Raw genomic sequence first — 144,179 nt, 5'->3', positions numbered from 1 at the left:
CCGGTTCATAAAGCTCTTAACTACTGTACTCTAAAGTACACTAACACCCATAAACTACCTATGTACCCCTAAACCGAGGTCCCCCCACATCGCCGCCACTCGATTAAATTTTTTTAACCCCTAATCTGCCGACCGCCACCTACGTTATACTTATGTACCCCTAATCTACTTCCCGTAACACTGCCGACCCCTATATTATATTTATTAACCCCTAACCTGCCCCCCATAACGTCGCAGCCAGCTACCTACAATAATTAACCCCTAATCTGCCGACCGCAAAGAGTCGCCACCTACATTATAGCTATGTACCCCTAATCTGCTGCCCCTAACACCGCCGACCCCTATATTATATTTATTAACCCCTAATCTGCCCCCCACAACGTCGCCGCTACCTACCTACACTTATTAACCCCTAATCTGCCGACCGCAAAGCGCCGCCACCTACGTTATCCTTATGTACCCCTAATCTGCTGCCCCTAACACCGCCGACCCCTATATTATATTTATTAACCCCTAACCTGCCCCCCACAACGTCGCAGCCAGCTACCTACAATAATTAACCCCTAATCTGCCCACCGGAGCTCACCACTATTCTAATACATTTTTTAACCCTTAAAGCTAATTCTAACCCTAACCCTAACACCCCCTAAGTTAAATATAATTTTATTCTAACGAAATAAATTAACTCTTATTAAATAACTTATTCCTATTTAAAGCTAAATACTTACCTGTAAAATAAATCCTAATATAGCTACAATATAAATTATAATTATATTATAGCTATTTTAGGATTTATATTTATTTTACAGGTAACTTTGTATTTATTTTAAACAGGTACAATAGCTATTAAATAGTTAAGAACTATTTAATAGTTACCTAGTTAAAATAAGTAAAAAAATTACCTGTAAAATAAATCCTAACCTAAGTTACAATTAAACCTAACACTATACCATCATTAAATTAATTAAATAAAATACCTACAATTACCTACAATTAAACCTAACACTACACTATCAATACATTAATTAAATACAATACGTACAAATAACTACAATGAAATAAACTAACTAAAGTACAAAAAATAAAAAAGAACTAAGTTACAAAAAATAAAAAAATATTTACAAACATTAGAAATATATTACAACAATTTTAAACTAATTACACCTACTCTAAGCCCCCTAATAAAATAACAAAGCCCCCCAAAATAAAAAAAATGCCCTACCCTATTCTAAATTACTAAAGTTCAAAGCTCTTTTACCTTACCAGCCCTGAACAGGGCCCTTTGCGGGGCATGCCCCAAGAAGTTCAGCTCTTTTGCCTGTAAAAAGAAACATACAATACCCTCCCCCCAACATTACAACCCACCACCCACATACCCCTAATCTAACCCAAACCCCCCTTAAATAAACCTAACACTAAGCCCCTGAAGATCTCCCTACCTTGAGTCGTCTTCACCCAGCCGAGCCAAATTCTTCATCCAAGCGGAGCAAGAAGAGGTCCTCCATCCGGTAGAAGTCTTCATCCAAGCGGGAAAGAAGAGGTCTTCCATCCGATTGAAGTCTTCATCCAAGCGGGATCTTCTATCGTCATCCTTCCGGAGCGGAGCGGCAGCATCCTGAAGACCTCCGACGCGGAACATCCATCCTGGCCGACGACTGAACGACGAATGATGGTTCCTTTAAATGACGTCATCCAAGATGGCATCCCTCGAATTCCGATTGGCTGATAGGATTCTATCAGCCAATCGGAATTAAGGTAGGAATATTCTGATTGGCTGATGGAATCAGCCAATCAGAATCAAGTTCAATCCGATTGGCTGATCCAATCAGCCAATCGGATTGAACTTGATTCTGATTGGCTGATTCCATCAGCCTTAAAAGGTCCTTTTGTAGGGCATTGCCCTAAGTTAAACTGCTCTTTTAATTAAAAAATACAAATTAACCCTGATTAACCCCTTCACTGCAGGGAATAATAAAAGTGTGCTGAGCAGCTGCAATTATCAGCCTTCTAATTACTTAAAAGCAATGGCAAAGCTATAAATGTCTGTTATATCTGAACAAAGAGGATCCCAGAAAAGCTTTTACAATCACTTTTGCCATGATTGCACAAGCATTATGTAAATAATTTCAGTGAGAAACCTAAAGTTTGTGAAAAAGTGAATTTTTTTTAAATTTGATCTTATTTAGCGGTGAAATTGGGGCTAGATCAATGGGAAAATGGGACTAGATCAATACTTTGGGTTTTCTACTAAGAAAAACATATATAGTTTTGATAGGTAAATAAAAAAAAAAAAACCAAGGCTCTATTTCAGTTTAAATGGAGTGATGGCAAAAATGCTAAAAATGCTTTGGTCTTTTAGGTAAGTTTTAGTCTGAAATGCCCGGTCCTTAAGGTGTTAAATATTGGGTAAATATACAATTTCATGTTTTTTAATATATATATATATATATATATATATATATATATACATATTTAGACATGTATAGTTATGTATCTCTATGTAAAAGCCCTTTGCTTGCCTTTTTTTCCCTAACACCTAAAAAAACTCATATCTTTGAGCATTTATAACTTTTGTGTGCAATATTGTTTTGAATATTTTTTTATAAGATAGTATTATGAGTGTAAGTATTCTCTTTTAATGTTTTTTAATGTGTTTTGTACAACTTTTTATTTTCAAGAAAATACAGTTAACCGCTGCTCTGAAGTCACTGTAATCATTCTAGCATAAATCACAATTGTGCTCAATCACGTTTACTTTCAACTCGTAATACAAGCACACTTTAACCTGTGCGCAAACAATTGCAAAAAAAAAACCCTGATATCGCTTGCGCCCAGACGTTTGCACTCCACACGTAATCTGGCCCTTTATTAGCTAAAGAATAGTCAGATAGATCTGGGGTAAAAATAAAAGGTTGCCTTGTATTTTTACTTGTTTGTCCATCCTGTCTTGCCTATTACATTGTCTGCTTTATGTTACCTTCTTTTTTGTGTGCTTTGATTTGTTAGAGTTTGTTCTGGTGGTTTGCTCAATGCCAAATGTTGCTGACCTTATGATACTTGTACTTTGGCAGGAATATATTTTTTATTATTTGCTTGGAGGCAGCAAGCTAATTAATCAGCTAGTTATTTAGTAAGTAGAAGTGTTTGCTACTTCCCTTTTTTCTACTAGTTTCTTAGCCCTTAATGGCAGCAGACGGTATTGGGCCATGCCCATTCATGATTGGACAAGCTTCCCTACAAGTGTTAGAAATGAGTGGCAGAAAAAGTCAAGACCCTCAAGGGAATATGAATAATGAATAATGAGATCAGCAGTGCTCTGCAGATGAGACAATAGAGGTCCATGACCCAGTGAACAATTTCCAAGGGTCTGTGCAATATATGGCTTGTTTAAACTTTTATAAATTTTAATTAATTTTTTATGCTACAATTCAATTGGAGTTGGAATGGCCTTAATACCACAGTGTGAATTTAAGCTGTGATGAACCTATTTGAAGCAGCTGGATGTTCAGTGAGCTGAGTCTCTCTGAATACTCAGACTGCTTCTATCAGCACAAAAGATTATTCCTCCACATATGAGTACCTTTGCATTCTGTAGACTGTTTCCAGTAACGCCTTCTGTCTGTTCTTATTGTTAATAACAATTTCTTTACAAGCTAAAGGAAAACACAACATTTTATGTCACATACAGATCAGTACTAAGAGATAAACAAATAGTTTGAGCATTAATTATATAAATCTATGCAAAGATCTTTTCAAAATAAAATTGGGCAATCTAAACCAATATGATGGAGCAGTTACCATGTATGACCCATGGATTTACAGGGAGTGCAGAATTATTAGGCAAATGAGTATTTTGACCACATCATCCTCTTTATGCATGTTGTCTTACTCCAAGCTGTATAGGCTCGAAAGCCTACTACCAATTAAGCATATTAGGTGATGTGCATCTCTGTAATGAGAAGGGGTGTGGTCTAATGACATCAACACCCTATATCAGGTGTGCATAATTATTAGGCAACTTCCTTTCCTTTGGCAAAATGGGTCAAAAGAAGGACTTGACAGGCTCAGAAAAGTCAAAAATAGTGAGATATCTTGCAGAGGGATGCAGCACTCTTAAAATTGCAAAGCTTCTGAAGCGTGATCATCGAACAATCAAGCGTTTCATTCAAAATAGTCAACAGGGTTGCAAGAAGCGTGTGGAAAAACCAAGGCGCAAAATAACTGCCCATGAACTGAGAAAAGTCAAGCGTGCAGCTGCCAAGATGCCACTTGCCATCAGTTTGGCCATATTTCAGATCTGCAACATCACTGGAATGCCCAAAAGCACAAGGTGTGCAATACTCAGAGACATGGCCAAGGTAAGAAAGGCTGAAAGACGACCACCACTGAACAAGACACACAAGCTGAAACGTCAAGACTGGGCCAAGAAATATCTCAAGACTGATTCTTCTAAGGTTTTATGGACTGATGAAATGAGAGTCTTGATGGACCAGATGGATGGGCCCGTGGCTGGATTGGTAAAGGGCAGAGAGCTCCAGTCCGACTAAGACGCCAGCAAGGTGGAGGGGGAGTACTGGTTTGGGCTGGTATCATCAAAGATGAGCTTGTGGGGCCTTTTCGGGTTGAGGATGGAGTCAAGCTCATCTCCCAGTCCTACTGCCAGTTTCTGGAAGACACCTTCTTCAAGCAGTGGTACAGGAAGAAGTCTGCATCCTTCAAGAAAAACATGATTTTCATGCAGGACAATGCTCCATCACACGCGTCCAAGTACTCCACAGCGTGGCTGGCAAGAAAGGGTATAAAAGAAGAAAATCTAATGACATGGCCTCCTTGTTCACCTGATCTGAACCCCATTGAGAACCTGTGGTCCATCATCAAATGTGAGATTTACAAGGAGGGAAAATAGTACACCTCTCTGAACAGTGTCTGGGAGGCTGTGGTTGCTGCTGCACGCAATGTTGATGGTGAACAGATCAAAACACTGACAGAATCCATGGATGGCAGGCTTTTGAGTGTCCTTGCAAAGAAAGGTGGCTATATTGGTCACTGATTTGTTTTTGTTTTGTTTTTGAATGCCAGAAATGTATATTTGTGAATGTTGAGATGTTATATTGGTTTCACTGGTAAAAATAAATAATTGAAATGGGTATATATTTGTTTTTTGTTAAGTTGCCTAATAATTATGCACAGTAATAGTCACCTGCACACACAGATATCCCCCTAAAATAGCTATAACTAAAAACAAACTAAAAACTACTTCCAAAACTATTCAGCTTTGATATTAATGAGTTTTTTGGGTTCATTGAGAACATGGTTGTTGTTCAATAATAAAATTAAACCTCAAAAATACAACTTGCCTAATAATTCTGCACTCCCTGTAGTTGAGCCTCATTGATTAGCAGCTTATAATGGGTGATTCTGGGCATTATTGTTATAATGTTTATAACAAAAATTATAATTATTAACTATTAAAAAAAAATTAAAAAAAATGATTAACTATTGCACCTAAAAGAAAATATTTTTAGTGGGTATAATTTTTACAACTAGGCAAATGTTGTAATGTTACGCTAAAAAATTAAAACAAATATTCCTCATTTTATTTGTTTTGCTTTTCAAAATGTCTACAGAACAAATGGTTATATTTTAATATTGAGTCCCGCAGACTAAAATTAAAGTGTATGAAATTCAACATTCAAATGGTGATATTTGAATATTTATTTGTCCCTTCTGAAATTAATAATAAAAATAACTTTTTTTTTTTTTTACAAATTAGACATTCTTATTATTATTTAAAATTAATAATGAATGTCTTTTACATATATTTTTTTTATTAATGACCCCCCAAAATATTGTGAATTTAGATCAATATTTTTTTTTTCTGTAAAAACATATGCAGATAATCCTTTACACATCTACATTGGATGTCCATGAATATTTTTATACATTGGTTGATAAAATCAATTTATGAGTGATTGTCTGATGCCTCATTTTTGTTCTCCTATATCTAGACATTGTTGCGGCATGAAAAAATAAACCATTATACGTTAGATATAATTACATTTTATAGATGTTAATAATTCATTAGTAACTTATAATTCAGTAAATGCTACAAATGCTATTCATATTACTTGCATACTAATAAATATATCAGGGGTTATCAACTGTGGCCCTCCAGAGGTTTTCGGAACTATATTTCCCATGATGCTCAGCCAGCTGAAATGCGGGCTGAGCATCATGCTAAATGTATTTCCAAAACCTCTGTCGGGCCACAATTGATGACCCCTGAAATATATTATATCTATAACTATTACCTATTGATATGTTTTAAAATATTGTATTTAACATTTAACAACATAATAAAATTATGTCCTACTTACTGTATTTCTTGATGAGTCTTTACTCACTTTCATATGTTTGTATTTAGTGGTTTTGATCTGAATACACAACGTTCTACTTTTTACTGTTGCACAAACAATTTCAATATTTTGAAACAATTATGATCACCTGGAAGTATTTTTTTATTGTTGATTGGATCTAATAATTTAGATGCAAATGCCAGAATTAAATGTAGATAAAGAAAATTCTTAACTTCATATGCAATCATACCTTCTTTCAATAACTCAGCAGGAAATATATATATCGGAATTTACATCTCAGTTAAGTTACAAAGAGGCATAAAAAGAACCATTTGCCTAATTATTGATTATGTTGAATGCAACAAAATGAGAGAAAAATGTATGCTAACCCATGATTTAGAAATTAGGAAACATTTACATCTGTGTTTGTTTTTTTTTAGCAGCTTAATTACTTGCAGCAAAATTACAAGTTTTGCAGTATGGCTATACCACTGAAAAATTGGCATTATGCACGGAATATGCAGGTCTCCCATATTACAAGTCGAGGCAGAACAACTACACCGCTAGCGTTTTAGCCTTTACGCAACTCTCTAAATGACTTTTGAGTGCAGGATTTTCATTGCGCCTGTATTACAGGTTGTGTGGTCCGGCTATATAGCTAGTGTTATAGTCTATACCGCCGCCATCCATTTTGCTATCTGAGACCAGTAGTTATGGATTTTGCAAAACAAAAATGTTTCACAAAACTAATAATTATGTGTTACAAAGTACACTAACACCAACAAACTAACTATTAACCACCTAAATTGCCACCCCACATCACAAATACAATATTAAACATATTAAACCCTAAACCGCTGACCCCCCACATAGCCAACACTAAATAAACCTATTAACCCCTAAACCGCTGACCCCCACATAGCCAACACTAATTAAACCTATTAACCCTTAAAGCGCCGCCCCCTACATCACTATCACTAAAATGAACCTATTAACCCCTAAACCGCCATTCCTCACAACACAATAAACCTAATTACACTATTAACCCCTAAACCACAATCCTCCACAATGCAATAAACCTAATTAAATATTATTCCCTAAACCACCACCCCCCCACAATGCAAATAACTAATTTAATCACTAAGCCCCCTAACCTAGCACCCCCTAAATTACATAAAATAAAAAATACTAATTTCAAATAAAAATAAAAATTCCTAACATTAAACAAACCTAAGATTAAATTAAAATAAATAAATCTAAAATTACAAAAAATAAAATGTCTGAAAATTACAGAAAAAAAATAAATCAAATTATCAAAAATAAAAAAAATTAAACCTAATCTGATACCCCTATAAAAATAAAAAGCCCCCCAAAATAAAAACACCCCCTAATCTAACACCAAGCTACCAAAAAGAGTTAACAAAAATGGGTTAGACTGTAAGGCGGTGGGGAAAACTGCTCACCCGGAAAAAACTTATATCCCAAAAGTTTTCATAGAAAAGATGTGAAAGTATTGGGTGGCGCAAAAATGCTTTTTCCCGTGTTGAACTAATTTGTGATATAAATGTGTGCAATATATTATAATGGGTAGTTTATTGCCCTTGAATATTTTATTCCTTTTCTTCCATAAAATACCACAGTATTATCAGTATTGATGTAAGTATTTTATTGTGGATAAACTTAGTATACACTGTAAAAAAATGACACTGTTGTCAGTACAATTTGGCCGATAAAAATGTATATATATAAAAACATATAAAAACATGTAGTAATAATAATAATAAACCTTGTGAAAAAATGCACAGATATAAAATCACTGTAACAATATCACAATTTAACTTGCTGTGTATTCCGGTAAATTGTTACATATGTATTGAGTAATTACCCTTGTTCATATCTTAGTAAAATTCTACGCACACCTTTATGCGGTTTTGTAATGAGCCAGAATGTTAACCGTGGTTGCGGAGCGGTTAGGCCAGGTATGTTATGTTCTCTAAGTAAAAGTTACCTTTGTTGGTTTCATTCGTATTCTTGCGGTTAAATATATGCCGGTATCCTTGGTGTTACCTGTCGGTCAGTGACCGGACTGTATTTCTCCGTTTCAACCTAGAGTTCCGTCTGTTGCTGAGTCTTGATGCCTATGGTTTTTATGCGGTTAAGTATACGCCACTAGAAAAAACTCTTCTTGCCTTTCTCTTGCTTAGGGACTTATATCCTGGATGAGAAGACAGTGTGATGTTTAGTGCCTTTTGATGTCCTCCTTTTCTCCTTTCGGTCAGTGACCGATTTTATCTTCGCTGGATGCAGATGTACTGTGGGGGTTTATGCCGCTTTGTGTTTTACGCTTTCCTTCCTTCAAGAGCAATAAACTACCAATTATAATATATTGCACACATTTATATCACTAATTAGTTCAACACGGGAAATAGCATTTTTGCACCACCCAATACTTTCACATCTTTACTAAGCTACCAAAAGCCCTTAAAAGGGCCTTTTATAGGACATTGCCCTAAGTTAAACTGCTCTTTTAACTCAAAAATACCAATTAACCCCTAACACTAAACCCCCCAATCCACCAAACCCCCTAAAATAAAAAAAACTAACACTTAAAAAATCAAAAGGGACATTTGTAGGGGCATTGCCCTTAAAAGGGCAATCAGCTCTTTTGCAGTCCATTAAAATAAAAAAAATCCATAATCCCAAAAAAATAAAAGAAAGCCTAAATCTAACCCGAAATAGATACTCACTATTCCTGAACTCGAGCTGTGATTGTCTTCTTCCAGGCGGTGACATCTTCATCCAGCTTGGGGACCTCTTCTATCTTCATCCAGGGCAATGGCAGAGCGGAGCAGAGGTGGCCACGGAGCCATCCAGTGCGGAGAATCCTTATCATGCGATCGATGCTGCACATTAAAGCTTGAATGCAAGGTACCCGTTTTATATTTGGGGTACCTTGCATTCCTATTAGCTGAAAAATTCAAATCAGACAATAGGATGAGTGCGATTGAAATCCTATTGGCTGATTTGAACAATAGGATTTAGGGGCAATGGGTAGCTTAGTTTTTTTTTTGTGTTAATTTATTTTATTTTGGGGGTTTGGTGGGTTGTGGGGTTTACTGACTGTTAGGGGTTAATTTGTATTTTTGAGGTTAAAGAGCTGTTTAACTTAGGGCAATGCTTTACAAAAGGCCCTTTTAAGGGCTATTGGTATCTTAGTGTTAGATTACAAGGTGTTTTTATTTTTGGGGGGCTCTTTTATTTTTATAGGGGTATTAGATTGGGTTTAATTTTTTTATTTTTGATAATTTGGTTTATTTTTGCTGTAAATTTGGTTTATTTTTTGCTGTAATTTTAGACTTTTTTATTTTTTGTAATTTTAGATTTATTTATTTTAATTTTAACTTAGTATTTTATTATTTTATTGTTAATGTTTTGGGGTGTTAGGTTAGGGGGCTTAATGATTAAATTAGTTATTTGTGTTGTGGGGGGATGGCGGTTTAGGGGTTAATAGTTTAATTAGGTTTATTGCATTGTGGGGGTAGTGGTTTAGGGGTTAATAGGTTTATTTTATAAGTAGCGGTGTGGGGGGAAGGTGGTTTAGGGGTTAATAGGTTTATTATAGTAGTAGCGATGTGGGGGATGGCGGTTTAGGGGTTAATAGTTTAATTAGGATTATTGCATTGTGGGGGTGGCGGTTTAGGGGTTAATAGGTTTATTTTATAAGTAGCAGTGTGGGGGACCGGTGGTTTAGGGGTTAATAGGTTTATTATAGTAGTAGCGATGTGGGAGGATGGTGATTTAGGGGTTAATAGTTTAATTAGGATTATTGCATTGTGGGGGATGGTGGTTTAGGGTTAATAGGTTTATTATAGTAGTAGTAATGTGGGGGGGTCGGCGGTTTAGGTGTTAATAGGTTTATTTAGGTGTTAGCGATGCGGGGACGGCGGTTTGGGGGTTAATAACTTTATTTAGTGTCAGCAATGTAGGGAAGCAGCAGATTAGAGGTATTTAGACTAGGGGTTTATGTTAGGGTGTTATAACTTTATTTTCCCCATAGACATCAATGGGACTTTCTCTCCATTGATGTCTATAGGGGAAAACATGCACAAGCATGTCAAATCAGGCCTTGGGTTTTGTGCGGTTTAAGAGCTTATCGCATCATATAGCACAACAAGAGAAGGTTTTTCAGTAACTTGTAATGGCAGCACTATGGATACCGCTCATTTTTTTGCGTTATTTATGCACTCGGTTTAGGGCACAACTTGTAATCTTGATCATGGTATCTTTTAGTTGGAAAGCATATTTAAGGAAAGATTTATAAAAAAATAATTGAAGCTTGTAGTACTGCTATATACCAGCCAGCTGAAGGGACTTCCACAAAAACGAAATACTAAAATATGGGGTCGCAATCTTAATTTTAGAGGGTAGCAGATTCAGGAAAAATGTGAAGAAGCATTTTTTTTACAAAAAGAGTGGTAGATTCATGGAATAAACATCCAATAGAGGTGTTAAACAGCAGGGACTGTAAAATTATTTAAAAAAATGCCTGGGAAATGCATAAGGCTATCTCTAAGAAAACAGTAGCGTTTAATATGGGTAGACTTGATGGACCTTTTGGTTCTTATCTACCATCAAATTCTTATGTAATGCTTTGCAATATTATAAGATTTTCTGTTATTTATAAATGTTGCTTAAGCTATCCAAAGTACAAATTAAATGCATGATGTAGCATACATTGATTTAAACGGACAGTCTACACCAGAATTATTATTGTTTATTTATATGGCACACATGAGCTAACGCCCTCTAGTGAAAAAAAATAGCATGCATTCAGCTAAGAGGCGGCCTTCAAGGGCTAAGAAATGAGCATATGAGCCTACCTAGGTTTAGCTTTCAACTAAGAATAGCAAGAGAACAAAGCAAAATTGGAAAGTTGTTTTAAATGACATGCCCTATCTGAATCATGAACGTTTATTTTTTACTAGACTAAAATATTGAAACAAACATAGTATTAGTTAACTTTAGCTAAATTTTGACATAAGTTTTAGACGGATGGTTAGTAAAATCAGCCAGGTGGCATGTCTATTAAGAGCTAGATTACGAGTGGAACAGAAACGTTTGCCTGCAAGCGATAAGGGGTATATTGTGAGGGTTTGCACTCATCAGGCTTACCGCTTGCATTACGAGTTGAAAAAAAAAATTAAGCTAGAATGATTACCACGACTTCAGAGCTCTAGTTAACTGATTCTCAAAACATAAAAGTTTCACAAAACACATAAAAAATACATTACAAAGTAAACTTACACTAATAATAGCACTATGTAAAAAATATGATTTCTGAAGATATGTCTATATATGTGTACATACAGTATGTATTTATATATTTATATGGGTTTACATATATTGGATTGGAGACCTTTACAGTTAAGTAGATGAAAACATGAAAAATCATATTTATGCAATATTTATATTTAATAAAGGTTTTAACTATGCATTGACTGTAAATATTTCACATTGCAATGTTCTGCACATAGCAGAATATGTTCTATTTATGTCTAATTTGATCTGTATATATTTCTACCTATATATATAATTATATATATATATATATATATATATATATATATATATATATATAGGTATTGATATATATTGTACTAAAATACCATCAGATATATGTAGAAATATGTATTTATGAATACGTAGAACATATTCTGTTGTGTGCAGAACATTGGAAAGTGAAATATTTATATTTTCATATCGGGTTAGCGCAAATGAGAAAATGTGATCATGTTTGTACGAAAGTGTTTTTTTTAGGTTTTTTTCCACTTTTTTTCTCCATTGACTTCTAAGTGGGAATACGTGAATGCACACACAATATTCTAACTTTTCATTTTTTAGCTTGTCGGGTTAGCACGCAAGCAAAAATAGTTTACTTTCAACTCATAATACGAGCGCAACCCGACAAGCTCAAATTCTTTACTTCTAACGCAATTAAGGCTCAAGCAGAAGCGTTAATTTGCAATTAAGGCTCAAGCGGAAGCATTAAATAGGGCCTAAGGAAAACACAGTATATACAAATAAAATGTATATTAATTTAGCTTATAATAACATTGAAAATTACACACACATTTTGGCAAGTTATAATGCTCAGCGTGTCATTTTGCTCTCTGCCCTCTTCAATTAATAATGTTGATCAAGCATAACAAGTTATTGGTTAAAATATTTAATTAAAGTCCCTTAAAGGGGCATAAAACCCAATTTTTTTCCTTCATGATTCAGATAGAACATACAATTCTAAAAAAAATTCCAATTCACATCTGTTATCAAATTTTCTTGTTATCATTTGTTGAAAAGTAGGAAGGTCTGTTCAGGAGTGTGCACATGTCTGCAGCACTATAGGGCAACAGTTTTACAACAATGTTATACATTAACAAGATTGTTAGATTGCAGCACTATTTCCTGTCATGTAGTTTTCCAGACTTGCTTGTTACCTATCTAGATATCTCTTCAACAAAGAATAACATGAGAACAATGGAAATTTGATAATAAAAGTAGATTGGAAACTTGTTTTAAATTGTATTCACTTTCTGAATCATGAAAGAAATACATTTGCACTCAGTACATATATAGAGCACCATATACTTTGAATGGATAAGTGGTAGCTGAAAATATTGCCCTTGATTGTCATTATGTACCAATGTGATCCTAAACAAATAATTGTAGTGTCATTCCCTATAGCAATTACTCATCTGCACTGAATACTATAGCATGCATCAATGTACCACTTGCACACAACAATCTATAGCACAATAAACTGAGTGGCAATAGTGTTAAAGCTCCATGCTTTTTGCATTTTTGATCTTCCTTTGTAATCTAGGACTTAAAGTGAATGTACATTTTCCAACAATTGAAGGTCCCTAATACCTCCATAACACATGCTGACTTAAACCACAATATTTTTTTAATAAAATTTAAATTTTTAATAATATATTTTTAACTACAAACTTTGCTCCGTTTTGATGATCAACTCCTCCCATCTGGCGCTTCCTTGATTTGCAGACTGTGACGTATAGAGCAGTCCCACCCGCTCTATTACGTACCTCTGAAGCGTGTCCCCGCAAAGTCCTTAATTTGCGCATGCGTGCAAAACCTTGTGTCTTAATCTGCGCATGCGTTCCCGAATCCAAATGAAGCACTATGCTTCGGAATCGCTATATTACTTGCAAATGCATGCGTAGAAGCAGCAACACAAGCGCGTCCCCGTGAAGTCCTTAATTTGCGCATGCGTGCAAAACCTTGTGTCAATCTGCGCATGCGTTCCCAAATCCAAACGAAGCACTATGCTTCATAATAGCTGTATTACTTGCAAACGCATGCGCAGAAGCAGAGCATGACGTAGCACAAAAGGGGTTGAATGCCACGGGGTGGGGGAGCCGATTTGACAACACAATTGTCAATCAATTAGAAAATGAGGGACATAATGTGGCTCTGAAAATTAGGTAAACAAAGTACATATTTGGATTTTGAATTAAAATACAAAAAAATTATGAATTAAAGTCCACCTTATTTATTGCCCTTGATAATATGAGGATAAGTGATACTGTTGACTTTACATTCACTTTAAAGGGATATGAAAAGCGAAAAAAATATTTTATGGTTCAGATTTTGGGGCCTATTTATCAAATGTCTGTCCGACATGATACGATCAGCGGATCATGTCCGACAGACATCGCTGAATGTGGACAGCATTATGCTCTCCGCGTTCAGCATTACAATAGCAGTTCTCGGGAACTGCTGGTGCAATGCCACCCCCTGCAGATTCGTAGCCAATCGGCCACTATCAGGTGGTGTCAATCAACCCAATCATATTCGATCGGGTTGATTTCTGGCGATCGATGTCCGCCTCCTCAGAGCAGGCGGACAGGTTATGGAGCAGCGGTCTTTAGACCGCTGCTTCATAACTTGTGTTTCTGGTGAGCTTGGAGGCTCATATGGAGCTTGATAAATTATGCCATTTTAAACAACTTTCTAATTAACTGTACTTCTTTTATCTAATTGTCTTTGTTCCCTTGGTATCTTTTGTTAAAATGCAAGGACTTAAACTCTGTAGTGCATACATATCTGGAGCACAATATTGTGGCAGTTTTGCAAGAATTGTATCCATTTGCAACAACACTAGGTGGCAGCGCTATTTACTACCATGTAGTGCTCCAGACATCTGCCTAGGCATCTCTTCAACAAAGATTACAATGGGAATGAAACAAATTTGGGAATAGACGTAAATTGGAAACTTTTTCTTAAAATTGTATGTTCTGCATTAATGACAAAAGAAAATTGTTGGTTTCATATCCCTTTAAATAATAGGAGATGAACAAGCCCATAAAGACTGCAGGAACTATATGAAGTATAAGATAACAAGTTTAATAGTAATGGTTTATGCTTAAACAATATGTAACAGTCAGGGAAAATGGCAAGTTAATTAGTTAACAGTGACAGTCAGGGAAAATGACAAGTTAATTAGTTAACAGTGACAGTCAGGGAAAATGACAAGTTAATTAGTTAACAGTGAGGGAAAGGTAGGGACGAATCACCTAAAGTGCTTGTAACCTTAAAAGGTAAACGGTATAAAAAAGCTGGAAATCCCCTCCCACAAATACAGCCCTAAATACTTTACATTTGTTTTCATGAAAAACGTCAAGTAAGCAACCACAGGAATGACAAGTTGGCTGAGTTGTGCCAGGACCAACATGACAATAAATATGATAGAAGGTGAAAAAGAACAACAAAGAAAATACATAGAGCAAGATTCTAACATTCTGCATTCACATACAGGCTGGGGTAATGCAACAAAAACAACAGATCCTCAATGACGCAGCTGCTAATCATCATCATGGACATTACATGGGGCTGCAGAGGTAACCGCATTGCTGAGGGTGATAGCCAGAGAAACTGAAGGGTAAGGGCTAAACCAACACAACAAGAGCTTAGAGTTTAGACTAATTAGCAGTTGTAATGGGCCTATTACTTTTTATTACCATGTTTAAAATCAGGGCCAAATGAAAAAGATAATGGGTACAGAGAGCACCCTAAACAACAGTACGACTGATAAGAAGACATAAAAGGACACAGCTTAGCAGCTACCTACAAGTATGTCCAGCACATGATTAAAATAGAGATAAATAAATGTGTTGGAAGATAATTAGAGGAAGAATGAAAAAGGAGTAAAAAATTAATGTTAATTAATGTTAACAAATTAAAACTCAGCCACTTGGAAATTGTAAGTAAAAGAATGTAAACAGGGAACAGGTGTGATTAAAACTAGTCAGGCAATGGAAATGCGCTATTATTTGGACCATAGGGCAAGACACTCAGTGAAGTGGCAGGAAAATAAAGACCCTCAGTGACAAAATAAAAGCATAAGACAGATTGACAATGACAAGCGAAGCCCTGATTGTAGTGCCCAGTGAAGCCTAGAATGCAATGCGCTAAAAATAAGTTTGGCTATGGGGTTTATATGTCTGGTAGTTAGTTTTACAGGACCACTATATAAGGCTTGAAAATTAACTAGGATTACTTCCTAACTAGATACACTAACGAGCCAAAACATCTAAATGATCTGCAGGAATTACAGGGAGAGAAAGGATCGAGTGAGAATTGAACTGAACTGCTCATCATACATAGAAAATATGAAAGTGCAATGTAATGAAGGTCATTGTAGCAATACATGAGATACAATAAAGATGAAAAAATCTACATAATGACCAAATAGGGTAAACATGAACCACTTCCGAGCAAGAAGTATTGCTGACAACATACACTTTTTTTATACACAGCATACCAATAACTGGAGGATATTTAATATCTTGTAAGTTCAAAACAAAACAGAGGAGCACAACAAAAGTGGACGGGCAATTAAAACAAGAGAGTAGATGCAGAAAAACAATACATCAGAAAATTAAAGGTTTTAAATAGTAGACCAGAGTAATTTAGAATTAGCATATGGTAACTGTAAGAGCCATACAATTGCGGAACTCATTACCAAAGGAGGTAGTGAATGCCAATACCCTAGATACATTTAAAAGGTCTTTGGATACATTTCTGGCTAGAAACAAAATTCATGGATATGATTGCTTGTATTAAATAGGTCACCTATGCGCTATTATTTGGACCATAGGGCAAGCCACTCAGTGAAGTGGCAGGAAAATAAAGACCCTCAGTGACAAAATAAAAGCATAAGACAGATTGACAATGACAAGTGAAGCCCTGATTTTAGTGCCCAGTGAAGCCTAGAATGTAATGCGCTAAAAATAATTTTGGCTATGGGGTTTATATGTCTGGTAGTTAGTTTTACAGGACCACTTTATAAGGCTTGAAAAACGAACTAGGATTACTTCCTAACTAGATGCACTAACGAGCCAAAACATCTAAATGATCTGCAGGAATTACAGGGAGAGAAAGGATCGAGTGAGAATTGACCTGAACTGCTCATCATACATAGAAAATATGAAAGTGCAATGTAATGAAGGTCATTGTAGCAATACATGAGATACAATGAAGATGAAAAAATCTACATAATGACCAAATAGGGTAAACATGAACCACTTCCGAGCAAGAAGTATTGCTGACAACATACACTTTTTTTATACACAGCATACCAATAACTGGAGGATATTTAATATCTTGTAAGTTCAAAACAAAACAGAGGAGCACAACAAAAGTGGACGGGCAATTAAAACAAGAGAGTAGATGCAGAAAAACAATACATCAGAAAATTAAAGGTTTTAAATAGTAGACCAGAGTAATTTAGAATTAGCATATAGTAACTGTAAGAGCCATACAATTGCGGAACTCATTACCAAAGGAGGTAATGAATGCCAATACCCTAGATACATTTAAAAAGTCTTTGGATACATTTCTGGCTAGAAACAAAATTCATGGATATGATTGCTTGTATTAAATAGGTCACCTTTTAGTGGGATTAATTTAAGCTCAACTGGAGCTTTTTTGTAAGTATTTTAGATTTGTATACGTTGAACTCGATGGACTTCTGTGTTTTTCAACCTTAACTACTATGTTACTATGTATAGTGGTTGTCTCTTCATAAAATTGTTAATAGGATGGTGATTTGTTTTGTTTAACTAGGGTTTCCAAAATAATATGCCCAAAAGGTTTATTATTTGGGAAGCAGGATCAGGCACATAGCAAGTGTAATATTAGCAAGCCTATATGATTGGAGAATGAAGGTTCTGCTGCACAGTTGTACACTACTTTAATTTTCTTCTTACAAACACCGTAGCTCTCAACAAAAATTAAGCTATTTTGGCTAGGTGCTATTTAAGGGAAGCAATCCTGACAGAGAAGCTTGAACAAAACTGATGCTAAACAGAATATTGCAAGTTTTCGGTGGATTGATGGGAATCATATCAGTTATCTAGCTGACAATGACTATTAAACCAAAGTACTATCTGGTAGTGTTTTCATAATTTTGCACATGATCAAATTCTTGCAAAGAAAGCAGACTAACTGCTTTGACTAATAAAAGTTTGCTTAAAGGGCCACTAAACCCAAAATCTTTCTTTCATGATTCAAATAGAACATACAAATTTAAACAACATTACAATTTACTTCTATTATTTATTTTGCTTCATTTTTTAGATATTCTTATTTGAAGATAAAGCAATGCACATGGGTGAGCCAATCACATGAGGCTTCTATGTGCAGCATCCAATCAGTAGCCACTGAGCATATCTAGATATGCTTTTCAGCAAAGAATATCAAGAGAATAAAACAAATTAGATAATAGAAGTAAATTAGAAAGATGTTTAAAAATGCATTCTCTTTCTAAATCATGAAAGAAAAAATGTGGGTATCATGGCCCTTTAAGTATGCAATAACACTTTAGTTCTAGTCTATTGGCATTGCCAAAACTACAAGGTCTTATTTGCCTACATCTGTAAGTCAAATAAATAGCTCCACTTGCAATAAGTTTGATATGCTAAGAAATGCCACTTGTAGGATTATCCATAAAACACCCTCAACAGAGAACGTACTAATATCCATCATACTAATCCACACTGGAGCAGCGACTTGCACTAGAAGAGGCTACACAATGAGAGCAACAGAAGATGGAAACAGGAAGTGGGCCATAGAGACAAATCATCCCAGAGCTAGAAAACTAAGGAAAATTAGTTGCATATATAAAAGCTTGGTAAACTCCTACCACAACTAAAGGCCTAATGGCATTTATATTTATTTATCTGATTAAAACAATCCACTGTTCTTTATTTAGCGATTGTATTATATAATTAGTCTAAAAGACATGGAAGTGTTTAAAAAATATATACATATATTTCTAATTTATTTCTATCATCAAGTTTCCTCTTAGCCTTTGATGAAATATAGCTCCTTTCCATGTGAATATACTTGAGCAGGCTCAGGAGTGTGTATTTCTCTTGGTAACAAAGATTATAAAGATCAACTTATGTTATATATTGCATAGATCAAATCTAAATTACAAACCATGAAACATATTATTAGTATCTACCATCTATTTTTTCATAATGCCAATAAAACGTAATATTCTATAAAAGATAAGTGCTAATCTCATTAACCTTTATAGTAGCATCTCTTAATTAAGTGCTCCTGCCTACAATTTTGCCTCATCTGTCTTGAGTCAAATTATTGATACTTCTTATATAGTCAATGTTTTTTTTCAATGACTGTTATTTTCCTTTTCTCATTATACTTGCCATTCTAATTAACAATTTAGTCTTCTTTTGTTGGACTTTCCATATTCCCATATATTCCTCTGACTGAGGCCCCTTGAATTCTTTTCATGCTTATTTTTTTTTTTTCATTATGTTCCAATGTTATTTACTGCAAGTATGGCTTCCTTGTTGTTTTATTTTTTTAAATGTAGTGTAATGTAATGCACAGTGGCATGCAATATGGTTTCATATTTTCCTTGCTTTTTCTGGTCACCTCTATGACCTTCTATAATTTTGTTCAATAATCATCCCCTATTTTTTTATTTTAGTATCTACCTGAATAGTAAACCAGTACCACACTAATTGATGATCACTGGATGCTATACACACACACACATATATATTTATATATATCCCCATTAAGGGCCAGTTTATGAGTGGAGCACTAACAGTTACGCTCAAGTGATAAGTCGGGTTTTTCACATGAATTACAAGTTGAAAGTAAACTTGATTGCTTGAATGCAATTACGATTTATGCTAGAATGATTACTTTGTCCTCAGAGCTCTGGTTAAATGTTTTGTGAAACAAAATAATGTCTCAAAACACAACAACAAAAAATTACAAAGTACAGTTTCACTCATAATAACACCATCTAATAAAACATATTTTAAAAAAATATTGCACACAAAAGTTATAAAGGCTCAAAGATATGGGATAGACAAAGGTCTTTAACATAGAGATACAAACATATACATCTCTAAAGATGTATATGTATAAATGTATATATATATATATATATATATATATATATATATATATATATATATATATATATATATATGTACATTTGTATTGATGTATTTATATGTGTACTAGACGATAAGCCTGCCCAGTCTATGTTTAAAAACTACAACCCCCCCCCCAAGCTAAAGTTACAAAAAAAAAAAAAAAATTATAGGAAAAAATAAACAAGGGTATCCAAAATATAAAAAATTAAACATAAACTAATACCCCTATAAACATAAAAAATCCCCCCAAAATAAAAACACCCCATAATCTAATACTAAACTACCAATAGCCCTTAAAAGGGCCTTTTGTAGGGCATTGCGCTAAGTTAAAAAGCTATTTTACCTAATACTAAATCTCCCCTAACAGTAAAACCCCTCACCCACGAAACCCCCCAAAATTAAAAATTAACATTAAAAAAAAATAAACTACCCTAAAGGGGCATTTGTATGGGTATTGCACTTAAAAGGGCATTCAGCCCTTTTACTGCCCTTAAAAAGGGAATCAGCTCTTTTTCAAGCTAAAAAAAACCCTAATCTAAAAAAAAACACCCCTAAAATTAAAATAAAAAAGCCTAAGACCAAATAGGTACTCACTGTTCCTGAAGTCTGGCAGAGAAGGTTTTCTTCCAGATGGATCCATCATCTTCTATCTTCATCTGGATTGAAGGCGGCGCAGAGTGGAGGTGCGTAGCTGTGTTCCTGATGCCTGGATCCTCATTGGCGGTCCTCAACGGCGGTGGTCCTCTATGGCGGTGGTCCTCTATGGCGGTGGTCCTATTGGATGATTTTAAAATATCAGCCAATAGGAATGCAAGATACCCCAAGAAATATGGGGTACCTTGCATTCAATCTTCAGTGTGCGGCAGACGATCATATGAAGAGGAGCCTCCACGCTGCAGAGGAGTGCTGCCGCCAAAGATTGCCACAACTAGGAAGACCGCTCCGCACCTCCGCTCCGTGCCGCCGAGGTCGCCACATCTGGGAAGACAGCTCTGCAACTCCGCTCTGTGCTGCCTTCGCTGTGGATGAAGATAGAAGATGATGAACCTGCCTGGAAGAAGACCTTCTCCAACGAACTTCAGGAACTGTGAGTACCTATTTGGGGCTTAGTAATAGTTTTTTTTGGAGGGGGGGTATTTTTAAGATTAGGGATTTGTGCGCTGTAAAAGAGCTGAATGCCCTTTTAAAGGCAGTAAAAGAGCTGAATGCCTTTTTAAGGGCAATGCCCATACAAATGCCCCTTTAAGGGCAATGGGTAGTTTAGGTTTTTTTAGTGTTAGGATTTTTATTTTGGGGGGGTTGGTGGGTGAGGGGTTTTACTGTTAGGGGGGACTTGGTTTATTTTTAATGTAAAGGAGCTGATTTATTGCTAGTTTATACTTAGATTAGGGGGTGTTTTTATTTTCTGTAATTTTAGATTAGTTTAAACTTAATTTTCTTCCGGCTAGATTACGAGTTTTGCGTTATGAGTGAAAAATCCTCATAATGCTGCTTTTTCACTACCGCTGCTATTACAAGTTTTGCAGGTATAGCTGTACTGCACACTTTTTTGGCCGTAACGCAACGTAACTACCACACCTTTTAAAAAGTCCTTTTTCAATGGGACTCCCATAGTGCAGGTATTATGAGTTTTGCCTGGGAGGCCAAAAAGTGAGCGGTTCACCCTATACTGACAAGATCCGTACCGTCATCTAAAGTCAGTATTTATGAGTTTTATGCTACAGCTTTGTATCGCAAAACTCATAACTAAAGTGTTACAAAGTACACATAAACTACCTATTAACCCATAAACCGAGGCCTTCCCACATTGCAAACACTATAATAAAATGATCAACCCCTAATCTGCCGCTCCGGACATCGCCGCCACTATAATAAACATATTAACCCCTAAACCATTGCACTCCTGCATCGCAAACATTAGTTAAATATTATTAACCCCTAATCTGCCGCTGCCACTATACTAAAGTTATTAACCCCTCAACCTAACCCTAAGTCTAACCCTAACACCCCTAACTTTAATATAATTAAAATAAATCTAAATAAAAATTACTATCATTAACTAAATAATTCCTATTTAAAACTAAATACTTACCTGTAAAATAAACCCTAAGCTAGCTACAATATAACTAATAGTTACATTGTAGCTATCTTATGTTTTATTTTTATTTCACAACTAAGTTTGTATTTATTTTAACGAGGTAGATTAGTTAGTAAATAGTTATTAACTATTTACTAACTACCTAGTTAAAATGAATACAAATTTACCTGTAAAATAAAACCTAACCTGCCTTACACTAACACCTAACATTACACTACAATCAAAGCAATTACATTAATTAAATACAACTAACTAAATTACAAAAAAATAAACACTAAATTACACAAAATAAAAAAGAAATTATCAATTTAAACTAATTACATGTAATCTAATAGTCCTATCAAAATAAAAAAGCCCCCCCAAAATAAAAAAAAAACCCTAGTCTAAGCTAAACTACCAATGGCCCTTAAAAGGGCCTTTTGCGGGGCATTGCCCCATAGAAATCAGCTCTTTTACCTGTAAAAAAATATACAAACAACCCCCCAACAGTAAAACCCACCACCCACACAACCAAACCCTCCAAATAAAACCCTATCTAAAAAAAACCTAAGCTCCCCATTGCCCTGAAAAGGGCATTTTGATGGGCATTGCCCTTAAAAGGGCATTTAGCTCTTTTTCTTTGCCCAAACCCCTAATCTAAAAATAAAACCCATCCAATTAACCCTTAAAAAAAACCTGACACTAACCCCCAGAGATCCACTTACAGTTCTTGAAGACCGGACAGCCATCCTCATCAAGCCTGGAGAAGTCTTCATCCAAGTGGGCAGTAGTCCTCAACAAAGCTGGGAGAAGTCTTCATCCAAGCGGCAAGAAGTCGTCCAACAGGCGGGCAGAAGTCTTCATCCAGACCGCATCTTCAATCTTCATCCTTCCGACGCGGAGCGGCTCCATCTTCAAAACATCCGGCACGGAGCATCCTCTTCATACGGTCCCAGTAGGACACTGAAGGTTCCTTTAAATTACGTCATCCAAGATGGCATCCCTTGAATTCCGATAGGCTGATAGAATTCTATCAGCCAATCATAATTAAAGGTGAAAAAATCCTATTGGCTGATGCAAAAAAGCCCTACAAAAAGGACTTTTTTATTTTTATAGGGATTAGGTTTAATTTTTTTAGTTTGTAAAATGTGGTTTATTATTTTATGTAATGTTAGACTTTTTTATTTTGTGTAATGTGAGACTTTTTTGCATTTTGTAATGCTAGACATTTTATATTTTAAAGTATAAAGTAAAATAAAGTAAAGTTTTTTATTTTCATTGCAATTTAGGATTATTTAAATTTATGTAATAGGGTTAATTTTGAGGGTGTTAGGTTAGGGGGCTTAGTGATTAGTTATTTGCGTTGTGGGGTTTGGTGGTTTAGGGGTTAATAGTTTTATTATGTTAATTGCCATGTGGATTAATGGCGGTTTAGGGGTTAATAGATTTATTAGGTAGTTTGCGATGTGAGGGTTGCCTGAATCTGTCCTTGATACTGGAAATCCGGGTAGGAATCCACTCCATGGCAGCTTTAATGCTAAAGGTTCCCAGTCTGAGTGTAATGATGGTAACAAATGCCAAAACAAAGTGGCAATTCGCCACGGTGCAGAAGACAACGAGCTGAGCTGGATGCATTGTAGCAGTTCGAAGTTGCTCTTATTTTAGAGATTGACACTTTTTCTTGGCATTTGTTACCATCATTACACTCAGACTGGGAACCTTTGGCATTAAAGCTGCCACAGAGTGTATTCCTACCCGGATTTCCAGTATCGAGGACAGATTCAGACGCTTACTCAGATTATCGAGTGGAACTCTGCTTTATCACCATATTGATCTATACGATCTATACTTACCTCATATAGATTGAGGTTCTGTCTTGTGAGTACCCACCCTCAAGTGGGGTTTGTGTGTTTGTTTTTTATACACTTTTAATAAATTGGATAACACTATGAGGAGTTTCCTTATGCTCTTATAATTTCAGATCTTATCCATTTTTTTTTATTGAACTCCAGTGCTGGTACCGGGGGTTATATCGAAAACTGCTGTCTCTCCTTAGATCAGAATTTAAAGGGAAAAATAGACATTGGTCTCCAGATAAGACTTTTCCATTTTATATGCATATTTTGGTGCATTTATCACTTACTTTTCTTTATATATATATATACACAGTATATACTGTATATAGATAGTTATAGATATATATTGTACCAAAATACCATTAGATATATGTAGAAACATATATTTATGAAAAAATAAAACATATTCTGTTATGTGAAGAACATTGGAATGTGAAATATTAATATTTTCATGTCGTGTTAGCGCACTTGAGAATATGCAATCACGTTTGCTCACGAGTAGGGTGTTTTTTCCATTTTTTTTGCTTCATTGACTTCTATGGGGGCATAGGTGAACCCATATGCAATACTCTAAATTAGGCTTTTTGCACACAAGCAATAACATTTTACTTTCAATGTATAATACAAGCGTAACCCAATGCGTGCAAAAAGCTAACCTCTAGCACAGTTAAAGGGACAGTCTTTACCGGAATTTTTATTCTTTTAAAAAATAGATAATCCCTTTATTTCACATTCCCTAGTTTTGCATAACAAACACAGTTTTATGTCACATTGGACTATGATAAGAGGCAGTTTTTAACAATTTAGAAATCAGTTTGAGCCTTCCTAGGTTAAAGGGACATGAAACCCATGATTTATATAGAGCATGCAATTGTAAACAACTTTCTAATTTACTTCTATTATTTAATTTGTTTAATTCTCTTGATATCCTTTGCTGAAAAGCATATCTAGATAGGGTCAGTAGCTGCTGATTGGAAGCTGCACATAGATGCCTCGTGTGATTGGCTCACCCATGTGCATTGCTATTTCCTCAGCAAAGGATATCTAAAGAATAAACCAAATAAGATAATAGAAGTAAATTGGAATGTTGTTTAAAAATGTATTTTCTATCTGAATCATGAAAGAAAAACTTGGTTTTAATGTCCCTTTAAGCGTACAGCAAAGAATACAAAAAGAGCAAATAAAAAGTGATGATAAAAGTAAATGGAAAGTTGTTTAAAATTGCATGTCCTATTTAAATCATGAAGGTTTAAAGGGATATGAAACCCAATATTTTTCTTTCACGATTCAGATAGAGCATGCAATTTTAAGGAACTTTCTAATTTACTCCTATTATCAATTTTTCTTCATTCTCTTGGAATCTTTATATGAAAACACAGGAATATAAGCTTAGGAGCTGGCCCATTTTTGGTTCAGCACCTAAATTATGCTTTTCTGACTTATGGCTAAGAAATTTAAATAAGTTGTTGCTTAGACTCTTTTTGCTTCAAGTTTTGTCCAGAAACTCGAGGGAAATTTGAAGCAGAATTTACCTTATCAAACTATTTATATTAATTACAGAATGATGGTATCCTCAGTTCCAAGTTATTCATGTGTAACACAATTTATTTTTCATTTTTATCAAAATAGAGCAAATTAAAAATATAAAATAATATCAAATTGTAAACTATTTGTTGCATGCAAAGTGTGTGATATAAATACAATACCAAGCAAATTCATTTTTGTTTGTATTTTTCTGCCTGGCTTTTAGTGTGATAGCAAAGCAATGCGAATAAGCATTAGGTATGTGATAAAGAAAAACTGTTCTGGGATTTGTGCTGAGAATCATATGCGAAAATGTGTCATTAAAGAGGAGAGCTAACTCTCTTTGGCATTACCTATTGCAGTCAGCTAGGAAATTGGCAGTAATCAAACCCTGCTGAGCTGTCGTGAGTCTTGAAAAAGACTACGTGAACTAGAATATCTTTCTCCTATCATGCTGTGCCAAAGCTTTTATGGCACATTCCAACTTAATTTCCACACTTTTATTGTGCTTAGTTTTCCACTGCGTGCCTGTAAGAGGTAGAAGAAAAATGATATACAGTTTTCATCCTCTTGAGATAGATAAGAATACAACATATGAGGCTAAGAAGCAAAGCTGAAAATCTTCTTTAAACACAACGTCAGACTATAAATAATATGTTAAAGTATATAGCACATCATTTTTCTGTGTTATGAAAAAAATCAGACATCATCAGAGAGGTTAACCTTTCTTTTATAATAAATTTCAAACAAAATCTGTTGTACTATAAAATCATATTGCTTAGATTGTTTTGCTCTACAAAGAAATGAAGGGGGGAAAGTCTATATATATATATATATGTGTGTGTGTGTGTATAGTACTACTAATAAAAGCATATACCAATATATATAGTATTACTGATATACAGGTAGATTATGAGTTTTGCGTTATGGTTTTAACGCTGAAATAATGGTAATTTCAGAGTTTAAACAGCAACGCAGCCATTACAAGTCTTGTCGGTATAGCTGTACCGCAAGCCTTTTAGCCTGTAACGCAACGTCAGTCCCATACTCGTAAAAATTGCGTTTTTTCATGGGACTTCCATAGAGTTGCTATTACGAGTTTTGCGGTAAGGCTAAAAAGCTTGCTTTACACCCTATACCGACAAGATCCGTACCGCCACCTGAGACCAGTAGTTATGAGTTTTATGCAACAAAACTGTTACATAAAACTCATAAGTAAACTGTTACAAAGTACACTAAACACCCATAAACTACTTATTAACCCCTAAACCGAGGCCCTCCTGCATCGGAAATACTATATTAAATTTATTAAACCCCTAATCTGCTGCTCCCGACATCGCTGCCACTAAAAAAAAATAGTAACCCCTATTTCGCCCATCGTCACCACTATAATAAAGTTTTTAAAGGGACACTGAACCCAATTTTTTTCTTTCATGATTCAAATAGAGCATGACATTTTAAGCAATTTTCTAATTTACTCCTATTATCAATTTTTCTTCATTCTCTTGCTATCTTTATTTTAAAAGCAGGAATGTAAATCTCAGCAGCCAGCCCATTTTAGGTTCTGCACCATGGATAGGGCTTGCTTATTGGAGGCTGACATTTACCCACCAATAAGCAAGCATAACCCAGGTTCAATACAGTGTTGGCTCCACCTCCCCTCTGTCAAAGGCTGAGTAACGTATCGGTTTCTTTCGCCATTCACAATCACGGAGGTTATTTGCAGTGGCTCCTCTCTTCTCTTAATTCGGATCGGACTTCCTGTTGTGCCTGCTCATCACCGACATCGGTTGTGGATGCATTGTTCGAATGAGAGGATTCTAGATGGCAGAAGTTTACATTTATCATCTTTGACATTTTCAAGTGTATTTTTTCACTGAGGGGTTCTATGTATTGTGTTTAGCAACAGGGTCCCTTATTTTTTCCATATTTTCATGATGGATACGACACACACAGAGGGTGAACATGGAAATTTGGCAACATATTTTGATATAAAAAATAGGAAGCAATTTTTTGAGATAATCTTTTCTGCCACTTCCACCAGTATTAATGAAAGTGATATAAAACAACAGTTTAACACCCTTGAAAAACTGCTACTAATGGATCTTCGCTTCATGTGGGATGTGGTCAAATTTTCACATTATATTGATGCAAAAAGAGTTTCCAGAGGCTTAAGATTGAAAAAATATCCCAATTATGATCTAGAAGATGCTGAACTTCTGGACGAATGGAACACAGCATTAAATAATTGTTCAATTATCCTCCTGGGAATTCTTATGAAAAGTAAAGAGCGTAAACACATTAATCTAAAAGAAAAAATTACAATGTTGAAAGCAGACCTGAAAATACAAAAAGACAATGAACAATATGTCAGTCTTAAAGTGCTTATGAAAGACAAAATCAAGAAGGCCGATGAAGAAATCGCTGAATGTAAGAGGAAGAAATTCTTACGTGATCGTGAGGATTATGATAACAACAGAGTGTATGACTGGTCTAGGTTCCGTAGACATCAGAGAAATCCACAAAGGAATTGTACTGATGAAACAGATGGGAATAAAACTCTGAAACCAATTCTGAAAAAGTCTAAAACAGACAAGGGTTCAGGAAGAAGGAACAGCAAAGAAGAAGATTGTAGAGTGGCGTTCTCTTCTACTGAACCAGAAACCTCAGACCCTGATTCAGACTCTATGGGATCTAGTGATGAACCATCGGCCTCAGTGTCTTCCCCCACCCCTCTTGTCTCCTTATCTTTACAGGTTCCACCTAAGAAAAATAAAGATGACATACAAGTAGCTGTCCGACTGAAAACACGTAATCAGCCGATCATCCCTTTAGGAGTAGAACAAGAAGATCAAGGAGGAAAAGGAGAGGAAGGACGGGTGAAACAACAGAAGGGTCACAGGAAGAAGGGACACTAAACATCATCAATCTGTCTAACATGGAACTGACATCTATGCACAAACAAGTCCTGAAGAAAGGTTTAGGGTTTGCCCCTACCCATAAGTTTTCAGAATTCAGGACTTTGATAGATGTCAACAAGTTTGTTAGAAAATTGACTTTGAAAAGATTCTTTCAGTCTACATATAATATTAATGTTAGGAATGTTAACTATGAGGTACTTAATTCTAAAACACATGAGGATGATGAGCCCATAGACTGGAATAAGGTGTTCTGTTTTTCTAATTTGTGTTTAGTTGAAACCATTAAAAATTTGAATGAATCATCTGTTAGTACGGTTAAGGATATTCCACCACCTAAAAGATTGGGATTTTTATCCCAGACATTTTAGAGTGAGCTTTATTGACTCCTTTCACAAATGGGTAGAGGAGGACATCCTAAAACTAGAAGATGATACAAAATCAGTTCAATTCAGGGACAACCTTACCAAACCCAAGAGATTAGCACTAAGGGATTTGGCTGAGAACGACGACATTGTCATCAGGAATTCTGAAAAGGGTGGCAATGTTGTGGTTCTCAACAAGTGGGATTATTTGGCAGAAGCCAATAGACAGTTGATGAATATGACCACATACTGTAAATTATACAACGATCCAACAACATTATTTAAGGGCCAACTTAATAAACTCCTCAATGAAGCAGTCTCTTTGGGTATACTAACTCTTGAACAATCCAGACACATTTTACCAACACACATCATCATTCCTACTTTTCACTATCTCCCTAAGACCCACAAAAGCCTTTCATCTCCCCCGGGGCGTCCTATCATCTCTGGCCTAGGCTCACTTCTTGAGCCTATGTCAGAGAGGATAGACAATATCCTACAACCCTTGGTCAAAAATCTATATAGCTATGTCAGGGATTCGAGCCATCTTTTAAGCATTTTGAACAACTTTCATTGGCAAGATAATTACAGATGGGTGGTTGTTGATGCTGTCTCACTTTATTCTTCTATACCTCATGTACACGGATTTCGAGCTCTTGAGTTTTTTCTAGCAAGGGAAACCACCTATGTTGGAGAGATAAAACAATACCTCTTGGATGTTGTGGAGTTCCTGCTCACCCACAATTATTTTATGTTTGACTCAGAATTCAGAGTCAGGGTACGGCAATGGGGGTGACGTTTGCCCCATCATATGCAAATTTGTTTGTAGGTGAGTGGGAGCTCCAGCACATTGATAATATTTGGGAGGCATTCAGGTCCGACATCCTGTTGTACATGAGGTAGATTGATGATCTAATTTTTATTGTCAGTGACACTTTTCAATTTTTATAGTTTTTTAACCTATATCAACAACAATAACAATAATCTTAGATTTACAGGTGAGATGTTTAAAAATGAGGTTAATTACTTGGATCTACATCTACGAAGGGATTCACTTATGAGATCGTCATGAGCACTTATCGTAAAGACACAGCAGGCAATAATATACTCCATGCTACATCATGTCACCCTGTACATTTAGTTAAATCCATTCCTAGAAGCCAATTTATTAGACTAAGGTGAAACTCTAGCACATTGGAAAATTACATTGAAGGGGGTAAGGATCTCATTGGTCGACTTATGGTAAGAGGTTATGACCATAAGACTTTACAGGACACGTTTGAGGAAATAAAAACCTGGCATCGAGGACCAAAATGGGAGAGTCTGTGAAGAAAGAATATTTAGATGAGGACAGTATAGTTTTCACCACTGAATTTGACAGACAGTATTATACCATATGCAAAATCATTAGAAAACATTTGAATGTCCTCAAGGGTGATGACATTCTACAAACATACATAAAAAATTGCAAATTTGTAGCTAGAAAACCACCTACATTGGCATCAAAACTTGCATGATTACGTCCAAAAAATTGGGTAACACTGTCTGGCTAAGAGGCAAAGGTAACTTTAGGTCTCACTTGACCAATTGTTTAACTTGTGATACTATGGAGATTTCTAATAAATTCCATAGTTATGTCACAGGAGAAAATGCTACCTGCCTCACTGACCATATAGCGTACCTCTTGGATTGTCAAATGTGTGGAGCACAATATGTAGGCCAGTCAACTAGATCCCTTAGGTCACGAGCTAGAGAACATCTGGGGGATGTAAAGAATTTTAATAAAGAATCTGCATTGGCTAGACATTTCAATCTTTTTCATTTGACAGGTGTACCTAGCTTTAAGATTAAAATTATTGATCTATCGAGAACCCCCATTAGAGTGTTTAAATATTATACATAGCAGTCTCATGTCTTCACATTATCCAAGTTAATGTACATGTATATGTATGTGTGTATGTATATATATATATATATATATATATATATATATATATATATTTCCTCAGTTGTGCACTTGTTTACATATGTGTATTGGCATTCATACCTTCTTTTCCACTAAATCAGTGGAGGATTAGTGGGCTATATTGTATTCCATTTTAATGTTTTCCAATCTGAAACAATGGGAGATCTCCTTATATAAGTGTTCATTAAAGTAGTATTATACAATTATCTATGTGTTTCCCATTGGAGATTGCATTTTGAGCATTTTATTTTATATATCAACTTTCATATATTAACTATTCTATACATCAACTATTTAATTATGTAGTTTATTGTAACTTTTTTTGTTCAGTACATCATAACATATAAATTAATTTATACATTGTTGCTTCCTACGCCCATATATGTATCTAAGGGTTTTTGATGTTGCCTTTTGTCATTTTTTGCAAGCATTGTGTTGTTCAGATTTATAATGCAGTTGCATTTGTTTACAGGAGTCATATCCCATAGTTTATGGTTGTCAGCTGTGTAGCTGTCATGATGTCACAGGTAGTGATGTCGCGAACCTAAAATTTTCGGTTCGCGAACGGTGGACTCGAACTTCCGGTATTGTTCGCGAACCCGCAAACCGCCATTGAATTCAATAGGCAGGCGAACTTTAAAACCTACAAGGACTCTTTCTGGCCACAATAGTGATGGAAAAGTTGTTTCAAGGGTACTAACACCTGGACTATCGCATGCTGGAGGGGGATCCCTGGCAAAACTCCCATGGAAAATTACATAGTTTATGCAGAGTCTGCTTTTAAGCCATAATGGGTGTAAATCAACTAACATTCCCAAAGTGGCTGTCTCAAAACATCCCGGACAGAAGATAGATTGATAGATAGGATAGATAGATATACATAGATTGATAGTTAGATAGAATCGATAGAAGAGAAATAGATAGATTTGTTAGATATATAATTACCCTAATAAATTCTAATAATTAAACATGCGTTCTTGGACCCAACTAGCTTGTGTTAATTAGTACTTTTCTTAGCACTTTAATCCCTGCCCCCCCCCCCCCTATTGGGGGTGTTCTATATGGCCTGCCAGATTACCCTGAAAAATTATAATAATAAGACATGCGGTCTGCTACCTATTTTAACTAGGTTGTGTTTTAAGTACTACCATTCTTAGCACTTTAATCTCTGTAACTCCCCCTATTTGGTGAGGTCTATGCGGCCTGGATGATTACCCATACAAAATATAATAATAAGACATCTGCTCTTGGTATGCGACCCATGGTAACTATGTTGTGTTAATTAGTAATGTTCTTCGCATTTTAATAGCTGTTACTCATACTCACCCTATTGGTGGAGGTCTATATGGCCTGCATGATTACCCTTACAAAATATAACAACCAAACATATGCTCTGGGACCCATGGTAAGTAGGTTGTGTTAAGTAGTACTGTTCTTTGCAGTTTCATACCTGTTACAACACCAAATGGTGGCAGGTCTATCTGGCCTTCATGATTAGCTGCACCCAAACCCAAAAAAAAGCCGAGTGGTCTTAGACTAACACCCATGGCTAACTCGGTTGTTTCAATTATTACTATTCTTAGCACTTTCATCCCTGTTACGGGTGGTCTACATGGCCATCATGATTAGCCGAGCAAAATACTACAATCCAACCTTTGCTCAGTCTTCATAGGCCCTTCATTGTCTGTATTGATAGTACAGTTCTTATTATTTTTATAGCTGATACAACACCGAATGGTGGCAGCTCTATATGCCCTGCATGATTAGCCGCACCCAATACAAAAATAAATCCAAGCGGTCTTGGATTAACACCCATGGCTAACTCTGTTGTTTCAAGTAGTACTATTCTTAGCTCTTTCATCTCATCCCTGTTACTTCCAGGACTCTCGGTGGTGGTCTACATGGCCATCATGATTAGCCTAACCAAATACTACAATCCAACCTTGGCTCAGTCTTCATAAGGCCCTTCATTGGCTGTATTTTGGTAGTACTGTTCTTATTAGTTTAATAGCTGATATGACACCGAATGGTGGCAGCTCTATATGGCCTGCATGAATAGCCGCACCCAAAGCCAAAAAAAAGCCAAGCGGTTTTGCACTAACACCCATGGCTAACTCTGTTGTTTCAAGTTCTACTATTCTTAGCTCTTTCATCTCATCCCTGTTACTTCCAGGACTCTCAGTGGTGGTGGTCTGCATGGCCATCATGATTACCCTCACCAAAATATAACAACAATACATGCGTGCAGGGAACCATGGCAAGCTTACTTCCTTTTGCAAAATCGAGTATAACAGTTGCAGGCAGAGTTTATGACCCTGCATTATGGCTGCACCTCTCCCTAAAAAAGGCATGCATTACAGAGTCTGTGGGCATGTATGCAAAGAGCTGGCCTGCCTAAAAAGAGGAGCAAGGCTGTACAGGTTGTTCTCCTTCAGTCGTTTTATACGCTGTCCCACGGCCACGACCCTCAACAACCACAACAGAATGAAACACCACATATGCCATCCTTTTGAACAACCGAGTACAGGTATGGCATTGATTTTAGTTACACGGCGATATTTATTAAGAACCGTGAAATAGAAAACAAAAACATGATTGGACACCCAGTACAGTACAGGTCATTCTCCTTCTGCCTTTTTAGAATAGTGTTCCGGACCCCCAACAAAAACAACAGCAGGAAAGATGACATAGATTTTACAAAGCCATAGGTAATTTTTTTGCAACTGTGAAATAAAAAAAAAACATTGATTGGACACCCAGCACACTTCTTTATCCTTAGGCCTTTTTATAAGTGGCTCCCGGAGCCTCAACTGAAACAACAGCATGAAAGAGGACATATGGCATCCTTGTGAACAATTGATTACAGTTAAGGCATTGATTTTAGAATCCCAGAGATCATTTATATGACCCGGGAAATAGAAAAAAACATTGATTAGACACCCGTTACACTTATTTATCCTCAGGCCTGTTTAATAAGAGGGTCCCGGAGCCTCAACCGAAACAACAGCATGAAAGAGGAGATATGTCATCCTTTTGAATAATAGATTACAGGAAAGGCATTGATTTTAGAAACCCACGGATCATTATTTGCAACCGTGAAATATAAAAAAACATTGATTAGACACCCGTTACACTTATTTATCCTCAGGCCTTTTTAATACGAGGGTCCCGGAGCCTCAACCAAAACAACAGCATGAAAGAGGAGATATGTCATCCTTTTAAATAATAGATTACAGGAAAGGCATTGATTTTAGAATCCCAGAGATCATTTATATGACCCTTGAAATAGAAAAAAACATTCATTAGACACCCGTTACACTTATTTATCCTCAGGCATTTTTAATAAGAGGGTCCCGGAGCCTCAACCGAAACAACAGCATGAAAGACGAGATATGTCATCCTTTTGAATAATAGATTACAGGAAAGGCATTGATTTTAGAAACCCACAGTTCATTTATATGACCCGTGAAATGGAAAAAAAAAATTGATTAGACACCCGTTACACTTATTTATGCTCAGGCCTTTTTAATACGAGGGTCCCGGAGCCTCAACCGAAACAACCGCATGAAAGAGGAGATATGTCATCCTTTTGAATAAAAGATTACAGTAAAGGCATTGATTTTAGAAACCCACAGATCATTATTTGCAACCGTGAAATAGAAAAAAACATTGATTAGACACCAGTTACACTTATTTATGCTCAGGCCTTTTTAATACGAGGGTCCCGGAGCCTCAACCGAAACAACCGCATGAAAGAGGAGATATGTCATCCTTTTGAATAAAAGATTACAGTAAAGGCATTGATTTTAGAAACCCACAGATCATTATTTGCAACCGTGAAATAGAAAAAAACATTGATTAGACACCCGTTACACTTATTTATCCTCAGGCCTTTTTAATACGAGGGTCCCGGAGCCTCAACCGAAACAACAGCATGAAAGAGGAGATATGTCATCCTTTTGAATAATAGATTACAGGAAAGGCATTAATTTTAAAAACCCACAGATCATTATTTGCAACCGTGAATTAGAAAAAAACATTGATTAGACACCCGTTACACTTATTTATACTCAGGCCTTTTTAATAAGAGTGTCCCGGAGCCTCAACCAAAACAACAGCATGAAAGAGGAGATATGTCATCCTTTTGAATAATAGATTACAGGAAAGGCATTGATTTTAGAATCCCAGAGATCATTTATATGAACCTTGAAATAGAAAAAAACATTCATTCGACACCCGTTACACTTATTTATCCTCAGGCATTTTTAATAAGAGGGTCCCGGAGCCTCAACCGAAACAACAGCATGAAAGACGACATATATCATCCTTTTGAATAATAGATTACATGAAAGGCATTGATTTTAGAATCCCGGAGATCATTTATATGACCCGGGAAATAGAAAAAAACATTCATTAGACACCCGTTACACTTATTTATCCTCAGGCATTTTTAATACGAGGGTCCCAGAGCCTCAACCGAAACAACAGCATGAAAGAGGAGATATGTCATCCTTTTGAATAATAGATTACAGGAAAGGCATTGATTTTAGAATCCCAGAGATCATTTATATGACACGGGAAATAGAAAAAAACATTCATTAGACACCCGTTACACTTATTTATCCTCAGGCATTTTTAATAAGAGGGTCCCTGAGCCTCAACCGAAACAACAGCATGAAAGAGGAGATATGTCATCCTTTTGAATAATAGATTACAGGAAAGGCATTGATTTTAGAAACCCACAGATCATTTATATGACCCGTGAAATAGGAAAAAACATTGATTAGACACCGGTTACACTTATTTATCCTCAGGCCTTGTTAATACGAGGGTCCCGGAGCCTCAACTAAAACAACAGCATGAAAGAGGACATATGTCATCCTTTTGAATAATAGATTACAGGAAAGGCATTGATTTTAGAAACACTGAGATAATTAGTTGCAACCGGGAAATAAAAAAAAACATTGAACAGACACCCAGTACACTTTATTATCCATAGGCCTTTTCAGCAGAGGCTCCAGGACCCTCAACAAAAACAAGAGCAGGGAGCTGGGCATAGGAGTACAATGGAGTGTGACAATAATAATCTGAAGGTGAAGATTGCGTAGTTGTGGCATTTTAATTTTGTTATCGTGGGAACTTAGTATTTGCAATGACCTTGCTCTGGTGAATCCATATAGCAAATGTGTTATTTAAGCCACTGTTTGTCTATATTTTTGAATATCATCATTTGGTAAATGAAGCTCAACTTAAGGCTGTTGAGAACCGACCTTTCTTCTGGCTGTTTGCAAATGTTGTGGCTCTGGACAAACATGTGAATAAGGGGCCATCAGCCATATTCTGCACGCAACCCCTTTGATGATTGATGATAAACATGTGTCACCTGCAAGCAGAGCTCGTTACTTCTGTCTAAATCATCTTCCTGGTATGGACAGGCCACTGTTTCCCACAGCAAGTACGAAGCTTGAAATACAAGATTGTCTTGAGTATGGTAGGAAACCAAAGTTTATTTAATTCTGTACTATCATCACAAAAACTGAACTTCTTGAAGCAATGAAAATGCCAGCAATTTCATGTGCTTATGGATGACAAGGACGTCCTGTCCTGTGGTGCAAAGAGATGGAGAGGATTTTTGCCCTCCCTGTACACTACCCAGATGTCTCAAACATCACCAGAAACACAATACAGCCACTCTTGTGAAGTTCCTGGAGTGTTCCGGTAGCCATCTCTTTGCGCTCCTAAAGGAATATTTTATCAATGTTTTTGTATACATCCGACAACAGCTTCGGAGACTGTGGTGACGCACATGTCATTTACTGTTGTTCCAGCTGTGGCAATATCAATTGGCATTAAAAAGTTAAGATTTGTGGGTGGCGGAGCCTATAGCTGTTGCGGTAGGAAGTGTGTTTGAGGAGCTCCAGGTCTTACAAGTTACTTTAAAGTTAGTTTTCAACCATAATTTAATTTTCTTTTTGGGATTCATAGTCACACTTTCTGGGGCTATCCAAGAGGAGCCTGGTAAAAGCACTAGTAGTCACCCCTTATATCAACGGGTACGAAGACCTGTTTTTTGCGTTTCCAATATTGCGCCTGACCCCAAACTAATCCTGAATGAAAAAAAAAGGTAAGATTTGGACTAGTGACGCACATTTTATGCACGCTGTGGCAATTGCAATTTGCAATAAAAATAATCTGCTAACAACAACCACTACCTATGACCACACCTGACTCCTGAAGTCATGCTTCAGTTATTAAGTCAAGTTAAATTTTTTTATTATTATTATTATGCTCAGCAGATTCAAAACATACCATTCTTCAATCTTCTAGTCATATCACACAACATGTCAAAATGCTGCATGGAAAATGGCAGTGTGCAAAGTCATAATCTTAGTGAACCTATAAGTGCATTACATTTTCTAAAATAAACAGAAATAAAAAAAATAAAAAAAATAGGAAAGAGGACATATGGCATCCTTTTGAACAATAGATTACATTTAAGGCATTGATTTGAGAAACCCAGAGATAATTTTTTGCAACCGGGAAATCTAAAAAAAAAATGGATTAGACACCCAGGACGCTTATTTATCCTTAGGCCTTATTAGCAGAGGCTCCAAGACCCTCAACAAAACCAGCAGCAGTAAAGAGGACATATGGCATCCATTAGAAAAATAGATTTCTGGAAAGGCATTGATTTTAGAAACACAGAGATCATTAGTTGCAACCATGAAATCTCAAAAAACTTAGATTATACACCAAGTACACATATTTATCCTTAGGCCTTTTTAGCAGAGGCTCCAGGACCCTCCACAAAACCAGCAGCATGAAAGAGGACATATGGCATCCTTTAGAAAATTAGATTACAGGAAAGGCATTGATTTTAGAAACACAGAGATCATTAGTTGCAACCGTGAAATCTAAAAAAACATAGATTATACACCCAGTACACTTCTTTATCCTTAGGCCTTTTTAGAAGAGTCTCCCGGAGCCTCAACAGAAACAACAGCATGAAAGAGGACATATGGCATCCTTGTGACTAATAGATTACTTTTAAGGCATTGATTTGAGAAACCCAGAGATAATTTGTTGCAACCAGGAAATCTAAAAAAAAATGGATTAGACACCCAGTACACTTATTTATCCTTAGGCCTTATTAGCAGAGGCTCCAGGACCCTCAACAAAACCAGCAGCAGTAAAGAGGACATATGGCATCCTTTAGAAAAATAGATTTCTGGAAAGGCATTGATTTTAGAAACCCACAGATCATTTATATGACCCGTGAAATAGAAAAAAACATTGATTAGACACCGGTTACACTTATTTATCCTCAGGCCTTGTTAATACGAGGGTCCCGGAGCCTCAACTGAAACAACAGCATGAAAGAGGACATATGTCATCCTTTTGAATAATAGATTACAGGAAAGGCATTGATTTTAGAAACACTGAGATAATTAGTTGCAACCGGGAAATAAAAAAAAACATTGAACAGACACCCAGTACACTTTATTATCCATAGGCCTTTTCAGCAGAGGCTCCAGGACCCTCAACAAAAACAAGAGCAGGGAGCTGGGCATAGGAGTACAATGGAGTGTGACAATAATAATCTGAAGGTGAAGATTGCGTAGTTGTGGCATTTTAATTTTGTTATCGTGGGAACTTAGTACTTGCAATGACCTTGCTCTGGTGAATCCATATAGCAAATGTGTTATTTAAGCCACTGTTTGTCTATATTTTTGAATATCATCATTTGGTAAATGAAGCTCAACTTAAGGCTGTTGAGAACCGACCTTTCTTCTGGCTGTTTGCAAATGTTGGGGCTCTAGACAAACATGTGAATAAGGGGCCATCAGCCATATTCTGCACGCAACCGCTTTGATGATTGATGATAAACATGTGTCACCTGCAAGCAGAGCTCGTTACTTCTGTCTAAATCATCTTCCTGGTATGGACAGGCCACTGTTTCCCACAGCAAGTACGAAGCTTGAAATACAAGATTGTCTTGAGTATGGTAGGAAACCAAAGTTTATTTAATTCTGTACTATCACCACAAAAACTGAACTTCTTGAAGCAATGAAAATGCCAGCAATTTCATGTGCTTATGGATGACAAGGACATCCTGTCCTGTGGTGCACAGAGATGGAGAGGATTTTTGCCCTCCCTGTACACTACCCAGATGTCTCAAACATCACCAGAAACACAATACAGCCACTCTTGTGAAGTTCCTGGAGTGTTCCGGTAGCCATCTCTTTGCGCTCCTAAAGGAATACTTTATCAATGTTTTTGTATACATCCGACAACAGCTTCGGAGACTGTGGTGACGCACATGTTATTTACTGTTGTTCCAGCTGTGGCAATATCAATTGGCATTAAAAAGTTAAGATTTGTGGGTGGGGGAGCCTATAGCTGTTGCGGTAGGAAGTGTGTTTGAGGAGCTCCAGGTCTTACAAGTTACTTTGGAGTTAGTTTTCAACCATAATTTAATTTTCTTTTTGGGATTCATAGTCACACTTTCTGGGGCTATCCAAGAGGAGCCTGGTAAAAGCACTCGTAGTCACCCCTTATATCAATGGGTACGGAGACCTGTTTTTTGCGTTTCCAATATTGCGCCTGACCCCAAACTAATCCTGAATGAAAAAAAAGGTAAGATTTGGACTAGTGACGCACATTTTATGCACGCTGTGGCAATTGCAATTTGCAATAAAAATAATCTGCTAACAACAACCACTACCTATGACCACACCTGACTCCTGAAGTCATGCTTCAGTTATTAAGTCAAGTTAAATTAATTTTTTTTTATTATTATGCTCAGCAGATTCAAAACATACCATTCTTCAATCTTCTAGTCATATCACACAACATGTCAAAATGCTGCATGGAAAATGGCATTGATTTGAGAAACCCAGAGATAATTTTTTGCAACCGGGAAATCTAAAAAAAAATGGATTAGACACCCAGGACGCTTATTTATCCTTAGGCCTTATTAGCAGAGGCTCCAAGACCCTCAACAAAACCAGCAGCAGTAAAGAGGACATATGGCATCCATTAGAAAAATAGATTTCTGGAAAGGCATTGATTTTAGAAACACAGAGATCATTAGTTGCAACCGTGAAATCTCAAAAAACTTAGATTATACACCAAGTACACTTATTTATCCTTAGGCCTTTTTAGCAGAGGCTCCAGGACCCTCCACAAAACCAGCAGCATGAAAGAGGACATATGGCATCCTTTAGAAAATTAGATTACAGGAAAGGCATTGATTTTAGAAACACAGAGATCATTAGTTGCAACCGTGAAATCTAAAAAAACATAGATTATACACCCAGTACACTTCTTTATCCTTAGGCCTTTTTAGAAGAGTCTCCCGGAGCCTCAACAGAAACAACAGCATGAAAGAGGACATATGGCATCCTTGTGACTAATAGATTACTTTTAAGGCATTGATTTGAGAAACCCAGAGATAATTTGTTGCAACCAGGAAATCTAAAAAAAAATGGATTAGACACCCAGTACACTTATTTATCCTTAGGCCTTATTAGCAGAGGCTCCAGGACCCTCAACAAAACCAGCAGCAGTAAAGAGGACATATGGCATCCTTTAGAAAAATAGATTTCTGGAAAGGCATTGATTTTAGAAACCCACAGATCATTTATATGACCCGTGAAATAGAAAAAAACATTGATTAGACACCGGTTACACTTATTTATCCTCAGGCCTTGTTAATACGAGGGTCCCGGAGCCTCAACTGAAACAACAGCATGAAAGAGGACATATGTCATCCTTTTGAATAATAGATTACAGGAAAGGCATTGATTTTAGAAACACTGAGATAATTAGTTGCAACCGGGAAATAAAAAAAAACATTGAACAGACACCCAGTACACTTTATTATCCATAGGCCTTTTCAGCAGAGGCTCCAGGACCCTCAACAAAAACAAGAGCAGGGAGCTGGGCATAGGAGTACAATGGAGTGTGACAATAATAATCTGAAGGTGAAGATTGCGTAGTTGTGGCATTTTAATTTTGTTATCGTGGGAACTTAGTACTTGCAATGACCTTGCTCTGGTGAATCCATATAGCAAATGTGTTATTTAAGCCACTGTTTGTCTATATTTTTGAATATCATCATTTGGTAAATGAAGCTCAACTTAAGGCTGTTGAGAACCGACCTTTCTTTTGGCTGTTTGCAAATGTTGTGGCTCTGGACAAACATGTGAATAAGGGGCCATCAGCCATATTCTGCACGCAACCGCTTTGATGATTGATGATAAACATGTGTCACCTGCAAGCAGAGCTCGTTACTTCTGTCTAAATCATCTTCCTGGTATGGACAGGCCACTGTTTCCCACAGCAAGTACGAAGCTTGAAATACAAGATTGTCTTGAGTATGGTAGGAAACCAAAGTTTATTTAATTCTGTACTATCACCACAAAAACTGAACTTCTTGAAGCAATGAAAATGCCAGCAATTTCATGTGCTTATGGATGACAAGGACATCCTGTCCTGTGGTGCACAGAGATGGAGAGGATTTTTGCCCTCCCTGTACACTACCCAGATGTCTCAAACATCACCAGAAACACAATACAGCCACTCTTGTGAAGTTCCTGGAGTGTTCCGGTAGCCATCTCTTTGCGCTCCTAAAGGAATACTTTATCAATGTTTTTGTATACATCCGACAACAGCTTCGGAGATTGTGGTGACGCACATGTTATTTACTGTTGTTCCAGCTGTGGCAATATCAATTGGCATTAAAAAGTTAAGATTTGTGGGTGGGGGAGCCTATAGCTGTTGCGGTAGGAAGTGTGTTTGAGGAGCTCCAGGTCTTACAAGTTACTTTGGAGTTAGTTTTCAACCATAATTTAATTTTCTTTTTGGGATTCATAGTCACACTTTCTGGGGCTATCCAAGAGGAGCCTGGTAAAAGCACTCGTAGTCACCCCTTATATCAACGGGTACGGAGACCTGTTTTTTGCGTTTCCAATATTGCGCCTGACCCCAAACTAATCCTGAATGAAAAAAAAGGTAAGATTTGGACTAGTGACGCACATTTTATGCACGCTGTGGCAATTGCAATTTGCAATAAAAATAATCTGCTAACAACAACCACTACCTATGACCACACCTGACTCCTGAAGTCATGCTTCAGTTATTAAGTCAAGTTAAATTAATTTTTTTTTATTATTATGCTCAGCAGATTCAAAACATACCATTCTTCAATCTTCTAGTCATATCACACAACATGTCAAAATGCTGCATGGAAAATGGCATTGATTTGAGAAACCCAGAGATAATTTTTTGCAACCGGGAAATCTAAAAAAAAATGGATTAGACACCCAGGACGCTTATTTATCCTTAGGCCTTATTAGTAGAGGCTCCAAGACCCTCAACAAAACCAGCAGCAGTAAAGAGGACATATGGCATCCATTAGAAAAATAGATTTCTGGAAAGGCATTGATTTTAGAAACACAGAGATCATTAGTTGCAACCGTGAAATCTCAAAAAACTTAGATTATACACCAAGTACACTTATTTATCCTTAGGCCTTTTTAGCAGAGGCTCCAGGACCCTCCACAAAACCAGCAGCATGAAAGAGGACATATGGCATCCTTTAGAAAATTAGATTACAGGAAAGGCATTGATTTTAGAAACACAGAGATCATTAGTTGCAACCGTGAAATCTAAAAAAACATAGATTATACACCCAGTACACTTCTTTATCCTTAGGCCTTTTTAGAAGAGTCTCCCGGAGCCTCAACAGAAACAACAGCATGAAAGAGGACATATGGCATCCTTGTGACTAATAGATTACTTTTAAGGCATTGATTTGAGAAACCCAGAGATAATTTGTTGCAACCAGGAAATCTAAAAAAAAATGGATTAGACACCCAGTACACTTATTTATCCTTAGGCCTTATTAGCAGAGGCTCCAGGACCCTCAACAAAACCAGCAGCAGTAAAGAGGACATATGGCATCCTTTAGAAAAATAGATTTCTGGAAAGGCATTGATTTTAGAAACCCACAGATCATTTATATGACCCGTGAAATAGAAAAAAACATTGATTAGACACCGGTTACACTTATTTATCCTCAGGCCTTGTTAATACGAGGGTCCCGGAGCCTCAACTGAAACAACAGCATGAAAGAGGACATATGTCATCCTTTTGAATAATAGATTACAGGAAAGGCATTGATTTTAGAAACACTGAGATAATTAGTTGCAACCGGGAAATAAAAAAAAACATTGAACAGACACCCAGTACACTTTATTATCCATAGGCCTTTTCAGCAGAGGCTCCAGGACCCTCAACAAAAACAAGAGCAGGGAGCTGGGCATAGGAGTACAATGGAGTGTGACAATAATAATCTGAAGGTGAAGATTGCGTAGTTGTGGCATTTTAATTTTGTTATCGTGGGAACTTAGTACTTGCAATGACCTTGCTCTGGTGAATCCATATAGCAAATGTGTTATTTAAGCCACTGTTTGTCTATATTTTTGAATATCATCATTTGGTAAATGAAGCTCAACTTAAGGCTGTTGAGAACCGACCTTTCTTTTGGCTGTTTGCAAATGTTGTGGCTCTGGACAAACATGTGAATAAGGGGCCATCAGCCATATTCTGCACGCAACCGCTTTGATGATTGATGATAAACATGTGTCACCTGCAAGCAGAGCTCGTTACTTCTGTCTAAATCATCTTCCTGGTATGGACAGGCCACTGTTTCCCACAGCAAGTACGAAGCTTGAAATACAAGATTGTCTTGAGTATGGTAGGAAACCAAAGTTTATTTAATTCTGTACTATCACCACAAAAACTGAACTTCTTGAAGCAATGAAAATGCCAGCAATTTCATGTGCTTATGGATGACAAGGACATCCTGTCCTGTGGTGCACAGAGATGGAGAGGATTTTTGCCCTCCCTGTACACTACCCAGATGTCTCAAACATCACCAGAAACACAATACAGCCACTTATGTGAAGTTCCTGGAGTGTTCCGGTAGCCATCTCTTTGCGCTCCTAAAGGAATACTTTATCAATGTTTTTGTATACATCCGACAACAGCTTCGGAGACTGTGGTGACGCACATGTTATTTACTGTTGTTCCAGCTGTGGCAATATCAATTGGCATTAAAAAGTTAAGATTTGTGGGTGGGGGAGCCTATAGCTGTTGCGGTAGGAAGTGTGTTTGAGGAGCTCCAGGTCTTACAAGTTACTTTGGAGTTAGTTTTCAACCATAATTTAATTTTCTTTTTGGGATTCATAGTCACACTTTCTGGGGCTATCCAAGAGGAGCCTGGTAAAAGCACTAGTAGTCACCCCTTATATCAACGGGTACGGAGACCTGTTTTTTGCGTTTCCAATATTGCGCCTGACCCCAAACTAATCCTGAATGAAAAAAAAGGTAAGATTTGGACTAGTGACGCACATTTTATGCACGCTGTGGCAATTGCAATTTGCAATAAAAATAATCTGCTAACAACAACCACTACCTATGACCACACCTGACTCCTGAAGTCATGCTTCAGTTATTAAGTCAAGTTAAATTAATTTTTTTTTATTATTATGCTCAGCAGATTCAAAACATACCATTCTTCAATCTTCTAGTCATATCACACAACATGTCAAAATGCTGCATGGAAAATGGCATTGATTTGAGAAACCCAGAGATAATTTTTTGCAACCGGGAAATCTAAAAAAAATGGATTAGACACCCAGGACGCTTATTTATCCTTAGGCCTTATTAGCAGAGGCTCCAAGACCCTCAACAAAACCAGCAGCAGTAAAGAGGACATATGGCATCCATTAGAAAAATAGATTTCTGGAAAGGCATTGATTTTAGAAACACAGAGATCATTAGTTGCAACCGTGAAATCTCAAAAAACTTAGATTATACACCAAGTACACTTATTTATCCTTAGGCCTTTTTAGCAGAGGCTCCAGGACCCTCCACAAAACCAGCAGCATGAAAGAGGACATATGGCATCCTTTAGAAAATTAGATTACAGGAAAGGCATTGATTTTAGAAACACAGAGATCATTAGTTGCAACCGTGAAATCTAAAAAAACATAGATTATACACCCAGTACACTTCTTTATCCTTAGGCCTTTTTAGAAGAGTCTCCCGGAGCCTCAACAGAAACAACAGCATGAAAGAGGACATATGGCATCCTTGTGACTAATAGATTACTTTTAAGGCATTGATTTGAGAAACCCAGAGATAATTTGTTGCAACCAGGAAATCTAAAAAAAATGGATTAGACACCCAGTACACTTATTTATCCTTAGGCCTTATTAGCAGAGGCTCCAGGACCCTCAACAAAACCAGCAGCAGTAAAGAGGACATATGGCATCCTTTAGAAAAATAGATTTCTGGAAAGGCATTGATTTTAGAAACCCACAGATCATTTATATGACCCGTGAAATAGAAAAAAACATTGATTAGACACCGGTTACACTTATTTATCCTCAGGCCTTGTTAATACGAGGGTCCCGGAGCCTCAACTGAAACAACAGCATGAAAGAGGACATATGTCATCCTTTTGAATAATAGATTACAGGAAAGGCATTGATTTTAGAAACACTGAGATAATTAGTTGCAACCAGGAAATAAAAAAAAACATTGAACAGACACCCAGTACACTTTATTATCCATAGGCCTTTTCAGCAGAGGCTCCAGGACCCTCAACAAAAACAAGAGCAGGGAGCTGGGCATAGGAGTACAATGGAGTGTGACAATAATAATCTGAAGGTGAAGATTGCGTAGTTGTGGCATTTTAATTTTGTTATCGTGGGAACTTAGTACTTGCAATGACCTTGCTCTGGTGAATCCATATAGCAAATGTGTTATTTAAGCCACTGTTTGTCTATATTTTTGAATATCATCATTTGGTAAATGAAGCTCAACTTAAGGCTGTTGAGAACCGACCTTTCTTCTGGCTGTTTGCAAATGTTGTGGCTCTGGACAAACATGTGAATAAGGGGCCATCAGCCATATTCTGCACGCAACCGCTTTGATGATTGATGATAAACATGTGTCACCTGCAAGCAGAGCTCGTTACTTCTGTCTAAATCATCTTCCTGGTATGGACAGGCCACTGTTTCCCACAGCAAGTACGAAGCTTGAAATACAAGATTGTCTTGAGTATGGTAGGAAACCAAAGTTTATTTAATTCTGTACTATCACCACAAAAACTGAACTTCTTGAAGCAATGAAAATGCCAGCAATTTCATGTGCTTATGGATGACAAGGACATCCTGTCCTGTGGTGCACAGAGATGGAGAGGATTTTTGCCCTCCCTGTACACTACCCAGATGTCTCAAACATCACCAGAAACACAATACAGCCACTCTTGTGAAGTTCCTGGAGTGTTCCGGTAGCCATCTCTTTGCGCTCCTAAAGGAATACTTTATCAATGTTTTTGTATACATCCGACAACAGCTTCGGAGACTGTGGTGACGCACATGTTATTTACTGTTGTTCCAGCTGTGGCAATATCAATTGGCATTAAAAAGTTAAGATTTGTGGGTGGGGGAGCCTATAGCTGTTGCGGTAGGAAGTGTGTTTGAGGAGCTCCAGGTCTTACAAGTTACTTTGGAGTTAGTTTTCAACCATAATTAAATTTTCTTTTTGGGATTCATAGTCACACTTTCTGGGGCTATCCAAGAGGAGCCTGGTAAAAGCACTAGTAGTCACCCCTTATATCAACGGGTACGGAGACCTGTTTTTTGCGTTTCCAATATTGCGCCTGACCCCAAACTAATCCTGAATGAAAAAAAAGGTAAGATTTGGACTAGTGACGCACATTTTATGCACGCTGTGGCAATTGCAATTTGCAATAAAAATAATCTGCTAACAACAACCACTACCTATGACCACACCTGACTCCTGAAGTCATGCTTCAGTTATTAAGTCAAGTTAAATTAATTTTTTTTTATTATTATGCTCAGCAGATTCAAAACATACCATTCTTCAATCTTCTAGTCATATCACACAGCATGTCAAAATGCTGCATGGAAAATGGCATTGATTTGAGAAACCCAGAGATAATTTTTTGCAACCGGGAAATCTAAAAAAAATGGATTAGACACCCAGGACGCTTATTTATCCTTAGGCCTTATTAGCAGAGGCTCCAAGACCCTCAACAAAACCAGCAGCAGTAAAGAGGACATATGGCATCCATTAGAAAAATAGATTTCTGGAAAGGCATTGATTTTAGAAACACAGAGATCATTAGTTGCAACCGTGAAATCTCAAAAAACTTAGATTATACACCAAGTACACTTATTTATCCTTAGGCCTTTTTAGCAGAGGCTCCAGGACCCTCCACAAAACCAGCAGCATGAAAGAGGACATATGGCATCCTTTAGAAAATTAGATTACAGGAAAGGCATTGATTTTAGAAACACAGAGATCATTAGTTGCAACCGTGAAATCTAAAAAAACATAGATTATACACCCAGTACACTTCTTTATCCTTAAGCCTTTTTAGAAGAGTCTCCCGGAGCCTCAACAGAAACAACAGCATGAAAGAGGACATATGGCATCCTTGTGACTAATAGATTACTTTTAAGGCATTGATTTGAGAAACCCAGAGATAATTTGTTGCAACCAGGAAATCTAAAAAAAATGGATTAGACACCCAGTACACTTATTTATCCTTAGGCCTTATTAGCAGAGGCTCCAGGACCCTCAACAAAACCAGCAGCAGTAAAGAGGACATATGGCATCCTTTAGAAAAATAGATTTCTGGAAAGGCATTGATTTTAGAAACACAGAGATCATTAGTTGCAACCGTGAAATCTCAAAAAACTTAGATTATACACCAAGTACACTTATTTATCCTTAGGCCTTTTTAGCAGAGGCTCCAGGACCCTCACAAAACCAGCAGCATGAAAGAGGACATATGGCATCCTTTAGAAAATTAGATTACAGGAAAGGCATTGATTTTAGAAACACAGAGATAATTAGTTGCAACCGTGAAATCTAAAAAAACATAGATTATACACCCAGTACACTTCTTTATCATTAGGCCTTTTTAGAAGAGTCTCCCGGAGCCTCAACAGAAACAACAGCATGAAAGAGGACATATGGCATCCTTGAGACTAATAGATTACAGGAAAGGCATTGATTTTAGAAACCCGGGGATAATTTGTTCCAACCAGGACCCTAAAAAAAAACAAGAAGCAGGAAAAAGGACATATGGCATACTTTTGTAAATTAGATTACAGGAAAGACATTGATTTTAGAAACACAGAGATCCGTTATATGACCCGGGAAATAGAAAAAACATTGATTGGACACCCAGTACACTTCTTTATCCTTAGGCCTTTTTATAAGAGTGTCCCAGAGCCTCAACAGAAACAACAGCATGAAAGAGGACATATGGCATCCTTTTGAAAAATAGATTACAGGAAAGGCATTGATTTTAGAAACACAGAAAAAATGTGTTACAACCGGAAAATCTAAAAAAACATTGAATAGACACCCAGTACACTTCTTTATCCTTAGGCCTTTTTAGCAGAGGCTCCAGGACACTCAACAAAACCAGCAGTAGGAAAGAGGACATATGGCATCCTTTGTGAAAAAAAGATTATAGGAAAGGCATTGATTTTAGAAACCCGGGGATAATTTGTTGCAACCATGAATTTGAATATAAAAAATGATTGGATGGACACCCAGTACAATTCTTTCTCCTTAGGCCTTTTTATAAGAGGGTCCAGGACCCTCAAACAAAACACCAGCAGGAAAGAGGACATATGGCATACTTTTGAACAATAGAGTACAGGAAAGGCATTGATTTTAGAAACCCATAGATCATTTTTTGCAAATGGAAATTTGAATAAAAAAAATGATTCGATGGACACCCAGTACACCTCTTTCTCCTTAGGCCTTTTTATAAGAGGGTCCAGGACCCTCAAACAAAACACCAGCAGGAAAGAGGACATATGGCATACTTTTGAACAATAGAGTACAGGAAAGGCATTGATTTTAGAAACCCATAGATAATTTTTTGCAAATGAAAATTTGAATAAAAAAAATGATTCGATGGACACCCAGTACACCTCTTTCTCCTTAGGCCTTTTTATAAGAGGGTCCTGTACCCTCAAAAAAAACACCAGCAGTAAAGAGGACGTATGGCATCCTTTTGAACAATATAGTACAGGTACAGCATTGATTTTACAAACCCAGAGATCATTTTGGTCAATTGTTAAATAGAAAAAAAAATGAGTGGACACCCAGTACACCTCTTTCTCCTTAGGCCTTTTTATAAGAGGCTCCTGGACCCTCAAAAAAAACACCAGCAGGAAAGAGGACATATGGCATCCTTTTGAACAATAGGGTACAGGTACAGCATTGATTTTACAAAACCAAAGATCATTTTGGTCAATTGTTAAATAGAAAAAAAAAAATGAGTGGACACCCAGTACACCTCTTTCTCCTTAGGCCTTTTTATAAGAGGCTCCTGGACCCTCAAAAAAAACACCAGCAGGAAAGAAGACGTATGGCATCCTTTTGAACAGTAGAGTACAGGTACAGCATTGATTTTACAAACCCAGAGATCATTTTGGTCAATTGTTAAATAGAAAAAAAAATGAGTGGACACCCAGTACACCTCTTTCTCCTTAGGCCTTTTTATAAGAGGGTCCTGGACCCTCAAAAAAAACACCAGCAGGAAAGAGGACATATGGCATCCTTTTGAACAATAGAGTACAGGTACAGCATTGATTTTACAAAACCAGAGATAATTTTGGTCAAATGTGAAATAGAAAAGATAAATGAGTGGACACCCAGTACACCTCTTTCTCCTTAGGCATTTTTATAAGAGGGTCCAGGACCCTCAAACAAAATACCAGCAGGAAAGAGAACATATGGCATACTTTGGAACAATAGAGTACTGGTACGGCATTGATTTGTGAAACCCACCGATAATTGTTTGTAAAAGTGAAATAGCCCCGAAAACCATGCTTGGACTCCCACTCCAGGTCGTTCTCCTTCAGCTTTTTTATAAGAGGGTCCAGCACCCTCAACAGAAACAACTGCAGGAAACACCACCACATATGCCATCCTTTTGCACAAGCGAGTACAGGTATCACATCCATTTTAGAAACCCAGAGATAATTGAGAGGAACCAGGAAAATTTTTCTAAAAACTGGATGGGGCACCCATTACTACAGGTCGTTCTCCTTCAGCCTTTTTATATCATGGGCCACAACCCGCAACAGGCACAACAGCATGAAACACCACATATGCCACCCTTTTGCACAATAGAGTACAGGTATGGCATAGATGGAACACGGAGATAATTTAGAGCAACCAAGAGACGGATAAAGATGCTTGGTCGGTCCTACTCTTTCAAATTTGTGGCATTTTGCGTTCAATTTAATGGTCCACCGGATATGAGTGGTGTGTTAAGTTGTACAATTCATAACAGTTTAATCACTAGTGTTATGTGCCTTATTTTTTTTATTTGAGTTTTGTACCCTAAGAGCTGCAGCAGAGGCCAGAAAAATTCGGAATGTACAAATGACTGAAAAATTGGGGTATTGTTGTAGCAACTGCTGTAGCAGCGGCCAGAAAAATCGATGTTTGTAAAACATTTATAAAGTGCCCTAAAAGCTTGTGGCTTGAACACTAGTTGTTGGCGGATAAGTCAAGCAAGTCTTCTGGCTTTATAACAAAAAAAAAAAGGCCAGCCTGTGTACCAGTTGTAGCCCAAGCCAGCTCATCTCATCATCAGTAGTTTTTTATTCAAATGTATCGCCCAATGTCAGTCCTTTCGGGATCCAGCCCTCATTCATTTTTATAAAAGTGAGATAGTCAAGGCTTTTTTGACCTAGGCGACTTCTCTTCTCAGTGACAAAACCTCCTGCTGCACTAAAAGTCCTTTCGGACAGGACACTTGAAGCGGGGCAGGCCAGAAGTTCCATTGCAAATTGGGATAGCTCAGGCCACAAGTCCAGCCTGCACACCCAGTAGTCAAGGGGTCCATCGCTCCTGAGAGTGTCGAGATCCGCAGTTAAAGCTAGGTAGTATGCTACCTGTCGGTTGAGTCTTTCTCTAAGGCTGGATCCCGAAAGGCTCTAATGGTGCATGGGAGTTAAAAAGGTACGCATGTCCTCCATCAACAAGACGTCAGGAAAGCGCCCAGTCCTTGCCGCCGTGGTCGTGGGAGGAGGAGGATTAATTTCATCTCTTCCCCTGTTACATTCCCGTGGTGCTGTGACATCACCCTTATACGCTGTGTAAAGCATAGTTTTTAATTTATTATGAAAATGCTCCATCCTTTCCAACTTGCGGGAATTTGGTAACATTTCAGGCACTTTATACTTATACCGGGGGTCGAGGAGCGTGGACACCCAGTACAGGTCGTTCTCCTTCAGCTTTTTTATACGAGGGTCCCTCAACAGGCACGACAGCATGAAAGAACCCATTTGAACAAGGTTTGATGCTGAGCTAATCATGTAGCGTTCCTCCTCCTCACTGATATCACTGATGGTATCTTCTTCCCCCCAGCCACGTACAACACCACGGGTACCAGAGAGGTGACAACAACGAGCACGCTGGGATGACTGTTGTGCTCGGTCTTCCTCCTCCTCATCCTCCCCAAAGCCACATTCCTCCTCTGACTCCTCTTCCTCACAATCCTCTTCCTGCGTTGCCGCAGGTCCAGCAAGCAATGCTGATTTGGCTGTTTGCGGGGGTGATAGACACCACAACTCTCCCGCTTCTTCTTCACGTTCATCTACTGCCTGATCCAGCACTCTTCGCAGGGCACGCTCCAGGAAGAAAACAAATGGTATGATGTCGCTGATGGTGCCTTCGGTGCGACTGACAAGGTTTGTCACCTCCTCAAAAGGACGCATGAGCCTACAGGCATTGCGCATGAGCGTCCAGTAATTTGGCAAAAATATCCCCAGCTCCCCAGAGGCTGTCCTAGCACCCCAGTCATACAAATACTCATTAACAGCTTTTTCTTGTTGGAGCAGGCTGTCAAACATTAGGAGTTTTGAATTCCACCGTGTCGGGCTGTCGCAAATCAAGCGCCTCACTGGCAGGTTGTTTCGACGCTGGATATCAGATAAGTGCGCCATGGCCGTGTAGGAACGCCTGGAATGGCCACACACCTTCCTGGCCTGCTTCAGGACGTCCTGTAAACCTGGGTACTTATGGACAAATCGTTGTACAATTAGATTAAACACATGTGCCATGCACAGCACATGTGTCAACTTGCCCAATTTCAATGCCGCCACCAAATTACTTCCATTGTCAGAAAAAACCTTGCCAATCTCCAGTTGGTGCGGAGTCAGCCACTGATCCACCTGTGCGTTCAGGGTGGTCAGGAGTGCTGGTGCGGTGTGACTCTCCGCTTTCAGGCAAGTCAACCCCAAGACGGCATGACACTGCCGTACCCGGGATGTAGCATAGTACCTGGGGAGCTGGGGGGGTGCCATAGATGTGGAGCAAGACGCAGAAGTTGAAGAGGACTCAGCCGAGGAAGAGGTTATGGAAGAGGATAGAGTAGGAGGAGTAGAGGAGGTAGCAGCAGGCCTGCCTGCAAGTCGTGGCGGTGTCACCAACTCTTCTGCAGAGCCACGCATTCCATGCTTGTCAGAAGTCAGCAGGTTTAAACAATGCACAGTGTAGGTGATATACCTGCCCTGACCATGCTTTGCAGACCAGCTATCCGTGGTCATATGGACCCTTGCCCCAACGCTGTGTGCCAGACATGCCATAACTTCCTTTCTCACAACAGAGTACAGGTTTGGGATTGCCTTTTGTGAAAAGAAATTTCTGACAGGTACCTTCCACTGCGGTGTCCCAATAGATACAATTTTTTTGAAAGCATCAGATTCCACCAGCTTGTATGGTAAAACCTGGCGGGCTAAGAGTTCAGACAAGCCAGCTGTCAGACACCGGGCAAGGGGGTGACTTTGAGAAATTGGCTTCTTACGCTCAAACATGTCCTTGACAGACACCTGACTGTGGGCAGATGACCAGGAACTGCTACGTAAGAGAGACTGAGTGGAGGATGGTTGAGAGGGGGCAAGGAGGACAGCACTGGTTGATGTGGCTGAAGATGCTGGAGCAGGAGGAGGAGGGCGGCTTTCACTTTGTGTGCTGCTTCTACTCATGTGTTCTTCCCATCGGCCTTTGTGATGGGAGACCATGTGCCTTCGCAAAGCAGTTGTACCTAGGTGGCTGTTGGACTTCCCACGACTCAGTTTCTTTTGGCACAGGTTGCAAATGGCATCGCTGTTGTCAGAGGAAGACACACAAAAAAATGCCACACTGCTGAGCTCTGCGATGACGGCATTCTGGTGGTGGCAACAGCATGCGTTGATGGGCGTCGGCGTGCTGTCTGGCTGACCCCTGGTGACAATGCATGCTGTCTGACTGTGCCACTAGCTCCTTGAGACGACCTCCCCGTGCTTCCAAATCGTCTCCTCCTCCTCCTCTCTCTCTGTCTCCCCATCTGAACTTTCCCCCTCTTCTTCTCTTCTAGCAGGCACCCACGTGACATCCATCGACACATCATCATCAACCGCTTAACTTGTATCTGAAACATCAATGAAGGAAGCAGCAGCGGGTACAACATCATCATCATCATCATCATCACACCGTACCTCCATGTCGGTAATGCTGCCTGACTGAGACTGATCACTATTATCTACATCCTCTGTCAATGATGGTTGCGCATCACTCATTTCTTCCAAATGATGTGTTAATAACCCCTGTGACAGATCAAGTGAAGCGGCTGTGGTGCTAGTGTTGGTGGTGGCGACAGGCGGTGGAGTGGCACTGGTCACTTGAGACCTGTCCAAAGCACAGCTGGACTTAGATGGTGCGTCAAGGTTAGGAGGACTAGCAGCGGAAGCTGAAGAAGATTGGGTGTCCTGTGTTAGCCATTCAACTAGGTCCTCCTCAGAAGTTTTTGCGTCCCCCCTGGCACCCGGCGTCTGAACAATGTGCATATTTGTAGGGTCTAAAGGAATCACAGCACCACGACCACGACCACGGAACCTGCGGGGTGGCCTGCCTCTGCCTGTCATTTTTTTTTAAATGGACACTAACAATACTATTACACCAATTGAGTGGTGGCACTGTGAAAGTGGGCACAGTATACGCTGTGAGACTGACAACAACAAAAAAGACAGATGTTTTAAAAATCACAAATTGTTAATTTTTTAAAATATTACAACTTACAAGTACTGTGTCAACAAATATGATTGTTTGGCACTATTTGGCAAATGGGCCTGTCTGGCACACACGCTGGGAGAAAGGAAACTGCAATTCAATGGCACTAGGAGACTGAAGAATCACAGTCAAAACAGTTATGATTAACAAAAATTCTAATCCTGTTACAATAAATATGAGTGGTGGCACTAATTGGCTAGTTGGGACTGGCACACAGGCAGGCAGGCAGGCAGGAGGAAAATGCAATTCAAGGGCACTAGTAGACTGCAGATTGACAGTCAAAACAGTGATGATTGACAAATTTTGCAATACTGTTAAAAGAAATATGAATGCTGGCACTAATTGAATAGTTGGGCCTGGCACACAGGCTGGCAGGCAGTAGAAAAGTGCAATTCAATGGCACAAGCAAACTGAGGATTAAGATCAACAATCAAATTTTTTTTAATTTTAATTAGTAACTATACTGTGACAACAATTATGATTGGTGTAAATAGTTGGCAAGACAGCCTGGCACAAAAGGCTGGCAGGCAGGAGGTAGATGCAATTCAAGGACACTAGGAGACTGATTACTGACAGTCAAAACAGTGATGATTGACAATTTTTGCAATACTGTTAAAAGAAATATGATTGCTGGCAACAATTGGCTAGGTGGGTATGGCTCACAACAGGCAGCAAGGCAGGAGGAAAGTGCTATTCAATGGCACCAGCAAACTGAGGATTCTCAACAACTATTACCAACAATTTTATTTTTTAATTATTAAGAATACTGTCACAACAACTATGATTGGTGTAAATATTTTTCAAGTAGGCCTGGCACACAGGCTTGGAAGGCAGTAGAAAAGTGCAATTCTAGGGCACGAGCAAACTGAGGATTAAGATTATCAACAATCAAGAATTTTTAAATTTAAATTAGTAACTATACTGTGACCAAAAATTAGGATTGTTGTAAATAGTTGGCAAGACGGCCTGACACAAAAGGATGGCAGGCAGGAGGTAGATGCAATTCAAGGACACTAGGAGACTGATTACTGACAGTCAAAACAGTGATGATTGACAATTTTTGCAATACTGTTAAAAGAAATATGATTGCTGGCAACAAATGGCTAGGTGGGCCTGGCTCACAGCAGGCTGCAAGGCAGGAGGAAAGTGCTATTCAATGGCACCAGCAAACTGAGGATTCAAATCACAACAACTATTACCAAAAATTTTATTTTTTAATTATTAGAATACTGTCACAACAAATATGATTTGTGTAAATATTTTTTAAGTAGGCCTGGCACACAGGCTTGGAAGGCTGTAGAAAAGTGCAATTCTAGGGCACGAGCAAACTGAGGATTAAGATCATCAACAATCAAGATTTTTTTAATTTTAATTAGTAACTATACTGTGACAAAAAATTAGGATTGGTGTAAATAGTTGGCAAGACGGCCTGGCACAAAAGGATGGCAGGCAGGAGGTAGATGGAATTCAAGGACACTAGGAGACTGATTACTGACAGTCTAAACAGTGATGATTGACAATTTTTGCAATACTGTTAACAGAAATATGATTGCTGACAACAATTGGCTAGGTGGGCCTGGCTCACAGCAGGCTGCAAGGCAGGAGGAAAGTGCTATTCAATGGCACCAGCAAACTGAGGATTCAAATCACAGCAAGTATTACCAAAAATTTTAATTTTAAATTATTAGAATACTGTCACAACAAATATGATTGGTGTAAATATTTTTCAAGTAGGCCTGGCACACAGGCTTGGAAGGCTGTAGAAAAGTGCAATTCTAGGGCACGAGCAAACTGAGGATTAAGATCATCAACAATCAAGATGTTTTTAATTTTAATTAGTAACTATACTGTGACAAAGAAATAGGATTGGTGTAAATAGTTGGCAAGACGGCCTGGCACAAAAGGATGGCAGGCAGGAGGTAGATGCAATTCAAGGACACTAGGAGACTGATTACTGACAGTCTAAACAGTGATGATTGACAATTTTTGCAATACTGTTAACAGAAATATGATTGTTTACAACAATTGGCTAGGTGGGCCTGGCTCACAGCAGGCTGCAAGGCAGGAGGAAAGTGCTATTCAATGGCACCAGCAAACTGAGGATTCAAATCACAGCAACTATTACCAAAAATTTTAATTTTTAATTATTAGAATACTGTCACAACAAATATGATTGGTGTAAATATTTTTCAAGTAGGCCTGGCACACAGGCTTGGAAGGCTGTAGAAAAGTGCAATTCTAGGGCACGAGCAAACTGAGGATTAAGATCATCAACAATCAAGATTTTTTTAATTTTAATTAGTAACTATACTGTGACAAAAAATTTGGATTGGTGTAAATAGTTGGCAAGACGCCCTGGCACAAAAGGATGGCAGGCAGGAGGTAGATGGAATTCAAGGACACTAGGAGACTGATTACTGACAGTCTAAACAGTGATGATTGACAATTTTTGCAATACTGTTAACAGAAATATGATTGCTGACAACAATTGGCTAGGTGGGCCTGGCTCACAGCAGGCTGCAAGGCAGGAGGAAAGTGCGATTCAATGGCACCAGCAAACTGAGGATTCAAATCACAGCAACTATTAGCAAAAAAATTAATTTTTAATTATTAGAATACTGTCACAACAAATATGATTGGTGTAAATATTTTTTAAGTAGGCCTGGCACACAGGCTTAGAAGGCTGTAGAAAAGTGCAATTCTAGGGCACGAGCAAACTGAGGATTAAGATCATCAACAATCAAGATTTTTTTTAATTTTAATTAGTAACTATACTGTGACAAAAAATTAGGATTGGTGTAAATAGTTGGCAAGATGGCCTGGCACAAAAGGATGGCAGGCAGGAGGTAGATGCAATTCAAGGACACTAGGAGACTGATTACTGACAGTCTAAACAGTGATGATTGACAATTTTTGCAATACTGTTAACAGAAATATGATTGCTGACAACAATTGGCTAGGTGGGCCTGGCTCACAGTAGGTTGCAAGGCAGGAGGAAAGTGCTATTCAATGGCACCAGCAAACTAAGGATTCAAATCACAGCAAGTATTACCAAAAATTTTAATTTTTAATTATTAGAATACTGTCACAACAAATATGATTGGTGTAAATATTTTTCAAGTAGGCCTGGCACACAGGCTTGGAAGGCTGTAGAAAAGTGCAATTCTAGGGCACGAGCAAACTGAGGATTAAGATTATCAACAATCAAGATTTTTTTTCATTTTAATTAGTAACTATACTGTGACAAAAAAATAGGATTGGTGTAAATAGTTGGCAAGACGGCCTGGCACAAAAGGATGGCAGGCAGGAGGTAGATGCAATTCAAGGACACTAGGAGACTGATTACTGACAGTCTAAACAGTGATGATTGACAATTTTTGCAATACTGTTAACAGAAATATGATTGCTGACAACAATTGGCTAGGTGGGCCTGGCGGCTCACAGCAGGCTGCAAGGCAGGAGGAAAGTGCTATTCAATGGCACCAGCAAACTGAGGATTCAAATCACAGCAAGTATTACCAAAAATTTTAATTTTTAATTATTAGAATACTGTCACAACAAATATGATTGGTGTAAATATTTTTTAAGTAGGCCTGGCACACAGGCTTGGAAGGCTGTAGAAAAGTGCAATTCTAGGGCACGAGCAAACTGAGGATTAAGATCAACACTAAAAAATTTTTTTATTTAAATTAATAACTATACTGTCTGTGACAACAATTATGATTGGTGTAAATAGTTGGCTAGACGGCCTGGCACAAAAGGCTGGCAGTGGTAAATGAAATTCAATGGCACTAGGAGACTGAATATTTGCAGTCCAAAAAATTATGATTTTTTTTTTTAATTACTGTTACAAGAATTGTGATTGGTGCCACTAATTGGCTACTTGGGCCTGGCAGACAGGCTGGCAGATATGAGTTGTGGATGGTAGGTAGGGCAGCAATTTAACACAGTATGCTGTGTAAGTGACAAAAACACAGGACTGATAGAAAATTAAGTTAGATTACACTATTAAACTATTAAAATTATGTTAAGAAGTGCAATGCACATATGACTCTATGAGTGGTCGCACTGGCTGGCTGCTACGTAGGGCAGCAATTATAACAACAGTATGCTGTGTAAGTCAGATAGCCAGTTAGACACAGGCCTGATAGAAAATACAATTAGATTACACTAGCATAATGATTTAAAGACTTTTTTTTGGAAATTTTAAGAAAAAGGTTAAGCACATACATATGAGTCGTGGCTGATAGCCTTGGAAGGGCATCTATTAAAAACAGTAGGCTCTGTAAGTCGGATACACACACGCCTGATAGAAAATACTATTAGATTACACTAGAAAAATGATTGAAATTATTTCTTTGGGGGGGGAATTAAAAAAAGGTTAAACACATATGAGTCGTGGCTCATAGACTAGGGAGGGCAGCAACTAAACACAGTAGGCTCTCTATGTCAGCAAAACACACAGGCCGGATAGAAAATTATATTAGATTACACTAGCAAACAAATTTAAACTTTTTTTTTTTATATTAAAATTAAGGTGAAGAAGAATAGATATGAGTGCTGGGTGGCTGCTTGGCACAGACCAATTAACCAAAAGACTGAAAAAAAAGAGGTATAATAATGCTGAGTGAGCCTGACAGACACAGGCATGATAGTAAATGTAATTAGATTACACTAGCAAAATATTTTTTTTTTTTTTTTATTTAAAATAATGTTATAAACGGATATTAACACTGGTGGCTGCTGGCTGGCACAGAGCAATGAACCAGAGTATATGCTGTGTGACACTGGCCTGATAGAAAATGAAAAAAAAATTACACTAGAAAAATAATTAAATTTTTGGGTTAGTTAAATTTAAACTAATGTTGTTAGGGAGATATCAGTGGTGGCAGTAGTCACAGCATATGCTGTGAGCCTTAAACACACAGCTGAAAGCCAGGCAAATGCTGATAAAAAAAAAAAAAAAAAAAGGCACGAAATATAGCCCTAAAAAGGGCTTTTTGGGGTGCTGTGCTTGCAGCAGAGATGAGTGGAGTCCTTCTGGACTGTAAATACACTAGCCTAGCTATGTTTTTCCTATTAATGTCAGGAGCAAAAACACAACACGTCCTCTGATTAAAAAAGCAAGGTCGTTATGAGTCTAAAATGGCGGATTCCGAGTAGCTGGGAGTGTCTGTGAGGGAGTGTCTGATGTTGATTGGCTCTAATGTGTCAGGCAGCTGTGACATAAAGGGTCAAAGTTTCCACAATGATGACACATAGGGCGGATCGAACATCGCCATGTGTTCGCCCACAAACGCGAATGCGAACAAGCTATGTTCGCTGTGAACCGTTCGCGGGCGAACAGTTCGGGACATCACTAGTCACAGGCAGTTTATCTCTGATTGGATGAGACTCCTTTCAAATGTAACCGCGGTTTTACTTGTGGCTCAGTATCTATGAGTAAGTGCCACCAGGCGTAAAGCGTGTAAGATTTTTTGAGCCCTCACTGTGTGTGTTTTCTTTTTTTGTATCCTGCTTTAAATGGACGATTAAAATTTATTTTTGGACTGTTGCTTTGTAGCCCGCTGTGATTTTCTTTTCTAGCATAACCCAGGTTCTCAAATAAAAATGGGCCGGCTCCTATGCATCACTTCCCTGCTTTTTAAATAAAGATAGCAAGAGAACGAATAAAAATTGATAATAAGAGTAAATTAGTAAGTTGCTTAAAATAGCATGCTCTATCTGAATAATGAAAGAAAACATTTGGGTTTAGTGTCCCTTTAACCCCTGAACCGCCACCCTCCCACATTGCAAACACTATTTAAATATTATTAACCCCTAATCTGCCATCCGCCCACATCGCCCCACTATACTAACGTTATTAACCCCTATTCCGCCGCTCCCCGCCACCGCCGCCACTATAATAAACCTATTAACACCTAAACCGCAAGCCCCCCACAATGAAATATACTAAATAAAACTATTAAACCCTAAACAAAAGCCCCCACATCACAATTAACTAATTTAAACTAGAATCCCCTAAACCTAACACCCCCTAACTTATATTAAAATTAAAATTTCCCTATCTTAAATTAAATTAAAACTTACCTGTCAATTTAAAAAAACTAACACCTAGATTTAGAGTTTTAAATTAGCCGTCAAAAGCAGCATTATGGGGTCCTAATGCTGCTTTTGGCTGCCCGCTGGTATTTAGAAAAACAATCAATGTGTGTTGGCACCTGTGTTAACTGGTAAAGTACTGTTAAATATCGAATGGTTCTCTCACCCCTCTCCTGGTTTAGCAAAGTCCAGTGTCACTTGGCCTGACCTTTGGAGAAGCAGGAAAAACGACCCTCCGTATGTGCAAACCAGGTGCACATGGAGCCGGTCCGGCACTTGACGCTCTCACTGACCGCTCCAGTCTCCTCTGCTCGATCTACCTACGATGGCGTGTGACGTCACTGGGCTAACTTCCGGTACACGGAACTTCTTTCTCCTCAATAGTGCTACGCGTGTCCCGGCAACAACCAAAACCAGGATCGGTGCGCTGAGGATAGCAGATGTAACACACTGGAAACTGGTGCAGCCTCGGTTCCACAGGATAAGGATAACAAAGTTCAAATGAGGTGCACAAACAGCCAGTTGTGAATACAAGTATTCTTTTCTTTATTGCAAGTAAAATATTCACTCCCTTCAGGGATACAGGAATCGCAAGTATAGTAGTGAGTGGAGATAGCTTCACTTTAGTGACTGTCTGCTGACATGTTTCGGCGATGAAGCCGTAATCGTAGCTACAGTCTCAGGTGTACACCAGTCTAATAAACCTGCTCCTGGTACCTGATTGGTTTAAAAATATAATTAAAACCACACCTAGAGTGAAGTTAACCCCCACTCTCTTTACACATAAGACATAATGGAATAACAATTTTCCATTGCATATTGTGACATACACAGTTAGGAAATCTAAACTACATAAATAATCAGTTGGTGAAAGGAATGTAAGTTTGAATAAACCTTATAAATATTTTAAAGACTCCATTGGGTAAATATCAACTGATACAATGAAAGTCACATTTGCAAGAATAATAAAAAAAACAAAAAGCATGCACTGTATACTAACTGTTAAATGGCATATATGTCGGAGATAAACCTTATATACATATAATTATTTGAATCTATATTTATATATACTAGCATATGTATAGGCCATACCCTTACCTTAAATTCCACACAAAAATATATGTATATATTTATATACACAGAGCAAAAGCTAATTATATCACTCATTTTGGATGTATAATGTTCAGGGTTCAAAACCCTATATAAGCAGGGATTAGATATTGGATACACAGACCCAAAACCAGAATATCATTCCCAAAAATTAATTAGGTCAAATTCTGAATTTAGGCCTTCCGGGACTCTGGTTCTGAGTCTGTGTATCCAAAATACCTCTCTCTTCGCCAGCAATCTTTCCTTATCCCCACCTCTCTTGTTCAACTTAACCTGTTCTATAATGGTCCATCTAAGTGTCCTGGGACTTTAATTATGATGTATCTTAAAGTGCTGAACCAGAGGAGTGGTTAATTTGCCAGCTTTGATATTAGAGTCAGGCAGGAAAGGGTCTAACGCTCACTTCCTCACCGCGACTGCAGGCTACCGCAGATCCCCTTACCCCAATTGCGTATCCTATCTTTTCTATGGGATCTGCCTAACGCCGGTATATGGAGTCTTAGAAGAAGTGAGCGGTAGACCCTCTACCGACAAGACTCCTACCGCAAAAAAAAGTCAGTAGTTAAGAGCTTTATGGGCTAACGCCGGAATATAAAGCTCCTAACTACTGTGCTACAAAGTACACTAACACCCATAAACTACCTATGTACCCCTAAACCGAGGCCCCCCACATCGCCGCCACTCTAATAAAAAATGTTAACCCCTAATCTGCCGATCGCACACCGTCGACACCTACATTATAGCTATGAACCCCTAATCTGCTGCCCCTAACATCGCCGACCCCTATATTATATTTATTAACCCCTAATCTGCCCCCCCAATGTCGCTGCTACCTAACTACAATTATTAACCCCTAATCTGCTGATCGGACCTCGCCGCCACTATAATAAATGTATTAACCCCTAAACCGCCGCACTCCCGCCTCGCAAACACTAGAATAAATAGTATTAACCCCTAATCTGCCCTCCCTAACATTGCCGCCACCTACCTACAGTTATTAACCCCTAATCTCCTGCCCGCACCATCGCCGCAACTATAATAAAATGATTAACCCCTAAACCTAACTCTAACCCTAACCCTAACACCCCCCTAACATAAATATAGTTTAAATAAAACAAAATAATATTCCTAAAATTAACTAAAATAATCCTGTTTAAAACTAAATACTTACCTAGAAAATAAACCCTAATATAGCTACAATATAATTAATAATTACATTGTAGCTATTTTAGGATTTATATTTATTTTACAGGCAACTTTGTATTTATTTTAACTAGGTACAATAGCTTATTTTAACTAGGTAGCTATTAAATAACTATTTAATAGCTACCTAGTTAAAATAAGTACAAAATTACCTGTAAAATAAATCCTAACCTAAGTTACAAATACACCTAACACTACACTATCACTATCACCTAACACTACACTATCATTAAATTAATTAAATAAATTACCTACAATTAGCTAACTTAAAATACAATAAAAAACAAACACTAAATAAAAAAAAAAAAGAATTACGAGATGTTTAAACTAATTACACCTCATTTAAGCCCCCTAATAAAATAAAAAATCCCCCCAAAATAAAAAAATGCCCTATCCTGATGAATGAAGGTTCCGTTAAGGGACATCATCCAAGATGGCATCCCTTCAATTCCGATTGGCTGATAGGATTCTATCAGCCAATCGGAATTAAGGTAGAAAAAATCTGATTGGCTGATGCAATCAGCCAATCAGATTGAAGTTCAATCCGATTGGCTGATCCAATCAGCCAATCGTATTGAGCTTGCATTCTATTGGCCGATCGGAACAGCCAATAGAATGCAAGCTCAATATGATTGGCTGATTGGATCAGCCAATCGGATTGAACTTCAATCTGATTGGCTGATTGCATCAGCCAATCAGATTTTTTCTACCTTAATTCTATCAGCCAATCGGAATTGAAGGGACGCCATCTTGGATGACGTCCCTTAAAGGAACCTTCATTTGTCGAGAAGTCGTCAGTTGAAGAGGATGGCTCCGCGTCGGCTCCTTTGAAGATGGCTCCGCTCCGCTCCGTATGGATGAAGATTGAAAACGCCGCCTGGATTAACACTTCTACCAGATGGAGGACCTCTTCTTGCCCCACTTGGATGAAGACTTCTACCGGATGAAGGACCTCCTCTGCGCACCTTGGATGAAGAATTCAGCTCGGCTGGGTGAAGACGACTCAAGGTAGGATGATCTTCAGGGGGTTAGCGATAGGTTTTTTTAAGGGGGGTTTGGGTGGGTTAGCATAGGGGTATGTGGGTGGTGGGTTGTAATGTTGGGGGGGTATTTTTATTTTCAGGTAAAAGAGCTGATTACTTTGGGGCAATGCCCCGCAAAAAGCCCTTTTAAGGGCTGGTAAAAGAGCTGATTACTTTGGTAGTTTAGAATAGGGTAGGGCATTTTATTATTTTGGGGGGATTTTTTATTTTATTAGGGGGCCTAAATTAGGTGTAATTAGTTTAAACATCTCGTAATTCTTTTTTTTTTTTTTTATTTAGTGTTTGTTTGTTTTTTATTGTATTTTAAGTTAGCTAATTGTAGGTAATTTATTTAATTAATTTAATGATAGTGTAATGTTAGGTTTATTTGTAACTTAGGTTAGGATTTATTTTACAGGTAATTTTGTACTTATTTTAACTAGGTAGCTATTAAATAGTTATTAACTATTTAATAGCTATTGTACCTAGTTAAAATAAATACAAAGTTGCATTTAAAATAAATATAAATCCTAAAATAGCTTCAATGTAATTATTAGTTATATTGTAGCTATATTAGGGTTTATTTTCAAGGTAAGTATTTAGTTTTAAATAGGATTATTTTAGTTAATTTTAGACATATTATTTCATTTAATTTAAATTATACAGGGAGTGCAGAATTATTAGGCAAATGAGTATTTTGACCACATCATCCTCTTTATGCATGTTGTCTTACTCCAAGCTGTATAGGCTCGAAAGCCTACTACCAATTAAGCATATTAGGTGATGTGCATCTCTGTAATGAGAAGGGGTGTGGTCTAATGACATCAGAACCCTATATCAGGTGTGCATAATTATTAGGCAACTTCCTTTCCTTTGGCAAAATGGGTCAAAAGAAGGACTTGACACGCTCAGAAAAGTCAAAAATAGTGAGATATCTTGCAGAGGGATGTAGCACTCTTAAAATTGCAAAGCTTCTGAAGAGTGATCATCGAACAATCAAGCGTTTCATTCAAAATAGTCCACAGGGTTGCAAGAAGCGTGTGGAAAAACCAAGGCGCAAAATAACTGCCCATGAACTGAGAAAAGTCAAGCATGCAGCTGCCAAGATGCCACTTGCCACCAGTTTGGCCATATTTCAGAGCTGCAACATCACTGGAGTGCCCAAAAGCACAAGGTGTGCAATACTCAGAGACATGGCCAAGGTAAGAAAGGCTGAAAGACGACCACCACTGAACAAGACACACAAGCTGAAACGTCAAGACTGGGCCAAGAAATATCTCAAGACTGATTTTTCTAAGGTTTTATGGACTGATGAAATGAGAGTGAGTCTTGATGGGCCAGATGGATGGGCCCGTGGCTGGATTGGTAAAGGGCAGAGAGCTCCAGTCCGACTCAGACGCCAGCAAGGTGGAGGTGGAGTACTGGTTTGGGCTGGTATCATTAAAGATGAGCTTGTGGGGCCTTTTCAGGTTGAGGATGGAGTCAAGCTCAACTCCCAGTCCTACTGCCAGTTTCTGGAAGACACCTTCTTCAAGCAGTGGTACAGGAAGAAGTCTGCATCCTTCAAGAAAAACATGATTTTCATGCAGGACAATGCTCCATCACACGCGTCCAAGTACTCCACAGCGTGGCTGGCATGAAAGGGTATAAAAGAAGAAAATCTAATGACATGACCTCCTTGTTCACCTGATCTGAACCCCATTGAGAACCTGTGGTCCATCATCAAATGTGAGATTTACAAGGAGGGAAAACAGTACACCTCTCTGAACAGTGTCTGGGAGGCTGTGGTTGCTGCTGCATGCAATGTTGATGGTGAACAGATCAAAACACTGACAGAATCCATGGATGGCAGGCTTTTGAGTGTCCTTGCAAAGAAAGGTGGCTATATTGGTCACTGATTTGTTTTTGTTTTGTTTTTGAATGTCAGAAATGTATATTTGTGAATGTTGAGATGTTATATTGGTTTCACTGGTAAAAATAAATATTTGAAATGGGTATATATTTGTTTTTTGTTAAGTTGCCTAATAATTATGCACAGTAATAGTCACCTGCACACACAGATGTCCCCCTAAAATAGCTAAAACTAAAAACAAACTAAAAACTACTTCCAAAAATATTCAGCTTTGATATTAATGAGTTTTTTGGGTTCATTGAGAACATGGTTGTTGTTCAATAATAAAATGAATCCTCAAAAATACAACTTGCCTAATAATTCTGCACTCCCTGTATTTATGTTAGGGGTGTTAGGGTTAGAGTTAGGTTTAGGGGTTAATAATTTTATTATAGTAGCGGCGATGGTGCGGACGGGAGATTAGGGGTTAATAATTGTAGGTAGGTGGCGGCTATGTTAGAGTGGGCAGAGTAGGGGTTAAAACTATTTATTCTAGCGTTTGCGAGGCGGGAGTGCGACGGTTTAGGGGTTAATACATTTATTATAGTGGCGGTGAGGTCCGGTCGGTAGATTAGGGGTTAATAAGTGTAGTAAGGTGGCAGCGACGTTGGGGGGGGCAGATTAGGGGTTAATAAATATAATATAGGGGTCGGCGATGTTAGGGGCAGCAGATTAGGGGTTCATAGGGATAATGTAGGTAGCGGCGGTGTACGGAGCGGCAGATTAGGGGTTCATAATATACAGCAGCAAAGTATCTAATTACAAAAAATAAAAAATACTAAATTACAAAGAATAACAAACACTAAATTATGAAAAATAACAAACAAAATGATCAAAAATAAAAAAGAATTACACCTAATCTAATAGCCCTATACAAATAAAAAAGCCCACCCGAAATAAAAAAAAACTAGCCTACAATAAACTACCAATAGCCCTTAAAAGGGCCTTTTGTAAGACATTGCCCTAAGTTAAACAGCTCTTTTACCTGAAGAAAAAAAAAAAATACAAAGACCCCCCCAAAAGTAAAACCCACCACACAGCCAACCCTCCAAAATAAAAAAACCTAACTCTAACAAAAATGTAAGCTACCTATTGGGCAATGCAAAAGAGCTTTAAAGGGCCAGTAACCTAGGAAATAATGTTATATAATTATATTATATATAACATTAGTTTAGCTCCAGATTTCTAAAGTGAATAGCGGGTCTGTTTTCTTCTGCTAAGCGCATCACAGGCACGCTATCTATTCACAGCGTGCCCGATCGCACTATTAAAATCAATGTAGATCGCTCCCTATTTGGTCTGGTAGCGGGAGCGAGGTACATTGATTTTAATAGCGCGATCGGGCCAGCTGTGATGATTAGACAGCGTGCCCAGATGCGCTTAGGAGAAGAAAACAGACAGTAGAGCCAAGAGCGGTGTTCTGTTTTCTTTGCGTGATATAATTTTAACTATTCACTTTTGAAATCTGGAACTAAGCTAATGTTATATAATTCTGCACTATGTGAAGAATTATATAACATTATTTCCTAGGTTTACTGGCCATTAAGGGCATTTTAGCTCTTTTGCATTGCCCTGAAAAGGTCATTTAGCTCTTTTAAGAAAAGCTCAAACCCTAAACTAAAAAAAAAACACCTAAAAAAATACTAACCCCCGAAGATCCACTTACACTTTCTGAAGTCCGGACATCCAGGCGGTGAGAAGTCTTCATCCAGGCGGCTCCATCTTCATCCATCACGGAGGTCCATTGATCCGATGTGGAGGTCCTCTTCATGCGATCGTCCACCGCAAGGTACCCCTTTTATACTGGGGGTACCATTGCATTCCTATTTCCTGAAAATTTTGAATTAGCCAATAGGAATTAGGGCTGCTAAAATCCAAATTACTGTTCAAATCAGTCAATAGGATTTAAGCAGCAATCATTCATCCCTCCACTGGGATGAAGAAGATGCTGGTTCTGTGATGGATGAAGATGGAGCCACCTGGATGAAGATGCCGCCTGGATGAAGATGGAGCCACCGGGATGAAGATCGTTCAATCGGGACTTCAAAAACTGTGAGTACCTAAAGAGGGTTTAGTGTTAGGTTTTTTTATTTTTTTTTCAGGTGTTTTTTTTAGATTAGGGTGGGCACTCTTAAAAGAGCTGAATGCCCTTTTAAGGGCAGCAAAAGAGCTTAATGCCCTTTTCAGGGCAATGCCCATACAAATGCACTTTTCAGGGCAATGGGTAGATTAGGTTTTTTAGATATTTTGTGGGTTTGGGGGGTAGGGGTTTGTAATGTTAGTGGGTCTTTGTATTTTTTTTATGAAAAAGAGCTGATATCTTCAGGGCAATACCCTACAAAAGGCTCTTTTAAGGGCTATTGGCAGTTTAATCTAGATTAGGTTTCTTTTATTTTGGGGTGTTTTTTTAAATGGGTATTAGAATAGGAATAATTTGATTATTTCGGATAATTTGTTTGTTATTTTATGTAATGTTTTTTTTTTTCGTTTTGGGGTGGGCTTTTATTTTTAGATTAGGGGTTGGTGGGGGTTTGTATACTGTTAGGGGGTGTTTGTTTTTCTTTTGTAGGAAAAGAGCTGTTATCTTTAGGACAATGCCCTACAAAAGGCCCTTTTAAGGGCCCTTGGTAGTTTATTATAGACTAGTCCTAAAGCCCGTTCACACGGGGCATTTTTTGCAGTACAGTGGTCCCACCCCTTGCTCTCTCTCCCCCTCTCTTTTGTGCTATCTCCCCCTCTCTTTTGTGTTCTCTCTCCCTCCTCTTTTGCGCTCTTTCTCGCTACAACTCTCTTTTGCTCTCTCTTCCCCCCCCCTCTTTTGCTCTCTCCCCCTCTCTTTTGCTCTCTCTCCCCCTCTCTTATGTGCTCTCTCCCCCTCTCTTTTGTGCTATCTCCCCCTCTCTTTTGTGCTCTCTCTCCCCCTCTCTTTTGTGCTCTCTCTCCCATCTCTTTTGCTCTCTCTCTCCCCCCTCACTTTTGCTCTCTCTTCCCCCCTCTCTTTTGCTCTCTCCCCCCCTCTCTTTTGCTCTCTCTCCCCCTCTCTTTTGTGCTCTCAACCCCTATCTATTGTACTCTCTCCCCCTCTCTTTTGCGCTCTCTCTTGCTCCATCTCTCTTTTGCTCTCTCTCTCTCCCCCCTCTCGTTTGCTCCCTCTCTCCCCCTCTCTTTTGTTTTCTCTCCCCCCTCCCTTTTGCTCTCTCTCTCCCCCCTCTCTTTTGCGTTCTCTCTCTCTTTTGCACTCTCTCCCCCTTCTTTTGTGTGCTCTCTGTCCCCCTCTCTTTTGTGCTCTCTCGCTCCCCCTCTCTTTTGCGCTCTCTCTCTCTCCCCCCTCTCTTTTGCGCTCTCTCTCCCTCCCTCTCTTTTGCGCTCTCTATCTCCCCCCTCTCTTTTGCTCTGTCTCTCTCTCCTTTTTTTTTGCTCTCTCTCTACATCCCTCTCTTTTGCTCTCTCTCTCCCCCCTCTCTTTTGCTCTCTCTCTCCCCCCTCTCTCCCCCCTCTCTTTTGCTCTCTCCCCCCTCTCTCCCCCCCTCTTTTTTGCTGGGCTTTTATTTTTAGATTAGGGGTTGGGCATTTCATAAAAGAGCAGAATGCCCTTTTAAGGGCAGGAAAAAGAGATGAATGCCCTTTTAATGGCAATGCCCATACAAATGCGCTTTTCAGTGCAATGGGTAGATTAGGTTTTACTTTATTTTTATTTTGTGGGTTTGGGGGGTGGGGGTTTGTATACTGTTAGGGGGTGTTTGTTTTTCTTTTGTAGGAAAAAAGCTGTTATCTTTAAGACAATGCCCTACAAAAGGCCCTTTTAAGGGCCCTTGGTAGATTTTTATAGACTAGTCCTAAAGCCCATTCACACGGGCCATTTTTTGCAGTACAGCGGTCCCATCCCTTGCTCTCTCTCTCTCCCCCTCTCTTTTGTGCTATCTCCCCTTCTCTTTTGTGCTCTCTCTCCCTCTCTTTTGCGCTCTCTCTCGCTACACCTCTCTTTTGCTCTCTCTTACCCCCCCTCTCTTTTGCTCTCTCTCCCCCTCTCTTTTGTGCTCTCTCCCCCTCTCTTTTGTGCTATCTCCCCCTCTCTTTTGTGCTCTCTCCCCCTCTCTTTTGTGCTCTCTCCCCCGTCTCTTTTGCTCTCTCTCTCCCCCCTTTCTTTTGCTCTCTCTTTCCCCCCTCTCTTTTGCTCTCTCTCCCCCTCTCTTTTCCTCTCTCTCCCCCTCTCTTTTGTGCTCTCTCCCCTATCTATTGTGCTCTCTCCCCCTCTCTTTTGCACTCTCTCTTGCTCCATCTCTCTATTGCTCTCTCTCTCCCCCTCTCTTTTGCTCCCTCTCTCCCCCTCTCTTTTGCTTTCTCTCCCCCCTCTCTTTTGCTCTCTCTCCCCCTCTCTTTTGCGCTCTCTCTCCCCCTCTCTTTTCCTCTCTCTCCCCCTCTCTTTTGTGCTCTCTCCCCTATCTATTGCGCTCTCTCCCCCTCTCTTTTGCACTCTCTCTCGCTCCATCTCTCTATTGCTCTCTCTCTCCCCCTCTCTTTTGCTCCCTCTCTCCCCCTCTCTTTTGCTTTCTCTCCCCCCTCTCTTTTGCTCTCTCTCCCCCTCTCTTTTGCGCTCTCTCTCCCCCCTCTCTTTTGCTCTCTCTCTCTCTCTCTCTCTCTCTCTCCCCTTTCTTTTGCGTTCTCTCTCTCTTTTGCACTCTCTCCTCCCTCTTTTGTGTGCTCTCTGTCCACCTCTCTTTTGTGCTCTCTCTCTCCCCCTCTCTTTTGTGCTCTCTCTCCCCCCCCCCCTCTCTTTTGCGCTCTCTATCTCCCCCCGCTCGTTTGCTCTGTCTCTCTCTCATTTTTTTTGCTATCTCTCTACATCCCTCTCTTTTGCTCTCTCTTTCCCCCTCTCTTTTGCTCTCTCTCTCCCCCCTCTCTCCCCCCTCTCTTTTGCTCACTCTCTCCCCCCTCTTTTTTGCTCTGTCTCTCTCCCCTCTCTTTTGCTCTCTCTCTCCATCCCTCTCTTTTGCTCTTTCTCTCCCCCTCTCTATTGCTCTCTCTCCCCTCCCTTTTTCTCTCTCTCCCCCCTCTCTTTTGCTCTCTCTCCCCCCTCTCTTTTGCTCTCTCTTCCCCCTCTCTTTTGCTCTCTCTTCCCTATATTTTGCTCTTTCCCCTCTCTTTTGCTCTTTCCCCTCTATTTTGCTCTCTCTACCCCTCTCTTCTGCTCTTTACCCTCTCTTCTGCTGTTCCCCTTCTCTTTAGCTCTTTCCTATCTCTCCCCCTCTCTTTCTATTTCTCTCCCCTCTCTCGCGCCGACCTGGTCCGGCCACGCCCCCGCCCGGTCACGCCCCGATCATGTCAGGCCACGCCAGACCTGCCCATGCTCCCGTCGGCCTCGCCCACTTTCGCCGCAAACAGAATGTCAGGTAAGGCCAGGTGTGTTTGTCCTTGTGCTGTCTCTACTGCGCATGACAGCTTCGGACAAACACACTTGGCATTTTATATTATAGGATTAGGCTTTTTTACTATGCAGTGTTTTTTTAGAATAGGAAACATTTTTATTGTTTTGAATAATTTCATTTGTTTTTGTAATGGTAGTTTTTTTTATTTTTTGTAATTCTAGTGTTTTTTATTTTTTTGTAATTTTAGTGCTTTTTATTTTTGTAATGGTAGGTTTTAGTGTAAGGCAGCTTAGGTTTTATTTCACAGGTGAGTTTGTATTTATTTTAACTTGGTAGTTAGTAAATAGTTAATAACTATTTACTAACTATTCTACCTACTTAAAATAAATACAGACTTACCTGTGAAATAAAAATAAAACCTAAGCTAGCTACAATATAACTATTAGTTATATTGTAGCTAGCTTAGGTTTTATTTCACAGGTAAGTTTGTATTTAGTTTTAAATAGGTATTATTTAGTTAATAATTGTAACTTTAATTTAGCTCTATTTTAATTATGTTAAAGTTAGAGGGTGTTAGGTTTAGGGTTAGGGTTAGGTTTAGGGTTAGGTTTAGGGGTTAATAGTTTAATTTAGGTTGTTGCGATGTGGGGAGCTGGCAGTTTAACGTAATTAAAATGGAAGGGTAAGCCTATGCCAAGTTTGTTGGATTGAGAGCTTGCCTTGTGTGGCTGTTTTAGGGTCCTAGATTTTTTAAAGGGACCTTGACGTGGTACCTGGGCCTGTCGCATTTGGCCAAATGTGGTAACTAACCCTTACATTTTTGCTTTTAATCTTAGCTAAGAGCTTGTAAGTGAGTGCTGGACTTTCTCTTTGTGCTGTATTAATTTGCTTTGTAATTTTCCTTATGGTTCTTGCACCCAGACTTGTCTGGGGTTAACTGCCTGTGACTCTGGGGACTGCACAGTTTCCTGTGAGTGCCAGTAAGCACCCAGGGCGGCAAATGTTGCAGGGTCATGGGATGTCTACCTGGTCTGGTCTGTGAGTGCAGTCCCCTTCCATGTATTGTATATGTCTGGGGTGATTACATAAGCCTGTGCACCCTTCACTTGTTCCCAGTTTGTTGGATTGAGAGCTTGCATTGTGTGGCTGTTTTAGGGTCCCCGGTTTTTGGAAGGGACCTGGACGTGTTACCTGGGCTTGTCCAATTTGACCAAATGCGGTAACTAACCCTTACATTTTTGCTTTTTATCTTAGCTGAGAGCTTGTGAGTGCTGAACTTTCTCTGTGTGTTGTATCAATTTGTTTTGTATTTTTTCCTATGGTTCTTGCACCCAGACCTGTCTGGAGTTAACTGCCTGTGACTCTTGGGACAGCACAGTTTCCTGTGAGTTCCAGTGAGCATCCAGGGCTGAGCATGTTGCAGGGTCATGGGATGTGTAACCGCTCCGGTCTGAGAGTGCAGTCCCCTTCTGTGTTTTGTATATGTCTGGGGTGATTACATAAGCCTGTGCACCCTTCACTTGTTCCCAGTTTGTTGGATTGAGAGCTTGCAACGTGTGGCTGTTTTAGGGTCCCAGGTTTTTAAAAGGGACCTTAACGTGGTACCTGGGCTTGTCTCATTTGGCCAAATGCTTTAACTAACCCTTCCTTTTTTGCTTTCAATAATAGCTGAGAGCTTGTAAGTGAGTGCTGGATGTTCTCTATGTGTTTTATTAATATGTTTTGTAATTTTCCCTATGGTTCTTGCATCCAGACCTGTCTGGGGTTAACTGCCTGTGACTCTGGGGACAGCACCGTTTCCTGTGAGTGCCAGTGAGCATCCAGGGCTGAGCATGTTGCAGGATCATGGGCTGTGTACCCAGTCCGGTCTGAGAGTGCAGTCCCCTTTCCATATTTTATATATATATATACTAAAGCAAAAGTTCCCAAGTGAAGAAGTGCTCAATCTCTAAGGATGATTATGGCAGAAGAGTAATAGCGTGTTCACGGCTTAAATTTTCAGGATCCCCCAAGAGAAAGGAAAAACTTAGCATTTGAAGTAAAAACTGAATAAATGACTCAGTCACAGTATGTGCTGCCTCCCGCAGCATAAATGTTGGTAATAAAGCGTTCCCAGTCTGAAACGTTACCTCTAGCTCTTCTTAATAGGGACCATGCCCTGAGATCTCTTGCAGTCGTGTGTCTCCTCTCAAGCCCTTGTAGCCACTTCACACACAAATGTCTGTTTCCGCATTAGCATGCAGGTTCAGCCCCCTCTCTCACATGTGAACGGCAATCCGTAATGATATCCAAGTGAATACAATATACTCCTGACTGCAAACGAAGGTGCTCGGCTTGATAGGGAAATGGATCCAAAAAGTGAAATTTAAATGACAGCCAGCAGGGACCTCTTAAAAAGTACAAAAACTTTATTCAGAACATTGTTAAAAAGCTACAGACAGCTTCAAGAATTTTTTTTATGTCTGACATGTTTCAGCCTGTAGCCTTAAACATAGACACTCCATTTGTTAAAAACAATGTAAAATATATACCTGTAGCTGTCATTCCATTGGATAGCCACTAATCATGTGAATGGAGGTGTGTGCATCAAAACAGTTAACCTATGCTAGACCATATTATATCAACAATAAGGTGCAATAGTGAAATAAGAAAACAATACATTGTATATTTGATAGTAAATCTCTCTCTCAAAGAGTGCACTAAGCAATAAATGCAATGGCCATATATATTGAAACCATTATTAAACATATGCTCAATTTGTTTATGTTGATATACAAACCAAAGTGCTATTTCTTATTAATATAAATCTGTCTAAGTACCAGAACTTCATGAAAACATAACACATTTTAAATATTTAGTATTATGTATTTCACTTATTTAGAAGGCATAGAGACCCCTCATACAAAAACCGTGAATATATCTAGTTCAGACACTGGTGTAGATCATGAAGTAATCTGTCAATCATACCAGGCTGTAGAAAATTGTCTTTACCTCCTGAATAAGTACATGGGTACATCGTCACCGTATGTTATCTCTCATAGTATTATTTATGCAATACAATGAGGCCTATTTACTAAAGGTCTTGCAGACCTGATTGGACAGTGTGGATAAGGTCCGCAAGACCTCGCTGAATGCGGAGAGCAATACACTCTCCGTATTCAGCAATGCACTAGCAGCTTACAAGAGCTGCTGGTGCAACGCCGCCCCCTGCAAACTCGCGGTCAATTGGCCGCCAGAAGGGGTGTCAATCAACCCGATCGTACTCGATCGGGTTGTATTCCGGCGATTCCTGTCCACCTGCTCAGAGCAGGTGGACAGGGTTATGGAGCAGTGGTCTTTGAGACCGCTGCTTCATAACTGCTGTTTCTGGCGAGTCTGAAGACTCACCAGAAACACGGGCCCTCAAGCTCCTTACGGAGCTTGATAAATGGGCCCCAATATATTTACATAGACAATAAATTCTCCATGGCATACAGTGGGGCAAAAATGTATTTTGTCAGCCACCAATTGTGCAAGTTCTCCCACTTAAGAAGATGAGAGAGGCCTGTAATATTCATCATAGGTATACCTCAACTATGAGAGACAAAATTTGGAAACAAATCCAGACAATCACATTGTCTGATTTGGAAAAAATGTATTTGCATATAATGGTGGAAAATACGTACTTGGTCTTCTACAAACAAGCAAGATTTCTGGCTCTCGCAGACCTGTATCTTCTTCTTTAAGAGGCTCCTCTGTCCTCCACTCATTACCTGTATTAATGGCACCTGTTTGAACTTGTTATCAGTATAAAAAACACCTGTCCACAACCTCAAACAGTCACATTCCAAACTCCACTATGGTGAAGACCAAAGAGCTGTCGAAGGACACCAGAAACAAAATTGTAGACCTGCAGAAGGCTGGGAAGACTGAATCTGCAATAGGCAAGCAACTTGGTGTGAAGAAATCAACTGTGGCAGCAATAATTAGAAAATGGAAGACATACAAGACCACTGATAACTCCCTCGATCTGGGGCTCCATGCAAGATCTCACCCCGTGGGGTCAAAATGATCACAAGAACGGTGAGCAAACATCCCAGAACCACATGGGGGGACCTAGTGAATGACCTGCAGAGATCTGGGATCAACTTAACAAAGGCTACCATAAGTAACACACTAAGCCGCCAGGGACTCAGATCCTGCAGTGCCAGACGTGTCCCCCTGCTTAAGCCAGTACATGTCCGGGCCCATCTGAAGTATGCTAGAGAGCATTTGGATGATCCAGAAGCAGATTGGGAGAATGTCATATGGTCAGATGAAACCAAAGTAGAACTCGTCGTGTTTGGAGGAGAGAGAATGCTGATTTGCAACCAAAGAACACCATACCTACTGTGAAGCATGGGGGTGGCAACATCATGCTTTGGTGCTGTTTCTCTGCAAAGGGAACAGGAGGACTGATCTGTGTACATGAAAGAATGAATGAGCCATGTATTGTGATATTTTTAGTGCAAACCTCCTTCCATCAGCAAGGGCATTGAAGATGAAATGTGGCTGGGTCTTTCAGCATGACAATGATCCCAAACACACCACCCGGGCAAGGAAGGAGTGCCTTTGTAAGAAGCATTTCAAGGTCCTGGAGTGGCCTAGCCAGTCTCCAGATCTCAACCCCATAGAAAACCTTGGAAGGGAGTTGAAAGTCTGTGTTGCCCAGTGACAGCCCCAAAACATCACTGCTCTAGAGGAGATCTGCATGCAGGAATGGGCCAACATACCAGCAACAGTGTGTGACAACCTTGGGAAGACTTACAGAAAATGTTTGACCTCTGACATTGCCAACAAAGGATATATAACAAAGTATTAAGATGAACTTTTGATATTGACCAAGTACTTATTTTCCCCCATAATTTGCAAATAAATTCTTTCCAAATCAGACAATGTGATTGTCTGGATTTGTTTCCACATTTTGTCTCTCATAGTTGAGGTATGCCTATGATGAAAATTACAGGCCTCTCTCATCTTCTTAAGTGGGAGAACTTGCACAATTGGTGGCTGACTAAATACTTTTTTGCCCCACTGTATATAGCATAAATAACAGATTTTGGTGTATAGATCAATGTTTTTGTGGGTAATATTAGTGGGAATTTTATCACTTATGAAGTAAAGGGAGTCATATTTAACCCTCAGGGGCATATTTATAAATCTCCGTATGGAGCTTGATACCCCGTGTTTCTGGAAGAAAGAAGAAGTTATGAAGCAGCAGTCTAAAGACCGCTGCTCCATAACCTGTCCACCTGCTCAGAGGCAGCAGACAGAAATCAACAGAAATCAACCCAATCAAATACGATCGGGTTGATTGACACCCCCTGCTAGCGGCCGATTGGCCGCAAATCTGCAGGGGGTGGTATTGCACCAGCAGTTCACAAGAACTGCTGGTGCAATGATAAATGCTGACAGCGTATGCTGTCGGCGTTTATTGATGTGCAGCGGACATGATCCGCTATATCGGATCATGTCCGCTCGCACAATCATAAATATGCCCCTCAGTGTTAACTTGTTACCACTAATCACAGAGATTTATATTATTATGAAAATAAATATATAAATAAACAGGGCCTTGCTAAACCCCAAGTGTTAACCTGTTTCCATTATTTCCAGAAGTTAATGATGTCATAGGTCGAATTATAACCATAAGGATTCCGGGTGGCCAGAGAGAAGATCCAGAAAACCTCTCTTTTAAGCAATAATTTATTAAGATCACCTCCTCTTTTAGGTTTTCTTATCTTTTCAATTAACATCCACTTAAAAGTGGAATTGGATCTGGCCTGGTCCAAAATGAAATGCTTAGCCAGTTCTGAGCGTGCATCAGATCTTTAAATGTCTGTCGGATCCTCTCCCTGGCCTCCTTGGGTGTGCCCTCTACATATTGTTTCTCTGAACAAGTGTACCATGCCATAGATATTTCAAACTTTGCTCTGCAATTGACACAACTTTTGCCATATTTGATTTAAAAGTGTCACCTCTATGTATGAAACTGCATGGGACCAAAGCCACACCTAAACATTCCTTTAGATGTTAACCAGGAGCTGGTGTTTGAATTTGTAGACACTAGGTGATAGAATATTGCCTAGGGTCAAACCTCATCTGTAAGAAAACCTACAACCATTTTTAGCTACTTTTATTAGGCCCTCATCTGTTTCATTATAACTTTACAGATTTCTTCATAGTCTATGGAATATTGTGTGACAAATGTCACAGGTTCCGTATTACAACCATTAGTCTTGTTAGATCTAGAGGTTATATATTTTGACTTGTCACGCAACAGTTCTTCTCTCCTCAAATTATCTACTTGTTCTTTTGCCCTCATGACAACATCTATTTTATACCCTCTTTCTAGGAGTCTCTTAGTCAACTCACTACTCTGTTTGACATATTCTGCATTATTTGTACAATGTCTTTTAGTTCTGATGAATTAACCTTTGGCTATTGACTGGGGAACACTTCTGGGATGATTGCTCTTCCCATGTAGAAGGGTATTCATTTTTAATAAAGGTTTTAACTATGTATTTACTGTAAACATTTTACATTTTAATGTTCTGCACATAGCTGAATATTTTCTATGCATTTCTAAATATATATCTATATATAATCATCTATATATATATATAGGTATGAATATATTTTTGTTTAAAAAAGCATCAGATATATGTAGAATTTTTTTTTATTTTTTTTTTAAATAGTTTTTTATTGAGGAACAATAAAAAATTTAACAGTGAGAACAAAACATACGTGTAGAAGTTACACAGACTAAACAGTCGTGTAGCACAAAATCTGTTAGAGCATAGGATTTTTGTAACATCATATAACAGTTATATTAGTATATTTGGCATACTATATAGAAACAAGGTACTGTTCATCAAGAGGCAAAGGTATGTGCACATACATTATTTCCTCATTTTTCTTTTCGTATATATATTAGATACACACATATATGAGAGAATATAGAAACAAACATTAAACTTGTATCTTACACTCTGAACAACCAGCGCATCCCGGATTGATTGATTATCTCCTCATATTAGGTTCAAATCCCACTTGACACAATGTGTAGTTTATCAATCAAGATGGGTGAGTTTACATGTTTAATTAAAATTGGCATGCTTATATAGAAAAATGTACTTGGGTGTTTAAGGGTATTATGCAGTGGGGCAGAAGGAAAGGGGCTGCAGGGAAAGGAGGAGAGGAGGAAGTCAGGAAGCGAGAGAGAGAGGAAGAAGAAAAAAAAGAAAAACACCACCCCACAGGGGGAGGGGGGGTTTACACCAGTAGAGTTCATGAAAGTGATTGTGTACTATATATTCCCTGATATCTATGAGGCCTGTGCCTCTTTCCATTTATTCCAAATCTCTAGGTAGAGTTCTAGTTTGTTAAGATGTCTAAATGCAAACTCTTCCATCTGTCTAATATAATCAATTATAGCAATTATTTTCATGGGTGTAGGAGAGGAAGTTTGTTTCCAGTCCCTGGCAATAGCCAGTTTAGTAGCCATCAGGACATATAGGGTGAGATGTCTGTCAGCATCAGACATAGTTGGGAGCTGATGATGCAGGAGGTCCACTGGAGGGGTTGGGCTCAATGATATGTCTAGCGACCTGAGAGCATCAAATGCAAATCCCCAGACACCCCTAATTATAGGGCAATCCCACCAAATGTGAACCTGCGTACCTAAGCGTCCGCAGTTCCGCCAACATAGGGGGGAGGTCTTTCGATAATATTTATTCAGTGTGACCGGCACAAGGTGCCACCTGGTGGTTATCTTATAATAAAGCTCCCACAAGGTTGCGCTATGTAAAATTTTCCTAGCACTGGTAAGCTTGTTGAGCCATATTGTGGTCTCGATATTAGTGTTGAGTTCCTTTTACCAGGCTTTGTACTGACTATGTTTAGTTGGTTGTATGGGCTCCACCAGTAGATTATAGTGGAATGAGAGAGAACCTTTGAGTAGCTTGCCCAGATTCCATCTTTGTTCCCATCTAGTGAGAGGTCTTGTGGGCTGACCCGATAGTCCCCAAGCCCTGAGGATGCTCGCTAGTCTAATGAATTCAATGTTCAGATATGAGGGTATGGAGAGCCTAGCCTTGACCTCTTCGAATGATAATAGAGAGTCCCTATTATATAAAGATGCAATAGGATCATTAGCAGCCTCAGACCAGTTACCCACATGTGTCTCAGGCATGGAAATTAAAATATTTTGTATCCTATAAAGGGGGGAGGGGTGTGGAGCAATAGATTCCATGTTTTTTTCTGGTATCCCAATGTACCAGGGTGTTCAGAATAAGAAAATGTTCGATCCGCAGAGTTTTACGGACATGTGCCGGAATCCAAGGTAGGTCAGAAAGTAGAACAACTCCAGGGAGGAGGGACTGCTCCACCTCGTACCATCTAGGCTGATCCACCTCTACGCTCCAACACACAAGATGGGACAAACACGCGGCATCATGGTATATCAGAATACTAGGGTAGGCTAGTCCTCCTCTATCTAGCGGTTGTTGAATCATCATGGTGGCGATTCTGGGTCTTCCACCCTTCCAAACATATCTTGAGATCAGACTCTGAAGCTTATTGAGTATAGGTCTCGGGACCGTCAGATTTATGCACCTGAAGAGGTACGTGATTTTAGGAAGAAGCAACATTTTGACCGCGGCAATTCGCCCTGTCCACGAGAATTCCCTGACAGGAACTCAGGAATACGGTCAGTAAAGTTTTTCTGGATCATGATTTCGGGGTTTGGGCTCAGGTGAATACCTAGATGCTTGATCGAGGTATTAGACCAGTGAAAGTCGTATTTCCTTTGTAGGAGTTTCAGCTCTGATTCTGGAATATGGATATGTAGGACTTCTGTTTTAGAGTAGTTCAATTTGTAGAAATTACATTTGGAGAATATATCCAGGCATTTAAAGACAGCTGACAGGGATGAAGATGGGGATGTAAGTAACAGTCGTCCGCAAATAATGCAATCTTGTGGGTTGAACCTCCAAAATTGACCCCCAGAATATCGGGATCGTCTCTTATCAACTGAGCCAGAGGCTCAATAGCCAATGCGAATAGCATCGGGGACAGAGGGCAGCCCTGCCTGGTTCCATTCAGGATGGCAAACGGGGCAGATTGGAAACCCACTCCACTAATCCTTGCAGTGGGAGCTGAGTATAGGACTTTGACTGCCCTGATAAACTGAGGAGGTATATGAAAGGCTTCATGGGTGCACCAAAGGTAATCCCACCTGACCCTGTCGAACACTTTCTCTGCGTCAAGGGACAGGGCCAGAAGGGAGACCCCCCTATTGTTAGCTTCATATAGTATGTCAAATAGCCTTCGGGTGTTGTCCGGACCTTCCCTGGTTGGTATAAAGCCCACCTGATCAGGGTGAACTAGTCTGCTAACAACCTTAGCTAGTCTGTTAGCAAGTATTTTAGAATATAACTTTATATCAGAATTTATCAGAGAAATTGGTCTGTAACTCTGACATGAGCCAGAGTCTTTACCCGGTTTTAATATGGTGATGATGTCCACCTCTAAGAATTTGCTTAGACATAACCCTGTGTTCATGAAAGAATTAAAAGTTCGTAACAGAATGGATACTATGTTTTCACTGAAAGATTTGTAGAAATGGCCCGTGAACCCGTCTGGGCCCAGGGCTTTGTTTCTTTTAAGTTGGGCGATAGCGCTTTTTAGTTCCTCCAGGGAGATCGGAGAACTTAACATGTTTTATGCCTCTATATTTAATTCAGGTAGGCGCAATTTACCCAGAAAAGCAGATATTTCTTCTATGGAGTAGACTTCGGTGGAAGTCTCGCCTGTCAAGCTATACAGTTTAGTGTAAAAGGTTCGAAACGCCTCACCAATATCTCTGGGAGATGTCACTGTGTTTCCTTCCAGTGTAATGGAGGGTATGGTTCGTTGCGCTTGTTTTAGTCTGAGTTTGGATGCTAGTAGAGAGTTGGCTTTGTTACTGTGATAGTAATAGATTTGTTTAAGCCTAAAGAGAATTTTTTGAATCTTAATGGTTTCAAGCTTATTAAGTTCCTCTTTCAGGAGCTCTAGCTTCTTCGCACCTTGCACAGATGGATTTAACTTTAGGAGGGAGGTCTGTTTTCTAAACTTGCATGTTAGTTCCGCCAGCGATCTACCCTGATTTTTTTTAAATGCATTAGCTTTATTAATTAATATCCCTCTAAGGTAAGCCTTAAGCGAGGCCCATACAAACTGTACATCTGTCTGCTCTGTGTCATTAATTTGAATAAACTCTTGAAGACTATTTACAATTTCCTGCAATGAGTGGGGGTTTGCTAATAACCACTCCCCATACCCCATACCTCCATTTCTTAATTGATAGGGCCTGGTGAGTGAAGAAGGATACAATCACAGGGTCGTGGTCGGACCAGGCGATTACTTCAATTTTGGAGAAGTGTATCTCATTAAGGGTGTGTGCCTCAACAAAGATATAATCGATTCTCGAAAACATCTTGTGGGCGCTAGAGTAAAATGTGTAATCATTGTCTGAGGTATGCATAGCTCTCCACACATCATAGAGGCTGTATTGTGCCATAAGATTTCTGAATGCAGCTGAAAGTGAACTAGTTGAGCTGAGCGGTCCGGAGTCGCTCCCGTAGTTCCTTTTTTATCTTTAAGGGGGTCAGAGACCAGGTTGAAATCTCCTCCAATTATTAGGGTTCCCTGTTTAAGTGCGGCAGTAAGCTTAAGGACATGTTTTAAGAAAGGTACTTGCCTAGAATTCGGGGCATAAAGGTTGACTAGGGTGTATTTTCGTCCATTTATTTTACATATAAAAAGAATATACCTAGCCTCAGGGTCTAATTCAACATATACCTTTTCTACTTGTAGGTTATCTTTAAGGAGGATGGCCACTCCCCTAGACTTAGTGGAGTAGGAGGCCTCTAATTTCGTTGAGAAATTTTTGAAAGAAAAGGGGATAACTGGGGACCTGATCCAGTGGGTCTCCTGCAAGAAGATGACATTAGCCTTCAGCTTTTTAATGCTATTGAGTAGGAGGCTTCTCTTGGTCGGCGAATTAAGGCCTTGAGTATTGTGAGTGATCACTGTTAATTCCATGATAAGAGAGAAGAGAGGGAGAGAGAGAGAAAAAAAAAAAAGGGTTGGTGGGGGGGGGGGGAGGAGAGAGAGGGAGGTGAGGCAGAGGGAAAGAAGGAGGAGGTTAAATATAGCTGTGTGGAGATGTATATGCAAGCCTGTCTGTGATTGATAGGGATATATCGAGCGTTAGTATTGCTCTTTCAGAAAGGGAGAAGTGTTATGAGGGAGATTAAATACAATGAACCAAAATAAAAACTGAGAGTGTATTCCTATAGTGTCCAGGCGCACTGGGGGTCCAGAGACACCAAAATAGAATTGGAGGGGTAATGGGGGATATTCAGCGGGTAAACACCGCTATGAGTAAGGGATTATGCTATAGAGATATTTAATGTTATATGCAATCATGCATAAGAAAAAAACAAAATAGTGGTTACCACCCAGAGTAAGGGGGGGGCGGGGCAACCAGAACATTTAGCTAGTGGTTAATTAAACTTTAAATTATGATTGAAACAATAAATACAAATCCGGATTATTTCCGGGACTATCTCAACCAGTTAACTTGAAACCTTAGAAACAGTAATCCATACTTTATCTTGTGAAGATCTGGAATATAATTAAGAGCATGTTAGAAGTGCATATGTTAAAAAGACATGAGAGATTACTGCAAAACAGAGCAAAAACAATCAAAAACCTAAAACACAAATAGAACATTGCTGACCAGCTCTCTTTCCCACCTTTTCCATCTTTTTCCCTTTATGTTTTTAAGGGCCGTTCCCCAGAGGTTCTAACTTCAGGTATATTTTCAGTATATGTGATTATTGTAAGTGTTAGCTTAAGCGCTTATTATAGAGAAACTGTATTTGCTATCTAGTTAATTGTATGTTATTTGCACACTAAGGAAGTTAATGGGGTGAATGGGTATATTAGGTTGAACGTCTGGTTATCAATAGATGACAATAGTAAAGGTCCATGAGCTAGCCTAGGACATCAGGGATAGTTTACCAGGATCCTATCATTGAGCAAAACTATGCAGTGACCCAGATTTAAGACTGTTCTCAGGATGAGTAAAATATTAGTGTCTATCTGCTTTCATAAGCAATTTCCTGTTCCGCTGTTTTATAAACTAAATTATATACGGCTCCTAAGTCAGATAGTATACAACCCAGTAAGAAAAGAAAAATAATATTAGTGAGTAACCTTATACCTAAGGTGCACATAGTAGGAGCATAAGCTTTTTTTTTTTTTTTTGCAGATGTCCTTTCATAATTATATTACATAGCGTATGGCTTCTACTTGAACATAAGGCAAGCCCTGTAAGGAAAGAATAATATTAGTAAAAATCAAGCTTTGTATTCAGGAAGCTAAGATGGGATTCGGGATCAGATGTTGCTGGAGATTTCCTCTGTTAGCATAGTGTATAATTTTAGCAAAATACAACTAGTGTACATAAGTTTTCAGTTTTGCACATCTTGTACCAATCAGGGATGACAGACATAAGACTCATTGGGTAGTATTCCGCCTCTTGGAGGCGGGTGAAGATCTTCTTGGTTTGGGGCTCCATTCTGTTGCATCTACCCGGAGTGGGGTAGGGTCTAGGTTAGTGAGACTAGTAGCTGAGGAGTTGTTTCGGGTAGAATTTGGTTCAAAACTTATATCAGGTGTAGCTTGGGATTTTTGCAGTAGTTTTAATTTGTTAAGAGTCTCCATTCCTTGTTTTAGACTAGTGATAGTGTAAGAGAGTCCATCTAACTGGAAAAATAGTCGTACAGGGAATCCCCACCTATATTTGATAGAGTGCTTACGAAGACAATAGGTAATTGGCTGAAATGATCTCCTCTTTGATAGCGTGTGGGGTGATAAGTCATGGAAAAACTGTATTTCTTTATAAGGGTCTGGTAAGTCCTTCTTCATGAAGGCTGCCTGAAGGATTTGTTCTTTAAAAGTGTAATGATGTAGTCTCACAATCACATCTCTGGGCTGCGCCTGATTTGAATTCCTTAGTCTGATGGCTCTATGAGCTCTATCTATTTTTGCTTCGTGGTCCTTTGTGGAGTCAACTAACACTGCAAACATGTCTTTCAGATACTTAAGGAGGTCAGAATTTGCAACACTTTCAGGAATGCCTTTAAGACGCACATTGTTGCGCCTGGACCTATCTTCCAGGTCTGCTAGTTTCACTTCAAGATCTGAAATCATTTCTGCCAAGGACTGAGAGTATGCAAGGAGATTAGAATGGTCTGTTGCCAGGTCTTCATGTTTATGCTCTAGAGTCTCAGTTCTATCTCCTAGAGAAGATATTTCTCTTTTGAGGTCAGCTACAGAGGTTTTGATTTCCTGTTTTAAGGAAGTGTGATGGGAGTCCATGTTGGCTGATAGCGAGTTTATAAGATCTTTTAGAGTGGAGGTCTCTGTATTAGGATTAGGATGTTTTCCAGAGGGATGTAGTTCCTCTTCTCCTTGTCCCGACGGTGAATCTCTGGAGTCCTCATCTTATAGATCTCTCTCCACAAGAAATTTACTGTGGAAGTGGTCTGCTACAGTTCTTTTTGGACCTTCACTGTGTTTGCTATTTGATTTTTTCCTATTAGAGTGAAACATGTTCTTTGGTTAGGTGTCTGATAGTTAGCAGTAAGTTGAGAAGCCGGTGCCACAGGGGCTAGATAGACTAAAGTATGTCTTTTGTACGCTACTCCTCAGGGATAAATGCCCTCACAGGGCGATCACGGGAAAAGGAGGATGTGGTATGACCTGCTGCCACGTCAGACAGCAGGAAAGGGAAGAGGAGAGCGTACTTTTGATAGATATATGATAATGTATCCTCAAGGAGAGGGGATATTCTATTATCTCAGGGCTCAGCAGAAAGAGGAGGAGACAATCTAACTGTGTACCAATAAATTTTTATCTGTATGCGAAAATAAATGTGTCCCACTTGGTACACTATCACAGGGGGAAGCAGTATTCTGGAAAATTAATTATTGCCTCTGGTTATTTTACTCTGCAGCCTTCTGATCTTTCTGTCTTTGTTTGAAAAAGCCTTAAAAGTAAGCTGCAACAGTACAGGGAGTGCAGAATTATTAGGCAAATGAGTATTTTGACCACATCATCCTCTTTATGCATGTTGTCTTACTCCAAGCTGTATAGGCTCGAAAGCCTACTACCAATTAAGCATATTAGGTGACGTGCATCTCTGTAATGAGAAGGGTTGTGGTCTAATGACATCAACACCCTATATCAGGTGTGCATAATTATTAGGCAACTTCCTTTCCTTTGACAAAATGGGTCAAAAGAAGGACTTGACAGGCTCAGAAAAGTCAAAAATAGTGAGATATCTTGCAGAGGGATGCAGCACTCTTAAAATTGCAAAGCTTCTGAAGCGTGATCATCAAACAATCAAGCGTTTCATTCAAAATAGTCAACAGGGTCGCAAGAAGCGTGTGGAAAAACCAAGGCGCAAAATAACTGCCCATGAACTGAGAAAAGTCAAGCGTGCAGCTGCCAAGATGCCACTTGCCACCAGTTTGGCCATATTTCAGAGCTGCAACATCACTGGAGTGCCCAAAAGCACAAGGTGTGCAATACTTAGAGACATGGCCAAGGTAAGAAAGGCTGAAAGACGACCACCACTGAACAAGACACACAAGCTGAAACGTCAAGACTGGGCCAAGAAATATCTCAAGACTGATTTTTCTAAGGTTTTATGGACTGATGAAATGAGAGTGAGTCTTGATGGGCCAGATGGATGGGCCCGTGGCTGGATTTGTAAATGGCAGAGAGCTCCAGTCCGACTCAGACGCCAGCAAGGTGGAGGTGGAGTACTGGTTTGGGCTGCTATCATCAAAGATGAGCTTGTGGGGCCTTTTCAGGTTGAGGATGGAGTCAAGCTCAACTCCCAGTCCTACTGCCAGTTTCTGGAAGACACCTTCTTCAAGCAGTGGTACAGGAAGAAGTCTGCATCCTTCAAGAAAAACATGATTTTCATGCAGGACAATGCTCCATCACACGCGTCCAAGTACTCCACAGCGTGGCTGGCAAGAAAGGGTATAAAAGTAGAAAATCTAATGACATGGCCTCCTTGTTCACCTGATCTGAACCCCATTGAGAACCTGTGGTCCATCATCAAATCTGAGATTTACAAGGAGGGAAAACAGTACACCTCTCTGAACAGTGTCTGGGAGGCTGTGGTTGCTGCTGCACGCAATGTTGATGGTGAACAGATCAAAACACTGACAGAATCCATGGATGGCAGGCTGTTGAGTGTCCTTGCAAAGAAAGGTGGCTATATTGGTCACTGATTTGTTTTTGTTTTGTTTTTGAATGTCAGAAATGTATATTTGTGAATGTTGAGATGTTATATTGGTTTCACTGGTAAAAATAAATAATTGAAATGGGTATATATTTGTTTTTTATTAAGTTGTCTAATAATTATGCACAGTAATAGTCACCTGCACACACAGATATCCCCCTAAAATAGCTAAAACTAAAAACAAACTAAAAACTACTTCCAAAAATATTCAGCTTTGATATTAATGAGTTTTTTGGATTCATTGAGAACATGGTTGTTGTTCAATAATAAAATTAATCCTCAAAAATACAACTTGCCGAATAATTCTGCACTCCCTATATATATATATATATATATATATATATATATATATATATATATATACACACACACACACACACATATATAGATAGATAGATAGATAGATAGATAGATAGATAGATAGATAGATAGATAGATAATTAATTCTGCACTCCCTGTAGTTCTGTGTGGGAGTTTTACACTGTGAGAAGTTTCTTTATGCAAAGTAAAAATAAACAGCAATAAACAGCAATATGACCACCCTTATTAATATTGCCTCTGAAGATTCTGCTCTGCGGGATCCTTAGTTTTGTATTTTTATTGAAAGTGTCTTAGGCGGGAGCTAAAAGGATAGCTCTGTGTGAGTTTTTGTTTGAGCTGTAAAAGACTACTGTATTTAAAGCAGAAGATTAAGCCTGAAAAAAAAGTCCACCTTTATTCTGTTATCCTAAGCAGCTAAATAGGTTGTATAACACTGAGTAAGAGCTACTGATGAGTGTCAGGACTTACAGATCCTAATGATATATTAGTGTGTGGCTCAGTTTTGATAGACAAGAAAATATTTGGCAATTTGCCAATTTCACTACTCCTTGAGAGCTGTGAGCTGTGTCCAGTGATTATAATCTGCTCTTCTTTAGAAGCTATTTGCCCCAATTCCACAGATACAATCCTCACAGTCCAGGTGAGATAGAGGATGTTAAAGTGGCAATATGACAAATACACTTGACCCTGATAGCTATGACAAAATGAAGGCTACAAATAGCACTTTGTGTTGTATATAAGGGCATTTGGAGCCCAATCCTTAAATTAATGTAGCCTTAATAAAGCCCAGCAGATGAAGGGAAAGTGTCAGGGCACCTGCTAGAATCCCAGAGAGAAGTTCCCCTTTTAAAACAAAGAAAATGTCCTTCCCTTTTATTTTGTCTCCACGTGGCTAGCAGAGTTTAAGTGCACTGTGAGGCTGTAGCGTGGTTAGACACAAGCACAACAAGACACAGACCAAGGTTGCGCCGAGTAGGCACAAGGTTATATACAGGTCTCTCCTGCTTGCGCCTTCAAATGGCAGCGTAAGGGCTTGTAGCTAAAACAGGTCTGTGAGCTGCGCGGTTCTGCACGGAGGGTGTTAAGATGGCGCTTCGCGCCAAAGTTGATGCGGCACTTCCCAACTCTAAAGTCTATTTGCCCCTTCTGCCACAACCCTGTAGCCAAGTCTTGCAGTGCGTGTAGTCGGCTAAACCTTGTTGCGCTCTGTCTCTGTTTAGCAGCAGGTCAGTCGTCACTTACTTTTTTAGCCTCCCGGACTGCTCCGATGTAGGATCTCCTCAGTACTGCACTGTGTCTGCTTTGTAACAAGTCCAGCTAGGCTTCCGGAGCGGATCCCCGACCCTCCGGAGCAATATATGCCACTGCTGCTGGGCTAGTATTGTATGCGGTGCTGCTGACGTGGGTTGGGGCTGATGCGCTGAGTCCTTAGGTGACAGGCGTCTCTTACTTCTAAGCCAGCTCTCGGACTTCAGGCAGCTGTCCACCGCTGAGCTAGAGTAGTCTTGCCTGAATGGTTAAACACCAATAATAATGCCAAAATGCTCTCTAACTTGTTTTGTGAACTGAAATATAGGATATATGTAGAGGAGCTCTACAATGTGGCGTCTGATCAGCACGGCGGTTAGCTCCGCCCCCATATGTAGATATTTTTATTTATGAATAAATAGAATATATTCTGTTACTTAAAAAACATTGGAATATGAAATATTCATATTTTTATGTTGGGTAAGCACATATTACAGTGATAATTTTTTCGCATATTACAGTATGCAATCAGGTATACTCATATTACTAACAAATATGTTAATGAAATTTGAATATGAAATATTAATATTTTCATGGCAGGTTTGCACTAATGAGAATATGTCATGGTGTTTGCAAGAGAGAGTGGGTGTTAGGTTTGTTTCAACTTTTTTTTCTCCATTGACTTCTATGGAGGAATACGAAAACGCTATCATAAATTTAGAATTTCGACTTTGGGTTACCACTGGAGAAAAAAAAAACTTTACTTTCAACTTGTAATATGAGTGCAATCTGACAAACGCAAAAATGAAAATCCTACCGCTCCATTTATAATCTAGCCCTTAGTGTTTAATGTCCCTTTAACCTTTATTGGAGCATGTTTTAAATTATGCATTTCTGTGCATGATAGAATATGTTTTGAGATTCATATTATATACCATTTGGATATAAACATTAAAGGTTAAAACTCTTCTTGAATCATAAAGTTTACTTTTTTAACTTGCGGACCTTCCACTCCACCAAGAGTCTGCCAAAATAAATATATGCTGCCAAGTGTTAGGGTTATTTTTATTTGCTGATTGTCCCATTCTTCCTTCTTGCGTTTTAATACTATAAATTACAATACAAGGTTTTGCAAGACATACTTTTTCTATTGCTGTCATTAATACTGTTCTTTTTTGGTACAAGTCATGCCAGATCTATCTCAATATGCAATCAATAAGGTGCAGGCCGTGTTTATTTGTTCTTTTCTTGATAGTCAATAGATAATAACTTAAAGTCATGTGATTAGGGGCGGTCAGGAGAAGCTGAGATACAAGATAGTCACAGCAGTAAAAAGTGTATTAATATAACAGTGTTGGTTATGCAAAACTGGGGAATGGGTAATAAAGGGATTATCTATCTTTTTAAAAAACAAAAATTCTGGTGTTGACTGTCCCTTTAATGTAAAAAAAGTATGACTAATTTGTTTCTATATTTGTAGACCAAATGTACTTCTCGCCCACTCTCCACCTTCTTACTATCTTATGTCATACTGCTATATGAAACACATAGTATTTCAACTGCTGTAAGATATATTTTGATTTTCAAATTATTTTTTCATTTAAATCTATGTTCAATCTAATTTTTTATTAATTAAAATTGTCTTTATGTTTACTTTATATTAAAACTGGATAAAGGCTTAACTAAACACATCTATATATCATCTATCTATCTATCTATCTATCTATCTATCTATCTATCTATCAATCTATCATCTATCTATCTATCTATCTATCATCATCTATATCTATGTGTGTATGTATAGATATGTTTGTGTATGTATGTGTGCAGTGTTATTAACTTATATTTCAGTACAAAATCATAGTTTAGAAGTTAGTGAAGAACTCCACTATTAGACCATCAGCATAGAGTACCTTTGGTTTAGAGCACCTTCAGATAAGCAATCAAGAGATGGCAAACATGAATTTTTTCCACTCTCCATCATAAAAGTCTATTATGTGTGGAATTTTGTGCACTCAAATTATCTGACATGCTAGATGCCCTAGACCAGTGATTGCGAACCTTGACACTCCAAGAGTGTTTCAGAACTATAATTTCCATGATGCTTAGGAACTCTGCAGTCCAGTCGAGCATCATGGGAAATGTAGTGCTGAAACATCTGTAGTGCCACGGTTCGCCATCACTTTCACTCAAGTGCTATCATATTACTTTCACCTTTCATATGAACACAAAATGGGAATATTTTTTTTTTTGGTAATTTAATCATTGGCAGTGAAAATTACTCATTTATTTATAACCCCCTGTCTTTAAAAAAAAAAAACAAAAAAAAAAACCCATTAATTAAATATTAAAAACTGGATAAGTATTGAAGAATATGACAAAATATTATTTTTAGAAGCAATTAGATAATTAAACGTAATTTATGTAAAGGATGTTGTTACTAGGAATACAAATTGTTGGTATTTTTGCTTGTTTCTAAAAGCTATGAAAATCAATTGTTTTTTATCGAAATTTAGCTTATTTGAAAAGCACTCAGCGGACTAAAATATTTTATACCTAAAAATAATAAGAAATGGCTTTTATTCATATACTTTGAAACTAAAGGCCTATAAATTATTTATAAATGCTGTAATTTATGGCAGGAAGCATGACATTTGCTAAAAAGCATCCAAACTAACTATTTATTGATTTTTATGTAAGCAAATAGCTAACAAAAAAGTAATTGCTTTCTCTTTGAATCATTTGTCGTAATATATTTGCTATTCTGAATATTGCTATAACTTCTTCTTATTCAAATGAATTATATTAAGGGCTAGATTTATTAACACTGAGGCATACAGGGGCGCGTATACGCGCCCCTGTATGCCTCAGCTCGCCTGTGGCGGGGCAAAATTACCCGCAGGTATTCGCCATTGCACACAAGCGCAATTTTGCGCTCGCATGCAATCCCGCCCCCTGCCCGCGCACAGCTAATCACGTGCGGGCAGGAGCTGTCAATCTCCTTGGTCGGACTCGACCGAGGAGATTGAATTTCACCACAATAGAGGTGGCGAAGATGTTAGGGAAGCAGCGGTCTGGTGATCTCTGCTTGATAAATCACGGTGAGCAAGTTCTTGAGAGAACTTGCAGCCGTAGAGGCTTGATAAATCGAGCCCTAAATCTTGAGTCTGATTTAACCCACTCACAGCAGTCTTATTAAGGTGGTAATGATTTCTTCAATCATCCAACAAATTGAAAATGTAGTTACTGACAAAAAAATTTATTTTATGTATTTATTTCAGCTCCCATTTATTAATCTTCATGTAGACAAAGTTTCAGAGAAGCTTTAGCTTTCAGAATTTAAGATGCTCATGCAACCCAAGCCCCTGCTTGTATCCAGCCAATTGCAGGAGAGCAGGGCTTGTCAGTCATCCCAGATTAACAAGTCTGGGTTTTCTGATGTTAGCAAACTATGAGGCTGTGAACAGGTTAAGAAGCAGGAGTTATTCCGCTGCTACTTTTTATCTTTCGGTTGCATGCTTAAATGAGCAATAAGCAATATTGCTGGACTGCAGTAAAATTAGTGCACAACTTGATATTACAAGTTCATGGTAAATCCTGTTTACTAGAGAAGGATTAGTGCAGCCAAAATCGCTCTGGCATGACCTATACTTTCAATATATATCGCAAATAGAGAATAGCACTGACAAGTTGAAAGTTATAGGTTGCGCTAAAGCAAAAGTCAATACTCTGCTAAATTTTTAGCGCAACATGAGACCTGAAGTAAAGTGTAAGAGTTAAAAAAAGTTCTATGTATTAAATGTATTAAAAAAGTTCTATGTATTAAATGTATTAGTTCTATGTATTAAAAGTTCTATGTATTAAATGTATTAAAATAATTAAACTCATATACACATTTTTATTAATACAAAAATATCAGTTTAATATTGATTTTTATTTTAAAAAAAGGGTTAAAAAGGGATATGGTAAAGGGCAAGGTGTTTGACTGGAAAGAGATCAAAAGTAAGTATATATATATATATATATATATATATATATATATATATATATATATATATATATATATATATTTAAATTAGTTGCCAGCTTAAGGTAATAATCTATTCGCTATAAAGTGTTAATCAGGCCCCTTTTTATAAATACTGTAGGGACCCAATCAGTGCACAGTAATCTAAAATTAATCATTTTTATCACTAAAGAGTCAAAAGTAGATTATAGCCAGCACACAAACTTGCTGGATATAATCTACTGTTGACTCTTTAGTGATTATATATATATATATATATATATATATATATATATATATATATATATATATATATATACTGTATATCTATCTATCTATCTATCTATCTATATATATATTTGTGTGTGTGTGTGTGTGTATATATATATAGGGAGTGCAGAATTATTCGGCAAGTTGTATTTTTGAGGATTAATTTTATTATTGAACCCAAAAAACTCATTAATATCAAAGCTGAATATTTTTGGAAGTAGTTTTTAGTTTGTTTTTAGTTTTAGCTATTTTAGGGGGATATCTGTGTGTGCAGGTGACTATTACTGTGCATAATTATTAGGCAACTTAACAAAAAACAAATATATACCCATTTGAATTATTTATTTTTACCAGTGAAACCAATATAACATCTCAACATTCACAAATATACATTTCTGACATTCAAAAACAAAACAAAAACAAATCAGTGATCAATATAGCCACCTTTCTTTGCAAGGACACTCAAAAGCCTGCCATCCATGGATTCTGTCAGTGTTTTGATCTGTTTACCATCAACATTGCGTGCAGCAGCAACCACAGCCTCCTAGACACTGTTCAGAGAGGTGTACTGTTTTCCCTCCTTGTAAATCTCACATTTGATGATGGACCACAGGTTCTCAATGGGGTTCAGATCAGGTGAACAAGGAGGCCATGTCATTAGATTTTCTTCTTTTATACCCTTTCTTGCCAGCCACGCTGTGGAGGACTTGGACGCGTGTGATGGAGCATTGTCCTGCATGAAAATCATGTTTTTCTTGAAGGATGCAGACTTCTTCCTGTACCACTGCTTGAAGAAGGTGTCTTCCAGAAACTGGACTGGGAGTTGAGCTTGACTCCATCCTCAACCCAAAAAGGCCCCACAAGCTCATCTTTGATGATACCAGCCCAAACCAGTACTCCACCTCCACCTTGCTGGCGTCTGAGTCGGACTGGAGCTCTCTGCCCTTTACCAATCCAGCCACGGCCCATCCATCTGGCCCATCAAGACTCACTCTCATTTCATCAGTCCATAAAACCTTAGAAAAATCAGTCTTGAGATATTTCTTGGCCCAGTCTTGATGTTTCAGCTTGTGTGTCTTGTTCAGTGGTGGTCGTCTTTCAGCCTTTCTTACCTTGGCCATGTCTCTGAGTATTGCACACCTTGTGCTTTTGGGCACTCCAGTGATGTTGCAGCTCTGAAATATGGCCAAACTGGTGGCAAGTGGCATCTTGGCAGCTGCACGCTTGACTTTTCTCAGTTCATGGGCAGTTATTTTGCGCCTTGGTTTTTCCACACGCTTCTTGCGACACGGTTGACTATTTTGAATGAAACGCTTGATTGTTCGATGATCACGCTTCAGAAGCTTTGCAATTTTAAGAGTGCTGCATCCCTCTGCAAGATATCTCACTATTTTTGACTTTTCTGAGCCTGTCAAGTCCTTCTTTTGACCCAGTTTGCCAAAGGAAAGGAAGCTGCCTAATAATTATGCACACCTGATATAGGGTGTTGATGTCATTAGACCACACCCCTTCTCATTACAGAGCTGCACATCACCTAATATGCTTAATTGGTAGTAGGCTTTCGAGCCTATACAGCTTGGAGTAAGACAACATGCATAAAGAGGATGATGTGGTCAAAATACTCATTTGCCTAATAATTCTGCACTCCCTGTATATATATATATAAATCTTGTATATCTTCAATACTTTGTATGTCCACCTTTATCTTTGATAACAGACTCCTCGGCATGTAGAATACCAGTTTTGCATGAATTCCTGGAGAGATGTTCTGTCATTCTTCAGAGACAATTTTTTTCAGCTGCTCTTTGCTAGAGGGGTTGTGTTGAACTTCTTCTTTTTTTTTTAAATACCCAAAAGGTGTTCTATTGGATTCAAGTCAGGTGACATACATGCTTAGGTTATATTTTTTCACTTTTTTCTTCTATAGAAACTCTTTCATGATTTGGCAGTGTGCTTTGGATTGTTGTCATGCTGCAATGTTCCTATTCTGCCAAGCTTCTGGAAACTGGGAGTCATCTTGCCAGACAGTATTTTGCTATATTTATATATAAATTTCATCCCCCAACACATTTTGCACTCATGCAGCCCCATATCATTACACTCCTGCCTCTGTGCTTCATAGTTGGAACTATGCATTTACTGTAATAATCCTGGCCAGGTTACCATGAACCTTGCTGGACCCCATATGAGCCACCCAAATTTATATTGGTCTCATTTGACTAAAGAATTTGCTTTCAATATTCATCATGCTTCTTTTCATACTGTTAAGCATTGTTTAATCTTGCAGTTTTGTACCGAAGAGCAAGGAAAGTTTTTTTTCTTGGAATTCTGTCTGTTGAGGTTGATATTACACAATGTCCTAAACACTGTCTGAGCTGTCACAGATACTCCAATTTCCATTGATAACCCCTAAGCCAAGTCTGAAGCACTTGCAAGTCTGTTTTTCAGAACTAGATTGTGTAAGTATTGCACTGTCGGTGGTGTAATTGTAGGAGGATGACCACTGTGGCTCTGATTAGTGGTACTATAGATATCTATTTAAAAAATAAAAATAACATTTTCTTCTATGTGAAGAACATAGGAATATGATGTATTTCTAATGCACCTTCAGGTTTAGTCTTTTTTTTTTTCTAACTTGATCGCAGTTAACACTCGGGCAAAAAAAAAAAAATGAGTTTGCTACTTGTTATCTTGGCCATGGTGTGGTATATTGTGAAATGTATATGTACTAAATTGCTTTAGAATTCAATGTTCTGAAAAGGTGATGCAGCATAATTACATGCAGGAATAATATAATTTTAACGATCATTGTAAATATGATTGATTGACTGACTTTTTTCTTCTTTGAGCTTTAGCTATTAATTATTTAAAGCTATCATGGGTAAAACATAGGCCTTCCTAGCCAAATTTCTTAAAAATACAACATGGCCAAGAATATGAGAGTTCCTAAGACAGAGGCAACCTTATATATGATATTTTAGTATGTTTATAATTTATGTTTAGAAAAATGTGTATTATTAAATATGATTTACTCCATTAGTTCCAATAAATAATTGTTTTAACCTACTAATACTATATTACTTCCTTAAATTTGGTCTATGCTAAGGTGTTACCTACTAATAATATCCCTATGATCCCCAGACAAGGAAGGGTGAAATAAAGTGATTGGCAATCAGAGCTTTGTATAGTAGCATATAGTGATGTTGCGAACCTAAAGTTTTCGGTTCACGAACCGCGGACTCGAACTTCTGGTATTGTTTGCGAACACGTGAACCGCCATTGAATTCAATAGGCAGGTGAACTTTAAAACCTACAAGGACTCTTTCTGGCCACAATAGTGATGGAAAAGTTGTTTCAAGGGTACTAACACCTGGACTGTTGCATGCTGGAGGGGGATCCCTGGCAAAACTCCCATGGAAAATTACATAGTTGATGCAGAGTCTGCTTTTAAGCCATAATGGGTCTAAATCAACTAACATTCCCAAAGTGGCTGTCTCAAAACATCCCGGACAGAAGATAGATTGATAGTGATAGATAGGATAGATAGATATACATAGATTGATAGTTAGATAGGATCGATAGAAGAGAAATAGATAGATTTGTTAGATATATAATTACCCTAATAAATTCTAATAATCAAACATGCGTTCTTGGACCCAACTAGCTTGTGTCAATTAGTACTTTTCTTAGCACTTTAATCCCTGTTTCCCCCCCCTATCGGGGGAGTTCTATATGGCCTGCCAGATTACCCTGAAAAATTATAATAATAAGACATGTGGTCTGCTACCTATTTTAACGAGGTTGTGTTTTAAGTACTACCATTCTTAGCACTTTAATCTCTGTAACTCCCCCTATTTGGTGAGGTCTATATGGCCTGGATGATTACCCATACAAAATATAATAATAAGACATCTGCTCTTGGTCTGCGACCCATGGTAACTATGTTGTGTTAATTAGTAATGTCCTTCGCATTTTAATAGCTGTTACTCATACTCACCCTATCGTCGGAGGTCTATATGGCCTGCATGATTACCCTTACAAATTATAACAACCAAACATATGCTCTGTGACCCATGGTAAGTAGGTTGTGTTAAGTAGTACTGTTCTTTGCATTTTCATACCTGTTACAACACCAAATGGTGGCAGGTCTATCTGGCCTTCATGATTATCTGCACCCAAACCCAAAAAAAAGCTGAGTGGTCTTAGACTAACACCCATGGCTAACTCTGTTGTTTCAATTAGTACTATTCTTAGCACTTTCATCCCTGTTACGGGCGGTCTACATGGCCATCATGATTAGCCGAACAAAATACTACAATCCAACCTTTGCTCAGTCTTCATAGGCCCTTCATTGTCTGTATTTTGATAGTACAGTTCTTATTATTTTTATAGCTGATACAACACCGAATGTTGTCAGCTCTATATGGCCTGCATGATTAGCTGCACCCAATACAAAAATAAATCCAAGCGGTTTTGGATTAACACCCATGGCTAACTCTGTTGTTTCAAGTAGTACTATTCTTAGCACTTTCATCTCATCATCCCTGTTACTTCCAGGACTCTCGGTGGTGGTGGTCTACATGGCCATCGTGATTAGCCTAACCAAATACTACAATCCAACCTTGGCTCAGTCTTCCTAAGGCCCTTCATTGGCTGTATTTTGGTAGTACTGTTCTTATTACTACATGGTGGTCTACATGGCCATCATGATTAGCCTAACCAAATACTACAATCCAACCTTGGCTCAGTCTTCCTAAGGCCCTTCATTGGCTGTATTTTGGTAGTACTGTTCTTATTAGTTTAATAGCTGATACGACACAGAATGGTGAGAAATATGATTGCTGACAACAATTGGCTAGGTGGGCCTGGCTCACAGCAGGCTGCAAGGCAGGAGGAAAGTGCTATTCAATGGCACCAGCAAACTGAGGATTCAAATCACAGCAACTATTACCAAAAATTTTAATTTTTAAAAATTAGAATACTGTCACAACAAATATGATTGGTGTAAATATTTTTTAAGTAGGCCTGGCACACAGGCTTGGAAGGCTGTAGAAAAGTGCAATTCAAAGGCACGAGCAAACTGAGGGTTAAGATCATCAACAATAAAGATTTTTTTAATTTTAATTAGTAACTATACTGTGACAAAAAATTTGGATTGGTGTAAATAGTTGGCAAGACGGCCTGGCACAAAAGGATGGCAGGCAGGAGGGAGATGCAATTCAAGGAAACTAGGAGACTGATTACTGACATTCTAAACAGTGATGATTGACAATTTTTGAAATACTGTTAACAGAAATATGATTGCTGACAACAATTGGCTAGGTGGGCCTGGCTCACAGCAGGCTGCAAGGCAGGAGGAAAGTGCTATTCAATGGCACCAGCAAACTGACGATTCAAATCACAGCAACTATTACCAAAAATTTTAATTTTTAATTATTAGAATACTGTCACAACAAATATGATTGGTGTAAATATTTTTTAAGTAGGCCTGGCACACAGGCTTGGAAGGCTGTAGAAAAGTGCAATTCAAAGGCACTAGCAAACTGAGGGTTAAGATCATCAACAATAAAGATTTTTTTAATTTTAATTAGTAACTATACTGTGACAAAAAATTAGGATTGGTGTAAATAGTTGGCAAGACGGCCTGGCACAAAAGGATGGCAGGCAGGAGGGAGATGCAATTCAAGGACACTAGGAGACTGATTACTGACAGTCTAAACAGTGATGATTGACAATTTTTGCAATACTGTTAACAGAAATATGATTGCTGACAACAATTGGCTAGGTGGGCCTGGCTCACAGCAGGCTGCAAGGCAGGAGGAAAGTGCTATTCAATGGCACCAGCAAACTGAGGATTCAAATCACAGCAACTATTAGCAAAAAAATTAATTTTTAATTATTAGAATACTGTCACAACAAATATGATTGGTGTAAATATTTTTTAAGTAGGCCTGGCACACAGGCTTGGAAGGCTGTAGAAAAGTGCAATTCAAAGGCACGAGCAAACTGAGGGTTAAGAGCAACACTAAAAAAATTTTTTATTTAAATTAATAACTATACTGTCTGACTGTGACAACAATTATGATTGGTGTAAATAGTTGGCTAGACGGCCTGGCACAAAAGGCTGGCAGTGGCAGGCAGGAGGTAAATGAAATTCAATGGCCCTAGGAGACTGAATATTTGCAGTCCAAAAAATTATGTTTTTTTTATTACTGTTACAAGAATTGTGATTGGTGCCACTAATTGGCTACTTGGGCCTGGCAGACAGGCTGGCAGATATGAGTCGTGGATGGTAGGTAGGGCAGCAATTTAACACAGTATGCTGTGTAAGTGACAAAAACACAGGACTGATAGAAAATTAAGTTACATTACACTAGCAAAATATTTTAAAATTTTAGATTTTAATATTAAAATTATGTTAAGAAGTGCAATGCACATATGACTCTATGAGTGGTCACACTGGCTGGCTGCTACGTAGGGCAGCAATTATAACAACAGTATGCTGTGTAAGTCAGATAGACAGTTAGACACAGGCCTGATAGAAAATACAATTAGATTACACTAGCATAATGATTTAAAGACTTTTTTTTGGAAATTTTAAGAAAAAGGTTAAGCACATACATATGAGTCGTGGCTGATAGCCTTGGAAGGGCAGCTATTAAAAACAGTAGGCTCTGTATGTCGGATACACACACGCCTGATAGAAAATACTATTAGATTACACTAGAAAAATGATTGAAATTATTTTTTTGGGGGGGGAATTAAAAAAGGTTAAACACATATGAGTCGTGGCTCATAGACTAGGGAGGGCAGCAAGTAAACACAGTAGGCTCTCTATGTCAGCAAAACACACAGGCCGGATAGAAAATTATATTAGATTACACTAGCAAACAAATTTAAACTTTTTTTTTTTTATATATATATTAAAATTAAGGTGAAAGAAAAATAGATATGAGTGCTGGGTGGCTGCCTGGCACAGAAAAATTAACCAAAAGACTGAAAAAAAAGAGGTATATTAATGCTGAGTGAGCCTGACAGACACAGGCATGATAGTAAATGTAATTAGATTACACTAGAAAAATATTTTTGTGTGTTTTTTTTTTAAATTAAAAATAATGTTATAAATGGATATTAACACTGCTGGCTGCTGGCTGGCACAGAGCAATGAACCAGAGTATATGCTGTTTGACACTGGCCTGATAGAAAATGAAAAAAAAAATTACACTAGAAAAATAATTATATTTTAGGGTTAGTTAAATTTAAACTAATGTTGTTAGGGAGATATCAGTGGTGGCAGTAGTCACAGCATATGCTGTGAGCCTTAAACACACAGCTGAAAGCCAGGCAAATGCTAATAAAAAAGAAAAAAAAAAAAAAACGGCACGAAATATAGCCCTAAAAAAGGCTTTTTGGGGTGCTGTGCTTGCAGCAGAGATGAGTGGAGTCCTTCTGGACTGTAAATACACTAGCCTAGCTATGTTTTTCCTATTAATGTCAGGAGCAAAAACACAACACGTCCTCTCATTAAAAAAGCAAGGTCGTTATGAGTCTAAAATGGCGGATTCGAGTAGCTGGGAGTGTCTGTGAGGGAGTGTCTGATGTTGATTGGCTCTAATGTGTCAGGCGGCTGTGACATAACGGGTCAAAGTTTCCACAATGATGACACATAGGGGCGGATCGAACATCGCCATGTGTTCGCCCACAAACGCGAACGCAAACAACCTATGTTCGCTGTGAACTGTTCGCGGGCGAACAGTTCGGGACATCACTAGTAGCATACACTCCATTTTAGTTTTGTCCCTGAATATATTGCCTAGGGTTACTCAGTTGCTAGGAAAGGGTATTTATTATGTCATCCTCATCTTCACATTTTCTGCTGAAAGACAATGAACAAAGTTTGAATTGGACCACTTTTTTATTAAATTGATAAAACATGTTCAACCCATTAATATAGAAAAATGATCAAAAAATGTACACTGTGTTAGAAACCAATATATGGCAATTGTAAGAACCAGAACCTCAGCCTTTCAGTAAGGAAGAAGTTCTGGCCATGATTAATAGAAAAACTATGATAGGAAATTATTTGGTCTAATGTTCTTCTAGAAGCAAGGATTTGATAGAAATGGACTTCAAACAGGAATGAAGTACAACACACCACATGATCAAAATATCCAGACACTTCTTGTAATTAGTTGGTATGGCTATTAAAGCAATTTCCATTTCTGTCAGGTGTATTTAATCAAGAACACAGAAATTAAATCTTCATACAAAAATTGGTATTAAAAAGACCAATACTTTGTAGCTCAGGGTTTTTCAGTTTGGTGCCATCATAAGATGGCACTTTTGCAAATATTCAGCTTGTCAGATTTTTGCCCTGTTAAAGTTGGTCAACTGTAATTGTTTTTTTGTGAAACTGAAAACAACTAGGAGGAACAAAACTATAGTTAGTTGTAGGTAAATGACATGAAAGCAATAATAGATTATTTAATGGCTGGGGAGTTATTTTGGTTATAATAATTGTAATAATGGACAGTGCAAAATAACAAATTTAGGGCTAGATTACAAGTGCTGTCAAACGATGGTGGCAGCTACGTTGGTGGTCCTCTTTAGACCTTCAACACGAAGGTCCTCTTCATGGGGTCTCCAGCTGAACACTGAATAATAAATGCAAGGTACCCCTTTTATATAGGAGTTCCCTTGCATTTCTATTGGCTGATTTGAATCTTCAAATTCAAATCAGCCACTAGAAAGAACGCTTTTTCCTTTCATTCTATTGGCTGACTAGAATTTTAATTTGAAGAAGGGTTAATACTTTTTTCATTGGTGTGACTAAGGTATTAGTTTTTTTTCCACTTTTTTGTCTACATTCATTCCTATGGGGGAATACATGCACGCGCAAGTAAAAACTCCGCTTAGGATTTTTTCATTTTTCAGGTTACCGCTAGTGCAAAATAATGTTTTCTTCAACTTGTAATACCAGTGGAGCTGAGAAGTGCAAAAAATTTGCTAGCGCTAAAAATATATATATTTTTTTTTAAATTCTGTTTTATTGAGGACAAGAGACATTGCACAAATACAATTAGGTCATTACATCCAAGACAACATTTTCATGAGTAAATAAGCACTTGTACAACTGAATTTAAATTGTTACAAAGTACAAAAATGTCATATATCAATCTCTCAAGTCCTTTTTCTGGTTTTTCAGTTATTCTATAACAGGTTTTCTTTAGTACAATAACTTTCCCTTTCCCATTCCCACCCCCCTGAAACATAAATTTAACCCACCAACACTTAAGCCTAGCATTTATGCGCAATCATTACCAGCATTCTATAAGGTTGCTGCTTCAATTTATACTGTGCGGTCTGGAAGAAGAGAGAGAGGAAGAGAGAAAAAAAAATAAAAAAATTATCCACTCACACACCAAAGGGTCCAAAAGGGTCAGGGGAAGGGGGTAAGCAGGAGGGAATAGGTGCCAGAGAGCGGTCTCATCATCCTAGACAGTGATATTCTCTCTCCCCCCCCCCGCCCCCTCGTGTCTGTTGTAGGAATGTCCACTCTCCCCTTAAAGAGGCCGTCAACATGTATTCAGTATGCGCAAATGGGAGCAATAATTGTTTTTGTGAATCCAAGGTTAGGGTATCAATGTACTTCCGCCATTTAGTAATGAAGTGTCTAAGCCTTCTGTCAGTGTCCATTTTGGTGTCTAATTGTTCAGTAAGTAATTGCTTATGTAATTTATGTTTAAATGCATTAAAGGTGGGAGCAGCACTTTCGGTCCAGACTCTCAGTATAACCTTTCTGGCAATCAAAATCATAGTGGTGAGTAATGAGGTGTGTCTAGTGTCTTGTTCCTCCCAATTCAGGAAGCAGACTTGCTCTACCTCTATCTTGACCTTGATTTTAATTACCCTTGTGATCCATAAGACTATTCTACCCCAGAACTGGTGAACTCGTGGGCAGGTGTAAAAGTAATGAAGAAAGTCCGGGTCACCAATCCTACACTTACTGCACTCATTCATCACCCCATGTTTCCATTTAGCTAGCCTACGTGGTATAATGTAATCTTTATGCAGCATTCTAATCTGGGACTCTCTCAACGTCATGGACAGCGTTGCTCTTTTAACATTGTCTACACTGCGCTGGATTAGCTCTGAAAGATCCTCTCTCTCCAAGTGGCCTCTCCATCTATTCTCTAGTAGGGTTAAATGTTTAGATTCAATATGGCTCAGCAGTGTTTTGTAAATCCCCGAGATAGAGAAACTTCCAAGCTTAAAAGCAGACACTGACACATTAAATATGTGCGGCTTCCAGAATTGTGGGTCCTCTCTAATAAGCTGGTCCACGTAATGCCTCATCTGGAGATAGGCATAGAAGTGGGCCCGCGGTAGTCCAAATTGAGTTTGCAACTCCCCAAAGGACTTAACGCATTTTCTAGAGATATCTAAAGCATCTCCCACTGAGCATAAGCCTTTGGTTTCCCAGTTGGTAAACGGGGAAGTATCAATCCCAGGGGGGAAACAAACATTGTTTCACAGTGGGATTAATCTGGGGGACGTGTGACGCCGGCCCAAGTATCCTAGGGTTTGCCGCCATGCCCGTAGTACGTCCTTATAGAGAAAACTATCCTTGACCCCCGTCGGAAGGTTATTAGACGGGGTGTAAGGCAGAAATGAGGGCTCAAACCCCTTTAGTGCATTCCTCTCGAGTTCAGATGTGTAAAAGTGTTCCGTCTTTAATTGCCAATCCAGCATGAGACGGTTGAGTGCTGCCCAGTTGTATAGCTTCAGGTCGGCGAGACCCAGGCCACCCGAGGAGGGCCGTGCATATAACTTCTTGAGAGCTATTCTAGATCTGCCCCCCTTCCATAAGAACTTAGATAGGGCTTTTGAGTAGATCGCCAGGTCTTTTCGGGTAATCAGAAAAGGCAGCATCAAGAGAGAATACAGGATCCGTGGTAGGATGACCATTTTTACCAAGTTGATTCGCCCTGTGAGGGAAACCGGTAAGTTTCTCCATCCTTCTAAGGTTTGAGCTATGTCACAACACACCCGCGTGATGTTATTACGGTACAAGGTTTGCCTATTAGTGGACAGTTGAATGCCCAGATAGGTCAGGGTGTCCCCAGCCTCTTGAAATGGATAGGAGCGTGACTGTGCCTTATGTCTCCAAAGCCATAAGATTTCCGATTTTGTTTTGTTTATCCTATAGCCTGAAAAGGACCCGAAGGCCTCAATGGTTGCCAGGATTTTCGGGATATGTTTTGCAGGGTGTTCCACAAATAGGAGCATGTCATCCGCATATAATGCCAGATGCATCCTCTCCTCTCCCATCCTCATACCCGGGTAGACTTTACGCAACTTAACAGCCAGTGGCTCTAGGGCTAGGTTGAAGAGAAGGGGGGATAGAGGACACCCTTGATGGGTGCCTCTTTGTAGTGTGATACGCGGCGAGAATAACCCATTAGCCATGATGGCAATCCATGGGGCCTTGTAAATATTGCTAATATATTGGAGAAATGATCCCGAGAAGCCAAAGCGCTGGAGTACATCCTGCAAGTGGCTCCACTCTACCCTGTCGAAGGCCTTCTCTGCGTCCAAAGACAGCAGGAAGGCCTCCGGTCGATCTGCCGCCTCAGGGAGTTCCAGTCCCCCCTCATAGTGTGCAATGGCATGTAATACCCTTCTCACATTAGTCACAGATGTTCTGCGGCTCATAAATCCTGTTTGGTCCGGGTGAATAATGTCAGTCAGGACCACTTTTAGTCTGTCAGCCAAGATCTTCATCAAGATCTTGTAGTCCGAATTGAGTAGGGAGATGGGACGATAAGATTCAGGGAGACCTGGATCCTTCCCCGGCTTTGGAATCAATTACACATGTGCCATTGTAAATGTTTGAGAGGGAGGAATCAACTCCTTGTAATATAAGTTGTATAATTTTGTTAGAGTCGGTGTGATCTGGGTCTTCAATAATTTGAAGAACTCAGCCGGGAGGCCGTCAGGGCCCGCCGCTTTCCCATTGGACATAGATGAGATGGATTTTAGGATCTCTTCAGGGGCTATGGGTGAGTTGAGAGCCGCCAACTGTTCCTCCCTGAGTTGCGGAAGATCAAGCTCATTCCAGAAGGATGCTATGACCTCGTGAGGTGGCTTCTTTTGACTGGCATACAGGTCGGCGTAATAATCCGCCAAAGCCGTCACTATAGACTCTGGGGTTTTATGAGTCTCATTGCGGTAAGTAATTGCCGCAATAGGCTTACGAGCAGTCTTCTTATTTACCAAGGAGGCTAATAGTCTACCAGATCTGTCCCCCTCTCTGTAATACTTAGCCTGGGTTCTAAGGAGTCATGTGACAGCCTGGTGGCCCAGAAATACATCCAACTCTCCCTTCCTTTCAAGGTATTTATCCCTTAGGGCTTGGCATGGATTTCCACAGTATGCTTGGTAGGCTTCCGTTAGAGCCTCCTGCAGGTTTTGCAGTCTAGCCTGAGTTTTTCTCCGTAGGGCATCCACATATGAGATGATGTCACCCGTGAGAACCGCTTTTGCCGTGTTCCAAAACAATTCTGGATTGTCTTGGTGAGCCAGATTGTCTGTGTAATAGTCATTCCATGCATGCGTTAAATGCTTGGAGAATGCATCAGAGGTGTAAAGGAAGCTTGGGAACCTAAGCGTCTGCTTATTGGCAACTATGGCTCCAACCGAGAGCACTAGTTCAACCGGTGCATGGTCCGAGACCACGACATTGTGAATACTGGTTCCAGTAACCCTTGGAATCAAGCTAGAGGACGTCATAAAGAGGTCTATGCGCGATAGTGTTGGAGTGGCCCTAGAGATGCAAGTAAAATCTTTACTGTCCGCATTTCTTAGCCTCCAAATATCAACAAGTTGTAGGGAGTCAGAGATTCTAGAAAATGTTTTCTGTTCGAAAGTGCTGTTGCACGCCGAGCGATACCTCTCAGTTGTGCGATCTGGATCCCTCATTCTGTCACAGGCTGGGTTTGGAGTCAAATTAAAGTCTCCCCCCAGGATGATATCAGAGCCCGAGAAAGGAACAAGCGCTTGTATGAGTCGCGTCCAGAAGGTTTTAGATTTACAGTTTGGCGCGTATATGTTACATATTACTAGCACCCTCTGATTTATCTTGACTTTGACTATCAGGAATCTGCCCTCATTATCTTTAAGTGTGTGCAAAATTTCAACGTTCCCTCTTTTCCCGAATAGAATAGCAATGCCCCTACTTGAGTTAGTGAATGAGATATGTTCTATTGCCCCCACCCAGTCTCTCTTTAGCTTCTCGGGTTCTGTCTCAGATAGGTGGGTTTCTTGTAGTAGTGCAATGTCAGTTCCCAAACATCTTAAGTGTGTCAGTATAGTGCTCCTCTTAGTAGGAGAGTTGATCCCTCCCACATTCCACGTCATAAACCTTACCCCCATTCAAGCGATGTCATGTGAGTTAGGATCTCACCGGTATCCTGTGGGAGGGGAGAAATGGGGGGAAGACCAGGAGGGGGAGATGGGCGGGGGAAAAAAAAAAAAATTATATGCATCCTAACTATCTCTCTCTCCCCTCCCCCCGCACCCACAGCTGTTTCACATAAAGGAAACTTGACAAGTTATAAAGCACTCTGGAATGGGGTTTGTGTTTTACATTTACATTGTAATGAGCAATTAAACTAATGAACCCTGGATACGCCACATCCAGGTATAGAATCAATGGGCCATCCCTGAGAGAATATACAAATATATTGGTTGCAGTATTTAAAAAGGTAAGCATATACGAACTTATGCAGGAGATCACTAAAGTATTCAGTAACATTGTAACATAATATAAATTTCTAACCATTGAACCTACAACATTAGGTTTAACCAAAACAGCAACGGTATTAGATTTCTGCTTGAACAAGTGGTGCCGTTGCATCAGATCTCTAAAGGTTTCCATTATCATGGATAAAAGTGTAACAGTGACCTGCAGACCAGGAGGGGCACCTGACAAGGTATAAATCACTCTGGAATGGGGGTTATGTTTTGCATATACCTTGTAATGAGCAGTTAAACTAATGGACCCTGGATACGCCACATCCGGGTATAGAGTTAATGGGCCATTCCTAAGAGAAGATACAAGTAAATTGGCTGCAATTTTTAAAAAGATGGAACATACGCAGAAAATCATTGAAGTAATCAATAATATTGCAACATAACCTAAAATTCTAACAGTTGAACTTATAACAGTAGGTTTAGCTTAAACAGCAGCATTGTTATATTCCCACCTAAACAAATGGTGTCATTGCACCGTACCTCTAAAGGCTTCCATTAACCTTTAAATTCAAAGAAAAGAGATAAAAAGATCCCACCGCATATAATGTGGATCCTCTCACCTCTCATCCCGGGTCTGAATGTGATGATCTGGGTGAGCCTGCCATTGAGCCCCTGTGTTCTCTTCCTAGGAAGTCAGTAACCTCTTGTGGGGTGTCAAAAAACTTTGGTCCTGAGGGGGTTAGTAACTTTAATCTGGCTGGGTATAAAAGATACACTTTTCTGCCCTCTCCATTTAGTCGAGAGCAAAGGGGGGAGAACTCCTTGCGTTTACGCATGAGTTCGGAGGAGTAATCTTGAAATATTAGCAATTTTGATCCCTCATACAAAACTGGGGAGACCTTTCTATAAGCCCTCAGTATCTCTACCTTGAGCTGGAAGTGTAAACATTTTACCATAACCTGCCTAGGTTGCGTGTTGCCTCTGTCTTGCTGTCTCTCGGGGCCTACTCTGTGTGCCCTCTCTACGCTACCCCTGAACAGCGCAGGGGTCAGATTAAGTAGTGTAGGTAGTGTATCCTGAATGAAATGAATGAGGTCCCTAGGCTTAACATTTTCTGGGATCCCAAGGATGCGCAGGTTATTGCGACGGGATCTATTTTCTAGATCCTCTAATCTTTGGTGTAGGACTACATTTTGCTTCAGTAGAACATCTAATTGTGTATCATGTGTGACAGATGTGTCCTCGAGCCCTGACACCCTGTCCTCCATCTCAGTAAATCTGACGGAAAACTGTTTCATCTCCCCTGTCAAATGATCAAGACCTTTCTGTAAACATTCAATTTTAGGGAGAAAGATGGAGGAGAGCTGCCGCACCACCACATGTGTGTCCAAAGAGATTGTCTGCGCATCTTGTGGGACAGAATTTGACTCTTGTGAGTGGTCTGCAGCTCCCCTTGTCTTTCCAGAACTCTTGTTCTTCCCTGACATCCTACCTCCTGTCAGGAATTTATCCATAAAAGTAACCTAGGCACAGAAATAGTTTACCTATGCACACAGTATCAATATGTACACAACACACATAAAAAGGTTATTGCAAAATCAGTAACGTAACATGCAAGCCTAGGATATAGTATGTCTCAACAATATTTATCTTATGCTTTAAAAGACATTTCATATGTGCAAATTAGACAGTAGGTTAGCCCAGATTCAGTTATGCTTTGATATTACAATGTGAGCTAAGATAATACATCTGTGTTCCAGCTGACAGCACCCAAATTTTGGTTTTTAGTGCTGTTAGAAAAAGTCACACACTGAAACACTGGGTGTTGCCCCGCAGATGCACTAGGCTGTTATGCCAGATATTATATTCATCAATCAGCAGGGTTTATGGTGTAGATAAGAGCCAGCTATGTTGGATCAGTCCCTTGAAAGAGTTAAATATTCTTAGCTTGCCCTTATGGAGAGAGTCATACAATGCAGTCTTTCACAGTTTTCCCTTTAATCAAAGAGCCTTTACAGAGGGGGACCAGTGGAGCTGTGTCGCTGTTTGTGTCTAATCCAAGAGGGCTCAAAGTGTGGGCAATGAGGTGGCCAGGACTAGGATGTAGAGATCTGGCCTAACCATTCAGTGGCTCTTGGTGATTGACTTATTACTAGCCCAGAGGTTTTGACCAAACAGGGTACCTGGGGGGGGATTCCGGGGGAGGGGGGTAGGCTGTCACTGGTCTAATACTCGACCATGTCTCTGTTAAACAAAATGCCTTTCCCTTTCGTCAGCCCTCAGTGTCTGTGCGGTCGATAGGTTGTTTACCTGAGCCGGAGTCGTCACTCCACAGCGGCAGAGGCCTATCCGCACACCAGTAGGGCAGAGCGTTCTCCTTTTGTTGTCCCCAGCAGGTCCAATCCCTCCGGAGGTATGATGCTAGGTCCCGGTTTGACTGGCCAGCAGTGTACACCCCGCCACCAGTTTAGCAAGATGCGTTGCCGCCTCAGCACTGCTCTTCTTCCCGGCGGAGGTATGCAAGCAATATGGCGATCACCGATTTCGCGCCTTTTTGCCTCCGCCTGTGTTCTCTTGGCTTTGCGCACTCTCTAGCCGCCCGATCCTCCAGGGGTACTGCAAACTCTGGGGTCTCACTGATTGCTCCGCCTGGGCGATTCTGCTGCCGGTCCTCTGATCTCAGTCAGTGAGTCGTGGGGGGGAGTCCCAGCACCCGCCGTTCCGTGGCTTCAGGATTCCGAACTGTTCCTAGGCCCAAATCAGGTATGAGCCTCACTCCTCCTCTCCAAGCCAGGCTAGGTATGGGAAGCGTGTTACCCGTAGGTTTACACCGCTGGGCCAGTTCAGTCGTTCAGGCAGAGATAGTTTATCAGGGAGCCTGTTTAATGTGGTCGCACTTCCATGTGCAGGTCAGCTTGCCGGGGGGGCGAGATGGTTGTCGCCTGTACTCAAACACGCCAGATACCAGCTGCATCAAGGCTATCATGCACTCGGGTCAATTCAGGAGTTCAGTTTTATATGTTGTTGGAGTTTATAGTTAGTAATTATTCAGTCAAATGCCAACTAACTCAGGAGCCGTTAGCACTAGCTGCCTTCTCCTTGGCCCGCCCACCGGAAGTCTCCGCTAAAAATATATTTACCACAGCACTTGTAATCTAGCCCTTAGGGTATTAAATGTGGGAAAGTGAGAGGGTTAATGGCATTACAGTTGTATTGGATCAATGATGTTAATGACCAGATGTCTGGTACCACTTTTTAGTGGCCTTCCTGTAGAACACAGTTACTGGATAATAGCAGTGTGAATATGATCCAGTCACTTAAACAGAACTCAATTAAAGGGACTTACATAGGATGAAGCCTTTTAATTGTTATCTAAAACACCAAAGTAGTTGGTCAGATAAGTAATATAGGTAAAATTATTAAAGGAGTCTACTTGAATTTTTTTTATTGTTTAAAATGATTGATAATCCCTTTATTACCCATTCCCAGTTTTGCATCTAAACCTCTGCAGATGGCCCCCTTATCTCGGAGCTTTTTACAAACTTGGATCTCTGCCAATAAATGCTGACTGCCGCATAACTCCACTGGGATGAGCACAATGTTGTCTATATGGCACACATGAACTAGCAGTATATTTTATTAGGGTTTCACAGCCAGACAGTGACATAAGAGGTGGCCTGCAAGGTCTTAGAAATCAGCCTATGAGCCTAACTAGGTTTAGCCTTCAACAAAGAATACCAAGAATACTAAGCATGTTGTATGAAAAAAAAATTGGAAATTTGTTTAAAATTACATGCCCTATCTGAATCATAAACATTTAATTTTGCTTTGACTGTCCCTTTAACTTTATTAGAAAGTGATTTGAATTTTACAGTCCCATTTGAGGTTATTTGCTGTGTTCATGTATATAAATAGAACAGGAAGATTTATAGTCAGATCATGCACCTATTATGCCCTACTTTGTGACTCTCCACCACCATTTCTTAACTTCAATTCTAAATTATCTCTAGCTGAGTGGGATAAACAGTGACTTTATCATTGTGATTGATTTATCTGTACACAAGGGTAGAAATTTCTTCAAATCCAAGTTAAACGCACAAGTTGCCTTAATATAGACAAGTACGTAGTGAGTAAATATAAATAAGCATATGTTTGGGGTTTTTTGTTTTTGTTTTTTTATAGAAAGATACATAAATAAATAAATAAATAAATAAATAAATAGAGAGACTGGTAAAATTGTTTATTGTAAAGGTATTATATTGGATGAATAGGAAAACTAGTCATCCCTTGCATTTTTCTTGGATGAATGAGCATTCCAGTTCACTTACACAAAACCACAATTGTCCATAGGAACATTCTTGGTTTTTATCTATAGGGCTAGAATACGAGTGGAACACGCACTTGAGCGTAAACAGCACTGGACGGAGGTTTTTTGCTCACTTCTGGTTGTGCTTGTATTACAAATTAAAAGTAAAAACTTTGCGGACGAGCAATAACCTGTTGTTACGTATTCCCCCATAGACTTCAATGGAGAGGGAAAACTGAAAAGAAACACCCATACTTGCTTGCTAACCTGATTGCATTTAACCAAGTGCACTCAACCCCAACATTAACATTACAAGTTTCTCCACATAGAAGAATATGTTCTATTTGTTCTTAAATATATATATATATATATATATATATATATATATATATATATATATATATATATATATATATACTATATATATATATATATATATATATATATATAAATACTGTATACCTTATATACCTTTATAAATATATATATATATATATATATATATATATATATATATATATATATATTGCTCAGCCTAAATGAGTTCAGCCCAACAGATTTGTCAGTAAACCTTATTCTAAACAACATATTTTATACTGCACTATACTGCAAAATACTGCAAAATCAATGCGGGCCATTGATAGCAACCAAAATTGGTTAATTTGCACCCACAACAAAGTATTTTTCCTAGCAAATTCATTGAAGATCATGTTGTAAAAATTAATACAGCCCAATGAAAGTCATAGGAGCAAAGCTAAATGTATGACAACAAATTCCTAATTAACAAGAATTCAACTACAGGTGAGACTGTAATCATTAAACAGGTGTCCAGCAGACAGTTGATTAAAAAAGGGCGTTACTTACCAAAGAAAACCCCTTCCCATGTCATGCTGTCAGCAATATATATATATATTATATTATATATATATATATATATATATATATATTTATATATTTAAAAAATACATAGAACCTTTTTCCCCTATGTGAAGAACATTGAAATGTAAAATATTTATACTACATACACAGCTAACCACATTAATAAATATTAATAGTCAATATAAATGCTTTTTCATGATTTTAGCTATTGACTGCAAAAAAGCTCCAGTGTACACATATGTTTATATTTATATATGTATACATATGTATCTATGTATTTTTATGTTTTACTGTATATTTACTGTACATAGCTAACATCCCAATGCTCTTCACGTGCAGGATAATGTCCTTCATCTTGTAAATATTTATATATATATATATATATATATATATATATATATATATATATATATATATATATGCTATGATTACGCCCTGAGTGGCAAAATATGTCAGCAGCAGCCGTTTTTCAAGTATGCAGTGTGAACTTCACATGATCGTGTATTACATGGATTTTTAAAAAGAAATAAAATCGAGTCTTGGATATTGGAGAAGTTGTCTGCATTCTTTTTGTTCCTATATATATATATATATATATATATATATATATATATATATATATATATATATATATATATATATATATATATACACTGCTCAAAAAAATAAAGGGAACACTAAAATTACACATCCTAGATCTGAATGAATAAAATATTCTAATTAAATACTTTGTTCTTTACATAGTTGAATGTGCTGACAACAAAATCACACAAAAATTAAAAAATGGAAATCAAAATTTTCAACCCATGGAGGTCTGGATTTGGAGTCACACTCAAAATTAAAGTGGAAAAACACACTACAGGCAGATCCAACTTTGATGTAATGTCCTTAAAACAAGTCAAAATGAGGCTCAGTAGTGTGTGTGGCCTCCACGTACCTGTATGACCTCCCTACAATGCCTGTGCATGCTCCTGATGAGGTGGCGGATGGTCTCCTGAGGGATCTCCTCCCAGACCTGGACTAAAGCATCCACCAACTCCTGGACAGTCTGTGGTGCAAAGTGAAGTTGGTGGATGGAGCGAGACATGATGTCCCAGATAGGCTCAATTGGATTCAGGTCTGGGGAACGGGAGGGCCAGTCCATAGCATCAATGCCTTCATCTTGCAGGAACTGCTGACACACTCCAGCCACATGAGGTCTAGCATTGTCTTGCATTAGGAGGAACCCAGGGCCAACCGCACCAGCATATGGTCTCACAAGGGGTCTGAGGATCTCATCTTGATACCTAATGGCAGTCAGGCTACCTCTGGCGAGCACATGGAGGGCTGTTCGGCCCCTCAAAGAAATGCCACCCCACACCATTACTGACCCACTGCCAAACTGGCCATGCTGGAGGATGTTGCAGGCAGCAGAACGTTCTCCACGGCGTCTCCAGACTGTCACGTCTGTCAAATGTGCTCAGTGTGCCCCTGCTTTCATCTGTGAAGAGCACAGGGCGCCAGTGGCGAATTTGCCAATCTTGGTGTTCTCTGGCAAATGTCAAACGTCCTGCACGGTGTTGGACTGTAAGCACAACCCCCACCTGTTGACGTTGGGTCCTCATACCACCCTCATGGAGTCTGTTTCTGACCGTTTGAGCAGACACATGCACATTTGTGGCCTGCTGCAGGTCATTTTGCAGGGCTCTGGCAGTGCTCCTCCTGTTCCTCCTTGCACAAAGGCGGAGGTAGCGGTCCTGCTGCTGGGTTGTTGCCCTCCTACGGCCTCCTCCACGTCTCCTGATGTACTGGCCTGTCTCCTGGTAGCGCCTCCATGCTCTGGACACTACGCTGACAGACACAGCAATCCTTCTTGCTACAGCTCGCACTGATGTGCCATCCTGGATGAGCTGCACTACCTGAGCCACTTGTGTGGGTTGTAGACTCCGTCTCATGCTACCACTAGAGTGCAAGCACCACCAGCATTCAAAAGTGACCATAACATCAGCCAGAAAGCATAGGAACTGAGAAGTGGTCTGTGGTCACCACCTGCAGAACCACTCCTTTATTGGGGGTGTCTTGCTAATTGCCTATAATTTCCACCTGTTGTCTATCCCATTTGCACAACAGCATGTGAAATTGATTGTCACTCAGTGTTGCTTCCTAAGTGGACAGTTTGATTTCACAGAAGTGTGATTGACTTGGAGATACATTGTGTTGTTTAAGTGTTCCCTTTATTTTTTTGAGCAGTGTATACATATATATATATATATATATTTACTGTATATTAGTTTTATATATATATATATCATATATATCATATAATTGTAAGCAATAACTGTTCTGAATCTACAAAAAATTATTATATACATATATATTTTCTACACAAAAAACCTTTGTTCTTTTAAATTGTTTGTTGAAAAACTAAAGTCTAATCACAAATGTTCTGTGGTTTTGTGGGGGGGGGGGTTTATACCCCTGTTTATATCTATAAGTACCATATGAAAAGAAATATGTTTAGTACCATTTATTAAGTTAATGCTTTGTAAATAAACGATATATGGAGCAACATATAATATAGCCACTGTTAGCCACTTTGCAATGTATAATGCCAGAGTATTGAAACAAATGTGTTTCTTTAATTGAATCCCTTCAAAAATTCACTGGGAGGCGGAACACTAAATGCAAATAAAAGCATCACCAAGTAGTGACATAATCACACATTGCCGGAAGAAGCCCAATGCCCACAAGGGTGAAACGTGCGTAGCAAGAGGAGGCAGCTACATGTGTCCAGTGACAGAAATGTGAATATAATTTGAATACGATCCCCAAGGTTCCTGGTTTGCGGTTCAGCTTACAACTGTCAGCACTTCAACTTCAAGGTAAACAAAATTGTGACAAGCAACCGGCCTCCCAGCACACGGAGCTAGTGATGATATGGTCAGGAGGGTTAGGTGAGTAAGGCAGCTTCATCGTGGAGCAATGGAAATATGGATATCGTATCCAGTCATCTCTGGGTGAGAAATTAATTTGTCTTACTATCCCTGCCTTAACTAGCTACCTGCTTTGCATGGACATATCAATACTGCTGGGGGAGACGGCTTAGTACGCTTTGGGTTTACTGGATCGACTTCCTAGCTTCTTTCCTCTCCGACTGCTAACTGGCTTAAGCTATTTGGAATCAATCAAAAGTCCAGCACTCTTAAGCACCAACTGCTCGCTGCTAGGGTTCCTGCAAACCCCTTAACAGAGATTTTGGTTCAATTAAGTGATCAGGAGGTTTATGGCAAATTAGACAGAGATCCTATATTTCAGATTAAAAATGAAATATTACATGTGGTTAAAAAAGCAGAGAGAAATGGGCTTATTGATTATAAAACCTTAGAGTATCTTTGTGTGGATGATTGTATTACACCTATTTTTTATACTTTGCCAAAGGTACATAAAGATGATAAAAGACCACCAGGATGACCTATTGTGGCTAGTACCAATTCAATATTTTCTAACATTGCCATATTTCTAGATAAGATCTTAAGACCCTTTGTTATAACCTCACAATCATACATCAGAGATACTGATGATTTTTTGGTCAAATTGGAGAATCTGCAATTGGAGGATGGTAAATATATCCTATACTCACTTGATGTTGTTAGCTTGTACACCTCCATAACCCACTCTAGTGGTATGGGGGCGGTGACCAATGTCTTCAAATCTAGTGGTAAATACTCTGATCAACAATGTGAATTCCTTATGGAACTATTAGATATTATACTAAGATGTAATTATTCCTTATTTCAGGACCAATTTTTCATTCAAAAGCAAGGCACTGCCATGGGTTCCAATGTCGCCCCGAATTACGCCAATATATACATGAATATGTATGAAGAACGTTTTGTTTTTGAAAATTTGTTATTTCAGCAATATGGCGCCACCTGGTGGCGCTACATTGATGATATTTTCGGCATGTGGTGGGGCGACATTGGCACCCTGCATAAATTTGTTGATGACCTTAACAGCTGCTCAAGATACATACAGTTTGCCCTGACTTGGAGTGAAGAACGTATAGAGTTTCTGGACACCTCTATCTATAGGGAGCAGAATTCTTTGAGAGCAGATATTTATAGAAAAACTATTGATCGCAATAATCTTTTGCATTATGAGAGTGCTCATCCACCTGCTCTTTTGAATTCTCTTCCCTATAGTCAGTTCCTTAGAGTTAAAAAAATTGTATCTGATCCAATTTTGTCTAATCAAAGACTAAATGAAATGGGCCAATTATTTAGTGAACGTGGTTACCCTGATACGATTATTAAATCTAACCTGGAAAAGGTAGAAGGGAGGTTTAGACAGGATATCCTTCATAATAAGAAAGCTAAAAAAGTTAAAGGGACAGATGATAGCATAACCTTTATCACTGAATTTAATAAACAGAGTAGTAAGGTGATAAGTATTCTGAGAAAGCATTGGCATATTTTACATGAATGTAATCCAGATATTAAGGCCTTTAAGGATAATTTTATGCCTGCTTTCAGACGTGCTCACTCTCTTAGGGATAAGTTGGTAAGGAATGATGTTGGTAGGTACAGCTAAAACAGGTGGCACAAGGTATATTACTAGTGCTAATAAAGGTTGTTACCCCTGTTTGTAGCAACATGATCAAAGGTGCAGTGTTTTTTCACCCGCATACAGGAAAGAAATTTGATATTAATGGCTATTGCAATTGCAATAGCGAATATATAATTTATCTTATCAAATGCCCATGTGGGCTCCTCTATGTGGGTGAGACGACACGTAAGGCACGCGAAAGAATGAACGAACATAAGTCTAGTATAAGGAGAGGGAATTTAGATGCCCCTGTAGCATACCACTTCATTAAGGCCAAACATAACATTTCACAACTTAGGTTTCAAATCATTGAGCAGGTACACAGACCTAGGAGAGGTGGAAATAGGGAGAATTTATTAAAAAGAAGAGAAGCTTTTTGGATCTACAAGTTTGGGACTTTACAACCAAAAGGTATGAACAGAGACCTGGATTGGTCTATTTTCTTATGAAATATATGTTATTATACTGATAGGCTGCTTTCCATGTTTTTAACACTATTTTTAAGTCATTTGTGGGCACTTTGTCCTCTTTGTGTCATTTGTTGAAAGATTGAGAAATAATAAAATGTACTATATTGCTACCACTAGAGGGTGTAATGTAAATGAAAAAGTTAAACATATCAGCTGTTTGCTAATTGTTTCCTAATTACACCTGTGTATAGGTATTTAAGGACATGTTTGAGTGCTACTTTGTATTCACATGATTAAGGGGTAACACCCCGAAACGTTGTGGACTTTTTTTGTGCCATAATAAACTCGGTAATTACTTAAGCTATTTGGAGATAAGGGATTATGAATGCATAATATTTACTGCTGCTGTGAGCTTTACTAACCGCAACTGGATTTATTTGAATTGACGTTGTACACAATTATATATATATATTTTTTTTGTGAGCTCTGAAGTTATCAGACATTTTTTTCAAAGGGTACCCTTGGAGACCAAGTGAACTAGTACATGTTTTTCTGTCATGGACTCTTATTTATTACATTGCAATAGTGGCTTGAATTAATTTTGATATTGTTTGTTGTCATATATTTCCTTGTTATTAAAATGAATTCTTTTCCTGCAATATAGGGAGGTGTTTTTTCTAATTTTTCTATTATTATATTTAATGGTATTGTGCCAATTAAGGGTAATCTATTGGAGCAGGTGTATGAGGGATATTTTTTTCCTTGCACCCCTGCCCCTCCTTCTTTGTCTTGATATATATATATATATATATATATATATATATATACATATACCAGCAAATCTATTCTTATAGATATATAGGTATAGAAATGTATTTTACTTGCACCATATCAGATATATATAGAAATATATATTTAATAATAAAATATTAATCATTCTGTAAAATATATAGATATTATCTATAGATTATTTAGAATATTTTACAGTATGTTTAACAATCTGTAATCATTTTTATTAATTATTTAAATATTTTATATGTAATATTTCGATAACGCACCTTAAGATTACTACGTTTTTATGTGCACTAACTGAACCGTGCTTAAATCTAAATTGTGAAACATGATGAGCAAAATGGATATTTTACATTCCTATATTCCTCACATACAGCTAGATTACGAGTTGTGCGTTATGACTCAAATTGTAGCGTTATGGCCCATAACGCATCAATTTCCATAATGCAGCCATTACAAGTTTGAAAAAACCTCCATAATTCAACCCCCATCTATGCACAAATGCATAACGCTATCCAAGACCAGCAGTTATTGATATATTGCAACCAAAAACCTTCACTAATCACTTCAAAAATATTATACAAAGTAAACTTACACTCATACAAACACTGCAAAATAAATTAATTTTCAATAAAAAAAACAAATATATATATAACGGATCAAAGATACGAGATCTGAGGTGTTAGAAAAAAATGCACACAAACCCATTTTACATTGACTTACATAGCCCTACATGAACACTCGTCACTCATTTAGCTATAGATCTGTACAAATATCACATACATACATAATTTGCTACATACACAAACAATATAATGCAGATTACGTACACAAACATATTTTAATTATGAAATTATCACAATTTTAAGCACTTTTTCACAGAATGACATGACATTACTCACTTTGTGCTCAACAGGAGTGTTGGAAGTTTTTTCGTTCAATTTCTCTCCTCCATTGACTTCTATTGGGAATACGTGCTCATGTACGCAATCAGCCTCTTTTCGTAACTCATGCAATAATTTTGTTTTTTTAAACTCGTAATACGAATGGTCTACGGTGTGCGCTAATTCATTAATTCTTGTGTAGGTCCCGCAATGACAAATAGATCACAAAATATACTATTTGGTACTGTAGGTATGTGCTTTTTTTTTATTTAATAAGATTTTTATTGAGGTTAATTATCACATACATGAATATAAATAATGCCTTACAATGCTATATACACCAGCACAGTGAAAGAATGTGACATACTAATTTAAGGAACACTCAGTAATCGTGTACATAATAACATATGAACATATGTAAGAAACCTCATTTTATACTATACATTAGTCCCTTTATATAGAAGGTCTAGATAACAAGTAATAATTTCCCCCTTTTAGAGACAAAACAGCCACTTTTGGACTGTAGACCATTCAATATATTTAAGACGGGGGGGCCAAAGGGATAGAAAATAAAAAATAAAAAAGAGGACCACTTTTGGGCCCAGTAATATCAATATATGTCCCCATAAAATATGTTGGTTTAACAAATAGTTTTCCCCCAAAGGCAAATAGAGGCCTCTCTTGGACCTCTGATGAGAGAGCTTGTTCCACAATAGGGGAATTTCGGGGGGAAAGTAAGTAAAACAAATATAAAAGTGTATAGTGACAAGGAGCCGACATCTTATAATTGGCACTTAATTGTTGCTGGAAGGAGGTAAATCTAATCTAATTCCTAGCATAGTTAGAGGGTCTGTGCACTGTTAACTGGGAGTAGTAAATAACCTTAGGATTCCTCATAGGAAAAGCATTTATAGAGGCATAAGCAAAGGGGAGTTTATAAAGGTCTGTGTCCAGAATGTTAAGGGACTTTTAGTTGTTCCCGTCAGTTCACTGGCAAAAAGGATAAAGGCAACATTAACATGTATAACAGGTACTAAACAAACAATTAAAGGTATAGGATATAGTCTCTTAAAAACCAACAATCATAGGGTAGTATACCACCTTTCAACTCTAACGTAGTGCATGGTAATGGGCCACCAGGGTGCAGACCTCTTAATAGAAACATTATATAGCAGGCCCTTATTTAGAATTGCAAATAACTGTATGACTAGAGCTTATCTGAGCAAAAGCCCCCTATTGCGGTACTCCCAGTATATTATAGTCAGTTCTGTTCGCTGGAGGTCTCTCAGGCCTGTAGATTGTCTGCAGGGTTTAGTATATGTACAATAAAACTGAAAATAGGGCAAAAATAAAGCTATAAAATTGATGCTCTTTGCCAACTGATCAAGCAGGCTAACTAGAACAATAAAGGTTGCTTAATAGGTTAATAGGTGTCAGTCATCTTAAACGTTAGATCTAAAGATCAATAGTGAACCCCAAGGTCCTCATTAAAAGTTCCTTCAAATAGGGAGGCATCCTATTAACTCTTCATGGGCACTTTTAAGAGTTTATAGGAACACAGAAAAGGTACTATCTTACCCAACGCCAGCTTTTGCAACTTCAAGAGGCACCTGACTTGATGGGTGATGGCAGAGTAGTTAGGAATGAGGGCTCGAAGCAAGTCGCTGACCCTAGTGAGGAGTACAACCCTGATCTATGGAATCTCTTTACTGCAGCCTGAGGCCCTCGGCAAGGTACCATCTCGACCCCACAAAAGCTGATCCTGCGACAACACTCAGGTATGGACATTGATGCGTTCACCATGCTTTTGGGGTTTGCCTGGGGAGCAATATCAACTTCCAGAGCCCCCTTGCTGCTTACCAGACTCGTGGTCACTGTGTTTGATGGATTCTCCGCTGTGATCATAGTGCTGTGTGGGCCGCCCGTAGCCGCCTCTGCAGCGACAGCCGCGTCGTCATTGTAAGGACTCTGAGTCTTCTCTAGATTACTATCGGGTCCCGGATCACGAGTAGTTGATTTTTGCCACAGTTGATTTTTGCCGGAAAAACAGTGCTGCACTAGCTTAATCAGCTGCGAGAAATGCTCCTCTAGCAAGGTGCAGATATCTTCCTCCATTAGTTTTAATTCGGGCTCCATTATTGAAACACGTGGGACAGTAACCTTTTACTTCGGAGCCCAATGCAGCTTGTAGTAGAATGCTTTGTAATGAGTCGGTTGCTTAAATGGGAGAAAATAATTTTTACAGCATATAAGCTGTTCTGACAGTGGTTTAACACTGCTATACCCCGTTTACCGGGGGGGGGGGGGGTGTTGAGACCTCTCCTAGAAAGGGCCGCTGTAGGCTTCAACCCTCCGGATCAGCAAGATGATGCAGTTTCTCAATAAACTTGATATCACTCAGCTGTGCTCAGTTTCCTGGAGAACAGGCTTAAGGTTTTAGGGATATTGTTAAAGAAATGCTGCTGATAAATAGCGAGTTTCAACAGCAGCCTGCACGCAGCTTCCAATATTGCATCCATTCAGGATGCTGCCCAGAGACACGCCCCCGTAGGTATGTGCTTTACATGTGTGAACATCAGTACAAGGTCAAAATCATTTAGGAAATTACATTACATCAAGTATAAATCACGATCAATTGTATCATCACAAATAGGAAATAATTTTTAAGAATTAACACATATTTAAAGGGACATAAAACACCATTCAGAAAAAGTAGGCAATTTTAAACAGTTTTCTAATTTACGTCTATTATATTATTTGATTTATTATCTTCATATCCTTTAATGAACATCTTATCTAGATAGTCTCAGTAGATGATGATTGGTGGCTGCATATAGATGCCTTCTGTGATTGGTGCACCCATGTGCATTGCTATTTCTTCAACAAAGGATATATAAACAATATAGCTATTTAGATCGTAGAAGTACATTGGAATGTTGTTTAAAATTGCATTCTCTGTCTGAATCATGAAAGAAAAATTATGGCTTTAGTGTCCCTTTAAGATCAGGATTTAAACATTATTATTATTATTTTTATTTATAAAGTGCCAACAGATTCCTCAGCGCTGCCCATGGGTACAAGGATTAAAAGTACAATGGAGAATCAAGATGGGTAGGAGGATGGAAAACAGGAGGTGGAGCATGCAAAGGTGAGAATGATATTAGTGAGGAGATAAATGAGGGCAACTGTTGGGTAAGTGAAGATAATTTGTTAATGAGTCGGGTGATACGCTTCCCTGAACAAAAGGTCTTTAGGGAACGTTTAAAGGAGGAGAGGTTAGGGGAAAGTCTGAAAGCTCGAGGAAGTGGGTTGGTGCTGCACGAGAGAAGTCCTGTAGTCTAGCATGAGAGGAGGTGATGGTAGTGGACGCAAGAAGCAAGTCATTGTTGGATCTTAGGGGGCGGGCTGCAGTATATTTGTTGATGAGTGAGGACAGGTAGGGTGGGGCAGCATTGGTGAGGGCTTTGTAGGTCAGGTGAGAATTTTGAATTTAATTCTGCTGTGAATGGGGAGCCAGTGAAGGGACTCACAGAGAGGTGCAGCAGAAACAGAGCGTCGAGAGAGGTGGATTAGCCTTGCAGATGCATTTAGGATGGATTGAAGGGGAGAGAGATGGGAGAGAGGGAGGCCAGATAGTAAGTTATTACAGTAGTCAAGTTGGGAAATTACCAGGGAGTGGATTAGCTGTTAAGTAGTTTCAGCACTCAGAAATGGACAAATTTTGGAGATATTACGTAGGTGGTTGTGGCAGGATGAAGACAGCAATTGGATGAGGGGAATGAAGGACAGATTTGAGTCAAGTGTGACTCCGAGGTATCAGACTGGGGTAGTGGGGAGCTAGTGGTGCTGCCAACAGTGATGGAAAAATTAGAAACTGGAGTAGACTTAGAGGGGGGGATTAGAAGTAGTTTGGTCTTGGACATGTTTATTTTTAGGTGGTGAAAGTCCATCCAGAAGGAAATGCTAGATAAGCAGTTGCTGATTGATGTGACAATTGACAGAAGGAGGGAGTGCAGGGGTGGAAATGTAGATCTGGGTAATCATCAGCATAGAGGTGATAGTTGAAGCCATAGCTGTTGATGAGTAGAGGACCCAGGACAGAGCCTTGAGGTACTCCAACAGACAGAGGCAATAGAGAGGAGGAGTCACCAGCAAAAGAGACGGAGAAGGATCTGTTAGAGAGATAAGAGTAAATCCAGGAGAGGGCAGTGTCACAGAGCCCAAGAGAGCTGAGAGTCTGCAGGAGAAGGGGATGGTCAACAGTGTCAAAGGCAGCAGAGAGGTCAAGTAAGATGAGTATAGACTGAGTATAGACTAGTAGCCTTTGTTTTTAGCAGAAAGGAGGTCGTTAGTAACCATGGTGAGGGCAGTCTGAGTTGAGTGTTGGGGACGGAAGCCAGATTGCAGGGGGTCGAGCAATGAGTTGGAGGACAGGTAGTGGGTTAGGTGATCAAAAGCTAGTATTTTAAGGATTTTTTAAGCTAGCGGGAGCAATGATATAGGGCGGTAGTTTGCAGGAGAATTAGGTACAAGGCAGGGTTTTTTGAGGATGGGGTGACCTTTGCATGTTTGAAGGAGGCTGGGAATGAGCCGGTAGAAAGGGATAGGTTGAATATATGAGTAAGAGCCGGAGTGAGGGTGGGAGACAGAGAAGGTATTAGATGTGAAGGAATAGATTCAAGTGGGCAGGTAGTGTGGTGTGAGGAAGACAATAGGGAAGCCACTTCACTCTCAGTGGTTGGGAGGAGGGTGCAGAGAGTGGCAGAGGGGGTGGCTTGGAGCGAAGTTGGGAGATTGCAGGCTTGTGTTGGGATGTTTCTTTGGATGGTAAGTGTTTTATTGAAAAACTAGTCAGCCAGGTCTTGAGGACTGAATGCAGATGAGGGTGGTAGTGCAGGTGGGTAGAGGAGAGATTTGAAAATGGAGAAGAGTCTTTTAGGGTTTGAGGAGTGAGTGGATATAAGAGAAGAGAAGTAGGTTTGCTTAGCTAGGTGAAGGGCAGAGGTGTAAGAGTGAAGAGTGAACTTATAGTGCATGAAATCAGGTTCAGAGCGGGATTTCCTCCAGGCACGTTCAGCAGTGCGGGAGCATTTTTGCAGGTGGCGTGTTTGCTGGGAGTGCCAGGGCTGGAGCTGACAATGTGGGGCTTTGCGAAGTTGGAGCAGAGCGAGAGTGTCAAGTGCAGAGGAGAGGGTATTGTTATAGCGGGTTTTAGCAAGGTCAGGGCAGGATATCGTGGAAGTTTGGGGGAGGCGTATTTGAATAAGTTTGGAGAGTTGGGGAGGGTCTACAGTGTGCAGATTTCTACAGGTGTGAGGGCTAGAGGGAAAAGAAGGTGTAGCCTGTATATTAAGATTAAAGGTGAGCAGATGGTGGTCTGAGATGGAAAATGGGTGACAGGCAACATCAGAGAGAGAGAGCAGAGATAGGAGAATATCAGATCAATAGAGTGTCCATCACGGTGGGTAGGGAATAGGGTGGATTGTGAGAGGCCGAAGTAGTTAGTGAGTGAAGTTTAGAGGCAGCAAGGGTAGATGGGTTAGCAATGGGGATGTTGAAGTCCCCCAGAATTATTTTGTCTAATTCAAAGATATCATTAGAAAATATTCTAGTTGTCGCTTTTTTGGAAGGAACAACAATGCTATACTGCTTAATATAAAGGAACATGTGTGGGAGAGAATCACAATACATACTTATATGTACATAACACACATCACACAACAATAAAACACACATTTATCTTTTTAATCATCACACAATAATAATGTTGCAAACTAGACAAGAGAACGAAGATTTAGAAATTAGACAGGCATGTAGCTAATATGATGACATCATTCTAAGCTTCAACCCTACAAATTCTAGCATTAGGACATTACTGCTTCTTTAATCAGTTTCTCACGAGATGTTTGGAAGATCATTATTATTGCAATTTCAATGGTACACGTAAAATATTGAAATATTGCCAATCACTTATATATACCAGGCATACTTTATCGTTTTGCAACAATATTGCAGCAACATTAATCAATCAGATTCTATGCCATGTCTATGCACACATTATACACAAGTATGCACTTTCAATCATTTGAGCATGGACTTGTGTTTTGTAATATAACATCACGTTTAATAAGTATTTTTTACGCATATGAACAAACATTACGAAGATACACTATATATGTTATATTTTACACTTTAACACTTTCACATTACAATTTATTGGGGAAAAACAAAATTTCAACAAACACAAAAAAACCGTCCACTTTGAAAGCATGTGCGCTGCTCAGATACTGTATTTTTTCATCTTATTATTTATCAGATATTTGTAATATTGACATTTAATTTACATTTTCATAATGTTAATTATTTATAGGTGATTCGGCTACATGAACCGGAATTGGCTCATTACGCCTCTACGTAACCCCACCGACGAGGCACAAGAGCGCTTCAATCAGGTGCACAGGTGAACCAGGGCTGTAGTGAAATGGATGTTTGGGCTCCTCAAAATGCACTTTTGATGTCTGGATAGGTCTGGAGGAGCCCTCCAATACAGCCCTAGGAAGGTGTCGAAGATCATTATAGCCTGCTCAACAGGCAGGGATGCTGCAGAATGTCAAGGTGCCTAGGAGATAAGGAGGACGACAAAGTCGTAGAGGGGCCATTCCGGGATGAGGGGGTCAATGTCAGAGACAACATCATTAACCGCCACTTCAGAAGGTAAATACTATAAGTTATGTAGGAGCATTGCGAAAATGTGACACTTTTAGTAAAATGAAAGTAGAATCGGGGGAACATGTTAGGATTGTTCAAGAAATTACTATATCAAAATCTAAAATATATTTTATTATCATAGGTAAATTATACATCATATGTCTCTGACATTGGCTTCTGTGATGACTTTGCCAACTGATTATTAAAGACAACATCAGATGGTAAGTATACACAATGTATGGACCAAGACTGGGGGGGGGGGGATTTGGGCCACTGATCCATCATATGGCACACAATTAGTTTACATGTATTATTAATTTCAGACATTATTAGATTTTAGATAGTCTGAAAGGAATGAATGCCACATATAGCAGATAAAGGGATACTCTGAAGCACATCAAATTGTCAAAGTCATACATCAGAGGTTGAGTATGCACAATGTATGTGACTCAGCTTCACACTTGATTGTTATAACATAGCACAAAAGAGTCTGCACATGCTTATTAAGCTATTGCTAATAAACATTTAGAAAATAGTTAGTGTTAGGGGGAGGGATATTTTGAATTACACTTTATTTTCTATTATGGAGATTTACTTAATTTACAGACTGAAAGTGGAGAATACCAATGTAATCATTTATGTGGCATTGTCTTTCATCTGTGCTGACTTCTACAACATCTAAAGACATGTTCACATGGTAAGTGTACACAATGTCTGCAACAAGACTGGGGGAGGCAGGATACATCCTATGGGAAACACTTATGTTTCCTCTCATTTATTTTAGATGGTATTTCATAATCCTCTATTTTGAAAGTGATGAATGTGACACATAATGCAATAAACTGATATTTGGACTATAATCTACTTTTAAAGATCATACATCAGGTTAATTTGCACAATGCATGCTATTGAGATGAATCATAGGAGGAATAATGGTGGAATTATTGAGAAATAAATTGAATGTGTCTAACAATTAGTTTTCACAATGTCCTATTTTATTAATATTTATTTCATATACATTCCCCCTACTTTGTGCTATAGAGGACTCAGATTGTGACCGATCATACAGATAAAGGGATATATTTCATCTGAAATAATTTCAGAGGTGGACAGGAAATATTACATTGAATTATGTTCCTCATACAATTGAATAAAGAATATTTGAACAAAATAGGATATTAGACATTAATTTGTCTAATTTTAAATGTTAATATGTAAGTCAAATTTTGATTAGCCAATTTAAAGTGATTTTTTCAAATTATGTATATATAGATATCCAGTCTGAACCTGACTTTAATATCAGAACAAACAAGTTTATAGCAAATTATTTTTATTCTTTTTTCTTACAGATTTTAAAGTTTGCTGAATTCACAAAAGAATTTGTAGTTATTGTTAGTGATGTCGCAAACCTAAAAATTTCGGTTCGCGAACGGCAGACTTGAACTTCCGCAACTGTTCGCGAACCGGCGAACCGGTCAAACCGCCATTGACTTCAATAGGCAGGCAAACTTTAAAACCCACAGGGACTCTTTCTGGTCACAATAGTGATGGAAAAGTTGTTTCAAGGGGACTAACACCTGGACTGTGGCATGCCGGAGGGGGATCCATGGCAAAACTCCCACGGAAAATTACATAGTTGATGCAGAGTCTGGTTTTAAGCCATAAAGGGCCTAAATCACCTAACATTCCTAAATTGTTTGGAATAACATGCTTTAAAACATCAGGTATGATGTTGTATCGATCAGGTAGTCTAAGGGTTACGCCCGCTTGACAGTGACAGACCAAACTCCCCATGAACCGCAAACAGTCCATTTGCACAACCACGAGATAGATTTGATAGATAGATACATAGATTACATAGATCAATAGATGCAATATACATATAATAGATACGAATTACTTTGATCAATAGATGCAATATACATTTGATAGATACGAATTACATAGATCAAAAGATGCAATATACATTTGATAGATATGAATTACATAGATCAATAGATGCAATATACATTTGATAGATACGAATTACATAGATCAAAAGATGCAATATACATTTGATAGATACGAATTACATAGATCAATAGATGCAATATACATTTGATAGATACACATTACATAGATCAAAAGATGCAATATACATTTGATAGATACGAATTCCATAGATCAATAGATGCAACATACATTTGATAGATACAAATTGCATAGATCAATAGATGCAATATACATTTGATAGATACGATTGATAGATAAATATGATAGATAGATAAATAGATAATTTGATAGATATATAATTTCCCAGACAGAGAATTACAAAGACGTGCGGGCTGGGACCCATGGTAAGGTTACTTCCTTTTGCACAATCGAGTACAGGTTGGGGTCCAGGATTGCCTTTTGTGCAAAGAAATTGTGGCCGGGTACGAATTACATAGATCAAAAGATGCAATATACATTTAATAGATACGAATTACATAGATCAAAAGATTCAATATACATTTGATAGATACAAATTACATAGATCAATAGATGCAATATACATTTGATAGATACGAATTACATAGATCAAAAGATGCAATATCCATTTGATAGATACGAATTACATAGATCAAAAGATGCAATATACATTTGATAGATACGAATTACATGGATCAAAAGATGCAATATACATTTGATAGATACAAATTACATAGATCAATAGATGCAATATACATTTGATAGATAAGAATTACATAGATCAAAAGATGCAATATACATTTGATAGATACGAATTACATAGATCAATAGATGCAATATACATTTGATAGATACGAATTACATAGATCAAAAGATGCAATATACATTTGATAGATACGAATTACATAGATCAATAGATGCAATATACATTTGTTAGATACACATTACATAGATCAAAAGATGCAATATACATTTGATAGATACGAATTCCATAGATCAATAGATGCAATATACATTTGATAGATACGAATTGCATAGATCAATAGATGCAATATACATTTGATAGATACGATTGATAGTTAGATAGATTTGATAGATATATAATTTCCCAGACAGAGAATTACAAAGACGTGCGGTCTGTGACCCATGGTAAGGTTACTTCCTTTTGCACAATCGAGTACAGGTTGGGGTCCGGGTACGAATTACATAGATCAAAAGATGCAATATACATTTGATAGATACGAATTACATAGATCAAAAGATGCAATATACATTTGATAGATAAGAATTACATAGATCAATAGATGTAATATACATTCGATGGATAAGAATTACATAGATCAAAAGATGCAATATACATTTGATAGATACGAATTACATGGATCAAAAGATGCAATATACATTTGATAGATACGAATTACATAGATCAATAGATGCAATATACATTTGATAGATACACATTACATAGATCAAAAGATGCAATATACATTTGATAGATACGAATTACATAGATCAATAGATGCAATATACATTTGATAGATACGAATTACATAAATCAATAGATGCAATATACATTTGATAGATACAAATTACATTGATCAATAGATGCTATATACATTTGATAGATACGAATTACATAGATCAATAGATGCAATATACATTTGATAGATACGAATTACATAGATCAAAAGATGCAATATACATTTGATAGATACGAATTACATAGATCAATAGATGCAATATACATTTGATGATCGATATGAATTACATAGATCAATAGATGCAATATACATTTTTTTAGATACAAATTACATAGATCAATAGATGCAATATATATTTGATAAATACGATTGATAGTTAGATAGATTCGTTAGATAAATAGATAGATTTGATAGATATATAATTTCCCTGACAGAGAATTACAAGACGTGCGGTCTGGGACCCATGGTAAGGTTCCCAGACGCAGTTGCGGCGCCAGGGGACGTGTATATGGCATGGATTTTTGGAACCGGGAGATGGAAACAGATGCTTGGTCGGTCCTCCCGCGTGCAATCTATTGTGCCACCAGATATAAGTGGTGTGTTAAGTAGTACTATTCTTAGCAGTTTAATACCTGTTACTCCCCCTATCGGGGTAAGTGTATATGGCATGGATTTTAGGAACCGGGAGATGGAAAAAGATGCTTGGTCGGTCCTCCTACTTCAAATTTGGCCGAAACACAAGTGGCTGTCACAAAACAGTCCGGCCACGAGATAGATTTGATAGATAGATACATAGATTACATAGATCAATAGATGCAATATACATTTGATAGATACGAATTACATAGATCAAAAGATGCAATATACATTTGATAGATACAAATTACATAGATCAAAAGATGCAATATACATTTGATAGATACAAATTTCATGGATCAAAAGATGCAATATACATTTGATAGATACGAATTACATAGATCAATAGATGCAATATTCATTTGATAGATACGAATTACATAGATCAAAAGATGCAATATACATTTGATAGATACGAATTACATAGATCAATAGATGCAATATACATTTGATAGATACACATTACATAGATCAAAAGATGCAATATACATTTGATTGATACGAATTACATAGATCAATAGATGCAATATACATTTGATAGATACAATTTTAAGGAGTGTGTGTCACCATAAGCTAACTGGTGTGTTTGTAAAAGCTAGTCCTGAGTGAAATAAAGCAATAGTAGTAGTTACTTCTGGAACAGGTAGTCCTGTCTGATTCTTTTAGATATACCAGTTGCAGAGGTTCTGACCCTGCATTCTGCCTGCACCTCTCCCTGCAAGAGAGATCTGTTACAGAGTCTGTGGGCCTGTATGCAAAGAGCTGGCCTTGTGAGCCCCAATTTTAAAGACAGTGCAGGGAAAGGAATCAATACCTAACTGAAGAAATGAGTGTGGCAGAGGGGACGTTACCTGCCTGAAAGGAGCAGCAAGGCAGAAGTATCTATTCCTGCCTAGAAGAAACCAGAGGGCACGCTACCTGCTGGAAGTGTGCAGTGAGGTAGAGGGATCTATTCCTGCCTAGAAGCAGACAGGCAGAGGGGACGCTACCTGCCTGGGAGCCCACTGAGGCCAGCCTAGCTTGGGGAGATACAGCCGCTGGCTTGACCCCGGTCTCAGCCACGATAGCCCTGGTCCCACTATTTGGAGGCAGAGGGATCTATTCCTGCCAAGAAGCAGCCTTGCAGGGGGATTTATTCCTGCCTAGAAGCAGACAGGCAGAGAGGACGATACCTGCCAAGAAAGAGCTGCAGGTCAGAGAGGACGCTACCTGACTGGAAGTCCACTGAGACCAGCCCAGCTGGGGGAGATACAGCCGCTGGCTTGACCCCGGTCTCAGCAACTATATCTCTGGTCCCACTATCCAGTGGCCACCCCTGGGTTTGGACAGAGGAAGTGAGACCCCCTAGCGGAGTACCGCTACATCCAGGAGATGGAAAAAGATGCTTGGACACTCAGTACAGGTTGTTCTCCTTCAGCCTTTTTATACGAGGGTCCCCGACCCCAAACAGGCACGATAGCATGAAAGACCCCATCTGCCATGACTTACTTTTGCACAATCGAGTACAGGTATGGCATTGATTTTAGGAACCCGGAGATTATTTTTAGGAACCAGGAGATGGAAAAAGATGCTTGGACACCCAGTACAGGTCGTTCTCCTTCGGCCTTTTTATACGAGGGTCCCCGACCCTCAACAGGCACGACAGCATGAAAGACCCCATATGCCATGACTTCCTTTTGCACAATCGAGTCCAGGTATGGCATCGATTTTAGGAACCTGGAGATAATTTTTAGGAACCGGGAGATGGAAAAAGATGCTTGGTCGGTCCTCCTACTTCAAATTTGGGGCACTGCGCATGCAATCTACTGTGCCACCAGATATGAGTGGTGTGTTAAGTAGTACTATTCTTAACAGTTTAATCCCTGTTATGTGCCTATTTTTTGTTTTGGGTTTTGTAGCCACAGTACAGCACCAGAGGCCAGAAACATTTGGCATGTACAAATCCATGAAAAATTAGCTATTGTTGCAGACGCTGCTGTAGCAACGGCAAGAAAAATTGATGTTTATTGACAGTTAGAAAGTGCCCTAAAACATTGCGGCTTGAACCCTAGTTGTTGGCGGATAAGTCACGCAAGTCATCCGGCATTCGAAGATAAAATACAGCAGTGTGTGTACCATTTGTAGCCCAAGGCAGCTCATCTCATCAGGCCTTTTTTACTCGAATGTATCGCACAATGTCAGTCCCTTCGGGATCCATCCCTCATTCATTTTAATAAAGGTGAGATAATCAAGACTTTTTTGACCTAGGCGACTTCTCTTCTCAGTGACAATACCTCCTGCTGCACTGAAGGTCCTTTCTGACAGGACACTTGAAGCGGGGCAGGCCAGAATTTCGATTGCAAATTGGGATAGCTCAGGCCACAGGTCAAGCCTGCACAACCAGTAGTCAAGGGGTCCATCGCTCCTCAGAGTGTCGAGATCCGCAGTTAATGCAAGGTAGTCTGCTACCTGTCGGTTGAGTCATTCTCTGAGGCTGAATCCCGAAGGGCTGAGGCGATGCATAGGAGTTAAAAAGGTCCACATGTCCTCCATCAACAAGACGTCTGGAAAGCATCCTGTCCTTGCCAGCGTGGTCGTGGGAGGAGGATGATTACTTTCATCTCTTCCCCTGTTAGATTCCCGTTGTGCTGTGACATCACCCTTATACGCTGTGTAAAGCATACTTTTAAATTTATTTTTGAACTGCTCCATCCTTTCCGACTTGTGGGAATTCAGTAACATTTCAGTCCGGGGGTCTAGTAGCGTGGACACCCAGTACAGGTCGTTCTCCTTCAGCTTTTTTATACGAGGGTCCCTCAACAGGCACGACAGCATGAAAGACCCCATTTGCACAAGGTTGGATGCCGAGCTAATCATGTCCCGTTCCTCGTCCTCACTGATCTCACTGAAGGTATCTTCTTCCCCCCAAGCCACGTACAACACCACGGGTACCAGATAGGTGACAACAACGAGCACACTGGGATGCCTGTTGTGCTTGGTCTTCCTCCTCCTCCTCAAAGCCACATTCCTCCTCTGACTCCTCTTCCTCACAATCCTCTTCCTGCATTGCCGCTGGTCCAGCAAGCGATGCTGATAAGGCTGTTTCTGGTGGTGATGGAGACCACAACTCTTCCTCTTCATGCTCATCTACGGCCTGATCCAGCAATCTTCGCAGGGCACGCTCCAGGAAGAAAACAAATGGTATGATGTCGCTGATGGTGACTTTGGTGCGACTGACTAGGTTTGTCACCTCCTCAAAAGGACGCAGGAGCCTACAGGCATTGTGCATGAGCATCCAGTAACGTGGCAAAAAAATCCCCAGCTCCCCAGAGGCTATCCTAGCACAGCTCCCCAGAGGCTATCCTAGCACTTCGGTCATACAAATACTCGTTAACAGCTTTTTCTTGTTGTAGCAGGCGGTCGAACATTAGGAGTGTTGAATTCCAACGTTTCGGGCTGTCGCAAATCAAGCGCCTCACTGGCAGGTTGTTTCACCGCTGGATATCTGACAAGTGCACCATAGCCGTGTAGGAATGCCTGAAATGGCCACACACCTTCCTGGCCTGCTTCAGGACGTCCTGTAAACCTGGGTACTTATGCACAAAGCGTTGTACAATCAGATTACACACATGTGCCATGGGGGGGTGCCGTTGATGTGGAGCAAGACGCAGCAGCAGAAGAGGACTCAGCCGAGGAAGAGGTTATGGAAGAGGATGGAGTAGGAGGAGTACAGGAGGTAGCAGCAGGCCTGCCTGCAAGTCGTGGCGGTGTCACCAACTCCTCTGCAGAGCCACGCAATCCATGCTTGTCAGCCGTCAGCAGGTTTACCCAATGCGCAGTGTAGGTGATATACCTGCCCTGACCATGCTTTGCAGACCAGCTATCAGTGGTCAGATGGACCCTTGCCCCAACACTGTGTGCCAGACATGCCATTACTTCCTTTCGCACTATCGAGTACAGGTTTGGGATTGCCTTTTGTGAAAAGAAATTTCGGCCGGGTACCTTCCACTGTGGTGTCCCAATAGATACAAATTTTTTGAACGCCTTAGACTCCACCAGCTTGTATGGTAAAAGCTGGCGGGCTAAGAGTTCAGACAAGCCAGCTGTCAGACGATGGGCAAGGGGGTGACTTTGGGAAATTGGCTTCTTACGCTCAAACATGTCCTTGACAGACACCTGACTGTGGGCAGATGAGCAGGAACTGCTACGGAAGAGAGACTGAGTGGCGGATGGTTGAAAGGGGGCAAGGAGTACAGCAGTGGTTGATGTGGCTGAAGATGCTGGACCAGGAGGAGGATGGAGGCTTTGAGTTTGTGTGCTGCTTCTACTCATGTGTTCATCCCATCGACGTTTGTGATGTGAGACCATGTGCCTTCACAAAGCAGTTGTACCTAGGTGGGTGTTGGACTTCCCATGACTCAGTTTCTTTTGGCACAGGTTGCAACAGAGGCAGACACACAAAAAAAATGCCACACTTCTGAGCTCTGTGATGACGGCATTCTGGTGGTGGCAACAGCATGCGTTGATTGGCGTGCTGTCTGGCTGACCCCGGGTGCCGATGCATGCTGTCTGACTGTGCCACTAGCTCCTTGCGACGACCTCCCCCTGCTTCCAACTCGTCTCCTCCTCCTCTCTGTCTCCCCATCTGAACTTTCCCCCTCTTCTTCTTCTCTTCTAGCGGGCACCCACGTGACATCCACGGACGCATCATCATCAACCGCTTCACTTGTATCTGACAAATCAACAAAGGAAGCAGCAGCGGGTACAACATCACCATCATCATCACACCATACGTCCATGTCTGTAATGCTGCCTGACTGAGACATATCACTGTTGTCTACATCCTCTGTCATTGATGGTTGTGCATCACTCATTTCTTCAAACTGATGTGTCAATAACTCCTCTGACAGATCAAGTGAAGCGGCTGTGGTGCTAGTGTTGGTGGTGGCGGCAGGCGGGCGAGTGGCACTGGTCACTTGAGAGGTGCCCGAAGCTAAGCTGGAGGTGGATGGTGCGTCAAGGTTACGAGCGGAAGCTGTAGAAGATTTGGTGTCCTGTGTTAGCCAGTCAACTAGGTCCTCCTCAGAACTTTTCGCATTCATGGCACGTGGCCCCTGAACACTGTGCATTATTGCAGGGTAAAAGGGAATCACAGCACCACGACTATACGGCACATGCGGGGTGGCCTGCCTCTGCCTGTCATTTTTTTTTTTAAATGTAGACTAACACTTCTATTAAACAAAATATGAGTGGTGCCACTGGGCAAGTGGGCACAGTATACGCTGTGAGCCTGACACAAAAAAGCAGACTGATGTTTCACAATCCAAAAAGTTTATTTTTTTTAAATGTACACTTACACTACTATTAAACAAGATATGAGTGGTGGCACAGTGGGCAAGTGGGCACAGTAAGTGAGCCTGACACTAAAAAGAGGACTGATGTTTCACAGTCAAAAATGTATATTTTTTAAATATTTAAACTACTGTTACAACAAATATGAGTGGTGAAACTAACCTGGCAAGTGGGCCTGGCACACACGCTGGCAGGCAGGCAAATGCAAAAAGATTACACTAGCAGACTGATGTTTCACAGTCAAAAAAGTTTTTTTAAAAAATATTTACACTACTGTTACAACAGATATGAGTGGTGGCACTAGTTGGCAAGTGGGCCTGGCACACACGCTGGCAAGCAGGCAACTGCAATTAGATTACACTAGCAGACTGATGTTTCACAGTCAAAAAAGTTTTTTGTTTTTTTTTAAATATTTACACTACTGTTACAACAAATATGAGTGGTGGCACTAACTTGGCAAGTGGGCCTGGCACACACACTGGCAGGCAGGCAACTTCAATTAGATTACACTAGCAGACTGATGTTTCACAGTCAAAACATTTTTTTTTTAAATATTTACACTACTGTTACAACAAATATGAGTGGTGGCACTAACTTGGCAAGTGGGCCTGGCACACACGCTGGCAGGCAGGCAACTTCAATTAGATTACACTAGCAGACTGATGTTTCACAGTCAAAAAAGTTTTTTTTTTAAATATTTACACTACTGTGACAACAGATATGAGTGGTGGCACTAATTGGCAAGTGGGCCTGGCCCACACGCTGGCAGGCAGGAAACTGCAATTAGATTACGCTAGCAGACTGATGTTTCACAGTCAAAAAAGTTTTTTTTAAAATATTTACACTACTGTTATAACAAATATGAGTGGTGGCACTAGTTGGCAAGTGGGCCTGGCACACACGCTGGCAGGCAGGCAACTGCAATTAGATTACACTAGCTGACTGATGTTTCACAGTCAAAAAAGTTTTTTTAAAAAATATTTACAATACTGTTATAACAAATATGATTGGTGGCACTAGTTGGCAAGTGGGCCTGGCACACATGCTGGCAGGCAGGCAACTGCAATTAGATTGCACTAGCAGACTGAAGTTTCACAGTCAAAAAAGTTTTTTTTGTAAATATTTACACTACTGTTACAACAAATATGAATGGTGCCACTAACTTGGCAAGTGGGCCTGGCACACACGCTGGCAGGCAGGCAACTTCAATTAGATTACAATAGCAGACTGATGTTTCACAGTCAAATTTTTTTAAAAAAATATTTACACTACTGTTATAACAAATATGATGTGTGGCACTAGTTGGCAAGTGGGCCTGGCACACACGCTGGCAGGCAACTGCACTTAGATTACACTAGCTGACTGATGTTTCACAGACAAAAAAGTTTTTTTTTTTAAATATTTACAATACTGTTATAACAAATATGATTGGTGGCACTAGTTGGCAAGTGGGCCTGGCACACACGCTGGCAGGCAGGCAACTGCAATTCGATTGCACTAGCAGCATGCTGTTTCACAGTCAAAAAAGTTTTTTTTTTAAATATTTACACTACTGTTACAACAAATATGAGTGGTGCCACTAACTTGGCAAGTGGGCCTGGCACACACACTGGCAGGAAGGCAACTTCAATTAGATTACACTAACAGACTGATGTTTCACAGTCAAAAAAGTTTTTTTTTTAAATATATACACTACTGTTATAACAAATATGATTGATGGCACTAGTTGGCAAGTGGGCCTGGCACACACGCTGGCAGGCAGGCAACTGCAATTAGATTACACTAGCAGACTGATGTTTCACAGTCAAAAAAGTTTTTTTTAAAATATTTACACTACTGTTATAACAAATATGAGTGGTGGCACTAGTTGGCAAGTGGGCCTGGCACACACGCTGGCAGGCAGGCAACTGCAATTAGATTACACTAGCAGACTGATGTTTCACAGTCAAGAAAGTTTTTTTTAAAATATTTACAATACTGTTATAACAAATATGATTGGTGGCACTAGTTGGCAAGTGGGCCTGGCACACACGCTGGCAGGCAGGCAACTGCAATTAGATTGCACTAGCAGACTGATGTTTCACAGTCAAAAAAGTTTTTTTTTTAAATATTTACACTACTGTTACAACAAATATGAATGGTGCCACTAGCTTGGCAAGTGGGCCTGGCACACACGCTGGCAGGCAGGCAACTTCAATTAGATTACAATAGCAGACTGATGTTTCACAGTCAATTTTTTTTTAAATATTTACACTACTGTTATGTGTGGCACTAGTTGGCAAGTGGGCCTGGCACACACGCTGGCAGGCAACTGCAATTAGATTACACTAGCTGACTGATGTTTCACAGTCATAAAAGTTTTTTTTTAAATATTTACAATACTGTTATAACAAATATGATTGGTGGCACTAGTTGGCAAATGGGCCTGGCACACACGCTGGCAGGCAGGCAACTGCAATTCGATTGCACTAGCAGCATGCTGTTTCACAGTCAAAAAAGTTTTTTTTTTAAAATATTTACACTACTGTTACAACAAATATGAGTGGTGCCACTAACTTGGCAAGTGGGCCTGGCACACACCCTGGCAGGAAGGCAACTTCAATTAGATTACACTAACAGACGGATGCTTCACAGTCAAAAAAGTTTTTTTTTAAAATATTTACACTACTGTTATAACAAATATGATTGGTGGCACTAGTTGGCAAGTGGGCCTGGCACACACGCTGGCAGGCAGGCAACTGCAATTAGATTACACTAGCAGACTGATGTTTCACAGTCAAAAAAGTTTTTTTTGTAAATATTTACACTACTGTTATAACAAATATGAGTGGTGGCACTAGTTGGCAAGTGGGCCTGGCACACACGCTGGCAGGCAGGCAACTGCAATTAGATTACACTAGCAGACTGATGTTTCACAGTCAAGAAAGTTTTTTTTAAAATATTTACAATACTGTTATAACAAATATGATTGGTAGCACTAGTTGGCAAGTGGGCCTGGCACACACGCTGGCAGGCAGGCAACTGCAATTAGATTGCACTAGCAGACTGATGTTTCACAGTCAAAAAAGTTTTTTTTTTAAATATTTACACTACTGTTACAACAAATATGAATGGTGCCACTAGCTTGGCAAGTGGGCCTGGCACACACGCTGGCAGGCAGGCAACTTCAATTAGATTACAATAGCAGACTGATGTTTCACAGTCAATTTTTTTTTAAATATTTACACTACTGTTATGTGTGGCACTAGTTGGCAAGTGGGCCTGGCACACACGCTGGCAGGCAACTGCAATTAGATTACACTAGCTGACTGATGTTTCACAGTCAAAAAAGTTTTTTTTTAAATATTTACAATACTGTTATAACAAATATGATTGGTGGCACTAGTTGGCAAATGGGCCTGGCACACACGCTGGCAGGCAGGCAACTGCAATTCGATTGCACTAGCAGCATGCTGTTTCACAGTCAAAAAAGTTTTTTTTTTAAAATATTTACACTACTGTTACAACAAATATGAGTGGTGCCACTAACTTGGCAAGTGGGCCTGGCACACACCCTGGCAGGAAGGCAACTTCAATTAGATTACACTAACAGACGGATGCTTCACAGTCAAAAAAGTTTTTTTTTTAAATATTTACACTACTGTTATAACAAATATGATTGGTGGCACTAGTTGGCAAGTGGGCCTGGCACACACGCTGGCAGGCCGGCAACTGCAATTAGATTACACTAGCTGACTGATGTTTCACAGTCAAAAAAAGTTTTTAAAAAAATATTTACAATACTGTTATAACAAATATGATTGGTGGCACTAGTTGGCAAGTGGGCCTGGCACACACGCTGGCAGGCAGGCAACTGCAATTAGATTACACTAGCTGACTGATGTTTCACAGTCAAAAAAGTTTTTTTTTTTAAATATTTACACTACTCTTACAACAAATATGAGTGGTGCCACTAACTTGGCAAGTGGGCCTGGCACACACGCTGGCAGGCAGGCAACTTCAATTAGATTACACTAACAGACTGATGCTTCACAGTCAAAAAAAAATTTTTGGGCACTAGTTGGCAAGTGGGCCTGGCACACACGCTGGAAGGCAGGCAACTGCAATTCGATTGCACTAGCAGCATGCTGTTTCACAGTCCAAAAAGTTTTTTTTTTAATATTTACACTACTGTTACAACAAATATGAGTGGTGCCACTAACTTGGCAAGTGGGCCTGGCACACACACTGGCAGGAAGGCAACTTCAATTAGATTACGCTAACAGACTGATGTTTCACAGTCAAAAAAGTTTTTTTTTTTAAATATTTACACTACTGTTATAACAAATATGATTGATGGCTCTAGTTGGCAAGTGGGCCTGGCACACACGCTGGCAGGCCGGCAACTGCAATTAGATTACACTAGCAGACTGATGTTTCACAGTCAAAAAAGTTTTTTTTTAAATATTTACACTACTGTTATAACAAATATGAGTGGTGGCACTAGTTGGCAAGTGGGCCTGGCACACACGCTGGCAGGCAGGCAACTGCAATTAGATTACACTAGCAGACTGATGTTTCACAGTCAAGAAAGTTTTTTTTTAAATATTTACAATACTGTTATAACAAATATGATTGGTGGCACTAGTTGGCAAGTGGGCCTGGCACACACGCTGGCAGGCAGGCAACTGCAATTAGATTGCACTAGCAGACTGATGTTTCACAGTCAAAAAAGTTTTTTTTTTAAATATTTACACTACTGTTACAACAAATATGAATGGTGCCACTAACTTGGCAAGTGGGCCTGGCACACACGCTGGCAGGCAGGCAACTTCAATTAGATTACAATAGCAGACTGATGTTTCAAAGTCAATTTTTTTTTTAAATATTTACACTACTGTTATAACAAATATGATGTGTGGCACTAGTTGGCAAGTGGGCCTGGCACACACGCTGGCAGGCAACTGCAATTAGATTACACTAGCTGACTGATGTTCCACAGTCAAAAAAGTTTTTTTTTTTAAATATTTACAATACTGTTATAACAAATATGATTGGTGGCACTAGTTGGCAAGTGGGCCTGGCACACACGCTGGCAGGCAGGCAACTGCAATTCGATTGCACTAGCAGCATGCTGTTTCACAGTCAAAAAAGTTTTTTTTTAAATATTTACACTACTGTTACAACAAATATGAATGGTGCCACTAACTTGGCAAGTGGGCCTGGCACACACCCTGGCAGGAAGGCAACTTCAATTAGATTACACTAACAGACTGATGTTTCACAGTCAAAAAAGTTTTTTTTTTAAATATTTACACTACTGTTATAACAAATATGATTGGTGGCACTAGTTGGCAAGTGGGCCTGGCACACACGCTGGCAGGCAGGCAACTGCAATTAGATTACACTAGCTGACTGATGTTTCACAGTCAAAAAAGTTTTTTTTAAAAATATTTACAATACTGTTATAACAAATATAATTGGTGGCACTAGTTGGCAAGTGGGCCTGGCACACACGCTGGCAGGCAGGCAACTGCAATTAGATTACACTAGCTGACTGATGTTTCACAGTCAAAAATTATTATTTTTTTAAATATTTACACTACTGTTACAACAAATATGAGTGGTGCCACTAACTTGGCAAGTGGGCCTGGCACACACGCTGGCAGGCAGGCAACTTCAATTGGATTACACTAACAGACTGATGCTTCACAGTCAAAAAAGTTTTTTTTTAAATATTTACACTACTGTTATAACAAATATGATTGGTGGCACTAGTTGGAAAGTGGGCCTGGCACACACGCTGGTAGGCAGGCAACTGCAATTAAATAACACTAGCAGACTGATGTAAACGTTTTTTTTTAAAAATTTACACTAATGTTACAACAGATATGAGTGGTGGCACTGAGGATGGAAGTAGGCACAGTATATGCTGGGAGCCTTACACACAGGCTAGCACTAGTGGCAGGCTGGCCTGGCAACTAAAATTAAATAACACTAGCAGACTGATGTAAAAGTTTTTTTTTTTTAAATGTACACTAATTTTACAACAGAAATGAGTGGTGGCACTGAGGATGGAAGTAGGCACAGTATATGCTGGGAGCCTGACACACAGGCTGGCACTAGTAGCAGGCTGGCCTGGCAACTAAAATTAAATAACACTAGCAGACTGATGTAAAAGTTTTTTTTTTTTTAATTTACACTAATGTTACAACAGATATGAGTGGTGGCACTGAGGATGGAAGTAGGCACAGTATATGCTGGGAGCCTGACACACAGGCTGGCAATAGTGGCAGGCTGGCCTGGCATATAACATTAAATAACACTAGCAGACTGATGTAAAAGTTTTTTTTTTTTAAATTTACACTAATGTTACAACAGATATGAGTGGTGGCACTGAGGATGGAAGTAGGCCCAGTATATGCTGGGAGCCTGACACACAGGCTGGCACTAGTGGCAGGCTGGCCTGGCAACTAAAATTAAATAACACTAGCAGACTGATGTAAAAGTTTTTTTTTAAAAAAAGTTACACTAATGTTACAACAGATATGAGTGGTGGCACTGAGGATAGAAGTAGGCACACTATATGCTGGGAGCCTGACACAGAGGCTGGCACTAGTGGCAGGCTGGCCTGGCAACTAAAATTAAATAACACTAAAAGACTGATGTAAAAGTTTTTTTTTTAAAAAAAGTTACATTAATGTTACAACAGATATGAGTGGTGGCACTAAGGATGGAAATAGGCACAGTATATGCTGGGAGCCTGACACACAGGCTGGCAATAGTGGCAGGCTGTCCTGGCAACTAAAATTAAATAACACTAGAAGACTGATGTAAAAGTTTTTTTTTAAAAAAAATTTACTCTAATGTTACAACAGATATGAGTGGTGGCACTAAGGATGGAAGTAGGCACAGTATATGCTGGGAGCCTGACACACAGGCTGGCACTAGTGGCAGGCTTGCCTGGCAACTAAAATTAAATAACACTAGCAGACTGATGTAAAAGTTTTTTTTTTTAAATTACACTAATGTTACACCAGATATGAGTGGTGGCACTGAGGATGGAAGTAGGCACATTATATGCTGGGAGCCTGACACACAGGCTAGCAATAGTGGCAGGCTGTCCTGGCAACTGCTATTAAATAACACTAGCAGACTGATGTAAACGTTTTTTAAAAAAAATTTACACTAATGTTACAACAGATATGAGTGGTGGCACTGAGGATGGAAGTAGGCATAGTATATGCTGGGAGCCTGACACACAGGCTAGCACTAGTGGCAGGCTGGCCTGGCAACTAAAATTAAATAACACTAGCAGACTGATGTAAAAGTTTTTTTAAAAAAAATGTACACTAATTTTACAACAGAAATGAGTGGTGGCACTGAGGATGGAAGTAGGCACAGTATATGATGGGAGCCTGACACACAGGCTGGCACTAGTAGCAGTCTGGCCTGGCAACTAAAATGAAATAACACTAGCAGACTGATGTAAAAGTTTTTTTTTTAAACTTACACTAATGTTACAACAGATATGAGTGGTGGCACTGAGGATGGAAGTAGGCACAGTATATGCTGGGAGCCTGACACACAGGCTGGCAATAGTGGCAGGCTGGCCTGGCAACTAAAATTAAATAACACTAGCAGACTGATGTAAAAGTTGTTTTTTTTTAAATTTACACTAATGTTACAACAGATATGAGTTGTGGCACTGAGGATGGAAGTAGGCCCAGTATATGCTGGGAGCCTGACACACAGGCTGGCACTAGTGGCAGACTGGCCTGGCAACTAAAATTAAATAACACTAGCAGACTGATGTAAAAGTTTTTTTTTTTTTAAAGTTACACTAATGTTACAACAGATATGAGTGGTGGCACTGAGGATGGAAGTAGGCACACTATATGCTGGGAGCCTGACACAGAGGCTGGCACTAGTGGCAGGCTGGCCTGGCAACTAAAATTAAATAACACTAGAAGACTGATGTAAAAGTTTTTTTTTAAAAAAAAAGTTACATTAATGTTACAACAGATATGAGTGGTGGCACTAAGGATGGAAGTAGGCACAGTATATGCTGGGAGCCTGACACACAGGCTTGCAATAGTGGCAGGCTGTCCTGGCAACTAAAATTAAATAACACTAGAAGACTGATGTAAAAGTTTTTTTTTAAAAAAATTTACACTAATGTTACAACAGATATGAGTGGTGGCACTAAGGATGGAAGTAGGCACAGTATATGCTGGGAGCCTGACACACAGGCTGGCACTAGTGGCAGGCTGGCCTGACAACTAAAATTAAATAACACTAGCAGACTGATGTAAAGGTTTTTTTAAAAAAATTACACTAATGTTACACCAGATATGAGTGGTGGCACTGTGGATGGAAGTAGGCACAGTATATGCTGGGAGCCTGACACACAGGCTGGCACTAGTGGCAGGCTGGCCTGGCAACTAAAATGAAATAACACTAGCAGACTGATGTAAAAGTTTTTTTTTTTTTTTTTTAAATTACACTAATGTTACACCAGATATGAGTGGTGGCACTGAGGCTGGAAGTGGCAGGCTGGCCTGGCAACTGAAATTAGATTACACTAGCAGACTGATGTAAAAGTTTTTTAAAAAAAAAAAAATTACACTAATGTTACACCAGATATGAGTTGTTGAAAACAGAGCAATTAGGCACAGTATATGCTGTGGGCCTGACACACAGGCCTGATGGAAAATTAAATTAGATTACACTAGCAAACTGATGTAAAAGTTTTTTTTTTTTTTAAATTTACACTAATGTTACACCAGATATGAGTGGTGGCACAGAGCAATTAATCACAGTATATGCTGTGGGCGTGACACACAGGCCTGATGGAAAATGAAATTAGATTACACTAGCAAACTAATGTAAAAGTTTTTTTTTTTTAAATTTACACTAATGTTACACCAGATATGAGTGGTGGCACAGAGCAATTAATCACAGTATATGCTGTGGGCCTGACACACAGGCCTGATGGAAAATGAAATTAGATTACACTAGCAAACTAATGTAAAAGTTTTTTTTTTAAAAAATTACACTAATGTTACACCAGATATGAGTGGTGGCAGTGAGCAAGTAGGCACAGTATATGCTGTGAGCCTCACACACAGGCTGACAGGCAGGCAAATGCAATTAGATTACAAAAAAACCCCAAAAAAATGACTGAAGTTCTAGCCCTAAAAAGGGCTTTTTGGGCTGAAGTTCTAGCCCTAAAAAGGGCTTTTTGGGGTGCTGTCCTTACAGCAGAGATCAGATGCGTCCTTCAGGACTGTAGTGGACACTGAATACACTAGCCTAGCTATCAATTTCCCTATAAAATCACCAGCAGCAGCACTATCCCTCCTCTCACTAAGAATGCAGGATCGTAATGAATCTAAAATGGCTGTTGCCCAGGAGCTTGGAGGGTCTGGGAGGGAGTGTCTGCTGCTGATTGGCTGAAATGTGTCTGCAGACTGTGAGATACAGGGTCAAAGTTTACTCAATGATGACGAATAGGGGGCGGATCGAACATTGCATATGTTCGCCCGCTGCAGCGAACGTGAACAAGCTAAGATCGCCGGGAACTGTTCCCCCGGCGAACTGTTCGCTACATCACTAGTTATTGTTAGTGTATCTTATTTTTAAAATAAATATCTTTAAGGGGGCGGAGCCTACAGCTGTTGCCGAAGGTCAGGTTTGTGAGAAGCTCCTGACTTTAACTGAATTTTTAGGGGTTATTTCTTATTTAAAATTGTTTTGCTATAGCAAAGTTTACGGGTGAGGTACCCTGAGAAACCCCAGAAGAGTTTGTGGGTACATACAGCAAAGATAGACTTTCCTATGTTTCTCAGCTAAGCAGCGTGGAGGCCGACCGCATGACAGAAAACCTGTGCTGTGAGTCTGCTTACCCGGACTGCTTGGGCTGCCGCACAATCCCCCCCCCCCAGGATTCAGTGGAATCTGGTTTATCAGCAGCGAAAAGTGCTGCATAAATCTAAAGGGAACCATCTACCTTAGCAAATAAGTCATACACCTAACGATCTAAAGTGCTGCTAAATCTAAAATGGAACTTCAGCATGCACAACCTGCGGCTTCTGGCAGCATGATAAGAGAGCCAGAACATTCAACTATCCGAGCCCTGATGGGGTCTGGGATGAGTGTGGTGTCTGTGTCTGACCTCAGTGGGAAGATTGTCTCCCAAGATGAAATGGTTGCGTCTAAACGAGGAAAACAGAAAAGGGCCTATAAGGGGATCAAGCCTCTTGACTACCTTGTTCCAAATGGTGTGACACACTCCAGTTACCCACCCTTAACTTCCTATGATGGAGTCACAGAAAGAGGTAAACTTTACTCGGCTCACGAATGCTGGCTTTGTGTGAAAACAAATCGGGAGGCACAGCTTGACGAATGGGTCTGGCTACTTTTTTATTTGGCCCTGCATTTAACAGTGAGAACTTCTCAGGACGTGCGATTGGGGGTAGGATGAATGCGGCCCCAAAATATTAGGACTATCCCATAAGACACATGGACGCTAAAGATGAGTTAATCAGATTCATAACAAGTGTATTAGTGATCCATAGAAACCTTGTTCTTATTAGTCCTATAAGATTTAACAGGTTGGTGATCCTAATATAGGATATATTGCATTGTGTGTGGGATTTATATTGTTCTGGTTGTTTGCCTTTTTTTTCTTAACCCTATTAATATGATGTGCTTAATGCTATACACATGTTTTTTAAGCCATGTTACACTTTAGTTCCAACTACCAGCTGTGCTAGCCATGTCATCTAAGTTATCCTTAGT

This window comes from Bombina bombina, chromosome 2, assembly GCF_027579735.1.
Source record: "Bombina bombina isolate aBomBom1 chromosome 2, aBomBom1.pri, whole genome shotgun sequence".
In the NCBI taxonomy this organism is placed as follows: Eukaryota; Metazoa; Chordata; class Amphibia; order Anura; family Bombinatoridae; genus Bombina; species Bombina bombina.
The sequence above is the reverse complement of the archived record's forward strand: the minus strand, read 5'-3'. Positions refer to the sequence as shown.